The sequence below is a fragment of the Cibotium barometz genome, chromosome 53 (assembly GCF_041138505.1).
Source record: "Cibotium barometz isolate CiBa-2024 chromosome 53, ASM4113850v1, whole genome shotgun sequence".
NCBI lineage: Eukaryota > Viridiplantae > Streptophyta > Polypodiopsida > Cyatheales > Cibotiaceae > Cibotium > Cibotium barometz.
In genome coordinates, this window is record NC_141098.1 from 27,825,338 (window position 1) to 27,969,516 (window position 144,179).

At 45.2% G+C, this 144,179-nt stretch overlaps 2 protein-coding genes across 4 annotated transcripts; one reads left to right on the plus strand and one right to left on the minus strand.

Annotated features, from left to right (window-relative positions):
* Positions 1–20,973: 20,973 nt before the first annotated feature.
* On the plus strand, positions 20,974–117,260 carry LOC147608478 (uncharacterized). 3 transcript variants are annotated; one of them, XM_086789513.1, is made up of 12 exons: positions 20,974–21,216; positions 21,350–21,442; positions 63,853–65,028; positions 65,308–65,460; positions 78,175–78,256; positions 80,126–80,183; positions 114,890–114,987; positions 115,110–115,205; positions 115,318–115,387; positions 115,496–115,666; positions 115,800–115,855; positions 116,868–117,260. In XM_086789513.1, the coding sequence occupies exons 3-9, from the start codon at positions 63,869–63,871 to the stop codon at positions 115,363–115,365; spliced, it is 1,695 nt and encodes a 564-aa protein (XP_086645639.1). In that variant the 5' UTR covers positions 20,974–21,216; positions 21,350–21,442; positions 63,853–63,868; the 3' UTR covers positions 115,366–115,387; positions 115,496–115,666; positions 115,800–115,855; positions 116,868–117,260. The 3 variants fall into 3 exon arrangements, with proteins under 3 accessions (XP_086645639.1, XP_086645638.1, XP_086645637.1); XM_086789512.1 differs by lacking the exon at positions 21,350–21,442 and having other exon boundaries at positions 63,849–65,028; XM_086789511.1 differs by lacking the exon at positions 21,350–21,442.
* LOC147608479 (uncharacterized) lies at positions 46,003–47,095 on the minus strand. The gene is made up of 2 exons (XM_086788994.1): positions 46,546–47,095; positions 46,003–46,427 (listed from the first exon to the last, which is right to left on the minus strand). Exons 1-2 carry the CDS (start codon positions 47,093–47,095, stop codon positions 46,003–46,005), a joined length of 975 nt encoding a protein of 324 aa, XP_086645120.1.
* Positions 117,261–144,179: the final 26,919 nt, after the last annotated feature.

Consider the following 144,179-nt stretch of genomic DNA (forward strand, 5'->3'; position numbering starts at 1 on the left):
TCATCCTCATTGTGGCTTTGTTCAACTTATGTTCTTTCAACCAGAATTCAGGAATCATCATCTTTCAATTAGAATCCAAATCAACTCATCAATTCTCAACCAGAATTCTAAAATCATATCAACCAGCATCATTCGAATTCATCATGTGGATAGCATTTTTGCTTATAATTTCAAGGTCTTAGATTTACTCGTATATATTGTCAGTAAAGAGCTGCAGATATACCCACGGTATATACGGGTAATCAGGATCCTTGGAACTATAAGGTAAATACCATCATATCTAGGTCTCAAAGTCAAGGATTCCATACAATTGCGGTACTTCCATCTGAAGACCCACTTTCCAATTTATGAATCTTCATTCTGAATATCAATTTGTATGAATTTCATCACACAATTACAATCTTTTACTGGTACTTCATAAAAAAATTTCATTTCTTGCTTCTTGGTTGATCCACTTTAGCCAATTCGCTCTGATACCAGCTGAAAGATCCCACCCCCTCCGCGCAACGAATTCGGGGGTGCTAGCAGCGGAAGTAGCACTTCTTGCGCAGGGCAGAGCCTCTCACTCGGGGCCTCACCCACGGATATCTAGACAAGAGACTAATCCCTCGGTTCTTCCAAAACCGAACTCGGAAAAACTTCCCTCACCCAGCAGATATAGGCGATTCCTCTAGGATATTTTATTCTAACGTAGTCAAGGTCATCACTAACCAAACTGATCCGACCGAACCCGTAAGTCTCATGGTCAGATCAAGGAAGAGACTTGAACTTGGATCATAGAGTCCAATGCTTTTTTCCTCATGAAGAGGCACAGCCATTGATTCTTTTCCATAGAACAAGGGTTGTCTGGGATTTACTTCAACTATCATAACTTAACAGAATTGAGTCCCATTTTAGGAATCCATCAGTCCAGCCTAACCCCATCCAATCCCATGGGTTAGCCAACTATCCAACCACTGTAGTGTTGAGATCCATTTAGAAATTTGGTTATGTTTTGCCTCGGGTACCAAGAAAAAGAGTTCCCAGGCCCCCTAGCCAGTGCTTCAAGCAAACTTCAAGATAGTCACACCACTTTTACACCCAATATGAAATTGCCTGTTTCACAGATTCAGCTGTCTTTAAAACAATCCTTTAATGAAACCATAGTATCACTGATCATAATCCTCCAAAATATCCAGCTTGAATTCTAATTTCCAATCATTCCTTCATCGGTGTACCTATGGCATCATTGGCAACCAGAACGCTCACCACTTGTTCACTCAGGGACCTAGCTCATAGTACTTTCTGTTGAAGATCAGCAAGATCAACCAACAGATCCATATAAAAGAGCCATGGACTCATTCATTGAGGACCAGCAAGGCCAATCATCCAGATCCATGCCCGAGTTCAAAAAACAACTCTAACACCTTGTTCCATTTTCTTCCCCGATGTACGTGTGGGTATCTTTGGCGACCTAGAGCCCGAGCACCATATGGTCAGCACCCTCTAGGCTCCTTCGTAGTTCACCTAGCGCTTCCCTCATAGGCTGCTTCCTTGGTCCCTCATCCACCATACTGGAAGCTCACCATTTAAATCAAACCGAGGCTGATCAAGACCTCAACCGACCTTGCTACGCGAGACGTCCTCCATTGACTCTCCGTCAGTTGTTGCAACTTTATCACTTAGGTCTCCACGACCATGATCTCATTCACAAGATGGTCAAAATGCTTTTCCAGCATTGTTGACATAAAACAGTCATTTAAAAACACGTTTCATAAATACAGTTTCTAACGAACTCTCATCTTTCCACATTGCTCCACATCATTTCTCGTTATTCCATATTCTTCTACATCAACTCATATTGCTTATTCCACATCCAATCATATGTATTCCCATTACCTTCATCCATTCTCATCCAATCACATCATATTACATCTCATCACATCTCATCCATTCACATCTACCCATATCCACATCACATCCATTCACATCTACCCATATCCACATCACATCTCATCCATTCACATCTACCCCGATCCACATCACATCACATCACATCCATTCACAACATATCTCATCCATTCACATCTACCCATATCCACATCACATCCATTCACATCACATCTCATCCATTCACACTACCCCGATCCACATCACATCACATAACATCCATTCACATCACATCTCATCCATTCACATCTACCTAGATCCACATCTCATCCATTCACATCTACCTAGATCCACATCACCTCACATTCATCCACCTTACATCTCATCCATCCATTCACATTATATCACATCCATTTATATTCATTCAAATCCATATCTCATCACATCACATCCATCCACATCACATCTCATCCATTCATGTCTCATCACATCACATCACATCCATTTATATCACATCTCATCCATTCACATCACATCTCATCCATTCACATCTACCTAGATCCACATCACCTCACATTCATCCACCTTACATCTCATCCATCCATTCACATTACATCACATCCATTTATATTCATTCAGATCCACATCTCATCACATCACATCTCATCCATTCACGTCTCATCACATCACATTAACATTCATTTACATATCATATCATATTCACATCACATCACATCCATTCACATCTCATCACACCCATTCACATCCATCACACCCATTCACATCCATCACTTCATTCCATCCACATCACATCACATATATTCCATCCACATCTATCCTTATCACATCACATTCATTCCATCCATATCACATCACATTCATTTCATCCACATTACATCACGTCCACATCTATCCACATCACATCTCATTCATTCCATCCACATTACATCACATCCACATCTATCCATATCTCATCACATCCATTCACATCTCATCACATCCATTCACATCTCATCACATTCATCCACATCCATCCATTCATTCGCATTCACATCCATCCACATCCATCCATTCAATCACATGCACATCTATCCACATCCATCCATTCATTCACATTCACATCTATCCACATCTATCCATTCATTCACATTCACATTCACATTCACATCCATCCACATCCATCCATTCATTCACATTCACATCTATCCACATCCATCCAGTCATTCACATTCACATCCATCCACATCCATCCATCCATTCACATCATGCACATCTATCCATATCCATCCATGTTCATTCACATGCATATCTATCACATCACACTGTCATTCTCATTCATTTACATCACATCACATCCTTTCACATATCATCACATCTCATTCTCATTTATTCACATCATCACATCACATCCTTTCACATATCATCACATCTTATTCTCATCCATTTACATCACGTCACATCTTATTCTCATCCATTTACATCACGTCACATCCTTTCACATATCATCACATCTTATTCACATCTTATCACATTCACATCCACATCTATTTACATCACATCACATCTCATCACATCCACTCATATCTTATCACATCGCATTCACATTGCATTCACATTGCATTCACATCTAGTACCATTTTCTACTTTCGATACCAATGAGACTTTTCTAAGTTTCTGCCAATTGCTTGGCCTAGTTAAAGGTACTTTTTCTCGATGGATATTTTCATATTCTTTCTCAAATTTCTCAAGTGAAATATATTCAATATTCTTCTTTTTGAGTAAAAGATTCATGGGATTTACAAAAATCAATTCTACCCATATTTCCCAATTAATAATGCTCAAAATTTCACTTTTGATAAATACTCATAATTTGAATTATGCCAAAAATTCCTCTTTTAGCATTTAATTTCTTGGATCTCAATTATCATGGGAATTCCTCTTTTTGCATAAAATAAATTTACCAAAAATTTCTCTTTTTTCATTTAATTACTTGGATCTCAAATATCATGGGAATTCCTCTTTTTGCACAAAAATAAATTTACCAAAAATTACTCTTTTCTCTTAATCAATTAATTAAGTATAATTATAAAAAAATTTATTTCTCATGAATATGATGAAAATCATTCTTTTTGCATAGGATGTCCAATCCTAGAATATTGTAGGAAGTCCTCCTACTTAAAGAAAGCATTATAAATAAGCATAAAGATTAACTTTCTCTTAATTAAGCATTAAGACTTTAAGGGAAAGCTTGGTTTGAATTAAAATAATTATTTACAAAGCTTCTCAAGCTTGAGAGGGATTGAGAAGAAGAAAGTCACTGAGATAAATTGGAAAAAACCATAAAATTTGATTTTACCGCCAAGTTTGGCATAATTCTCTATTAGCCAGTGAAGCCCCCGACCAATCAATTGGTCCACCAAGAGGAGAAGAGCAACTCCAAGAATTGTTGTAGAGAGAGAGAGCTCCAAGCTCCCAAGAGAGGGAGGAAAATTTAAAGGATAATATAAAATATGATTATTTTAATATAATAATACTAGCATAGTATAGCTCCAATATTTTTTTACAAAAGACTAAGGGTCTATTTATAGGTGAGGGATGCCACTAACCAAGTCCAATTGGGTTCTTGAATTTTCCAGGTTCAGTTTGACTCAATTTAGACAAGATTTGGACTAGTTTGCCTCCCTTTTTGATTTGGTTTGATCGAGGAGAGAGGAGAGATAAAAATATCATAATTTTTTTGAATTAAAAACCCTTCCACACATCTGAAAAAGGTGCCTACCTCGAGAGTCCCCCTCTCCTTACCAAGGTGTCAAAAATGCATCATTATTTTAAAATATCTTATTTTTTTAGTAATATCTCATATTTTTTAACTAATAAACCTTGTACTCAGTCAACTCTTCATCTTATGTGAGCATTTACTCATTTTTGGGTATTTTTTTTAATTCTTTGGATTTATCTCATCCCAACACTCAGGTGAATGGCACTTTTCCAACCCTACGAGGGTCAATTCTTCAATGTGAAGTTGCTAGGGGCTCACTCCACACTCTCCGTGTGTCACCCAAGGAGAGATCCAATGCTAGGTAGAGAGCAAGAGCGAAGGAGCTATGGAGAGCTCAACCTCTACCTCATGCCAATCGTATGCAAATGGGACATGGTAGATAGCAATGCGAAGGTAGAATAGAAGAGAAGGGAGAGCACTACCATTCCTATTCACATACACCAATAATCAAAGCAAGCAAGCAACCACACAAGCAAGCAAGCTACCATAAACATAAATGAGAGAGAGAGAGAGAGACAAGGAAAAACTCCATTGAGACAAATGGGATTGTCCCCTTTCATATTTCATAAAATGTCTTATATACATGAGCTCATATTTGCAATGTTTGGCCATCCAATTACAAGTGGGGACCCAAAACTAGTCTATCTAGCTTTACTTGCTCTATGTACATCAATTCCTTATGACCGGCGTTACACATGCCATAAGCTCAATCATCCCATGTCTCATTTACAATTAGTACATTGCACGGTTACAAAAAGATGAGTTAAAAAAGGGTGTAGTAGCCGCACGAAGGTCATGTTAACCAGAGTGGCTAACAGAAATTTCTGTGTGTAAGAGGAGTGATCAATTTGCACAAGTTGAGTGTTTGAAAGGCTTGATATAGCATGTGCTTCATTGAATCTAGTAAAATGTAGGTTTGGATGCACTCATGGTGTTACTTGGGGTCATGTTGTCTCAAATAAAGAGACTACTATGGATCTAGATAAAGTTTCCAAGATCTTAGACTTGCTTTTTTCTGCTACAACGATAAAGTTAAGGTATTTTCTAGGGCATGTGGGGTATTATGTAAGGGCCTTCTCACATTTCTCAGCACTTGAGCAAGTTATTAAAGAAGGATTCACCTTTTGATCTTGATAAGGTTCATGCTGCTTGCATTAGGGTCTTATAGATTTACTCCTAGCTCTTTACTGGTTTTACTTCTTTTAGGCTGGTTTCTGGTGTTAAGGGAATGCTTCCTATGGAGTATGATATTGCTACTTGGAGGACCACAAAGCATTTAGGAGAGGAGGAATGTCTTAAACATTGTCTTTTAGATTTGCCTTATTTTGATGAATGTCATCATGTAGTTGTGAATAATGTTTTGAAGGCATAAATTAGGCAGAAAAAGGCATTTGATGTAAAACTAAAGATAAAGTTGTTTAAGAAAGGTGACATTATGAAGGAGTTTGATGCCCGTATGAAAAGTGGGTTGGTAAGAAGTTCTTACCATGGTGGTTTGGCTAATACTATGTGAAGGAGACACACTATGATAATGACACCTATGAATTGGAGTATCTTGATGGGACATATTTATATATTTGCATTAGGTGAATCAGGATAAGTTGGCTTTATTTCATGCACGTGGATCTTAAAGGGATGCAGTCAAACTCTGAGGAGGACAGAGTTCCATTTTGGTCCAAGGGAGATGTTGAGGGGATTTTCTTGAAAGGTGGTCTCTATCACCTCCTAAGAGAAACACACTCACAAAGACAAACACGAGAGAATTCTTGATCTTAAAATGAAGCGCAATAAATAGAAGAACAAAACCAAGGAATCAACTTCATAAACATAAACCTAAATAAAATCACCAATGGAAGCCAATTCTTGAAACCATGTGGAGGTAGAACCAAGCTTGCTTTATTAGTAGTTGGAGACAAAGTACATGGAGAAAGAAATTTGTGGGCTATACACTAATCACACATGGATGAGTTATACACACCTATAATGGCATTGGCTAGAACAACATGGTGAAGAAAACACCCCTAAAGCACTAGCACATGGGTTGATAAGTAGAGATTTGTAGTAGAGAGATGAGGTGAGGGAGTGAGTATGGGGAGAAGAATAAGGCCTTTATTATAGCATGGGTGTTAGGAAGAAGAAGGTTAACATAAGCTTGATGGCTAAGAAGTAAAGAACAAAGATGTGTCTCCATTAATGGTGATGGATGGCCCCTTCTTATAGGTGGAGGGGGACTCCATTAGCAAAGATATAAGCGGTGTAAAAGTGGTTTGACGAAGAGGTTGTAATTAGACTAGGTCTTAGAGCTGTTGCTAGGTCTAAGGTGGTAGAGGAAGATTTCAAAAGATATTACAATTTTCCATTTGAGCCAAGGTTTTTGAAGGTCATATTAAATAGGTGTGGGGTTAAAACATTAACAAACTGGGGAGTGTGATTGTGGGTAAGAGAAGAAGCAAGGAAGAGATTTGAGCAAGCTATCCACAATTTTTGCAAGCTAGTATTTTGGATGTAACATTTTCTGTATAGCTCGGATTGAGAAGCTTCAAAGGCAAAGTTGAAGTTTGCGACCCGTTCTACATAAAAATTTTGCACGAATTACTTTGTAGGTCATGAACTTTGATTACCAAATTTTAAGTAGAAGATGCTCATAAATTCGAATCAAATTTGTTGACCCCAAAACAAAAGTGTTCTAAGAGGGCCCCTTTATTTTTGGAAGATGCTTCCTTAGTCACTCACCAGAAAGAATAAGATATGTGAATACACATGGTCAATGGACCTAGTACTTTAATGCAAGTTCAAAGGAGTCCCCACTTGTAAGGGCATGTCAGCACTCCCTTGTATCCATCTCTAAGAAATATATGCATACACCTCCATATAACACTATGATATTGGAAAATATTGACTTATTCACTCACTACATCGTAATGTATATCAATAACTAAGGTATGTCTCCCACCCATTCTTAACTTCATTTTGTGAGTCCTATTTTTGTGTACTTGGTTTGTCAAGAGGTATTCATGAATGCAAATATTTTCCCTTAATGGGTTGAAACTTATTACTCTATATAAAACCACCCAACAATAGAAATGGAAATACTTAATGTACATATATATACATAGATGTAGGGGGAACATAGTGATATGTATGATAAATAACAAGGAGAAAAAATGAAAAAATTTGTGATTTGTACATATCTAAAAAATACCCATAGTAATGACAAGGTGTGAACTAATCAAAAAAAGATTTCCATAAAACATGTCGCATATTTAGCCCTCCCCGTAGTTTAGAGGTATTCATACCTCTAAGTGGTAGATGAATGATAAAGATTAGTGAGGGATGTGGTAAAATCCCCCACATCAAAGCTATTTTTCTTGGTGAGTTCCTCTACTTCTTGAATTGTCATGGCCTAGGTCGGCTCTTTGAAAGTATGGCTTTAAACTCCAACCATTGACCTTGGTTTTGTGTACTTTGCCATACCATTTAAAACATTTTGCTTGATAAAATGACATTTCTGCAGGGCGTTCTCATGTTGATGGAGAGTCTAGTGGCTCTCAGAGATGAGCCTTGATGAGGATCTTGGGATACCAGCTATGAGAACACCTGGTGTAAAGAAGGCTATGGAAGCCATGAATGCAAAGCTGCAAAGATCTGGGAGAGTGAAGAATCCTGTGCAGAGGTTTACCTATGATAGTTATGTGGCACATCACTATGCATACATGGCAAAAGTTGTTCAGGTTGTAGAGCCCACATGCATTGATGAGGCTGTTGGAAATGTGTGTTGGGAGAAAGCTATGGATGAGGAGATGGATGCACTATATGGAAATGAGACTTGGGATTTAGTGCAATTGCCTGAAGGCAAGAAAGCCATTGGATACAAGTGGGTGTACAAAGTAAAATATAATAGTGATGGAAGCATAAGCAAGTACAAGGCTAGATTGGTAGCCAAAGGATATGCGCAGACATATGGCATTGATTATGAGGAAACTTTCAGCGCAGTTGCCAAGATGGCAACACAGTGAGAGTTATGATAGCAGTGGCTACGTCAAAGCAATGGTCTTTACATGAGATGGATGTAAAGAATGCATTCTTGCATGGGGATTTGCAACAAGAAGAGGTTATGTTGCAGCCACCTGGTTATAAGGATGTGAGTCACCCTGAGCATGTTTGCAGGTTGAAGAAAGCCTTGTATGGCTTAAAACAAGCACCAAGAGCATGGTCTGACAAGAATTTTGAATATCTTGTCACTATTGGCTTTCATGTAGCCAATACAGATTTTGCGCTGTATGTGAGACACAGTGATAGAGGGGTTGTGCTTATTGTCATCTATGTAGATGACTTGATCATTACGGGGGACCATGATGTAGAGATCTTTGATGTAAAGATCTTGCTTAGACATAAGTTTGAGATGAAGGATCTGGGGGAGCTCAGATATTTCTTAGGCATTGAGGTGATTAGGTCACCACATGGTATAATATTACTGCTACAGAGACAGTATGGCTTGGACATATTGTCCAAGTATGGTATGACAGGCTATAAGCTTATCTCAGTGCCATTGGATCAGAATGGCAAGCTGAGTGCAGATTCATGAGAGATTTTGGAGGATCATACTATGTATAGGTGCATAGTAGGAAGCTTGATCTACATGATGATCACCAGGCCAGATTCGAGCTATGCTGTTGGGTTGGTGAGTCAGTTTATGCAAGTTCCTCTTGGAAGCCATATTTGGATGCATTGAGATGCATACTAAGGTATGTGAGGTCTACTTTGCATTGTGGACTATTTTATGAAACTGGGACAGAGATATGTGTACATGGATACATAGATGTTGATTAGGCTGGTAGTATCTCAGATAGAAGATCTACTAGTGGCTTCATGTTTTCTTTGGGGAGTGCTACTATGACTTGGAGCAGCAAGAAGCAGCCTACGGTTACTCTATCCAGTACAGAGGCCGAGTACAGAGGTGCTGCTATGGCAGCATGTGAGGTAGCTTGGTTGAGAAAGCTACTTACAGATTTGGGTCTATCTGTGGATAGACAAGTTGTTATTTTCTGTGACAACATTAGTAGTATACAGTTGGCTAAGAACCCAGTTTTTCATGCTTACACAAAGCATATAGAGGTCCACTACCATTTCGCTAGAGAGAAGGTTTTGGCAGGAGATGTTGACCTTGTTTATGTCATCACATAGGATCAGGTCGCTGACATCTTCACCATAGCATTGGGTACAGAGAAGCTCTACAGATTTAGGGCTTCTCTTGGTGTACATGAGATGGAGTTGAGCTCGAGGGGGAGTGTTGAGATATCGAGCTCATCTAGCGAGGCGGTGGACACCCCGCCTGGGGGATAGGCCCCACACTTACACCATTGGCATGGTTGGTGAGATCATGGATGATATGCGGCCAGTGGGATGACAGGCTATGTGACAGCCATTCTAGAGACTGGCATACTTATAGCGCTAGCTCATTTAGTTGGGTTCACACTATAGAGAACCCTAATATGTATTTGGTTGAGTACCTTTTCATAGTGTGTGTACTCTTATCTTTGTATATGGTGTGTTGAGTGTTGTGTGAAGAAGAAGAAGATTTTCAGCCTCTCACCTTGTGTGTTCTCTTTTAGGGTTTTGTGAGTGTGTGTGTGCTTGCAAGAGCTCAAGCTCTCTTCTCCCCTGCATCTTTTCAAGCCCTCCCCTTTTCTAGAAATAACATACATATCAACTTCTACCTCCACTACACAAATAGTGATTTCCACGTCCTTAATAACACCCAAACACTTTATGCTAGATTTTTTAGCCAAAGTTACCTTGAATGTGGATGGAGAATTGATCTTATTTTTTAAGTGTGTCCAAGGACTAACACATTGACCACTCTATTTTTTGCTATCGGTGGTGGTTGTGGTACGAGTGGTAGTGGTGGAATCACAAAACTGCTTGTTGTGGTGGAGGCACATCTCTCAGAAGCAGTTGAGGGGGTCGACACAATATGTACATACCTTCTTGAGGTTGTCTTGGATATGGGAAGTTACACATCCCATCCCTAAATTCATTATAGTTATAGCAAAAGAGCTCTTATGCTTGCCTTCTTGGTTCTCTTTTAGCCTCCTATGGTGCTTGTGGTTTAGGGTTTTGCATCAAGTTGAGGTTCAAGCTTTCCAATTGTTGGGTTAATTTATGGAGAAGCTCATGTTATGAGATTTTAACAGGTGGTGATGGTGCTCCTAATACCATTAATGCTCTTTGTGCTAAGTTAAGTGTTGTGAGATTTTAACAAGTGGTGGTGGTGCTCCTAAGGCCACTGATGCTCTTTATGCCAAGTTAAGTGTTAGAGCCTTATAAGTGTCTTCCTCTCTCCTTCCCATGTCGAAGTCCAATCTAAGTCTATGTCCTTGATATCTTATGTTTTTATCCTTTTCCCTAGCCACCCCTAAGTGCCTCTTCAAAATTAGTAGGAAACTTAGATTCTACCTTGCCCCTTAAAGGAGGAAATAAACTAGTAACAAAATTGTCCCTCTTTAAAAAATTTGGTGCTGCTTCTTTAGGTGGAAGAGAGGCACTCCATCTAGTCCAAAAATCCTGAAATTTGGTTTCATACCTTTGAAAATCTTGTAGGAGAAACTGCTGCCATAATCCTTCTGGAGTATCTCCTTTTTTATTATATTGTAAGAATGCTTAGTGGAGGATCTCCCATCCATCCTTGCTAGCTTGTGGAAGGGTGCCATACCAGGTTCTAGCTTCCTCCTTTGGAATAAGGGGAAATCCCTAACCTCAATGCTATTAATATCTCTCCTAGAAATGAGATGGGCCATCTCCAAATGATCCAAGAATTCTAGAACATCTTCATTGGGTTTTCCATGGAAAGTTGGGAAGGGGGTAGCCATAGGTGTAGGTTTTGGAAAGATGAAGAAGGATAAGAAACAAGATGTGGAAAACAACTTTTATTAGGACATCAAGATGAACATAATCACATCAAATGTGAGCTCATAATTGAGAAAGGGAAAAATGAAAGGCTTAGGTAATGCATTGATTTTTGCCAACCGCTTTGCTCCAAGAAATGCAAGGCATTGCTAGAAATTGGCTTTGTGTCTTAGAACCACATGAATTGATAGGGTTGGAATAGATTGATAAGGATGATTTGGCGTAATTGAAAAATTAGGGCGCTTCATAGAACTAACTGATAGAGCAATTATAAAATGAAGGTCTTGAGTTCGATCCATAGTGGTGGCACCAAATTATGAGGGGGATTTTCTTGAAAGGTGGCCTCTATCACCTCCCAAGAGAGCCACACTCATAAAGATAAACACTAGAGAATTCTTGATCTTAGAAAGAAGCACAATGGAAGAATAAAACAAAGGTATCCACTTTATAAGCACACACCAAAATTAACTCACCGATGGAAACCAATGCTTGAAACCATGTGGAGCTAGACCTAAGGTTGCTTATTATTAGTAGTTGGAGTCAAAGTACATGGAGAGGAAAATTTATGGGCTATACACTAATCACATATGGATGAGCTATACACACCTATAATGACATTGTCAAGAACCACATGGTGGAGAAAACACCCCCAAAGCACTAGAACATGGGTTGATAAGCAGAGATTTGTAGAGAGCTGGGGTGAGGGAGTGAGCATGGGGAGAAGACTAAGGACTTTATGATGATAACATGGGTGTTGGGAAGAAGGAGGTTAACATACGATTGAGGGATAAGGATGAAAGAATAAAGATGTGTCCCCCTTTATGGTGATAGATGGCCCCGTTTTTTAAGTGGAGGGGGACTCCCTTAGCAAAGATATAAGCGGTGTGAAAGTGGTTTGATGAAGAGGTTGTAATTGGACTAGGTCTTAGCTGTTGCTAGGTCCAATGTGGTGGAGGAAGATACTAAAAGATATTACAAGTTTCCATTTAAGCCAAGGTTTTCAAAGGTCATATTAGATAGGTGTGGGGTGAAAACATTACAAACTAGGGAGTGTGATTGTGGGTAAGAGAAGCAGCAAGGAAGAGATTTCAGCAAGCTATCCATAATTTTTACAAACCAGTATTTTGGTTGTAACATTTTCTGTGTAGCTCAGATTGAGAATCTTCAAAAAGCAAAGTTGAAGTTCGCGACCCGTTCTACATGAAAATTTTACACAAACTACTTTGTAGGTCGTGAACTTTGATTGCCAAATTCTAAGCAAAATATGCTTAAAAGTTTGAATCAATTTTGCCTACCTCAAAACAAACACCTTCCAAGAGGGCCTCTTCATTTTTGCATTCTTTATTTTGAAGATGTTTCCTTAGTCATTCACCAAAAAAGAATAAGGCATGTGAATACACATGGTGTATGGACTTATCTCTTTAATGTAAGGTCAAAGTAGTCCCCACTTGTAAGGGCATGCCATCACTCCCTTGTATCCATCTTAAGCAAGATATGCATGCACCTCCCAATAATATTATGATATTGGAAAATATTGACTTATTCACTCACTACATAATAATGCATATCAATAACTAAGGTATGTATCCCACCCATTCCTGACTTCATTTTGTGAGTCTTATTAGCATGCACTTGGTTTATCAAGAGTTATTCATGAATGCAAATATTTACCACCGCCGTTAATAGATTGAAACTTATTACTCTAGATAACCGAACAATAGGAATGAAAATACTTAATGTACATATATATCCATACACGTAGGGGTAACATAGTGATGTGTATGATAAATAACAAGGGAAAAAATGGAAAAATATGTGATTTGTACATAAGTTATAAGGTTTAAAAAATACCGATAGTAATGATAAGGTGTGAAACAATTACAAAAAAGGTTTCTATAAACCTGACTCAATGTAATACCAAAAATTTCCTTCTATTAAGGATTATAAACCTGGCTCAATGTAATACCAAAAATTTCCTTCTATTGAGGATTATTTATTGAAAGGTATGATATATATGTGTGGTGATTATCCATGTGGGACCCGACATTTGGTATGCCAATAATGTTCCGGGAAGGAGGCTATATAGGAAGCTAAGCTTATGTTAATAATTTCTCATTCGTAAGATTCCTCTTGCAAGATTGAGGTTAGAAATCTCTCTTATCAAGCATTTCCATTGACATTATGAGCATTAGATTAGGTCAAATAGGCTAATTAGGCTAAACTAGAATTTCTCCACTATGTCCAAAGGATAAAAATTGACCCATTCTTTCAGTTCATCCCCAATAATCATTTATTTTGATGTTTGTATGGTAGCAAGACCATTTTGAAACCATTGCTAAGCTAGGTACTAAGTAAGACCAAGGAAAAAATTGACCCATTCTTTCAGTTCATCCCCAATAACCATTTATTTTGATGTTTGTATGGTAGCAAGACCATTTTGAAACCATTGCTAAGCTAGGTACTAAGTAAGACCAAGGAAAAAACTTTTTATAAAGTGGAATCTTTTTCCAGTTGAATTGTTTTGATCCTAGAAGTAAGATCATCTCATGTAAAGTCACTCGATTCAACCTCTAGAGTCAAATCATTTTGACTAGGGTGACAGATATTTGACCTGGCGTCTGGAATCGTCCTATAGAGGCACCATAATGAGCCATTCTGTGAGATCCCTATCCCCACAGCGCAACAAATTCGGGGTGCTAGCAGTGGAAGTAGCACATCACTATGTTCCCCGCACATCTATGTATATATATGTACATTAAGTATTTTCATTTCTATTATTGGGTGGTTTTATCTAGAGTAATAAGTTTGAACCTATTAAGGGAAAATATTTGCATTCATCAATAACTCTTGACAAACCAAGTACACACCAATAGGACTCACAAAATGAAGTTGAGAGTGGGTTGGAGACATACCTTAGCTATTGATATACATTATTATATAGTGAGTGAATAAGTTAGTATTTTCCAATATCATAATATTATTGGGAGGTGCAGATATCTTTCTTAGAGATGGATACATGATTGCTTGCTTTTCTTTCTTCAAGGGACTCCATGTTGGAAAGGTCATGGATTCATGGCCTTGGGTGAGCTGCACTTTCCTTTTCTCCCAATGGATAGTACAAATGGTGGCTCAAATCCATGACCTACTTGATATCATCTCTTCTTCCATTGTTCCTACAGGCATAACAAATGGTGGCTCAAATCCATGACCTACTTGATATCATCTCTTCTTCCATTGTTCCTACAGGCATAACAAACAATGGATAGTACAAATGGTGGCTCAAATCCATGACCTACTTGATATCGTCTCTTCTTCCATTGTTCCTACAGGCATAACAAACACCTTTCTAACCAAGGAATTATTTCTTATGGAAATGTTAATACTTAAAAACCCCATGGTTTGTGTAGCAGACAAATGGACACTGTAAACCTTGGCGTTAGTTGCCTCTAGATGGGTTTTGTCCAAAGCTACCCAAGTTTCATAGGAAATCAAGTTGTGACTTTATCCCATATCAATCAATGCAATGGTCTTTGTCTAATATACACCGAGGCATGCAGGTTCAATATCCAAGTCATCATCCTCAAGCAATGTGAGGGAAGCCATGTTTACGAGTAGCGTTCTCCCTTGGAGCCTTTGTTTTGTTTTGGCTTCCCTTGCCTTGGCTTCTACTTGAGCTTATCTAACTTTTTCTTTGGCTAGCTCTTTCTTTATTTTTTAGAAAATGCTCTCGCGTGGTCAGAACCCTCTAGGATCCTCCTTAAGTGTCCTAGCACTTCACTCAGGGACCGCTTCGTTGGTCCTCGCCCATCGTACCGAAAGCGCACCATTTTAACCATACCGAGGTTGGTCAAAACCAAGCGATGTCCTTTGACGACTCCCCGCCAGTTGTTGCAACAAATCTCTCCTTAGTTAAATCATAAGACAAATGCTTCCTCCAGCATTCTGGCGTAAAACAATCCTTTAAAAAAAAATCCTCCTCCACATACGCATGAGTGTCCTAGCAACCGCGAGCCCATGCATCGCGTGGTCAGAACCCTCTAGGATCCTCCTTAAGTGTCCTAGCACTTCACTCAGGGACCGCTACGTTGGTCCTCGCCCATCGTACCGGAAGCGCACCATTTTAACCATACCGAGGTTGGTCAAAACCAAGCGATGTCCTTTGACAACTCCCCGCCAGTTGTTGCAACGAATCTCTCCTTAGTTAAATCATAAGACAAATGCTTCCTTTAGCATTCTGGCGTAGAAAAATAGAGTTTCTATGCAAGTAAGAATTTCCCGTTTTTTAGTTTGATTCCACAAAACTCTTTTTCTCACAAACCAGACTTTCTTAATGAAAATCACAAATCTCATAACATGGTAATTTATCCATAAATTTCAATGAATTTCCAAGTCATTTCTTAATGATTTCGGTCTAAGGAAAACTTCTCTAATTCAGCCAGTAGTCTATTCTTCGTATCAAAGATTTGGAATTGGTCACGAGGTTTTGCTTGATTCAGATTCGAGAGATGGGCAAGTATCTTATTGGCCCACCATTCTCATGGTCGTGGTCTAACCAAATATAGCTCGGTTTAATCCTAACTTTGATTCCTAAGGATTTTTCTTCTAATTAACTCATAAATTAACAGTGACTTCAAACCGTAAGGGAAAATTCTAATTTTATGAAAATTCATTCCTTCTTGGCTACAATAGAATTATAAATAGCTCTATTCAAGAATAATGGGATTTTATAAAAATAACTCTTTTCCCAATAATCCAATTGCGAGTATACATCATTTTATTGATTTATCCGCATAGAAATATCTTAAAATATTCTTTTCATCAATTTGATCCTCAACATTAATATACCATAATTTCTACATGAATTTATGGTGAGAACTTCTCTTTTAACATCAAAATTAATTTAGGCATTTTTCCACTTAAAATACAATAAAAATTTCTCTTTTAAATTAAAAAAAATACCCATACTTTAGAATATGCCAAAAATTCCCCTTTTAGCATTTAAATGTTCATATCTAGAATATCATGGGAATTCCTCTTTTTGCATCTAAATTTTTATGCATGGAAATAAATATATCAAAAATTTCTCGTTTCTCTAATTAAATAAATATGCATAAATACTATAAAAGTATTTTCCAAAAATATGATAAAAATTATTCTTTTAGCATAAAATATCTATACCTAGAATATGATAGGAATTCCTCTTTTTGCTTTATTAAAATTATGCATAAAAATAAGATTTATCTTTTTTTAAAAAAACTTTACCATAACTTCGCTCTGCAATTACTGGGAATGTTTAATTTTCTATTTTAAAATGAATACTTCTAATGGGAATATGATAGGAACTCCTCTTTTAAAATAAAAATTTAATCATGCATACATAACATAACTATAATCATAATTATAAGCATAATTATGAATAAATCTCTTGATTATTCTAAAATAACCATTCCTTATTTCTAAAAATGTTAGCATAACACTCTTTAAATTTAGAATGATTTAATATGATTTTTCTTACTCATAATCAAGCTTAAAAGAATTAACCATCATTTTTACTAGATTAAAAAATCATAAAAATAACTAATCCCTTTCTCGAGCTTGTCAAGCCTAGAGTTTAGATTAAGATAATGAAATTATCATTGAGAACCATCCTCCTAACAAGGACCTAATCATAAAGATTATTAATCTTTCCAAAAGAGAGATTTTTTTTTTAAAAAAAAATATTATAATTAGACATAAAGATTAGCATTAATCTAATTAAACATTATGAATCATTGGAGACCTTGATTTCAAGAGAAAACCATTCCATTGAAAGCTTCTCAAGCTTTAGAGGGGTTGAGAAGAAGAAAATCATTGAGAAGAATAGAAAAAACCATTAAATTTGAGCTTACCCTTGATTTTAGCTTGATTCTTTGGATAGAAGTGAAGCCCACAACAAAGTCCTTGGCCACCAAGAGGGGGAGGGTAATGTCCAAGGGAGGATGGAGAATAGAGAAGCTCCAAAGCTCCCAAAAGAAAATGCAAAATAGAGGGATAATAGAATTATGCTAAATTGAAGATAATAGTGGCATGTAGTTACTCAAAGATGAAAATACAAAGGAATGAGGGTCTATTTATAGGTGAGGGAGGCAACTAACCAAGTCCAACAAGGTTCTGGAGGCTTCCAGCTTCAGTTTGACTCAATTTCGACAAGATTTGGATCAATTTGGCTCCCTTTTTGATCCAGTTTGCACCAAGAGAGAGGAGAGGTAAAAATATCTCATTTTTTTAAATTAAAAAAGCCAAGTAACGATGATAAAAAAGGTACCTACTTGATGGGCCTCTCCCTCCTTAATGAGGTGTCAAAATTCATCATTTTATTAAAATATCCTATTTTTTACCAATAAACCTTAATTTTTAACTAATAAACCATGTACGCAGTCAACTCTTCATCTTATATGAGCATTTACTCATTTTTGGGATATTTTCTTTTTTTCTTTTACATTTTTATCATCCCAACACTTGGATTAATCCCATTGGCCCTTTGGAACCCTATTTGGACCTTAGTCAAAAAAATTTGAAAATGTAGACCCTTAGGCTAAGGTCTTTAATACACATATTCAATTAATTTATAATGCACATTGGAAAATTTTTTTTGAACTTCTATTTCAAGAAAATTCATCTTAGATATTAGAAGAAACTTTGTATCCAGAAATATCTCAGTTTTGAATTACCTCTCTAGAGCATTTTCTCTCTCTAGGCCAAAACAAGGAAAAACAATATTTTCTTGCATTCTGAAATAGGAGGGGATGATTACAGGGGATTGAGGTGAGAGCTTATACATCTTTTAGGGCTGAGGAGGAATCTTACAAATAGAAAGGTTAAATAACCTTTAACCTAATTGTTTGAGGAAAATAAAGGTAGTTGACTACCTCAATTCACCCAGAACCAAGTTAGAGTGATACCCAAGTTATCAATAGAGGTAGTTTGATGACCTGAATTCACCCAGAACCAAGCTAGAGTGGTACCCAAGGTATCAATTGGTGATATCCTCTCAGTATCCAATTTGAATTGTGTCCATAATAGATCTTGCATTTTTAACCATGGATTTGATCATGTGCTTTGATCCTCCTCACATATGATATTTTCATTTTTTGTATAAGGCAATGAAGGTAAGTCTTGCAAAAGCAATGAAACAAAGTCACCACCTCCTCCATTTCCATGTTTTCATAATTCTAGGATTAGAGGTTGTATTCTTTCTTGATGCTTTTACATATGCCTTTTTGCCAGTAATGTGAGAGAGAGAGAGAGAGAGAGAGAGAGAGAGAGAGAGAGAGAGAGAGAGAGAGAGAGAATGAGTGAATGAATGAATAAAAGAAAGTAATATTAACATCTACAAAAGTGATACAATACAATGACCATGAAGGTCTTAAGCTAAGGTTCTATGAGACCAAAAGTGATACAATACAATGACCATGAGGATCTTAACCCAAATATATGATCCAACAAAAGAAAAACTTCAAAAGAAAAAAGCCATACTAATCATCTAATAAAGCTATGCGGCATAGTGCACAATACATGTATTTTATTTCACATAGCCTTATCCCTGATAAGAATTGTTATACCTTTGTATACCCATGTCATGAATGAATTTCATTGAGAGCACCAAAGAAGTTGTTAATGAACTCACCTACCCACCATAGGTCCTCTACTTTGAATAGCCCCTAATCATGGAAGAGGTAGATGGATATAGCAACTAATTATGAGGTAACTTGATTCCTAAACCACCTCACACTAATTATGAGGTAACTTGATTCCTAAACCACCTCACACTTATACACATGCGTAGATGGAAGAGGTAGATAGATATAGCACCTGAATATAAGGTAACGTGATTCCTAGACCACTCACACTTATACATATCCCATACCATGTGTAATACTAGCCTATAAAGCTAGCTAGTCCATGACCTACTCGAGGGAATAATGTAGATCCAAACCCACACAAGGTTGGCTCAAAGCACTAGTAATTGCACAAGGTTGGCTCAATGCACTAGTAAGTGCACACCCTAATCTCTAATACAAGCCCCGCCCCCTTTTAATAACCATGCTTTTATGGGATTACATATTAACTCTCTTTATAGCCAATATCTAACTCTTTTTTTGTATTGTGAGATTGTTATACTATAGCTAGAAATTAGCACCAATCAGTGTAGCAAGGAAGGGAGGGATCAAACTTAGGTTCTTCCTAGGATTTTTAAGCACCATAACCACTCCAATTTGCTAACCCTTGTTACACTCCCATGGTAGTATTCAAATTAATACATCTACTTTGAGAGCTCATGCTTCCATGGAACCCTTGGTTATGTAGAAGTAGAGTTTCTTATATCTTGTGGTGCACCCATTCAAACTCTAATGGGATCTCCCTTTCTTGCACCTTCAGTCTTTCATCCATTTCATGCTAAAATTAGCCCTAGGCATATTACGTGTATTTTTCCCAATTTTTGAAAAAATGTCTTAAAGTTTTCTCAAACCCCTAGGCTCTCACAAGCTAATCTAATCCTTGTTTGAGCTTTGGTGAGAATTCTTAAGCATTTTTGGAGTTTCTTTGACTTGTTACACACCATCTACACCCAAGAAGAAGAGGCAGCAAAACGACGGGTGAAAATCAACAAAATCATTGTATTTATGTTTGGGCCACTCATCAGTGGGTTAAGGAGATTCATAGGGCTTGTATAAGCCATTGGTGAGTGTTGTCAAACTTTTGGAAGCATTCTTGACCATTTCTTAAAGATTTCTTCTTGACCATTTCTTAAAGATTTCTTCTTGCAAACCCTAGCCATGAGAGAGAATAGTGACCATTTAAAGTGTTGGGCCATTAGATCTAGCAAAGTGTTGGCCATTTGGAGTGTTGGGCCATTAGATCTTGCAAAGTTTGCAAAGATCATTGTAGATTGCATAATTTTATAATATCATGTTGGGTAACTCACTTGATATCATACCTTTGTATAGAGTGACTGCCTCAGGAATACACCATTGTATTGGCCCAAACTCCTATCTTCCAAGCTTGTTTTTACTAATAAATCTAGAAGCAAGGATGAGGCTAAAGAGCTTGAATTCCGACTTTATCCCATTCTCCAATTTGGCAATTGAATGGCAAGTGTGAAACACACACGTAGAGCCTCGTCCCCCACGAAGCATATTTGTTGGCATCATTGGGACAATGGGCTCCAAGTGTTTGTGGTGTGGGTCACAGATGCTCGCAACACACTCCTGCCATATGCTGGAGATGCCCGCGGTCCCATTGGTGCTCCGTGGGACATGCATGGCCTTTAGATAAGAATGGTGTGTAAGCAAGAAAGAATTATTTGGTGAATGGGGAAGGTTCCCTAGGAGCCTAGGAGGAGCACAACTTCAAGGAATATAATTTATTTTTGGGGTGGCTTTGGGGGGAGTATGTCGGAAGGTCGCTCAGGTCTCTCCATTTATTGTTGATGAAGAATTTCAAGTCCCCTTTATTGTACTACCATAACAGCAAAAACCACAAACTTCAAAGCCCCATACTGTGGGTGTGTATTAGGTGCCTAATGTGAATTTTAGAGGGCAAGAACAGCCAGGGGGGACGAGAACAGCAAGGGGCGACAGAAGGCACAAGAGTTAGAGCTAGGTTATGGCGAGACCTCCTCGGTATGTATCATCTTCTCCTTACACATGCAAAATCTCCTTTGGGGTCTCCATGCTTTCCTTGAAAAACCAAAAATTGAAGGCTCCCGCGTTCTCGCATTCAATTTTGGACCCTCATTTGCTTGCTATATCTCAGGTTTTTGCATCTTCAGGAAACTATTTAGTGAATTTTTGGCTTGCCATAGCTCGTTTTGTTGTTTAACCGAGGTGGGCGATCGCTTGAACCCAAGTGAGCGCTTCCTAAAATTGTTGAAAATTTGGATCTTTGCGGGAATCTGAAAATTTTCTTGTTATGCTGGTTTTCTCTCTAATGTTTTTTCGCATGGAAAGCTTTAGCTTGTCAGGATGTATGCCTGTCTGTAACTCATTTGTGTAAACGCATGAATTCTGGTTAAGTGATTAAAAATCCGGTTAAGTGGCCCATATATGTTGATTATTTTGGTGAAGTGATCATAAAATTTGATTAAGTGATACGTAAACTTTGATTTAAAGACCATAAACTCTATACTGAAGAAGAAAGTGGTCAGTAATACTGCTGGAAGTTTGCGGACCATCTATTGAAGTGGAAAGAGACATCAGTGCATCGAGGGCTTGCTGCAAACCCTGCAAGGACAATTGAAGATCATTCCTTGCATTTGAGCTGAGCTGTTGGAGCGAATATAGAAAGTGCGCAGGAGAATACTAACCAAGGCATTGATATCAACCTTGAGGGCATTAGCATCAATAAGAACGGTGACCTATGGAGAGGTACAGATTATGAAGGTAGATGTTTGTGTCTACTCTAGTGTAGAAGCTTTGAAGAGCACTCAAATGCATCTTCAACAAGTTGCAATTAAAAATTTTAGGGCTGATTTTATATGGGTCGAAGCTCCCACCTGATAATTTTTCTCCATTTCAACTTCTCCATGCATGCGGTGTTTCTGTAGGTTTTGGAGCCCTTCAGCCTTAGCTTGGCCTTTAGACTCGATAGACTGTTATTTCAGGTACTCTCATCTGGGGTTTTATTTTCCTTTGCAGGCCCTTCCTTCATTGCAAAGCATTCTTTTTTTGAAGGCTTCGTGCCCCCCAACGCCCTGACTTGTATGGGAAATTTTAATTTGAACTCACATAGGGTGAAGCAACTTAAAATGTTTTCATCACATTATTGTAGTGGACAAAGAGTGTAGGGAAGAGTGGGCATTCTTGTCCAATCAAATGGTGCTACATATCTGATTCACACTCCTGAATAATATGGCGCCCTATCAGAGCCACTCCCAACAATCTTCCCTTAAGTACAGCTATGATTTAGTCATCATGTACTGAGTGTAGAAGTGTGCATATAACACTCCGTCCACAAAACAAACAACATGATGGATCTAGCTGACTATAGAAATGTGCATATAACACTCCGTCCACAAAGCAAACAACATGATGGATCTAGCTGACTATTGCACTGATTTGATTTATTACCCAAACAGACTGCAAAATCATAGATCTGCTTTCCAGCATTTGTGAGGGGACACATCATGTGTAACAGCTAGGCTGACAAAGTTTCTCCACCTTGATTTTGTTGATTAGGTCATATGCTATGCCACCTAGTAGCTAAAATCTAATCCCTAGTATTTACCACCTTACTTTAGGAGTTTAGCACTCACACAAAGTATCTAACAAATGTGGCTCACACCTAGCATCTATCTAATGTAAGGTTTGATCACAATTTTGATACCAAAATGCAAGGAATGGGACTTGACCTTGTCGGTAAGGAGCCCGATGCATAATTTACACGTGCCAACACACGAGAGAGAGAGAGAGAGAGAGAGAGAGAGAGAGAGAGAGAGAGAGTCAAATTAACATCTTCAAAAGACCAATTGGGTCTATGAGACCAAAAGTATGCAAATCCATGAAATATCGAGTATGTAAAAGACTAAAAAGGATTCAAAAGAGACTAGCTATTCGTCTATGTCTGCATCATAGTGATCATGTGGACAATGTGAGAATACAATACAAGTTACAGCTCATGTGAGTATGAGTACAAGAGACAAGATGATCTCAGACCGATCATAGTGATTATGTGATCATATGATACAAGTTAGAGCTCATGTGAGTATGAGTGAATGATGGGATTATGGCCTCCACTATTTATACTCCTCCTCAGGAGCAGTCGGCCAGCTGAAAAACAGGCTATGTCCCACGATTGGTGGAAATTCAGCAATAAATGCTGAATTAAATCTCAAAAAATACTGCCTTTTTTTCCTAACAGGCTGAAAGTGATGCTCCTGCTTTTCTGATTGGCTGGACACCACTTTTGTCCACAATCCCAAGGCTGGGCAGCCTGTATGGGCTGCCCCATACATGCCCTACAGCCATCTAAAGGCTGTATGCTCCTGAAAATAGCCTTATCTTTGCCCTAGGGCTGTCCCACAGCCCTTCCATGGCTAGTGGGTCCAGCCTGGGTCTTCCTGGCCCTCATGGGGATGGTTTCACACCATTCCCATGCCCATACTAAGCTCCGGGGTAGCCCTATGGGCTGGCCCCTTGTCCTAAACATAATCTACTCAGTGATCTGGCGTCCGGTACCATACCAGATACACATAACCACTAACATCATTCTAGAGGGAGACTCACAGCGCGGACTGGCACTGTTTCATGTGCAGGACAGTGCACACCTGACCTTGGACTCCTGTGCAGGACAATGCACACCTGACTTCGGACATCTGAGATGGATCCCTGGTTGACTCGTCCCGGACTGGGCTCACATGGGACCAGTTCACCATCCCAGGTCCTGCACCTTCTGTACAGAAATGTCTACGTGGCATCCAAGTGCGGGATGCACGTGACATCCCCTTCTTCTTAACTTGACGGAAGCTGCATAGCCTCCAAATAATCCGTCAATAATGCCGGATAGTCTTCGAAAAATTCTTTGTCGAGCCATACCGCTTCATGAGTTCCTCAGTCCTGAAACTTTGTGAGGAACTGTCGTAATCTTCGGCCCGAGCCATGCTTGAAACGGTGGAGAAGGATCTGTTCTGGAACCATTACTTCTGCTTCATCAACAATGTCTGGTTCTGCTTCGTCTTTGACCTCTAAAGGGGGTGGACCTGCATATGGCTTTAGCCAACTGACATGAAATACATCGTGCATAGTCCAACTCGGAGGTAGCTTTAACTGCATAGACACCTCATTAATCTTTTTCCGGATGGGGAAAGGTCCGAAGCTCCTGAAAGACAACTTTGGGCATCGCTTGCCCACCTGCTTCAATCTTTGCTTCATAATCCGAAGATACACCCAATCTCCTTCCGAAAACTTCATATCCCTTCGGTCTTTATTGGCCTGTCGAGTGTAGGCCTCTTGCGCTTTAGCCAATCTGTCTTTAACGGACTCTAGGATCTCCTGGTAAGACTCTGTCACTCTGTTCGCCTTCGGTACTGAAGACGAAGTTCTAGTTAACAATGACTGGAAAGGCCTTCCAAACGCTGCCTCATATGGAGTCCTGCCAATAGCTGAAGAAAAAGAGTCATTCAAAACAGCTTGAACTAAAGGCAAAAATGATTCCCACTTACCTTGCTGATCGTGGACATAACACTTTAGCACATCAAAGGCCAACTGGTTGTATATCTCTATCTGGCCATTTGTCTGTGGGTGGAATGCACTGGAAAAATTCAACTTAGTACCAAAATTATCAAACAATGTCCTCCAAAAATGAATGGTAAACTTGGCATCTCGGTCTGACACTATGGTTCTAGGAATCCCGCGAATTGGGTACCAATGCCGAATGAATAGCTGGGCAACATCCTCGGCGGTCACATTGGCCCTGCAAGGAATAAGCATAACAAATTTGCTGAACCTATCAACAATAGTTAAACACTGCGTATTACGCTTACTCGGATTGGGAGGCAGATTTGTGACAAAGTCCATCGAAATGTCCTGGAAAGGACCCTCAGGAATTGGCAAAGGCTGTAACAACCCTATCTTCTTTTCACGAGGAGCTTTCACCTTTTGACAAATGTCACAGCGTTGTACATATGTAAACACATCCCGCCTCATCTTTGGCCAATAGTATTGCCGTTCTAATTTCTCCAGAGTAGAATTCATGCCCCTATGACCACCTGTAATGGCATCATGGGCATCATGGAGAAGAGCTGCCCGGAATGATTTCATGACACATAGTCGGACTTTGTAGAAAAGCCAACCATCGCGTATCAGAAAATGGCATGGTCCTGTGGCATCCAATGCTTGTTCCCACTGAGTACCGAATTCCTCGAAATCCGCGTACGTGTGCTTCATGTCTTCTAGTCCTGTACCAACAAGGTCGAGTCTAGTGGTCTGAATCGCAGATACTTGTCCCTTCCTGCTCAGAGCATCGGCCACTGGATTGGCCTTTCATGGAAGGTACTCAATCATACCACCGAACTGCTGGAATATCTGACTCCAGCGGTGTTGTCGATCACTCCACTGTGCACTTGGCATCGTCTGAATCCAGCGCAATGCTTGATGGTCAGTGCGAACTTCGAAGTCACGGCCATACAGGAAATGTTTCCAATGTTTCAAGGCTTGTATAACTGCTAGGAGTTCACGATCATAGACTGAGTAGTTCTTTTCGGCGGGCAGTAACTTACGAGACATGTAAGCTACCGGATGACCGTTCTGTTGCAATACACCTCCAATTGCGATGTTACTCGCATCGGTGATCACTTGAAACGGTTCGTCCCACGAGGCAAGGGCTAAACAAGGCGCTTCTGACAAAGCCACCTTGAGGTTCTGGAACGCCTCCAACGCTCGTGGAGTCATTCGAATCTTTTGCCTTCTTGTTTTCACTCCCTTTAGCAGATCGGTGAGGTCTGCCGAGAGGTCGGAAAACTTGTCAATGTGGGTGGAATATGCCTGGCATATACCCACAAATGATCTAATGTCATAAGCTGTCTGTGGTACTTCCCAGTTAACAATCTCGGCCACTTTAGCCGGATCCAGTCGAATGCCTTCAGCACTAATTATATATCCCAAGTAATGTACCTGGAACAGATAAAATTTTGACTTCTTTTCATTGACGTAGAGCTCGTTGCTTTCCAGCAACTTAAGGACTTTCTCCACATCAATGTCATGCTGCTCAACTGTAGCTGAAAATATGAGTATGTCGTCCAAAAATATGAACACACACTCTCCAATCAATTCCCGGAAAACACGCATCATCATGCGATTAAATGTAGCTGGGGCGTTCGTCAAACCAAATGGCGTGTTCTGTACGGAAGGCTGTCTTGGGGATGTCCCCCTCTACAATCCGTACCTGGTGGTACCCACTCTTTAAATCCAGTTTGGAGAACACCTTAGCTCCATTCAGCCTCTCGAGAATATAGTCAATTCGAGGCATCGAGAATCTGCTCTTGATAGTCAACTTGTTGAGTGCACGATAATCGACACACAGCCGAGAAGACCCATCTTTCTTCTTGACAAACAAGATCGGTGCTGCAAATGGCGACACGCTGGGGTGGATGAAGCCAGCTTGCAACAATTCTTGGAGTTGGCGGTCCAACTCCGATTCCATTGCCTTAGAAAGGCGATACGGAAACTTGCTCGGGGGTTCCGAGCCTAGGAGGAGGTCAATCCTGTGATCCTCCGGTCTGGACGGGGGGAGTTGGGGAGGGAGACTGTCCTGAAGAAAAATCTTCTGGAACTTTTCATGGAGAACCGAGTACTTCTCGGAAGCTCTGGCCACCGTTTGGGCTGTCTGGATGTAAATCATCGCACACTGTGCGCCTTTCTTGACTGCTCGCTTAGCCTGCAAGTGGCTTATGAGCGGAAAGTTTGGAATACCTGGCTCACACTTAATGGTCACCGGGGTGTTCGACACATTTCGATTGATTTGAAACGTGTGCTTGTCCCACTTGACATCAGGAAGAAACTTGTGAAACCATTGGATACCCAAAATTATGTCTGCTCCTACAACAGGGGCAACCATAAAGTCACGCACAAACTATGCCCTGAATCGCTAACTTAGCACCTAGAGCTTCATACTTGACGCTCGTTGTCATACCTGTGCTAAAACCCTCCACCTGTTTGTCCATCGGAGTTAGCTCGAAACGGGCACGCCTAGCGGCCTGTTCCGTGACCACATCCTCCGTGCTGCCGCTGTCAAACAAGACGACTCCTCTCTGGCCACCTATGTAGCCAAAGGACTTGAGCAATTCGTTGCGCTCATACTCCTGGTCATGGGCGCCCTTCTGCTTATCTTCGAGCTCTCGGCTAATAATTGCTCCAACTGAAGCACCGGGGGTTGAAGAACTAGGGGTAGCCGCTGGGGTCTGTGTGGGAGCTGTGCTCACCACGGAAGCTGTGGAGGCGGCGGCGGCCTTTGGAGGCTTCTTCGGACAATCCCGAGAAGTATGTCCTTTTGTGTGACAAAAGAAACATCTACCCTCCTGTAACACGCGGAAGCTCTGGGTAGTCTTCTTTCAGCCCTAAACACTCTTGGAAAACCTTCTGATGCAAAAACGCACCATCTGATGCAAAAACGCAGGTAGAGAGAGAGTAGAGAGAGAGAGAGAGAAGTGCTGGAAATTCAGTATATACTATGGTACAAAAGGGTACATATCTGCAGCGGGCTGCCTTCATAAAAAGGTGGTTAACCCTAAAATCTGTCCCCTATGGGACCTCTAAGGATCCAAACCCCTAGTGGGATTGAATGAATTCAATGAGGAGCACTTGGGCCTTTTTATATGGGTCTTGGACCCCCTTTATGCTGGCCGACTGCTGGCCAGTCATAATTTCATTAAAGTTTATTTAATTCAGCCGACTGGTCATTAATGCTTGTTTTCGATGATGCGCCTACAGCCCCCCTTCAACTTGGTTCAGCCGCCTCCACCTCTGGTACAGCCGACTCCCTTGTGGTACAGCCGACAGGCTTTTCCTCTTGCTCTCCAAGCCCTGCTCCAGTCTACACTGCCAACAGCTCTCTGTGCTCCATTTTCTGGTTCTAATGGTCCTTTTCCTGGCTGCCTTTTCTGGACTAGCTGAGGAACTTGTCCATGGGCATCTGTGCACATGACACCTCCTCCTTGTACTGAGAAAGCTCCTCAGCACTCAACTTGCCACCTGTCTTGCCTGCCTACGCTTTTTGGTCTGGAGTAAGCTTAGACACATTGTTCGAGTTCTTGGAGCCAGAGGCTCCCGGGCTCTGTCCTGGGGAAGACCCCGTCTGGTTCTGGCTTTTGCCCCCCGAGGTGTTAGCCCTGGGAGAAGCTGGCTGGGAAGTCTTGGGCTTGCCACCATTGTGTTTCATTTCTGCACTCTGCGCAAGCGAGAGTGCGTCCTCAAAGGTGGCTGGCCTAAACATACGCACCTCCCATTGGATTTGCGTGTCCAGGCCATACAAAAAATGCCCTTTCTTGTCCGTATCAGATAAGCCTAATTGCAGACACAAGGTCGAAATTTTATTGGCAAACTGAAGGACTGGTTGCGCGTTCTGATGCGCTCCCCTGAACTCGTCTTCGAGTCGCTCAAGGTAGTGGGGCGGTAGAAACGGCTGCTTAAGGTCTCGGACGAATTCGTCCCACCCATAAGCTGCCATACCTGCTCTGGTGTGGGCATGAGCCCACTGAGTCCACCAAGGAATGGCTCACCTTCCAAGTACCAACTAGCTAAGATCACTTTGTCAGTATCTGTTTTCCTAACTGCGGCAAAGTAAGCTTCAAATTGATGCAACCATGAATAAAGAGTTGTGGGATCGAGTTTACCATTATACTTACTGAAATTCATTTTCTCGGGAAAATGATTCGAGGGCGCCGCCGGTGTCAATCTGGCGTCCAAAGCTCTGAGGTAACGCTCGTGTTCCACGAGTCGCATGGCGTGGTCTTCTCGTTCTCGAATCTCCAATGCACGCATCTGCAACTCAAGCAAGGAGCTGCTGCGGCTGTGACCCCGCGAGAGGGTCCCTGTGACGAGGATCTGGTATCTGGGATACAGAAGGAGAGGGAGGAGGAGATGGAAAACGCGACGCTGGAGAGCGAGAACGCTCCTCCAAAGCCAAGATCCGCGCCTTCTGCTCATCCAACTTGGCTGTCTGGTCTACGATTGCTCGCATCATCTGCTGGAACATGTCTGTGACACTCAAGCCGGGTGCCCTAGCTGGGCTGCCTGGTGCACTCTGGTCCCATGGTTCTGGTTCTCTCTCGTCGCCGAAACTCGCCATAGCGGGAAAATGCAATTCCTTTCCGGAACGCAATCTGACCATCCACTATCTGTGTGGGAGGCTTCCGGAGGCTTCCGGAGGCTTCAGGAGGCTTCCGGAGGCTTCCGGAGGCTAAATCCAACCGTCCTTCGAGGGACAGGAGTCACTCCGAAAGGGGTAGTCCACCGGCGTCTAAAAACCAACCACACGAGCGAAAAATTTTTCTCGTTTTCTTTGCTGAATCTTTGTCCTTGAAGTAGGCTCTGATACCACTGTAATATGCGGAAGCTTCGGAGAAGGATCGGTACTTCAAAACTCAGAAATCAGCACTCTTTTCGCGACGGAATTAACACACAAACTGAAAGACGATGTGCAGAAAATAGAGAGAGAAGGGGGAGATGGAGAGGACACAGTGTTGGGTCCCAATTACCCTCTGTAGGGTCCCCACCACGGATGGTGTATTTGCTTTATTAGAATGATGTAAATTTGGAAACAAATACAGAAACTTGACCTTTTCTTGGCTGGAAAACCTGCCCTTGACCTTCAGTCCTTCACCCCTTTGCGTTAGCAACCTCTTGGCTGTCCTGGCCCTTGTTTGCTTGGAGCACTTGGTGAATTATGAGATGGATTCAATGATTCTAGGCTGGAGTATTTATACTCCCTTTATCCTTCAGTCGGCCTGCTTCATGAAGCCCCACGACTAGGTCCTATTCAATAAAATGCTTTCACACTATATTAAATGCTGGCCACTCTACGCCTGCCTGCTGGACAGTTTCCAGGCTGCTGGGCACTATGCGCAGAGGTGTGGGACTGCTCCCTACACCTGGCCGACCTGCTGGGTAGGGGTATAAGCCCTGTCGGCTGCCTGTCCAGCAGCATTAAAGCTGGCCGACAGCCGTTCCAGCCCATGCCATGCCTGGTGGGCACAGCTTGGGCCCTCCTGGCCCCTTGGGGGTGGTTCTACACGTCCCCCATGCCCACACTAAGAGTGCAAGTGCAAATCTTCGCACTAGGGTAGCCCTATGGGCTGGCCCCATCTCTACATGCAAACCTACATGCCTACAGAGGTCTGGCATCCAGTTGCAAACCAGATACACAAAACATCTGACATCATTCCAGAGGGAGACTCACAGCGCGGACTGGCACTGCTTCATGTGCAGGACAGTGCACACCTGACCTTGGACTCATGTGCAGGACAATGCACACCTGACCTCGGACGACTAAGATGGATCCCTGGCTGACTCGTCCCGGACTGGGCTCACATGGGACCAGTTCACCATCCCAGGTCCTGCACCTTCTGTACAGAAATGTCTACGTGGCATCCAAGTGCGGGATGCACGTGACAGAGCACTTGGTGAAAACTGAGATGAATGATGGGATTATGGCCTCCACTATTTATACTCCTCCTCAGGAGCAGTCGGCCAGCTGAAAAACAGGCTATGTCCCACGACTGGTGGAATTTCAGCAATAAATGCTGAATTAAATCTCAAAAAATACTGCCTTTTTTTCCTAACAGCCTGAAAGTGATGCGCGTGCTTCTGATTGGCTGGACACCACTTTTGTCCACAATCCCAAGGCTGGGCAGCCTGTATGGGCTGCCCCATACATGCCCTACAGCCATCTAAAGGCTGTATGCTCCTGAAAATAGCCTTATCTTTGCCCTAGGGCTGTCCCACAGCCCTTCCATGGCTGGTGGGTCCAGCCTGGGCCTTCCTGGCCCTCATGGGGATGGTTTCACACCATTCCCATGCCCATACTAAGCTCCGGGGTAGCCCTATGGGCTGGCCCCTTGTCCTAAACATAATCTACTCAGTGATCTGGCGTCCGGTACCATACCAGATACACAGAACCACTGACATCATTCTAGAGGGAGACTCACAGCGCGGACTGGCACTGTTTCATGTGCAGGACAGTGCACACCTGACCTTGGACTCCTGTGCAGGACAATGCACACCTGACTTCGGACATCTGAGATGGATCCCTGGCTGACTCGTCCCGGACTGGGCTCACATGGGACCAGTTCACCATCCCAGGTCCTGCACCTTCTGTACAGAAATGTCTACGTGGCATCCAAGTGCGGGATGCACGTGACATCCAGCCTTGTTAACTTGCGTTTCATTCATACAATAGGTGTAGATCTGCGTTACAGCCCTACAACAGCCCTAGAGACCTGCGTTTGCAGATTCCCAGCAGTTTTAGCCTTGATTCATCAGTCTACATCAGTATCCAGCATTCAGTGCATCATCCAGGCATACGCCAGTCATGTGGTAAAGGTATTCTATCATTCATAAGCATTTACAGCATTCTAACATAGCTTAGAACAGTCCACCACCTTCTTTTCTCAGCCTCAGTTGTGCAGCTTTTCCTCATGCCCTTGGGAAGAGTGCATAGGCTCGAGATCAATTCATTGAGGTGTTTCTACAGCTGTGTACAGTTCAGCTAGGCTTCCGATCCTCCGAGATCTTGCGTTTGGCTTATCTACAGTCCTCGGTCATTCTCTCTAAAGTAAAGCAAATACTATCTCGTTATCGGGATAGGGGGCCCTTCAGTGGGTAATTTGGGACCCAATCTGGTGTACAGTTCTCATATATCTCTCTCTCATCTCTTTAAAGTTTGAAGTATTATAGTGGATTCCTAAACTCACGAAACTCAGGATATAGAAGACGGTGTGAGCATTTGTGTCGGAGGATCTTCCAATACAAAGACTTTCGCTGCATATCACATTGGTATCAGATTCAGATTGTCCACATACACCGTGTCCTAGCGTGGGGGCATCCTTGGATGGTTAGATTGCGTTCCGGACGACCACCGACTTCAGCATCATGTCTACAGAAGAGAGTACTCATCAGCCTGAAGACGTCTCCCCCGAAGGAGACCATGTTCTTCCGCCTATAGCAGACACCATAGCTCTTCTGAGAGCTCAGAAGCAGCCGCTCATGGAGCGTCTCCAACTCTTGGAGGCAGCAGCAACACATCCTTCTTCGCCTCCAGCAGCACCTGACTACATCTCCCTCTTCTTTCAAAGGAACAACAAAGGAGAGAGGATGAGGCCCGAAGGAAAGAAGAAAAAGCAGAAAGACGGTACTATGAGGAAGCCCAACGTAGGATCGACGAAGACTGGCGTCAGGCTGAACTCGCGGCTCGGGAACACCAACGTGAGCTTGATCGAGAACGTATGTTACTCGAGCACCAACGGGAAAAGGAGGCCATACACTTGAGGTATCAGCAGCTCTCCTCAGTCTCCTCAGTCATAGGTGTCACCAGCCTGCAGTCCGCAGCAGCAGCATCCACCACCGTCATTCGCAATCAACCAAACTTCAGTAAGTATGACGGTAAGTGTGATCATTCATCAGTTAATCAATTTATTCATCAGTTTAATGCTCATTTTCCATTAGCTAGGATCACAGACCCACAAGATAAAGTCCACTTAGCGGCTCCCCATTTCACTGGTGAGGCAGTCACTTGGTGGCAGCATTGGTCTAGTATTCATACAGACCAGGCCACAGGTGTCAGAGCCTTTGACTGGGACATCTTTGTCCATGACCTGAAGACAAGATTTCTCCCGCCCCAGTACATGACCGGTCTGAATGAGGAGTTCTATGGACTCAGACAGAACGGATCCCCAGTGCTTCAGTTTTCTGGAAAGGTTATTACTTTAGCACATGAGTTAGGGCTATCTGCGCAGGCTAAGATGGAGCAATTCATTCGTGGATTGGACTCGTTCGGTTCACAGTTCCTAACTTTGAACCAAGTACATATGATCGGGCTCTGACTCTCGCTCAAAATGAAGAAATGAAGATGAACGGAGGCAAGCCCAAGCAGTCATCACAGTCCAGTACCAAACACCAACAGAGGAAGGGTAATTCATTTTCTAAAGACACTCAGATAGACAACAGTCCTAGCTCTAGTTCAGGGGGTAAGGAATCCAAGCCTGAGAAAACCGCTGAGGAAAAGGATCAAGCACGCATTACTGGAGGTTATCTTCCTCCAGAGGAGCAAAAGAGGTATCAGTCAGAAAACAGATGTTTTTTCTGTCATACCATTGGGCATGGTAAGAAGGATTGTCCAAAAAGACAAGCGGAGCAATCCTCCAAAGAGCCTTCTGCCACAGTTGCCGCAGTATCTCTCGCTCCTCCAAACCCGCCTGCAACCACCAATGTGGTTCAGATCTTACCTTCTATGCATTCCATGCCATCCGGGGTACTTGATGCTAAGCAGGAGGGTGAGGCAACCTGAGCTTATGGCTCTGCCAAGGGCCGACAGTTCATCATCCTTTTTGACATGGGCAGTTCTGAGGACGCCATCTCTCCCCAGTTGGCTACCAACATGAGCTGTACCTTAGTGCCCTATCATTTGGAGGTAGACGGGTTTACACCTGGTCTCCGCACCCACATCTCCCAGAAGGCACAGCAGTTTTCTTTTCAAGTTCAAAAGGCCTCATTCCAGCGAGATTTCATTGTCTCTCCTCTTTTGGGATGTGACATGATCTTAGGAATCCAGTGGTTTATTCAGTATGAACCTATTCCCAATTGGGGGCAAGACACCTTTATTATCTCTAAAGGTTTTCCTGAGCCTGAGCCTATCATGATTCGGGGCAAATAGGAGCATTCTTGGCATCCCTATGATTTCTCATCTCCAGGCCATTCAAGCTATCTGCAAGGGAGCAGAAGGAGCATTGATTTATGCTCAGACAGTTTCTATCTCATCGATAACCGCTGTCTCATCATCTTCGGTCCCTCAGTTGGCAGATCTCCTTTCTCATTCAGACATTTTTAAGAATGATCTCCCACTCAGTATCCCACAGTTAGCAGAACCTCCTAGCAAGTTTCCCTCTTGTCTTTCCAAGACTTTCAAGGGCAAGCTAGAACAGCAGTCAGTTCTCAAACATTTGAAACATGTTCCTTATGGACACATTTTCATAGTGAAAACAGACCACCAAGACTTAAGTGGCTTCAGACTATGCCAAGTGCCTAGTGGAGTGATTGATAGGCCAGGTGGAGTCAAATCTTCCACCAGTTTGGAGGTATGATTGAATACATCCCTGGTAAGCATAACCCAGTAGCAGATGCTCTTAGTCGAAAGTCCAGCATCCGGGCAGTCCAGGAGTCTACCATTCTCAACATCTCTGGAAAAGACTTAGAAGATCAGTATGTTGATTCCGCAGAGTTTGGTACTCAACCCAGTTTGGCCCTCAATTTTGAGCCTAGAGTAATAAAGCAAATACTATCTCGTTAACGGGATAGGGGGGCCTTCAGTGGGTAATTTGGGACTCAATTTGGTGTACAGTTCTCATATATCTCTCTCTCAATCTGGTGTATAGTTCTCATATATATCTCTCATCTCTTTAAAGTTTGAAGTATTAAAGTGGATTGTTAAACTCACGAAACTCAGGATACAGAAGACGGTGTGAGCATTTGTGTGGCAGGATCTTCCAATACAAAGACTTCCGCTGCATATTACCTTGGTATCAGAGTCAAATTGTCCACACACCGTATCCTAGCGTGGGGGCATCCTTGGATGGTTAGATTGCGTTCCGGCACGACCACCGACTTCAGCATCATGTCTACAGAAGAGAGTACTCATCAGCCGGAAGACGTCTCCCCCGAAGGAGACCATGTTCTTCCGCCTATAGCAGACACCATAGCTCTTCTTAGAGCTCAAAATCAGCTGCTCATGGAGCGTCTCCAACTCTTGGAGGCAACAGCAGCACGTCCTCCTCTGCCTCCAGCAGGCACCCGACTACATCTCCCTCTTCTTTCATATGGAACAACAAAGGAGAGAGGATGAGGCCCGAAGGAAAGAAGAAAAAGTAGAAAGACGGGATTATGAGAAAGCCCAACGCAGGATCAACGAAGACCGGCGTCAAGCTGAACTCGTCGCTCGAGAACACCAACGTGAGCAAAAAATGGCTCTTGTAATGAGCCATTTTCGTGCCTAAGGGCTTAAGGGGACTAGTCAATGTCCTCTCTGTGTCCACTTTGACGATATCCATCCTAATCACGCGGTTCTGCTCTGAGCGGGTGAGATCCAAAAAATGGACAATCCAAGCTGTATTGAAAGGGTGGGAGTGCCTCTATCTGCAAACCATGTAGGTCAAATCATGATCTCATCTGAGCATACCAGCAATGAGTATCTCCATCCTCTGCCAACTGTATGGATGAGGTCAATGCCAATCGGGAGTACCTCTACTGAGGGAGCTCCCGTAGCCGTTGTAAAAAGGTAACTGCCTGGAATAGGGCCTCGGTCACTATTGGTGCCCAACTCAGCCCGAACAATCTCATGTAGTGCTGATGATTTGCTCTGAATCATGCGGGCAATCATCATAATTAGTGGTCTCTCCATATGCCTCTGTCCCTAATCCGTCCCTCTTTGAGATTTGTGATGTATGCTGGCCCCCCAAATTGGAGCTCCATACAGGAGGGTCCGTGTGACAAGTGTATCAAATAGCCACAATTTAGTGCGCGGCTCCTGAAAGTGTATGTGTGCACATTGCCTCTCAAGTACCCCGAAGGTGGCATGCCCTCGAGCTAATCTAGTTGTTGCTGCCTCCTTCAGGAAGAAACGCGGTCCTGTGAAAGTAACTCCCAAATAGACATATGACCTGACGTACTCAACCGGCTCCCCTTGGAAAGTGAACTGATACTTTGATCTCATCACCCATGCCTGTGTGGTGTTAAACACCATAACCTTGGTTTTCCCAAGGTTCACTGTCAGATCTCTATCTACACGGAATGCTTGTAATGCATCCAAATAGGGCTGTAATCCCTCCGGAGAGTCTGAGATTAGAACAATATCAGCTGCATATAACAAGATGGGTATCAACACCCCTGCCAGGATAGTCAGACTCTGCAGACTCATACAAAGCATATATCCCCCATTGCATATCCTCAAGTACCTCAATGTCCTACAATCTGTGCATAAGCATGGCACGTGGTACGGTATCAAAGGCTTTGCGTAAGTCCACAAAGCAGCAATATATCCTTCTCTTCCGTGCCCTGCCTTCTTCAATAAGTGCCCAAAGTGTAAGGATGTGATCCAAGGTAGTAAATCCTCTCCTGAAGCCGGCCTCTCCCTGTGTTCGGTGACCATGCCTCTCTGCCTAGTGGCTCAGCTCTGACTCCAATATAGAGCCATATAGTTTGGCCAAGTTATGACCAATCATGATCGTCCTGTCGTTGCCTGGTACCATGGAGTCCCCACTCTTAAAGAGTGGTACAATGGTATGTTCTGTCCCGCTTGCCGGGAAACCCTCACAAATGGCAGGATTAAACACATGTACAATCAGGAGAGCCAAAGTGTCGCGTGCATATGGGAAGTGCTCTCCAACTAGCCCATCATGATCCTGTGCCTTTCCATTCTGTAACCTGTCTATCGCATCTAGCACCATCCGCTTAGTAAAAAAGGTGCTGCTAGCCGGTGTAGCTCCTAGTGGAGGGGGGGTGGGGGGCTGTCCTGGTGCATCATACAGCTCTCTAGTATAAGAGTGCCATGCCTCAGGTGTAGTAATCGGACTGTCTCTCCTGAAACATCTTCCATGCCCTCTTGCTGTCCTTCCCCAAGAAGAGTTGGTAGATCTCCTCCTCTAACTTAGCCAGGTAGGCTCGTTTCTTCCTCCGCACAAGGCGCTGAAAGATCATCCTGGCCTGTCTATGTGTGTGAGTCCCAATGGAAATCTCATGCTGTAGCTGTGCCCGTGTCTTACGACATTCATCATCATACCAACTGTTCTATGGGGTAGTGTGCTGCGGGGGTTGGGGGGGGGTGGAAGGGATCATAGTGCAGGGAAACGCATGAGGCGGATGCATGTAATACACCTGCCAATCCTCTCGTAATCTCGTCCAGAGGGCTTTGCGGCTCTACACCAAACAAGCCATCAGATACTTGTCATGTGCATGAAAAATGCCATGTACATTCTCAGGGCTAATCCAGAAGGGGCAGCCAAGAAAAACAGATCAAAGACTAGGACATGGAGCACTGTGTGAAGTGGGGACTTGGAGATGACCTGAAGATGCTGTCGGCTGTGTACAGGACACAGGAGCTGTTGGCTGAGGCGGCTGCAGGTGCATCTTCATGTTGGGATTTAGTATCCAGTCGGCTGGCCGACTGTTGGTCGGCCAATTTCCCAAGGAATACAAGGGGCTCCTCATTGTAATCATTCACTTCCATAAGGGGTGGGTCCTTAGGGTCCATATTAGGACTAGATTTTTGGGTGTCTATCACCTTTTGTACAAAGGCAGCCTAGGGCTGCAGATTTAGGTACCTTTTTGTACCATCAGAATATACTGAATTTCCAGCATCTCTCTCTCACACACGGCTGCATTACAGAGCTTCCCACATCGTGTACACTCAGGAGAGCCTGCGAGACCTGGGACTATGCCCCAGAACAGATGGTATGATGACGAGTGCAGAGCCCTATACTCACGACTCCGCATACAGAGAGCCTTGGGAACCATCACAGAGCAGGAGTCGAGGAGAGAGATGAGGAGACTTACTCGCCGCAAAAGGCGGGCCTTCGCAGAGATACAGGAGCTAGAGATCTTTCATTTCTTCATGAGTAGAGATAGCCCTGTCTCATGGCGGCACTTCAGAGAGCCCCGGACCCCGACACCTATTGCAGACCCACAGACATGGCACACATATGCAGAGGGTCTATACCATGCCCCACAGCAGCCACCTATACCTCAGCCACAGGAGCCTCGACCTACCACAGCTAGCTTCTTTACCCACTCGATGGTACAGGAAGCTATCCGCCGCCTACAGCATGGACGGGCCGCCGACCATATGGGCCTGCAGGGTGAGCATCTCATATATGCAGTAGATTCTTTAGCTCCTTTTCTTGCACACCTGTTTAACAGGGCACTAGCAGAGGGTTTGCCTGCGGAGTGGACGATGCACACCATTGTGCCGATTCACAAAACAGGGGATATGCTCGATCCGAGCAACTACAGGACGGTTATGGTTGGCCACGTGCTAGCCAAACTCTATGGTGCAGTGCTGGAGCAGGAGCTTAGCTTATATGCTGAGCGAGCAGGTTTACGCTCATCAGGGCAGGCAGGCTTCAGGAGAGCTTTCTCTACCACTGACCATGTATTCACTTTGAGATGTATGATTGATCAGGCCAGAGTGAGGAAGAGAAAGCTCTATTGCTGCTTTGTGGATTTCCGCAAGGCATTTGACACAGTACCACGAGAGAGGCTCTTTCAGCGCCTGCAGTCTCTTGGCATACCAGCAGATATGACATGGGGCATCTATGCATTATATGAGCAGGTTTTTGGGCGAGTCAGATGTCCAGGAGGTATGTCCGAGACTATTGCTAGCACCATTGGTGTGAAGCAAGGATGCCCACTTTCCCCCACGCTATTTGGGTTATACATTGATGAGGTGGCTGACTTCATTACACGGGGAGGCGGAGATGGAGTTGATTTAGCAGGTACCTCAATACATATTATGCTCTATGCTGATGATATTGTATTAGTGTCTGAGTCCCCAGGTGGTCTACAGCAGCATCTACATGCACTCCATGATTTCTGCACGCAGAGGGGTCTTACTGTGAACCTTGGGAAAACCAAGGTTATGGTCTTTCATACATCGAGACAGGGCAGGAGTCAGCTGACATTCACTCTCGCAGGATGCCAAGTGGAGGTGGTGACATCATACGTGTACCTAGGGGTTACCTTCTCTGCAGCAGCCACACGCTTTACCATGGGTTCAGCAGCCAGAGCTAGATTGACACGGGGATATGCAGCATTGGCTATGCTAGAGAGACAGTGCCACCAGGCGCATTTTCAGGAGCCCCGGACGAAGGGGTGGCTATTTGACACATTAGTCACACCGGCATTGATGTATGGAGCAGCAGTATGGGCGCCAGGCCTTGCTACTCATTGGTGGACACAGATAGAGAGACCATAGGCCCTCATGATGGCACGCATGATACGCAGCAAACCGTCAGTACCTCATGACATTATCCGAGCAGAGTTTGCTGCGCCTCCTATGATGGTAGAGGCCATATTTCAGACTATATGCCTGCTAGACAGATTCAGAGATATGCCACAGGACAGATTATCATACAGAGCTTTTCAGGCATCTAGACAGTTGGCTGAGGCAGGAGACAGAGGATCATGGTATGCACAGGTCACACATTGGTTCTCACAGCATGGCCTAGACATGGATCATCTACCACCATTCCAGTATGACAGGGATGCACCACATATCCGTCTCTCTCATAGTGAGAGGAACAGAGTATTGAGACAGGATCTATGGCAGCTCTATACACGAGAGACATGGATATCGCCTACACAGCCTCTTCCACCGAAGATGCTATACTACAGAGATCACTTCATGAGTATCACTGATGATGGATTTATAGAGAGGCCTAGATACATGGAGGGCTTTTTACCACACGGCTCCCGAGTGGCTATTGGTCAGCTCAGAGTTTCATCACACTGATTAGAGATTGAGACTGGCAGAGCAGCACGGATCCCCCGAGAGGAGAGGGTATGCAGATTGTGCAGAGAGGAGGTGGAGAGTGAGGAGCATTATGTATGCAGATGCAAAGCATGTACAGATATCAGTTTACACGTGAGAGTTGGGGTTTACCGAGATGCAGTATTGTAACATGCGGAAGCTCTAGGGGTCTTCTTTCAGCCCTAAACACCACTGGAAACAATCTGATGCAAAATGCAGACATGAAGAGAGTAGAGAGAGATGGAAATTCAGTATATTCTGATGGTACAAAAAGGTACCTAAATCTGCAGCCCTAGGCTGCCTTCATACAAAAGGTGATAGACACCCAAGAATCTAGTCCTAATATGGACCCTAAGGACCCACCCCTTATGGGAGTGAATGATTACGATGAGGAGCCTCTTTGCCTATTTATAGGCCTTTGTATTCCTTGGGGAACTGGCCAACTAGCAGTCGCAGACTGGATACTAAATCGCAACATGAAGATGCGCCTGCAGCCGCCTCAGCAACAGCTCCTGTGTACTTCTTTGGTTTAGCCGACAGCTCCTGTACACAGCCGACAGCATCTTCAGGTCATCTCCAAGTCTCCACTTCACACAGTGCTCCATGTCCTAGTCTTTAATCTGTTTTTCTTGGCTGCCCCTTCTGGATTAGCCCTGAGAATGTACATGGCATTTTTCATGCACATGACATCCCCCTCTACTAAACTTGATGACGGGATTCCAACCTGTTCTTGGATGACTGTCATCATCCCACTCTATTCCCGGAGTCCCTCTGTCACCCATCCAACTCTGGCAACCCTTTTCACTGAACACCCGGCCCGGTCTCCAAAACCACTCTGACTCTAAAAAATATCTATGCATCTGTTCCCTCCAGTCCCCAATCCATTCCTGCCTTGACTCTCAACACTGTCTTGGTCTTCATTCCTGAGAAATGAGTCTACATCACGCTTTGGAGGATAATCCTCCCTTAGGACCGTTGCATGGGAACCTATTTGGCTCACAGGACTGCCATCCCCTCTGGCTTTGTGGAACACCACCAACAAACCTCCTGGGAGCTCTTCCCGATCTTGTGTTCCTTGCCTTGGGCTTCGTATCCATGCACTTTCCTGTACCTTGGACCTGGACACCATCATATGGGACTGAATCAATGTTTAGCTTTGCTGAGCCTGATGCTCTGATACCAACGTAACATGTGGAAGCTCTGGGGGTCTTCTTTCAGCCCTAAACACCACTGATGCAAAACCCAGACATGAAAAGAGAGAGAGAGAGAGAGAGAGAGAGAGAGAGAGAAAGAAAGAAAGAAAGATTTTATTAATGTCTTCCAAAAGACCGAACTCGGCCTATGAGACAAATCGGAGTACCTGTATGGGGTATCCTCTGTCATCCCAACAAAATGAAAAAGTACTGAATAAAAAAGCTGAATCTGGGTGTGCAGGGGATGGAGCTCTATTACTAGGAGAATGCAAAGCTATATGCATGGAGTATACAATCATGATATGCAACCTAGCTAGCTCCATCCTGTACCATACTGGGGGTATAAAATGGTATACATCAGTGAAGGGGGTGTCCACAGCTCCCTGAAGAACATGCCTGGGTGTGCTCTGAAGCGAGCCAGTCGCTCCGCACCCTCTCTGTGAAACTGAGCTCTGATCTCTGTCATCTCTCTCTGGTATAGGCGTGGTGTCCGAAAGCCAGGTGTCCTCTGTCTCCTGCGGGCTCTAAGTGTCTCTGCTCTCTGGAGAGTAATTCCCTGCCGTGTAGGGGCTGGGAGGGGTATGGATCTCTGAAAAAATGTAGTAATCTGTGTCTGTCGCCCCCCCTCTGGAGCTGTCTGAGCCTGTAATAATGTCTCTCTGTGGCGCTGTATGTCTAGAATGTATCTCCCCAATACGGGTACCTAGGTAGATGATGTGTGAAAACATACCTAAATCAGGTATCTCGGGTACCTAGGTAGATGATGTGTGAAAACATACCTAAATCAGGTATTTACCCAGCCCAAAAAGGGCCGACTCCTTTGATGGCCGACTCCCATGCTGGCCGAGCAAAAACATCATATAAATATGAGGCTCGCCTCTTGCTTTCGTCATCCATCAACTTATGTGGTCCTGGCGCTGTGCGTTTTTCCCTTTCTGCGTTTCATCGCAGGTTGGATACCTCGTGGACTTCACATCTCAGAGTGCCTCGCCATCTCCATGCTGGTCAGAACACAGACGGCTCACATCAGTTCTGGCCGCCTACATCAGCCGCCTACAGCTAGTTCATGCTCAGCGTTAAGTGCTGCTTGTCGCCGCCTACAGCTAGTTCATGCGCAGCGTTAACTGCTGCTTGTTGCCGCCTACAGCTAGTTCATGTGCAGCGTTAACTGCTGCTGGTCTGGCTGCCTACATTAGCCTCTCCACAGCGTTTTCACCGCCTACAACAGGTTCTCCTGCATCGCCTACTGTTGTTGGAGTTCATCGCCTACATCAGGCTCATAGCATCGTTTACATCGACTACATCAACTTCATTGTCTACATCAGGTTGTCTTCAGCGTTTGCATCAGGCTTATATCAGCACCTTCATCAGGGTCACTCCAGCTCTGTTAACTGCGTTTTATGGGACAGCAGCTCTTTTCCTTATTCGGAGTCTCACATAGAGCTCCTGTACTGGACTTCATCCTTTATATTCACATCACCATTGCATACTGTGTTTTACTCTGATCTTTCATATATTTGGTCCTTTGGTATCAGAGCTATCGTGAGCAAAGGGATCAAAGACCTAGAAAGTACACACCGTGGATCGTCTACCCTTGATTCCGGAGATTTGCTTTTCATACCAGATATTGACTCCCCTTATTCTGATATAGATCACACAGAGGATGGAACTCCTCATTCACTGGAGAGCCCTGTTGGAGGTCTTTCATTGGGAGACGACCAGCCTACTTTTACCCACTCACCCTCTACACCCTTAGCATATGGTTTTTCTTCTCCGAGCTTATCAGCCATTACTTCAAGAGGAGGATACATGCCCATAGCCAGTGTGCCAGTATTGGACCCAGGTATTCAGCCTCAACTGGAGAGATTTGCTTCTCATTCTAGCTGACAAACTGGACTTCGGTATGGGACTCTTTCCCAGGAAGGACACGTACCTCCTCGATCGTTTGGAGATCCATCATCATCCTTGTTGGTGACCGCGTCAGGTTCGTATGTGCCTATTAGTACGTATGTTCCTAACTCTCCATGGGTATCTTCTTTTGTGGCACAGGTTCAACAAACGGTACCATCAACTACCCTCGATCCCTGGCATTTTGTGAACCCTAATAGAGGATGGTCTAGGAGTATAACTCACTCTCCGACTTTTGGTGTTCAAGGAGGTAACATTGTTTTCTCCTTTGGTTCACTTATTGTTCCAACTCCTAATGTGTTATGGAATACTACCCAAATTCAAACTCAAAACCCTCCCTCCCAACCCATACCTCTTCCTACTAGTGTTGGCATGCAGTCATCACTGCCTGCACCTCTTTTGGGTCCTGCGTATGGTTTCTACCCATCCCAGTTATCTTTTAACACGACGCCCTCTGGCACTGCGGTCCCACCCATCATTCCAATGCAACCCATCTTTGGCACTGGTGTTTTTCCCAATTGTGTGCCCTCTCCAGGTTTCGTACCTCAACCTAGTATTCCTCCTATGATGAGTACCCAAAACTTGATTCCATCTTATGGAGCACCCTCGAGAGGTCCTTCATCCATGCTTGGTCTTGGTGGACTGTCAAGTTTCTCTCCTCAACACTTACGCTCTGGTTATGGACACACCAGCCTTCCTGGACTCCCCCACCATCTTCCTTTCATGTTTCTATGCCTAGAAATGCTTTCACAGAAAAGACTCGTTTTAACGGGTCTAATTATACAACCTGGGCTAATCTTATGGAAGAAGTTTTCACTTCCCAAGGTTCCTGGAACCTAGTAAAGGGCCTTGAACCAAAACCACACCCTTCTCTATAGTACCTCCTGATGTCATCAGCCATTGGGAAGCTAGAAATGCCACTGCTATAGTGGAGCTCATGCAAGGCCTCCTGCCCAAGTTCCATTCACAACTCTAGCAGTGCCCCTATGTCTCTGACAGATGGGCACATTCGCCGAGAGATATGCCGCACATGATCGTACGCGTCGCATTGATCTTGAGTATCAAATTCAAATTTTCTCTATCAAAGAAGGGGATGACCTGACCGTCAAAGTTACCGAATATCGGCGCCTTAACGCCGAGTTTGCCACCACTGGCTGTGCCAAGTCCTAGGAAGATCAGGTTATCACTCTTCTAAACAAGTTGCCTCCTAGCTTCTTTACTTTTGTCACACAGACCATTAGTTTAGAGCCTATGCCTAACCTATATGAGTGTGAATGCCAACTCTTGCGTTTCGCTAGGTTGCATGACCAATTTCATTCCAAGAAGTCATCCTCTCCCTCCACTCAAGAGGGAGCCCTTGTGTCCAATACAACCTCTACTCAAAAAGGACAGCAAGGGAAAGGGAATAGCAACTTAGGAAATCAAGGAAAATCTGCTGGCAGCCACACTGATTCCAAAAATCCTGCCTCCACACCCATTCCCTACTGGCAAAATATTCCCAAAAAAGAATAGATTTTGCACTTATTGCCAAATACCTGGCCATGTTGATGATGAGTGTGTTTTTAAAAACAAGGAAAATAGAGGCAACAACTCCAACCCCACTACCTCCACCTGCGAAAACAACCAAGGTGGTAGCAATGCCCCCAATTGGCGATCCAGAGGGGTAGCAATCCTGCACCTACTCTACCAAGCTCCCCTCCAAGGACCCAACAACAAGGAAATGGTTCTACTTGGCCATGTTCCTCCCAGTGGCGAGCTAATAGTCAGGTTGCTCACGCCCCACCTTCCCAGTCAGTTTCTTTCACCACTCTTGAAGAGATGTCTAACTGGTCTTCCCTCACACCTCATCCTGGCCCCTTAGCCAATATTGCTCAGGTCACACTTAAGATTGATTCCAGCCACCACTCCACAAAAAGGAAGAAACGAAGGCCTAAACAAGGTCATCCGCAGGGCAAGGCCTCTGCCCTCATTCAGATTTGTCAGTTACCTGATAATCCCTTTAAACGAAGGTACGAAAAAACGGTTCCAGTACGGGACTTTTAAATTTTGAAAAATAAGTTCGATTGAGGTACGATCGATCCACTTTAAAAAACACTTGAAAAAAAGATATTTGTACACATTTAGAGATGCAAAGTCTAGAGAAGTTGTAATTTGTCATATGACATAAACTAGTAAAAAAACTCAAGAGTCATGAACAATGAACACTGAACATGCCATAAATAAGAGTCGTGGCCCACGGCCTACAATAAGAAATACAAAAAAGTGTATTTGACCACTGACTAGTCACAACACTGTGTACAAAAATGTCTAAAGTCTAGACTCTAGAGACTAGAGTCTAGACTCTAGTCCTCCTCTTCAGAGAAATCACTAGTGGAAGGAATACTCTCGCTAGAGGTGCTTCCATCATCAGAGGCCAACCCAAAACTGCCCTCGCTAAGGACATTGCCCTCGTCATCGTACTCGGGCTCTTTGATGCGTGCAATAGGAGCATCCTCTTCTTCAGCAATAGGTGCTAAAGTGCTCCTCGAAGTCGAGCCGGAGCCACGCCTCACATATGTTGCCACCGGGGTCGAAGTAGGGCGCCGAACAGTGCATTCGCGACCTCCTACCTGTGTGCTACCTCTAGCTACGCGACCTCTACAAGTACGGGAAACTCGACAGTCAATCTCCTCTAGCCCCCTATAGAGATTGGCATATATGGCCTCCTCATCTAGATCTCGCTCCTTGTGGACACTCTTAAGAGTGTCCACTGTCAACTTTAACTTGTCGACATTCACTTGAAAGTAAAGTTCAAACATTTATAAATTATTAGACTCTAGTCATGGCACATGCATTTATAAATCATTATTAATGAGTTGAACTTTGAACTCTTGAGATCTCTATCTGTTTGGAGATCTCCATGTCATGCATCTTCTCCACCATGCACATGTTAGCATGGCAATATACAAGCCGCTCTAACTGCATGGTGCTAAGACGGTTTCGTATCTTTGTGTGTACGAGTGAGTAGGAACTCCAGTTCCTCTCACATGCCCTCGAAGAGCTATCCTATGAAAAATAAGAGAATTAGAAATTAGAATGTAAGAACTAGTTAGTAGTTACGACTCTAGAGACTAGAGTATACACCATATATTCAATAGTCACCTGTGACAAGACTCTCAAAGCCACTTTTTGTACGTGAGCCATTTGATAACCAAACGACTCCCACCAAAAAAGTGGCCGGACCATTGACTCCCTACTCGAGCAAAGTGGGTTCGGGAAAGCGGCTCCCCTCTGATCATTATACCGAATGAGCTCTTGGAGGAAGTCTCTTTGCTCGTGGACAGAAAGTATCCTTGGCAAGTAGGCATCCCGATCGGAAAGTAGCTCCTCATCGGCGAAGAGCACTTTGTAAGCGGGATGCAACAAGGCTGCAAGACCATGGATAGGTCTATGCATCCATCGCCACCACCTCTCCACAAGCGCCACGATCGAATCGCGTCGCGGAGTGAGTGGAGGCTCGGTGGGATCCCAAGAATGCAAAAATTTCACTTTAAGGTTAAGTCTTTAAGGAACAAGAAAGAGATGTGAAAACGAGATTTGAAAACATGGGACATGGGTTTAACCGTTTACCTAATCCCCTCCATATAGGAGTGTCGGGGTCCTCCTCATCAAGCACGGTGGTCGCACGAATCTCCGCTAGAGCCTCTCGCATGAAGTGGGTGAGTAGCCCCAATGTGGAGCCCTCCATGTCGGCCATGCGCAAAACCCTATACAAGGGAGTTACCGCAATGACAATGGCACGCACCTCGCGCCAAAAGGACTCTCTCATGCATAGCCGTTGAACGGCTTGGACCTCGTTCGCACTAGTCACCAACTCCTCCCTTAGCCATGCGACGAAATCCGGGGAGACCACGGTCATTTGGAGCTTCGGTTGCACGTCGTATAGCTGCTCCAAGAGAAGCCACATGTAGGCAAACCGCGTGGAAGAGGGCATCTTAAGCTCCAAGTCGCTTTGCTCGCGAAACATAGCAAGCACCTTTACCTTCTTTGTGAAGAAATTCACAATGGATAGGCCTTGTGCAACCACCCTCTTCACCCACTCTAGCTTCCCCACATCCTCTATGAGTAGGTCTAGACAATGGGAGGCACAAGGAGTCCATACAATGGATGGGAACTCCGCCTCTACCAAGTGTCCCATTTTACGGCAATTGGATGCGTTGTCCGTGATGACTTGAATGACATTTTCATGTCCGCCGACCTACAAGTAACACAATGGCAATTTGACAAATGCAATGACATTCTTAGAAGTTAGAAGCTTGAAGATAGTAGTATAGTACATAGTACATACCTCTATGATGGCTTGCCGGATGTGATGATAGATAAAGTCCCCCGATGTTTTTTGCCCCGCCTTTCCGGTATCCACGACGCGTAAGAAGTATGTGCCGAGAGCGCATGAAACAAGGATGTTCATGATACCTCTCTTCTTCCGACCACTCCATTCATCGGAGAGGATAGAGCAACCATACTTCGCCCATCCTTCCCGCACGGGTGTGAGTTTGTCGTTGATCCTTTGCCTCTCATCATCAAGCGTGGTGGTGCGCATCTCATGGTAGGTGATACCATGCCATTCACCATGGGATGGCCCCACCTCCGCAATGGCCTTCACCATTTTGTGCCATTGTGGAACCTTGAGCACATTGAAGGAGAGATTGCAATCTATCACCGTGCGTGCAATCTCCTCATTCGCGGCTTTCATCTTCGCCTTCACATAGGTGAGGTTGTTAATGTTTGCACCTATGGCGGTTTGCCTCAAAACCGGAGAGCTCTCCTCCCTTGGCCTCTTTGATTGGAAGTTGGAACCGCCTGAGATAGAGCCGGAGCCGGATGGGATGGGCGAAGGAGTCACGGATGCGGAGGTACCGGACATGGAAGCTCCCCCACTTCCACCTTTGCCTTGGTTGCGGATGAGCGAGTACTTCTTCACTATACCATCCGCAATTTCTTGGGGAATCTCCTTGCATGGCGCCACTTCCCCACCAAGCTTGGACACATGTGCAAGGAGCCTTGTGACGCTACTTGTGTAACCCTTCCCGCAAAAGTTACACATCCATTTCCATGACCCCGAATTACCGGTAGGTTTCTCACCGGTGGTGGTGTATAAAGTCATGCTTTTCCTTTCCTCCAGACCTCATTGCCAAAGTGGCAAAGTCTAAAGAGAGAGAGAGAGCTTGAGAGAGGGAAAGAGAGCTTGAGAGAGGGAAAGAGATCTTGAGAGAGAGAGAGAGAGAGAGCCTAGAGGGAGAGGCTAGAGCCTCAGCTCTAGGTAGTAGGCCTTGAGAGAGAGAGAGAGAGCTTGAGCTTGAGAGAGCTTGAGAAAGAAAGAAAGAAAGAAAGCTGTAATAACGTCTACTAGAGGCCGAACTCGACCTATGAGACAAATCAATGTACACCTGTCAATGTCTTCTGGATGTCCAGGAAAAAAAAGGACAAAATGAACATGAAATAAAGTATGAAAGTACCGAGCTAGTGGGGGGGTGTGATGGATGGAGCACTACTGCTAGAGGCTCAATATGCATCCCATATGTGTAGGGTATACAAGAATGCAATGCAGATCTGTCTAGCTCCAACCAGTACCATAATGGGGGTGTAATATGTGATACATAGGCGATGGCGAGGCAAAAATACCTCGGAGCATGATCTCCGGGTGTGAGTGTAAGTGAGCTAGCCGCTCCTGGTTATGGTGCTGATGTCGAGCCCTTATCTCTGGGATCTCCCTTTGATGTAGTCTGGGAGTCTGGTAGCCTGGTGCTCTCGGTCTCCGTCTGGCTTAGAGATCCGCAGGGCGCTGAAGTGTAACTCCCTCCTGTGTCAGGGTAGGCACTGGGATAGATCTCTGGAAGAAATCAGTGAGCTGGAGTTGTTGCCCACCTCTCCCTGTGGTATGAGTCCGTATCAGTGTCTCTTTGTGGCGCTGTGTCTCTAACAAGAACTGGCCAAATCTGTGCTGGTCTGCGGACTCCATGATCTGGCGGAGTGAGGGATGTCCACTGAAGATGGTGGTGTATCTCTCTCTAATGACACTATATGCTCTGCATCTGCATACATAATGTTCCTCACTCTCAACCTCCTCCTGGCATAGTCTGCATATCTTCTCTGTTACGACCCTGCGTTTTTCCCTCTGGACAACAAGCAGGTGGGCACGGGCACGGGATGCACAGTGTGGACAGGCATCAGCTGAATGTGAAAAGGAAACTCATAAGTGTGGCCAGCCCAAGTGTGAAAGGGGACAAAAGGGATTTTGAGGTTATAAGGTTTTTAAAACCTTTGATGATAATAACATTATTTTTGAAAAAAAAAAGAGCATGCGTTTTTGATCCTTGCTTTTGGCTTTTTGAGAAAAGCAATTTGAATCGCACGCTTATAAAGATTGAAGGGTGGCGAGCATGAGGTGGTGGTATGGGAGATAGTTGTGTGTGGAAGCTGCCGTATGGGTGGTCGCCGTGGCCGGGTGGGTTACGTGGTGCTGTTGCGCAGGAGTCAAGCAAGTGCTGCTGTCGCCATCGTAGTTGCTGTCCTCCTGGGGTGCTGCCGCCGCCAACGACTACTGCTGCCGCCATTGGTGCTGCTGCACAGGAGCCAGCCGACTACTGCAGCCGCCGCCACCAGGTACTACTGCCGTCGGATACAGGTGCCGTCGGGTACAGGGCTGTCGCCGCCAGGAGTACTGCTGACCGCCAGGGGTGCTGCCGCCGTCCCTGGTGCTGCTACTGCCGCCGTTGCCGGGTACTGCCGCCGTCTCCGTCGAGTGCTGGTGTTGCTGCGCAAGAGTCAGGCGATTGCTGCTGCCGTCACCACCAGTTGCTGTCGCCACCATCAGAAACTGCTGCCGCCACCAGGTACAGCCGCCGCTGTCGGGTACTGCTACTAACGGGTGTTGCTGCACTTGCATGGATGGGTTGTTGCCGAGTATTGTTGCTGGGCGCTGACAAGGTGCTGATGCACATGGCCTACAGCAGGGCGCTACTGCACATGGGCAGCCAGGCAGGTAATTAGGTGGCTGAGCATGGACTACTGTCAGCAAAAAGCAACCAGATTGGTTTCAAGTAGAGGTTGCACGTGTGGAAGACCAAGTGGCTGCGCATATGGGCTGCAGTTAGCAACAGGAGCCAGGCGGATGTAGGGAGGTTGCATGTGTGGAAGCAGCCAGCAGAGAACGACTCTCTCTCTCTTTGGGAAGAAGGTGAGTTGAAGGAGGCACTGAGGGGCTAACAGCCAAGGGGTTTCTCTCTCTCTCTCTCTCTCTCTCTCTCTCTCTTCGCAAGCAAGCTTTGTTTACGAGATTTGGATAGAGAGGATCAAGTTAAGATGCACAGGATGATGTTCTTGGAAGAGATGTGTGTTGCTCTTCATCTTGGACCTATGTGTATTCAGGGATTGCTTGGCACATCCTCTATCTTTCTCTCTCTAGGTTTTTGGCATCGTGATTGATGGTGCATATGTGGATTTATCTGTCATGGAAACAGGCCTGTATCCATAAACCATAGGCCTGTATCCTTGATACCAAAGTCTTGCTTCTTCTCGAAGTAGCACTTCTTGCGCAGGGTAGAACCTTTCACTCGGGGCCTTACCCATGGATATCCGGATAAGAGACTAATCCCTCGGATCTTCCAAAACCGAACCCAGAAAAACTTCCCTCGCCCAGCAGACAGGCGATTCCTCGAGGATATTTTTATTCTAACGTAGTCAAGAGCCTTAACTAACCAAACTGATCCGACCAAACCCGTAAGTCACATGGTAAGATCAAGGAAGAGACTTGCACTTGGATCATAGAGATCAACGCTTTTTTCCTCATCAAGAGGCACATCTATTGATTCTTTTCCATAGAACAAAGACTATCCGGGATTTACTTCATCTATCGTAACATAATAGAATTGAGTCTCATTTTAGGGATCCATCAGTCCAGCCTAACCCCATCCAATCCCATGGGTTAGCCAACCGCCCAACCAACCACTATAGTGATAAGATCCATTTAAATTCTTGTTATGTTTTGCCCCGGGTACCAGGGAAAAGAGTTCCCAGGTCCCCTAGCCGGCGCTTCAAGAAAACTTCAAGATAGTCACACCACTTACACACCCAATATGAAATTGCCTGTTTCACAGATTCAGTTGTCTTTAAAACAATCTTTTAATGAAACCATAGTGTCACTCATCATAATCCTCCAAAATATCCAACTTGAATTCCAATTTCCAATCATTCCTTCATCGGTGTACCTATGGCATCCTTGGCAACCAGAACGCTCACCACCTGTTCACTCACGGGCCTTTTCAATAGTTCCTAGCTCATAGTACCCGGAAATATAATCACATAAGAAAATCCAGATGGACTCTTCGTTGAAGATCAGCAAGATCAACCAATAGATCTATATAAAAGAGCCATGGACTCATCCGTTAGAGGACCAGCAAGGCCAATCAACCAGATCCATGCCCGAGTTCAGAAAACAACTCTAACTCCTTGTTCCAGTTTTCTTCCTCAACGCACGTGTGGGTATCTTCGGCGACCCAGAGCCCGAGCACCGTATGGTCAGCACCCTCTAGGCTCCTTCATAGGTCACCTAGCGCTTCACTCATAGGCCACTTCCTTGGTCCCTGATCTACCGTACCGGAAGCTCACCATTTAAATCGAACGGAGGCTGGTTAAGACCTCTGTGAGGTCCCCGCCCGCCTGCTCCGGGGCTCCTGCCGGCGGCGGAAGCGGCGCCACCCCTTCGTGCGGGGCTCCCGGAAGTGTGCCTAGTGACACTGTATCTCTAGCATGGCTAGAGTTGCATACCCTCGTGTGAGTCTATCCTTGGCTCCCTGTGCCATAGTAAATCTTCCTGGCGGAGTCGTGAATGTAATCCCGAGGTACACATATGAGTCTACCACCTCTACCTGTCCTCCTGCTAGTGTGAAGATGGCATGTCGTCGAACCGGCCCTGAGGGGTGGAAAATCATGGCCTTGGTTTTCCCAAGGTTCATTGTAAGCCCCCTCTGTGTGCAGAAGTCATCGAGTGCATGGAGATGGTGTTGTAGTCCCATTCGCGACTCAGAGACTAGAATAATAGCATTTGCATATAGCATAATGTGGACTGTGGTACCTGAGATGTCTACCCCGTCCTCACCACTGTGACCAATGAAGTCAGCCACCTCATCGATGTATAGCCCAAATAGTGTAGGAGAGAGTGGACATCCTTGCTTCACACCTATGGTGCTAGAAATAACATCAGATAGCCCCCCGGGGCATCGTATGTGCCCGAGGACCTGCGCATATAAAGCATAGATGCCCCAAATCATCTCTGATGGGATCCCCAATGACTGTAGGCGCTGGAAGAGTCTCTCTTGTGGCACCGTGTCAAATGCTTTGCGGAAATCCACAAAGCAGCAGTATAATCTCTTCTCCCGCGCCCTAGCCTGGTCAATCAGACATTTCAGAGTGAATATATGGTCAATAGTGGAAAAAGCTCGTCCGAATCCAGCCTGCCCTGGTGCTCGCAGTCCCTCCTCCTTTGCATATGAGCTCAACTCTGCCTCGAGCACTGCGCCATAAAGTTTGGCCAATGTATGACCAATCATGATAGTCCTGTAGTTGCTGGGGTCTAGCATGTCTCCTGCTTTGTGGAGAGGCACGATGGTGTGCATAGTCCACTCAGCTGGTAGGCCCTCCACTAGTGCCCTATTAAAGAGGTGAGCAACAAAGGGTCCTAGTGTGTCAGCTGCATAAATAAGATGCTCACTCTGTATACCTGTGTGGTCAGTTGATTTCCGATGTTGTAACCGGCAGATAGCTCTCTCTACCATCGAGGCGGTAAAGAAAGTAGAGGTGGTAGGGCGGGACTCCTGTGGCTGTGGTATGGGCGGCTGCTTAGGGATATGGTAGAGGCTCTTTGCATATGTGTGCCATGTGTGTGGATCCTCAATCGGGGTACGAGGGCGAGGCGCTCTCATCCTGCGCCATGCAGTGACTGCATCTCTGCTCATGAGTAGGTGGTATATATCCCAGTAGTGTGCCTCATATGTACGCCTCTTACGGCGTGTGAGGGTCCTCATATGTCGGCTCGGCTGTCTCCGTGTAATGGTCCCTAGTGCTCTCTGGGCACGGAGGTGTCTATATAGCTCTCTGCACTCATCATCATACCACCGATTCTGGGGCTTGCTCCCAGATCTATCTGTGTGTGCAATGTGTGTATGATGGGGGAAGCTGCGGGTGGCGGCTGTATGTAGTAGAGATGACAGCTGGGTGTTGAGTGTGTCTAGAGGTGACAGGGGATCCATCTGGAATAGCCCGTCATATACATGATGCTCATATATGTCTGCCAAGTCATGGGTGAAGTAGAAAGTTGTATGCGATGCCTGTGTGGGTTGTGTGGGTGCTGGTGTGAAGCTCGCCAGTGAGACAAGTGACAATAAGAGGTACGTGTGATCTGCACCAATAGGACAGGGGGGGATGGTGAAAGATGTCACTGCCTGTGTGGTCTCCATGGACCCCATGATGTAGTCCATTGTGCTACCCCCCCCCCCATGGTGGAAAGCATGTCAGTGCTCCTGAATCCTGCCACTGTCTCATCCCGTTATAAATAACGAGATGGTGTCGCGCTCCCAGCTCAAGTAAGTGATGACCATATTTGGTGTTATCCGGTCCCATGTCCTCTGACACCCTGCAAGCTCTCGTGTCCTCCACCTCTAGTGTGTGCATCACCTCGAGGTGCTCGAAATCATAAATGTCGCACTGTCGGCTTTGTGTCCGTGCATTGAAGTCCCCCATAAGGAGGACTTGCCCCAGGTTGGAGTAGTGTATGATCTCATATGAAAGGGCTGCATATGGTGACTCTCCCAATGACCCCCTCCCCTCTACTCTCCTCCTCTGCTGTCATGGCATATCTCGATCCTCTAGGAGAGAAGTAGCATAGAGCAATGTATAACACCCTATCTGCTGAGAGCTGCAGTCTAATCCACATGTATCTAGCCTCCTGGTCACGTGCTACCACCTGTAGGCGCTCCTGTAGCTCTCGCTTGAAGAGTACCGCTATACCTCCAGATCCTCTCGATGTGTTCTGTCGTGTGGTCTCCCTATATGTAATCTCCCACTGATAGCCCTCTACTTTGGGTAGCCCCCTCTCTGGGTGTCTCTGTAAGTAGTATGATGTCCCGTCCCTCCATGGCCTCCTCCATCCTCCCAGGATGTGTCCAAAGTGCTCCATTGCAGTTCCAAACTTCTATGTGTATCTGTGAATCTAGATCCTCCATAGCCGATGTCCCATAGGCCGCCTGGCGCTAATCGGTGGACTTGCCATTGATGATGACACGGCCATCGCGATAGAATGCTCTCTTGCCTTGGGAGATAGATAGAGCCTTGAGAGAGAGAGAGAGCTTGAGAGCTTGGGAGATAGATAGAGCCTTGAGAGAGAGAGAGAGCTTGGGAGATAGATAGAGCCTTGAGAGAGAGAGAGAGCTTGAGAGCTCTTATACAAGGGCCAAGCCTCAAGGCTCTAGATACTAGTATAGAGATGAAAGCCTAGGCCCTAAAGGGATCCAAGGGCCAAGGCCATGTGGCCCATTATGATGAAAAAACGGCTACAACAAACGGGAGACACGCACGGAAAAACAGGCGAAAAAAATGATCAGAAACGGGCAAAGAAAACAGTAAAAAACGAGCAGTTTTTTTCAAGACTGTTTCACTGCTTTACGGCAGTACGACCGTTTCGCTGGATTGAAGCGTCCACCGGCGTCAAAACCGTTTCAGAACAGTTTTGCACTGCTCGTTTCGCATCGTCCTGCACTTTTCGTGCCTGTGCTGCGGTACGTGTCCCGCAGACAACTATGTCCCTCTGTGCCCATTATTGAGGCCCATCCAACTCTTCCCTGTGGTCATCCTGTCACTTGGGTAGTTGACAGTGGCGCTACTTACCATATGGCACGTAATGCTGACATTTTCATTTCTCATTGTCCCGTTAAGGGAGAAGTTCGATGTGGCAACAACTCAATGATGCCCATAAAATCCATTGGCACTGTCTTATTTGACACCAACACTGGCCCCAACCAGGCTACCTTGGACAATGTCTATCTTGTTCCTAATATAGGTCTCAACCTTCTTTTTGTCTCCCAGCTTACCCAACTCGATCGTGGTGTTTACTTCAACAAACGAGTTGTTGAGGTAATTGATGAAACTACTCCAAAGGACAAGCTCAGAAGGATGGTTTGTACCGAATGTCCACTTTTCTAACTGAGCCATTTTCTGTTGACTCAGAGTTTCATCGGGTTCGGGCTTATGTGACCCAAGCTCCTGACATTGAACTACTATGGCACTTTCGCTATGGTCATCTACCCTATTCCACTCTCTATGAGCTATATCGAGACAAGTTAGTTGAAGGCATACCCAGCCCGAAATTGACAAAGGATGTCTGTCAGCCCTGTCAACTGGGTAAACAGCATCGCCATGGGAATCCTCCGGTTGATTCATTTCGACTTGAGTGGCCAATCCCCAACCCCTTCCTTGAATGGATCTCTATACTACATGCTGATTGTTGATGATTATTCAAGATACATGTGGGTATATTTCCTAAAGCATAAATCTGACGCTTTCCAATACTTTTCCACATGGGTTTGGTTAGTCACCAATCAAATGGGCGTCTCAATTGGGACTGCTCGTAGTGACAATGGGGGTGAATTTATCTCCCATCAATTTTCTCAGTTCTTGCAAGATCATGGCATTCAACGCCAACTCACCTCCACCGACTCTCCCTCACAGAATGGAGTGGTCGAGCGCAAGAACCGAATAGTCATGGATCTGGCACGCTCCATGCTTTTTGCAGTTGCGCTGCGTGAACGCCTTTGGTCAAAATCGGTCAACACTGCGGTGTATCTTCTGAACCGTATCTTCTGAACCGTTGCCCCACGGTTGCTGTTCCCCACAGGACTCCCTTTGAGGCTTTCTTTGGCGAAAAGCCAACCGTTTCCCATTTCCGTCTCTTTGGATGTCGAGCATATACTCACACTCCGAATGATACAAGGGGCAAGCTTGAGCCAAGGAGTGAGTTGCTCATTTTTGTGGGTTACTCTTCTGAATCAAAGGCTTACAAAGTTTTTGATCCACAATCAAACAAAGTTTTCGTTTGTCGAGACATTGTCTTTGATGAGCGAGACTTACTTCGCCTTCTGTTGCCCATACCCATTGACCAAGAATCAAGATGCATCTTATGTATTTTTGGACCATTAGGATTGTAGAGCTTCTTTGGTTTGCTCGTAGAGCCATGTGAACATTTGATGAAAAATAAATTTTCCTCTTTGGAGCCATCTGTGTACCTGAAATGAGTTAAAATAAAAACAAGTCAATCATATAAAAAATAATCATACTAAAATCCAAACGAAAACCTGAATTCAAAAAGTCCTTTAAAATCATCCATAGTGTGCTTAAGAATTTTATGCATGTCATTTTGAAATTCACAAGCTATTGATACAAGAAGGTAGAGAATTGCCCTAAGGCTAATCTACCACCAACAATATGATTCCGAATGGCACTGGGGCCATTCTAAAGCACATCATGGATGCTAGAGTGGCCTTAGGGCCATTCTTTACAGCATATTATGCAGATGGAATGAATGACCACAATCCGTCTTTTACTCAATCTGGCTGCCCACCATAAATGGCCAATCTATCAGATGGATGTTAAGAGTGCCTTTTTAAATGGCATTCTTAAGGAGGAGGTCTACGTTGACCAACCTCCAGGTTTCCCTCTCCCTGGTCTTGAGGACAAAGTCTTTCGCCTCCATAAAGCTCTTTATGGGCTTAAGCAAGCACCCGGGGCTTGGTATCATCGCATCGACAAATTTTTTCACAGCCAAGGTTCTCACCCATCACACTGTGACCCCAATCTCTATATTCACACTGATCAGGGGATAGTTTGCTACCATGTACTGTATGTCGATGACCTAATTATTTCCGGTTCCCATCAAGCCAAAATGTTTGATATCATGGCACAGCTCAGACAAACTTTTGAGATGACTGATCTAACTCATTACTTCCTATTTTCTTGATGGTGCTATCCCCGTGGCCACTCCATTGGATCCCACCATTAAACTATCACAAAGGAAGTGGACTCACCTCCTTATGAAGAGCGAGCCTACCGCCAAGTGGTTGGGAAACTTATTTGGCTCACGAATTCTCGTCATGCTATCGCCTATTGCACATCCATTTTAAGTCAGTATTTCAATGCTCCCAAGGAGTGTGATTGGAGTTCAGCGATGAGGGTTGTTCGCTATCTAGCAGGTACCTATTTGTATGGACTTCACTATAGTCGCGGGATCACCTTGCACGGTTACACGGACTCCGACTGGGTTGGTGATCTCGATTCCCGACGTTCTCATGGTGGTTATTTGTTCTCACTCGGATCTACCCCTTTCTCTTGGTCTAGCAAAAAGGAGGACATTGTTGCAGGTTCTTCAGCAGAGGCCGAATACTGGGCCCTCTATGATGCCACCACTGAGGTTATGTATCTTAGTCAGCTTCTTTCCGACATGCGCGTTCCCATCGACACCGCCTCTACCATCTTCGTCGACAGTGCGATTGCCCTTGCTGGCAACCCTATTTTTTCTAACCATACCAAGCATGTGGGTGTCCATTTTTACTTTAACAGGGATAAGGTTGAGCTTGGTACCATCCGACTCCAGTACATTTCCACGGAAGACAACCAAGCAGACATCCTTACAAAGTCTGTCAACCGTCCCATTCTGGAGCGTCTTCGCAATCGGATTGGCATCGGTCCACCACCATCACCCTCCGCTCATTGAGAGGGGGATCTGCCTCTCCCTTCAGTTTTTATCATTTTTGTATCGGCCACATGAGTCAGTGAAAACCCCATGAGGGCACGGCTCCCGTGAAAACCCACTGCATTGCATTTTTTTTCCATCCTGCATTCCCTATGCACAGTATTCTGTTTTGTGTGTTTGGGGCGCATGTATGAATGAAAACCCAAAAATGGGCATTCATGCATGTGAAAACCTCTTGCATTGTGGCATTCTTCCAGTACTTCTCAATCCCTACTGCCTATATAGAAATCCTCATCTTTGACAACCAAATCTTTTTCCCCTCATCTTCTCTCATGATCCCTTTTTGGTTTGAGAGGGGCTGTGTGAAAATATACCTAAATCAGGTATTTACCCAGCCCAAAAAGGGCCGACTCCTTTGATGGCTGACTCCCATGCTGGCCGACCAAAAACATCATATAAATATGAGGGTCCCCTCTTGCTTTCGTCATCCATCAACTTACGTGGTCTTGGCGCTGTGTGTTTTTCCCTTTCTGCGTTTCATCGCAGGTTGGATACCTCGTGGACTCCACATCTCAGAGTGCCTTGCCATCTCCATGCTGGTCAGCACACAGATGGCTCACATCAGTTTTAGCCGCCTACAGCTAGTTCATGCGCAGCGTTAACTGCTGCTTGTCGCCGCCTACAATTAGTTCATGCACAGCGTTAACTGCTGCTGGTCTGGCCGCCTACATTAGCCTCTTCACAGCGTTTCCACAGCCTACAACAGGTTCTGCTGCATCGCCTACTCTTGCTGGACTTCATCGCCTACATGAGGCTCACAGCATCGTTTACATCGACTACATCAGGCTGACTTCATCGTCTACATCAGGTTGTCTTCAGCGTTTGCATTAGGCTTATATCAATGCTTTCATCAGGGTCACTCCAGCTCTGTTAACTGCGTTTTATGGGACAACAGCTCTTTCTGCTTATTCGGAGTCTCACATAGAGCTCCTGTACTGGACTTCATCCTTTATATTCACATCACCATTGCATACTGTGTGTTTTACTCTGATCTTTCATATATTTGGTCCTTTGGTCTCTTTTGCCCTCACAATGAGTTGCTGGCCCATCTCTCGGGGATCTACCTACTAGGGTGAAACTCAGGTATGCATTATCGGCTGCTATGCCAATGGGCCAACTGGAAATCGTGAAATCCCGCACATTAGGTATCAATGAAGGAGATCCCATCAAGTAGTCCATTGTGCTCGCTCCCCCTTTAGAAAGAAAGAAAGAAAGATATATTAAGCGTCTACTAAAGACCCAATGGGCCTATGAGACCAAAGTGGTACAATAATGTCCATGGCATATCTCATCATGGAATGGAAAATAAAAGAGAATGAAAACATAAATATAGCTATCTCATTGGGGTGATACAAAACTGTCCATGGAAACTCGTCATGGAAAACTAAGAACATAAAAACATGGGAGCAACATCAGCTCTGGGTAGATGGTATACCACTCTCCAAAATGTCAAGCATGGGGTTGACGAGTATGGCCGAGAGGTCTCCCTCAGCTATGTCACGTGGAAAGGTAGCTCGATGGCGGTGGAGCATGTCCTAGATCTAGAGCTGATGAGGTGATCGTGGCCGACGGGGGGGTCGAGGGCGTCGGGCACACTGGAGTGCAGAGGCTCGGTCCGAGGTAACTCCTCTCTGGCGAGGTAGGTCCAGAGCAGCTCGTGGAGGGTCCACAAGATCCAGTATGTCGGTTTCCTCCACCTCCTGGGTCCGGAAGAAACTGGTGATGGTTGGCTGCCGAGGGAGGGGGCGGTCCCTGTGTCTGCAGAGCTCAAGTAGGAAGAGGCCTAGGCAACGCTGGTCCTGGAAGTCAATGATCCTAGAGAGTGGACCGAATCCCTCACGAAATACACAATGAAACCTCCCGCGGATCTCATAGGATACTGGGCAGCAGCATATGTAATGCTCCTCCGTCTCAACCTTTGTGTGGCATATTGAGAGAGATGAAATGATATATTATCGTCTCTAAGAGGCCATAATGGCCTATGAGATCAAAACTGAGAGTACATCTGAAGTTGGTGTCTCATCAAAGAGAACAACTAAATGAGACTAAAAAGTACAATAAACTGATTGTCCTATAGTTATAAGAACAGAACTGTAAGACTCAGAGATGATACTGAGTAGAAAATACTGAAAAAAGTATATCAGGTAGATCCATGTATGCTGATCGGTTGAAGTGTTGCCCTCCCCTTAGATCAAGTATCTCCGCCATGGGGCTGTCTAGAATGGAGAGGTCGTAGAAGCGAGGTAGGCGCATCCGATGCTGAGCAATAATGGCTCTGATTTGGCGATGGTGAGGATGCTGTGGTCGGGACCTGGTGGGCTTGGCCGACGAGCACGACATAAGATAACTGCTCTATCAGTGGTGACTCCCTGGGAGCGTGGTCGGTGCCCTGATGGCCCAATGGAGGAGGTATCAAGAGGTGTGGGGGCTGGGTTGCTGGTGCTGGTGCCGGTGCCGGTGCCGAAGAAATCTGTTAGTGTCCTCTGTCTAGGTACATCATGGCTCGGCCTCCTGTCTGCCAAGAGGGTCTCTCTGTGTCTCCTGAGCTCAAGTAGAAACAATCCCAGGCATCTCTGATCCTCAAACTCCATGACCTTGCGTAACCGCCCAAAACCCTCTTGGAAGAGGCAGTGATATCTCGCTCGGATCTCATAATAGACTGTACATCGGCAAATGTAGAGTTCCTCCGTCTCTACCTCCTGGTAGCATAGCTGAGAAATGCGGTCATCCAAGATCTTATGCACATATCGCCCTGTCTCAATCCGCAGCTGGTGTGATGAGGTCCGGATCTCTCCAATGGCACAACGTATCCCCTGTGATAGGTGGACATCCATGTACGCCGGGCGGGTGATAAAATCATCTGGTGAGAGGTGTAGAAAATGGCTCTTGTAATGAGCCATTTTCGTGCCCAAGGGCTTAAGGGGGCTAGTCCATGTCCTCTCTGTGTCCACTCTGATGATATCCATCTTGATCACGCGGTTTTGCTCTGAGCGGGTGAGATCCAAAAATGGACAATCTAGATTGTACTGAAAGGGTGGGAGTGCCTCTATCCGCAAACCATGTAGGTCAAACCATGATCTCATCTGAGTGTACCAGCAATGAGTATCTCCATCTTATGCCAACTGTATGGATGAGGTCAATGCCAATCGGGAGTACCTTTGCTGAGGGAGCTCCCATAGCCGCTGTAAAAAGGTAATTGCCTGGAATAGGGCCTCGGTTACTACTGGTGGGGCACCCAGCTCAGCCCGAACAATTTCTGTGGTATTGATGATTTGCTCCGAATCATGCGGGCAATCATCATAATCAGTGGTCTCTCCATTTGCCTCCATCCCTCATTTGTCCCTCTCTGAGATTTGTGATGTATACTGGGCCCCCAATTTGGATTTCCGTACAGGAGGGTTGGTGTGACAAGCGTATCAAATAGCCACAATTTGGTGCGCGGCTTCTGAAACTATATGTGTGCACACTGCCTCTCAAGTGCCCCCAAGGCTGCATGCCCTCGAGCTAATCTAGCTGCTGCTGCCTTCTCAGGGAGAAACGCGGTCCTGTGAAAGTAACTCCCAAGTAGACATATGACCTGATGTACTCTACCGGCTCCCCTCGGAAAGTGAACTGAGACTCTGATCTCGTCACCTATGCTTGTGTGGTGTCAAACACCATAACCTTGGTTTTCCCAAGGTTCATTGTCAGATCTCTATCCGCACAGAAAGCTTGTAATGCATCCAGGTGTCTCTGTAATCCCTCCGGAGAGTCTGAGATTAGAACAATATCATCAGCATATAACAAGATGGGTATGAACACCCCTGCCAGGCATGCCCCTGGGCCTCCCAATCTGTCTACATAATCAGAGACCGCATCAATGTATAGTCCAAAGAGGGTAGGCGATTGCGGGCATCCCTGCTTCACCCCTATCGTGCTGGTCGGTCACCCTATCAGATAGTCCGCCTGGAGCTCGTACTCTGCCTGTCATAGACTCATACAAAGCATATATCCCCCACTGCATATCCTCGGGTACCTCAATGTCATGCAATCTGTGCATAAGCCTGGCCCGTGGTACGGTATTGAAGGCTTTGCGGAAGTCCACAAAGCAGCAGTATATCCTTCTCTTCTGTGCCCTGCCCTCTTCAATAAGTGCCCGAAGTGTTAGTATGTGATCCAAGGCAGTAAATCCTCTCCTGAAGTCAGCCTGTCCATGTGCTCGATGACCATGCCTCTTCGCCCATTGGCTCAGCTCCGAGTCCAATATAGAGCCATATAGTTTGGCCAAGTAATGACCAATCATGATCGTCCTGTAGATGCTTGGTACCATGGGGTCCCCACCACTCTTAAAGAGTGGTACAATGATATGCTCTGTCCAACTTGTCTGGAAACCCTCACAAATGGCACGATTAAACACATGTACGACGAGCGGAGCCAAAGTGTCTCGTGCATATGAGAAGTGCTCTCCAACTAGCCCATCATGATCCTGTGCCTTTCCATTCTCTAACTTGTGTATCGCATCTAGCACCATCCGCATAGTAAAAAAGGTGGTGCTAGCCGATCTATCTCCTAGTGGGGGGGGGGGGGGGGGGGGGGGGGGGGGGGGTAGGAGGCTGTCCCGGTGCATCATATAGCTCTCTAGCATAAGTATGGCATGCCTCAGGTGCAGTAATCGGAGTACTAGGCTGTGTCTCCTGAAACATCTTCCATGCCCTCTTGCTGTCCTTCCCCAGGAAGAGCTGGTAGATCTCCTCCTCTAGCTTAGCCAGATAGGCTCGTTTCTTCCTCCGCACAAGGCGCTGAAAGATCATCCTGGCCTGTCTATGCGTGTGAGACCCAATGGCAATCTCACACTGTAGCTGTGCTTGTGTCTCACGACACTCATCATCATACGAACTGTTCTGTGGGGCAGTGCTACGGGGGTGGGTGGAAGGGATCATAGTGCAGGGAAATGCATACGACGCGGATGCATGTAGTACACCTGCCAATACTCTCGTGATCTCATCCAGAGGGCTATGTGGGTCTAAAGCGAACAAGCCATCAAAAACTGCATCTCGTTAAACCCCAACTGTCTCACACGTGTAAACCGATATCTCAGGTACCTAGGTAGATGAGTGGCTGGCTCATCTCTCGGGGATCTACCTACTACTGTGAAACTTAGGTATGCATGATCGGCTGCTATGCCAATGGGCCTACTGGAAATCGTGAAACCCCGCACATCAGGTATCAATGAAGGAGATCCCATCAAGTAGTCCACTGTGCTTGCTCCCCCTTTAGAGTTCCAGTTTGTGAGAGCATCTGATCCTTGCCATCTCGATAAGCCATTGTATATGACCAACCCATGTGCACTTCCGAGTGTGAGAAAATGCCTGCCATAATCTGTAATCGCCCCCTCATCCTGTGCTGATCTCTGCAACCCTACATCCTCTGCCGTGATCTCCCGGTACATAGCCTCTTGAGTATCATACAGCTCTATCTGCTCTGTGCCTGTACGTGCATTAAAGTCTCCCAATAGTAATATGTCTCCTATGCTTGCAAACCTCATGATATCATCATATAGTGGTATATAGGGCGACTCTCCTGATGGTGCAAACCTGGAGTGGGCTGGGGGAAAGTAGCATCATATAGCTCGCGGAGCCCCTCTCTGCATATTCGGACCCACATGTACCTCGCATCTGCATCTCTATGCACCACATGTATTTTGTCACGAAGCTCCTCCCTGTAACGTATTGCCACTCCTCCAGATCCTCAGGTACCTCCCACTGTGCGTGGCTGAGGGCGGAAAACTGATTCCCATCTATAACCCCGTACGTCAGGAAGCCTCTTGTTTGTGCACTGATGGGTCTCCGTATACATAGCAATATCACTGTGTCTGAAAGTATCCTGCATCTGGTCTAAGGGCTCTGTTGCAATTCCACACCGTGAATCGCAAGGTCTCATAGGCCGCGCACCGTCAAGTGGGCCTCCTCTCCGTAATGATGATCATATAGAGAGAGAAATGAAATGAAATGACCATATATATATATATATATATATATAGAGAGAGAGAGAGAGAGAGAGAGAGAGAGAGAGAGAGAGAGAGTTTAATACCAATGTTATTTTCTTTCACAAGACAGAGTAGAGGATTCGACTATGCTAGGTGGAGTTTCATCACAGAAGATTGATGTCAGCTTTGATGCTTTGTCAACTAGATTGATGCACCAAGAGCACTTTTCCCGGGTGTATCATGTTGGATCTCCAGGAGCCCCCCCAAGAAGTGATCCAGTGAGAAACTTCAGGTCAGAGACAGCTGTAGGTATTGTTGATGGGCAGCCATATGGTGCTGCAAATAGGGAACACTTCTTGCCAAGCTCAGACAGAGATTTCAGCAGTGGCAACAGTGGGATGTTGGGGTCAGGTGACAGAAACGAGGGCTCGATTGATGAGGGTCGAAGGTTTGTCATTGGAAGCTCTCATGTTTCCGGTGTTGTAAATACGTCTCCAAGAGTGCCGGACTGGGCGGGAAGTGAGCAGCCAGGAGAAATGGGGAGTAGAGTCGACTTTAGAGATATGGAAGAAAGAGATGAAGGGAGTAGTGGTGGATCACAAAGTGATGGCTCAGAGGAAGATGAGGAAGAAGATGGGGATATGGATGGAGAAGGTGAAGACATTGAACCTCGTCAAGGAGTGACCAGAGTAGTTGATGGTGGGTTACCTGGCCAAAAGGGCTATGAAACCCTTTCAAACATACAGATTGACGGAATGGAGGGGGGCAGGCATGAGTTGATGGCAGGTCTGCAGACTTCTGAAGGTTTTCAAAAGACAAGTTTTGATAGGGAAATATCATCAAAAGCCTCCACATCATCCGCTCCATCACTCGGAATGTATCTTCCCCCATCATCAACCATCCCTTTTATGAATTCGTTTTCTTCACCACCATCTGTAGGACCCATGCTAGGCCATGCCGATGGTAATCCTGCAGCTCCAAATGACATGATAGTAGTGGCTAGTGGGCTTGGTACCTCACCTGGATACTATAGGGATGACATGACAAAAGAGACAACTGTGACGGATACGTATGTGAAGGAAAACCAAAATTTCAATCACGAGCAAGGCAGGATTGTTCACAGCTCACCGGTTCCTGAAGCAGTGCCGATTGGAGCAGCAACAGCAGAGCACTATAGCTCACTTGTGCAAGCAATTGTAGTGATTCCTCAAAAGGACCCTAGAAATCAAATTGTGGCTTTCAGCCATAGAAAAATCCCCGAGACCATGGAAATGCCGCTTCGGTCTGCCTTGACTGACCCACTTACGTAAGTTTGGCCACCTCTCTGTGCATCAATGATTGCTCATACATATCTTGAGAAATTGGATGGTAATTTGCAGACTCTCAATATATTCTTTGGTTGCACCAAGTGTAAGTTTGTTGTATGCATGAATCATGTGCAAGTGTGTATGTACACCTCACTTTGAATCCATCTAGCTACAGGCAAAGACGAACTCTTAGTTGAAAAGTATGTGAATCACAATGGTAGAGCTGAACAAGCAGCAATGCAGTTGGTTCTTAAAGCATTTCTAATGTGTTTCTGTAGTTTTGACCTTACTACAGTGATGGAATTGCACAAGGGTCTTCTATTAAGAGCATCAGCTACTTTTCCTTTCCAGCAAGATATTTTTTTTTCAGAAAGGAGACTTCTATTAAGTATGAAAAAATTTTACAAAATGGAAATTTCACACCAAGCAAGGTATTTGATATTAAAATTCTATTTGTAGAACAATTCCATCCACTTTTGTTGTCTGTTGTTAAGGAGTGGTTGGGTTCGATGGTCTGTTCTTATTTCAAATTTGGTACTACCCAACAAAAAGTGTCTCCAATTTTTGCTTAAGTGTTCAAGCTGATCAACTTTGCTCTAAGGGTAGCCTCTTCAATCTACACGTCAGTCGGGTTCTCCACATGTGACATTAGTGTCATGACTCCTGCATCCTCTGAAGGCATGCCTCAGCCTCACTCTGAAGTAGTTATCTTCATAGTTTCATGGTCCCAAATCATCTCTCCCAATCGTTCTTAAAATGATTTCTTGAGTTTGTTGTGGCTGTTCTTGTTGTTTAGACTGGCATTCTATCTTGATTTTTAATCATGCTTGCCAATAGTTGTAACTGTTTAGCAGCGTTCTCTTCTTCTTGACAAATCCCCATTGCCATGGCTTAGTGCAAGAAATAGCAAAGCCAGCTTGTCGCCACAGTTAATGGTGTAGGAGTTATGCACATGGGTAGTGATAAATGTGTTAATAAGTTGTTGGGGGTTTAGAAATAAGTGCTAGGGGCACATTTAGTGTTGGTGTTTTCATATGGTGTGGTGACCCTAGGAGTAAGTGTGACACATGGCACTATAAGGTTGGACCCCTCGTTATCTTTGAACGAAAGATGTGTACTTGCTTTCTTATCAACTAATGCAACTTGTGGAAGTTTGTGTGCTGCACTTGACATTGCTCTCTATGCTTCATTGCTTGCCCTGAATTTAACCCTAAACCTAACAGTCATATCAGAGCCCAAGGTTCAGCCTGCCTTGTCTTAGCCCATACACGTAATTTTTCTCTCTTCACAGGAATTGGATGCAATCGACTGTGATACAGAAAGACAGTCTGGCCTTGAGTGCATTGTTTGCACATTTGGGGATTTTGCATTGTGGAGAGTTTGCCTTATTTGGTTACCTGCACTGCCTTCAGTGGTTACTTGTATGCATTATGGCCCATCAAGGGGAGAGATGTATTTAGAGTTTTGGCACAGGAAGATAAGCGGCGGGAGCAATTACTCCTTGTGGAGCTTTATGATCAGGAATCTCTTGATTGCCAAGGGCTTTTGGGGCTTGGTGTGGTGACGATGCGCGTCCACCCACTATACAACCAATCACTCCTCCTAAGAATGCCGCTCAGTGGTGGGTAGCTGGCATATAGAACAATAGCCAATAGCAGCACCGGCTCGTACTCAAAAACAAAGGAGATGGAAATCAAGAGACACACATGCGATGTCTCTCATTGCCATTGAAACATGGTTCAAGCTGGCTTCATTTCTTAAGAGATTATCATCATGGTTAATCAATCCCCTCCGGTTGGTGTCACTATTTGGCTCCCTGAACAACAAGGTATCCTTAAATAAATGCAAAGATAGATTCTCACTAGATCTTTCTATGCATTTGGACACCAGTTTGATTGGTGAATCACCCTTGGGATGTCCAGTGTTTGGGCTTTGCTGATATGATCAGTAGTCTTGTGTCATGGACTGATATTTCCAGAGGGATGAGAACTTTGTTGATATGGTCAATAGCATTTCTGGCAGTGCTAGTGCTATTGGCATATATGCTATGAGTTATGCCACATATGATATGAGTAGTGCCACATGTGAACATGGGCTAACCAAGGGCACTTTTCTCCCTTTGGGTTTTTCCCCTTGGATATTAGGTCTGAAAGGACACCACATGTATGGTCCTTTGATATTGTGGAGTCAACTCTCTTTGCTCCACACATTTGTATCTCATCTTTCTTTAAGCATCAATCACCATCTCTCTCTCCCTCTCTTGAGAGAGCTTGTTGTTGTGTACTTCTCTGTGTGTGCCTCATTTGTGTGCAACCCTAGCCTAACAGTGGTATGAGAGTGAGGTTCCCCTTCTCCTGCATGCGCTGCTCTTTGTCTGCAGTTCCGTCCATCGGGAACAACTCCGTCATCGCGTGCACATTTCCATCGCTGACTAGTTTCGGCTGCACATCTCCGTCGAGCTCCTGCTGCCTGTGCTCCACCCGCCTGGCACTTTGCCGCCCCTTCCAGCCACCATTCTGGGTGGCACTAGTGGGGAGGGCTCCACCACCGACACTGCTCGCACCAGAGGAGGCGGTCCAGGGTGACGCTCGGACGAGAGGAGGCGGTCCAAGGTGGCGCTTGCACCAAAGGAGGCGGTCCAGGGTGGCGCTCAGCCGCACTTGTTGCTTATGTGGCACAGGCCAAAAATTGGCAAAATTTGGGGTTGTTTCTTCTGTCGCCGTATGCACTCCATCCGGCAGTCTTTGGTGTCTCGTCACGTCCGACGTTTCACTCTGTCGCCGAGTCTTCTGTCTGTCACCGACGGCCAGCCCATCGCGCAGTCACCGTCGTTGTGCCTTTGCCTTCCAGATCCCGTCCTATCTGCAGCAGCGCCTGGTCGCCGCCGTCAAGATCTGATGCCAAGGTCAGCAGCCCGTGACCAAGATGTCTGACGCCAAGGTCAGCTGCCCACTCGCCGTCTAAGCTGTCAAGGCAACCGTCTGTGGCTGCCCCTCAACGCCTGTTGCTTCCGCCATCATTGTCATCTGCAGTAGCCCAACTCCATCGACGGAAAAGTGTCACGACCCTGTGTTTTTCTCTGGACAGTATGCAGGTGTGCACGGGGACATGGTGGACAGTATGAATGGCATCGGTTTGGAAGTCAAAAAGGACTCAAGGTTTATTTAAAAAAAGGTCCCTTTTTCACAACCCCATGTGGGGGAAGGGGACAAAGGGTTTTAAAAACCTTTAAAAACATTATAATACTTTTTATGAAAGTAAACGTGGCCCATATGCTATTATTGGGGGCCACGTGTGTGCTTTTTCTAAGAAGGGACTGGCCGGCTGCTTTATGTGCCTCTTTTATTGGTGAAAAAGCACATGACTGTTTTGGAAGGGTTTATGGATTGTTTCGTGGCAGTATATGTGGCTACGAACATGAGCAATTCCGGGGTTGTTTTGAGACCCGTTGAGGGCTATTTTGAGACTGTTTATGGGCTGTTTTGCTTGGCTGCAAGTACACTGTGTACATGGGTTATTGGCTCCAAGTACAAGGTCACCTAGTTATGTTTCTTGGGATGGGAGCGATGCAAGCTCTCATGGGTGCATACCCATGGAGCAGATTGCTTTCCTCCTGCCTGAAAGGAACAGAGGGACCTGCAGTTTTGGGCATGCCTATGTAACATAGTTGTGGGACAGAAATACAACCATACATATTTAGACATGGGTTTCATGCTGGGCCAAAACAAATGTTTCATGGGAAAACAGGTCACCCGATGTTTGTTGAAACAGGTCTTTGTTTCATGTGGAAACATGTTTTGGGTTTCTCTAGGAGATAGGTCACATGCAAGCAGCAGTCACAGGAGTGGACACATGTTTGGTATAGCCTTGCTATTGATTGGACAGGGGTTTGGGAATCCATGACAGAGATGGATAGTACCCTTGGAAGGTAGAGAGGGAGTGTAGAGGTGTGTCTACGGTATGGTATGCTGCGCTGTGATGCAAGTTCTCTTTTTGGAAACAGTTTGGGAGTCTTTGTTGTGATGCAGGAGCACTGGATGTGTCAGGGTGTGATGCTGTTCATAGAGTGAGAGGCTATGGATGGTTGTGGCAGCCTTGATCATGGGAGAAAGCTTCTGTTTACAGGACTCATGTATATTCGGGGTTTTGTCCCAAGAGGACAAATTGGATGGCAGTAATTACTCCCTATGGAGCTTCATGGTCCGAAATCTACTTGTGGCCAAAGGCTTATGGGGTTATGTGTCAAGTGAAGATGTAAGCCCTGTTGACATAGCACCTTACATGCCTGGCCATGGTGCTCAACAAGCAGCAATACCCATTTCCTCACAGGAACAAAAAAGATGGGATACTTGAGATGCCCAAGCGATGCCTTTGATTGCTTTGTCAGGAAAGCCATCAATCATATCGCATATTCGGTCTTGCAGGACCTCACGGCGAGCTTGGGATGTACTTGAAACCATGTATCAGGCAAAGAATGAGGCCAAGGTTGCATTTCTCAAGAAAGAGCTTGAGAACTTGGACATGAATGAAGGTGACAGTATGGCTGATCATCTTACGAAGATCCAGGATCTTCGTGCAAACAATTCTTCTTATCCAGTTTAGAGTGTTGGTGACGTAATCCTCACAACAGTATATGGTGCAAACTTATGTCTTCCAGATGTATTGTATGCGCCGCGGATTAAGAAGAACTTGCTGTCCGTCTCCTCTTTTGCTAAAAGACGATATGCAGTGAACTTTGAGGACGACAGATGCACAGTGAAAGACCGTGAAGATGGCTATGCATTGGTCACTTCGGGCACATTGTACCATGGATTATATCAGCTTGACAGGTTTGACAGGAGAGAGCATGATGCTCATGTGGCTACCACTCTTACGCCTGCCATGCATGAGGCAGAATTGTGGCATGCCAGGTTTGGGCATGTGAATTATGGCAGTTTGATACTATTGTAAAGGCATAAAATGGATCAGGACATGCCTCATGTAGAGCTGCCACCATGTATAGCATATGCACATGTACCTCAGTAGTTGAGAGGTAAGCTTGAGAGGTAAGCTTGATGACAAAGCAGCTAAGTGCATATTTGTGGGTTATAGTAGTGGCAGTAAAGGCTACCGTCTCTTTAATCCTTCCACACACAGGATTTTGGACAGCAGAGATGTTGTATTTGCTGAAAATTCAGACTAGCCATCGGCTGAATTCTATGGACAGCCACCTTCGGGCCCACAAACATGTTTGAAGGACTTTCCCCGTTGGGAATTAATGGCTGAACAGATCAGCCATTAACTTTGCCTAATGGACAGCATTTGGGTACTCAAAATCAGCCCATGAATGAGCTCATTACACCTCAAAATGTGAAGGAAGCAATAGAGCAAGAGCGGACAGCAATGGAAGAGGCTAGAGTTGTGCCTCGTTGGCTGCTCCGTACTTTACAGGAGAGCAAACTTTTAGCTCCACTTGGTAGCAAGACTAGGGCTGGTTCACGTAATGCAAGAGAACAAGCAGATATTGCTTGCATGAGTACACTTTGTGATGCAGATGAGCCAGATTCATTTGAAGAGGCTCATGAGGATGAGCATTGGATGTAAGCCATGCAAAATGAGATGGATTCTATCCATAAAAACAGCACTTGGGATTTGATAGACTTGCCTACTGGCAAGAAGCCCATTGGCACAAAATGGGTTTACAAGTTGAAAAGAAAGTCTGATGGTACCATTTACAGGTACAAGGCCAGGCTAGTGGCCAAAGGATATGCCCAACAAAAGGGCATTGATTATGATGAGACTTTCGCACCTACTTCTCGTATGGCCACAATTAGATGTGTTGTTGCATTGGCTGCCCATCATGGATGGAAAGTGCATCAATTGGACATAAAATCAGCTTTTCTCAATGGGGATGTGCAGGAAGAAGTGTGTGTAAATCAGCCCATTGGTTTTGTGATGCATGGTCATGAAAACAAAGTATGCAAGCTTCGAAAAGCACTTTATGGTCTCAAACAAGCTTCTCAAACTTGGTATGAGAAGATACATACTTATTTGACCACACAGGGATTTCACAATAGTCCAACAGAGAGCACCCTCGATGTTAAAGAGGATCATGGCACTTTGATTATGCTCATTCTTTATGTGGATGACATGTTGCTAAGTGGGAATGACATGGATAAAATTTCAGCATTGAAAGCTAAATTGCAAACGTCATTTAAGATGATAGATTTGGGATTGTTGCATTATTATTTGGGCATACAATTTGTGCAGACAGATGTTGGGATTTATGTACCATCAAAGTACATCCAAAAGCTGTTGCACAAATTCGAGTTTCAAGATTGTAAGCCCATCTCTACTCCGATGGAGCCAGGGCTGAAATTGGGCATGTATGATGTTGGAGATCCTTTTGATATGAGTGTTTACAGCCAAGCATCGGGCTGCCTCATATACTTATGCAACACACGCCCGGATATTCAGTTTGGGGTTTCCGAGTGTAGCAAATTTATGCACAGCCCAGTTACAAAGCATTGGAAAGTAGTGAAGCGGATCTTCCGCTATCTTCAGGGCTCCTTGGATCTTCCGTTGGTATATCCCAGGGGGGGCATCTTGCAGTTACATGCTTACAATGATTTAGATTGGGCTGGTGACTATGATACACGGCAATCCACGAGTGGGGATTGTTTCTTTTTGGGGCATTCATGCATATCATGGTTGAGCAAAAAGCAGCCCACTGTTGCCACATCTACTTGTGAGGCTGAGTACAGGGCAACCTTTACAGCCACAATAGATTCTGTATGGCTGAGGAGATTGATGATTGATCTTTGTGAGTGTCAGCAGACACCCACCACCATACTCATTGACAGTCAGAGTGCTATAGCGGTGGCACGAACCCAGTGTTTCATGCACGTACTAAGCACCTAGAGATTCATTATCACTATGTTAAGGAGAGGATTCATGCAAGGGAGATCTCATTATCTTACTGCTCTACACAGGACAATGTTGCAAATCTATTCACGAAGGCATTGCCTTGAGAGAAGTTCGAAGCTTTCCGCAAAGCTTTAGGCTTACTCTCCTACAGAGAGTGATATGCTCTGACCTTGTACAGGTTTACACTGCCACTACAGGGGGGATTTATTGGCATATATGCTATGAGTTATGCCACATATGATATGAGTAGTGCCACATGTGAACATGGGCTAACCAAGGGCACTTTTCTCTCTTTGGGTTTTTCCCCTTGGATATTAGGTGTGAAAGGACACCACATGTATGGTCTTTTGATATTGTGGAGTCAGCTCTCTTTGCTCCACACATTTGTATTGCATCTTTCTTTGAGCATCAATCACCATCTCTCTCTCCCTCTCTTGAGAGAGCTTGCTGTTGTGTACTTCTGTGTGTGTGCCTCATTTCTGTGCAACCCTAGCCTAAGAAGTGTGACTAGTAGTCTTGGAGGTGTGACCAGTATGAATGGGAACACTGGTGCTTAGGGTCATCTAGTATGACTAAATCCCTGAGTGAGATACATGGCTTGAGAACGGGGGATTTCCAATGTATATTTGCATATGCACTTCATTTTGTGTATGTGTGAAGATAAAAAGATTTATTAGATGCAGGACCTGTTTTCGTGTCCTACATGCTTTCTTGTGTCTAGTCTCGTAGTGCTGGGGATGCCCAGAACTATTGGCTATGAGGTTGTGTAGATGCCTTTGCTTGTTGATTTGTGATTGGTGTTTTTGCAGGCACCAAAACTGGCCGTCGAAAGACTCAAAAACCATATCTAAGGCTTATTTGTATTTTATAAGGTGGAGTTTTCACACCAACATTAAAAATGGGTGTGAACATCCCAAACTTTTGAGGAGGAGAAACGCAGGAAGGATAGGGCCCTCCATGTGCAAGTACGGGGGACTACAGGCGGGGGCTTTCCCAAAGGAGGATGCCATGACACTTCGCCAGATGCTAGGAGTGGACGGGATCGCCCCCCCCCCCCCCCCTTTGCAGATACATGGAGGGCAGGAAAGGATATGACACGAGAGCGACCCCTCATTATTAGATTCCCTGATGCCACCAGTAGACAGGCCTTCTTAGACAGGCGGGCTGCCCTCAAGGGCACACAGGTGTACATGGGAGATGATCTCACTCAAGCACAGGTGGCACACTGGTGTGAGGTGATGGTGACTGTTCATGAGGCCCGCAGAGCAAGCAAGTGGGCTATCTATAGAGATGGTAGAGTCATTATCACTGAGCGCTGTCCCAAATAAGGACGCGGGGTCTATGAGACCAAAACACCTTGGGTTGGTAGTATGGAACTGCAATGACATGCTGTGGTCGAATCAAGGAGGCTTGAGTGAGATTCTCACAAGCAGGGATGTCATTTTTTATACAGAGACTCATCAGAGCCCTGAGAGGGGCTTACCATACATAGCCGGGTATGAGTGGGAGTCAGCTTTTCAGCAGGGATGTCATTTTTTATACAGAGACCCGCACATCAGGAGGAGTACGTGGCTCTGGGGGGGTAGCTGTCCTTTTTAGATCCCATCTCCGACAGATTCTCAGCATCCTTCGGAAGGACGAGGATGCACGATATCTTTGGGTGCGCCTACAGCTTAGCAGTGATGACAGAGTCTTCCACATTGCTGTGTGTTATTTTGCACCACGCCACTCCCCCTTACGCCGCACAGCATGGCCAATCACCGTACTTACCATTATATGAGGATATCATGGAGTTCTCACAGTTGGGGGAAGTCCTCCTGCTCAGGGATTTCAACGCCTGGATGGGAAGTCAGCAGGTCCCACTACTCGATCTAGACGACCCTATCAAACTACAGGAGCTGGACATCACTGACACAGGGTTGCAGTGATCATCACAGGACCGTGAGGAGGTCACAGTGTACGGGAGATTTTTCTTAGAGCTGGGAGTTGCACATGGTCTTGTTATCTATAACGGGGTGTCCCGATGGCCCTCCTCCGGCGCCCTCACCTCCTTCCCTCGCTTAGGAGGTACTAGCACTGTGGACTACCTTATGGGATCTCCGGCTTTGGCACACCTTATCCTCGACTTCTCCATTCCGCGACCCCCTTTTGAAGCTGACCATGCCAACCTCTCTTTCACTCTTACCTGCACCCCCCCCCCCCCTTACACTCAGGTCCTCTTTGATCACGAGCTTGACCATGTTTACTCCAACCACATCTACCGCCAACTCCAGGATGTGGAACCTACTATCCCCCTATCCACCCTCACAACACAAACTCACCACCATACTCCACACATCCGCCACAGCTTCTTTCATCTGCACGCGGCGGTCTACCGCCAAGCCACCTTGCGGTTCCATGCCCTTGAACTGTTGGTATGATGACGAATGTCGGGCCACACGCTCCCGTCTTAAGCATGAGGTACGGATTGGGCAACACGAAGCACCAAGCGCAACGGATTTCTCAACGGCTCACCCAACGCAAGAAACGGGAGTTCTATGCTCGGAAAGAGGATGAGTTATACTGACTTTTCTTAGGGCCGAACTGCAAAGAGGCATGGAGGAAACTCCGAGAACATCGCCCTCCCACACCTATCACCTGCCCAGACACATGGCACTCCTATGCACGCTCCCTCTATCATATCCCCCATCAGCCACCCCTACCCCCACCACCAGACCCCCGCCCCACCACCTCCACCTTCTTCACAAAGGGCATGGTCCTCAAGGCCATTCGTAGACTACGCAATGGGCGAGCCCAAGATCATGAGGGACTCACTGCCGAGTACATCTCGCATGCCCATGATACCCTAGCGCCCCCACTAGCCTACAGCCCTTTGTGAAGGATTTCCACCCTCTTGGTCCACCAACACCATCACCCCCATCCTCAAAGCCGGCGATCCACTTGATCCTAATAACTACAGGACGATCATGATTGGCCACACATTGGCCAATCATGATCGTCCATAGAGTTTGGCCACACATTGGCGAAACTTTATGGATGAGTGCTAGAGGCGGAGCTCAGTTCATTTGCAGAGAGCCAAGGATGCAGAGCCTCAGGACAAGCTAGCTTTCGGAGGAGCTACTCTACCCTTGACCACATCTTCACCCTCCGTGCCATCATCGAGGAGGTTTAGAGCACGTCACTAGAGGATTTACTGCTGCTTTGTGGATTTCTGCAAAGCTTTTGATACTGTACCCCGAGCCCGCCTCTTACATCGTCTAGAGGAGATCGGAGTCCCATCTGACATGGTTTGGAGAATCATCGCTCTCTATGAGTCCGTCACCGGACGCGTGAGAGCCCCAAGAGGTACATCACAGGAGATCTCCAGCACTATTGGGGTGAAACAGGGCTGCCCTCTATCACCCACTCTTTTCGGCCACTACATTGATGAGATCTCGAGCTTCATTGATGGATTAGGCGGGGCTGGTCCCACATTGGCAGGCATATTGATCCCATACTACTTTATGCAGATGACATCGTCGTCCTCTCTGACTTAGCCGAAGGGCTTCAGAGACATTTGGATGCCTTACATGACTTTTGCACTCAGCGGGACCTCTCTGTTAACCTTGGTAAAACCAAGGTAATGGTCTTCAATACCTCTCACCTTGTCACATCCAGATTGAGCTTCACATATAGAGGGGATCTTGTGGAGATTGTCTCATCCTATCTACCTTGGTGTCACTTTCAGTGGCCCACGCTTTACCATGCTTCCCGCAGCACATGCCAGAGTGACGCGGGGATATGCAGCCTTGAGCTTACTTGAGCGGCAGTGCTTCCAGGCACATTTCCAGGAGCCCAGGACGAAGGGCTGGCTTTTTGCCACCCTTATCACACCAGCCTTGATGTATGGAGCAGCTTTCTGGGGGCTAGATTTATCCGATGAGGATTGGCAGCGAGTTGAGAGGCTCTAGGTCATGATGTTCTCCCGTATGATCCGCAGCAAACCATCAGTCCCACACCAGATTATCCAGGCAGAGTTTGCTGCAGCCTCGATGGTAGTGGAGGCACTCTTCCAGACAGTCACCTACCTCCATCGCATCAGTCACATGGATCCCCACAGGTACCCGAGGCTTGCCCTAGAGTCCTCTCGACAGCTAGCACTTGAGGGGCACTCTGGAGTATGGTATGCACTACTTGGTTCTCAATATATGGGCTCTGCATGGACCGCCTACCCACCCTTCAGTACAGTTTGGACTCCCCTTTTTTCTGGCTGTCTCACGAGGATACCAACCGGGTTATCCGGTCAGATCTTCTTAGCCTCTACACACATTGCACATGGATCACGCCCCCGGAGCTCTGCACGAAGATGCACTTTTACAGAGACCACTTCCTCACACTCACTGAGGATGGATTCATCCAGTAGCCGGGCTACTTGAGTGTTGACATGCCCCATGCCATGCGGATTGCGATTGGCCAGATACGGGTTTCTTCCCACCGCCTCAGAGTGGAGACAGGTAGAGCTGAGCGCATCTTCAGAGCCGGGAAGCTCGTATGGACACCCAGAGAGGAGAGGATCTGCCGACTAGCCACACAGAGGTTGAGACGGAGGAGCATTACATATGCCGCTGCCCAGTATACTATGAGATCCGCGGGAGGTTTCACTGTCTATTTTGTGAGGGATTCAATCCACTCTCCAAGATCATTGACTTCCAGGACCAGCGTTGCCTGGGCCTCTTCCTGCTTGAGCTCCGCATACACAGGGACACCTTGTTGAGACACATGCCCGAGCCGCCCCGCCCCCTTCCTCCGCAACCAACGATCACCAGTTTCTTCCGGACCCAGGAGGTGGAGGACACTGACATAGTGGATCTTGTGGACCCTCCACGAGCTGCTCTGGACCTACCTCGCTCAAGACGAGTTACCTCGGACTGAGCCTCTACACTCCAGCGTGCTCGACACTCCTAACCCCCCTCGTCGGCCACGATCACCTCATCAGCTCCAGATCCAGGACATGCTCCACCGCCATCGAGCTACCTTTCCACGCGACATAGCTGAGGGAGACCTCTCGGCCATACTTGTCAGCCCCATGCTTGACATTTTTGGAGAGTGGTATACCATCTACTCGGAGCTGATGTTGCTCCCATATTTTTGTGTTCTTAGTATTCCATGACGAGTTTCCATGGACAGTTTTGTATCACCCCAGTGAGATAGCTATATTTATGTTTTCATTCTGTTTTATTTTCCATTCCATGATGAGATATGCCATGGACATTATTGTATCACTTTGGTCTCATAGGCCCATTGGGTCTTTAGTAGACGCTTAATATATCTTTCTTTCTTTGTTTCTTTCTCTCCTCTCTCACACAAGCACTTCTGCCACGCCTGCTGTGCCCAGCCCACCCCGCCATCTCTCTCTTTCCGAAGTTTTGGAGTCCACGTTTTGATATTTGTCCAAGTCTCTTCCTCACCTTGGCTGCATGGTGCCTGCTCTCTAGGAGAGGACAAGGGAAATATAGAGCAATGTGCTACTCTCTTGTTGTTTGCAAGCACAATCCAAGTCTTACCTCACACCTCGATTCCACACCTAACCACCTGCTAGTACAGGGCACTCACCAAGAGCATTCCACACATTCTTGGGCGCCCAGTTGATAGGGACTAATATACTACGTCCTGGCCAGATCAAGCATCTTTCCATAGATATTGGTGATTAAACAGCAACATGTGTCGTAGAAAAAAGTCCTTCCAAGTGTGGAGAAAAGTGTATAGCGTCCCCTGCATAGCTGGGGAGCCAAGAGTATGGATGAGGCCAGTCCAAATATTGCAGATGACCTCTGCAAGAGGTGTCACCGAAACTTCTATGGTTTCTTGCCATGCTGCTATACTGCTGATGAACTTCCAACAAGAGTAAGGGGAAGTTGTGGGAAGCTAGGGAGGTGAGCTGCCATGACAGACATTTGTTGATGTGACAGATGAAGAATGGATGGATGGGCCTGCCTCCATCGCCCACTCCATGGTGTCCCATCATTGTGGCAATCCTTGGGACTTTCCTTAAATCTTTTTTTCCCCAGGAAAAAGATCAAAGTTAAGTACAAGGGCTCATGTAGCTTGCATATCGGTCATGGTGCAAAGGATTTATTAAAGACTAGGGTCACTTGACCTCTTCAAAATTGGCACAAGAAAGAGGGCAGAGGTCTAAAGTGCTTTTTTTTCTTGTCTTTCTTCTTTCTGTTTGCTCTAATGCCATTATTTTTTTTGACCAGGGGTGCTTTAATGGATGATGCAACCATACTTCTATGTGGACATTCTTTTGGAAGTGAGAGTCTCCAACGTGTTCTAGAAAATGTAAGTGGTGGTTTATGTTTTTTGCACTGTGTTCCCACTTGCAATCAAGTACAAGCAATACTGGTGTAGTTTATGATATTGTGTTGATTAACCGATGTGGAAACAGATGGTTATATATTACCTCACCATAAGTACTAGATTGATGTTTTTGGAAAAAGTTTTTTTCGAAGATTCTGGTAAGAACTAGCTTGATTATGTGCATGCATAGATATATCTACACACATAATTTCTACATAGATTATTTATATGTATGGAATACCTACACAAGCTATGTATGTGTGTACAGGCATTGCATGTGACATACATACACACACTGTAACCTGGATAGGGTGTTTAAGGAACTTTACTCAACTATTAGACAAGAGATTTAGATGAGATGACAAATTTGCAAACCATTCCACATTCACACATCAACATAGAAACAACATTATGAGTTATAGACACTACACTGGACTGGAATGCCCCCCCCCCCCTCTGTGCTCCAAGAGTCTCCAACGCGTTCCGTGCTCCCATCGTGCTCCATAAGTCTTCAGATGACAGCCTTCAACAACGAACTGAACACAACCTTGGAGTCCACACCCATTGGTATGACGATGATATGGAACCAAAAGTGGAGAAGAGAAGCCTTTTGCATCCTCCAAACAGTAGTACATGGTATGGTGGCCTCCAATTAGCATGACGACAGGCACAACGGAGACACTACAAACTGTATGGCTGTACGACCAGTTGTATAACAGTACAGAATGTCGTATGTCAACTTCGAGGTGGATTACGTGAAGGTGTCAGAATTGCCATATGACATGTATGGACCAGGTCGTACAGTACAGACAGCGTGGATCTGGTTGTACAGGCGCCCAATAGATTTCTGATGATATTGAAAACACCACACCCTGGGGTTGTGGAGTTCCGGGCGTACCTGGCTCCTCAGGATGACACATAAAATCAAGCACGCAGCACAAAGCATACACTTGCTCAAGCATAAATCTAGTGTCACGCACACTTATGCTAAAGCAAATTGCTCATGCAAGAACTCTCTGTTCACAATGCCTGTAGGAGTAGTGCCACTTGATCCTGAGAACTTGGGAATCGGTCCTCCTACTGACATAGATCCGGGAATTGTATTGCTCGATATATCTTGCCACCAGGCTCCAGGAATAGTATCGTTTGAGCTACTAGCTCACCACTGAAGCTAACACACGTAGACTTTGGGGATCGTTCCACTTGAGTCCACTAGTGTGTGAAACATATCCATGGATAAAACTGGCGAACAAATAACTTCTATTAACAAAATAAAATTATTACCAATATAATCGGGGACTAATCCAAAACGCTGACATCCCCCGCGCCCCCCCCCCCCCCCCCCCTTCACCTCGCGCGGCTTCTAAACAGTTGTCCTCAGCTGAAAAGCCTCTAGATACACTTCAAGGATTTGTGGATAATCCTTCTAGTAATCCTCATCCAACCATTTTGCATCTATGGTCGGATATTTTTTCCAAAGTCTTGCCTTCTTCTCCAATCGTACATGTGCTTGGGTTGTATGTAAGATTAGGGTTTGCTTGGTAGGAGCCTGACAGGAATGATGTTTGTTGTTTTGTCAAAACATGTGGGCTCACTTAACATAACATGCTTGCAAGTTGTCCAAAATCAATAGGCCTTATATGTCTCAGCCCCCCATGTTTAAGTCAATTGACTCTTGGAGTTTTCCTGTTTCTTCCCCTCAAAAACCGTTTCCAGTTCTCCGTTTCCCAAAACTATGCTCTGAAATTGCAAATTAACTATGCTCTGAAATTGCAAATTGATTTAAATGGTGTCACAGCAGACGTGTGATGTTAATGTGCTTACCCTTGTGGATTTGTGACGTTTCAACAGAATGCCTGTATATCATGCGGAGCAGCAGCTAAGAGGGAAGATATGGCGCCAAATCATGGTATGTTTTGCTGATTCTTCTTTCTCCCCAAAAAAAAAACTATGAGTGTTATTGATGGTAAATGAGTCTATCTGGGGTTTGTGGGATCTCCCTGGGGGGGCTTTCCTTGCTAGTCAAAGGGTCAGGCCTTGAGGGCCTTTCCCCCTTAAGCTAACCACGTTAGTTTGGAAAAACAAAGAAGAACCCTTTCTGTAACCACGCTTTGCTATGTACACAACTTGCTTTAGAAGCATATGTGTGTGTGTGTGTGTGTGTGTGTGTGTGTGTGTAGATCACCTTATAGAAGCTTGCCAATATATGACCTATTGGCAGTGTAACATTCAGAGAGGATATGAGCCCTGGAACTCGCGCTTGCTGAAGCTCTCGCCTCCCCCCCTGCTCGCGCCTTCGTCCTGCCTGCTCGCGCTGTCGTCCCCCCCCCCCCTGCCGTGCCCGCCCCCCTTTCGCGCCCGCCTGCCCCCCCTTCCGCACCCGTCTGCCCCCCCTTTCGCCCCCGTCCGCGTCCCGCCCCCTGCCCGCCTTCCCCCCTCTCGCGTCCGCCTGCTCCCCCACGCCCACCTGCCCCTTTCGTGCCTGCCTGCCCCTTCGCAACCGTCTGCCGCCTGCCCCCCTTTCGCGCCCGCCTGCTCGTGCCCCCCCCTTCGCGCCCGCCTGCCCACCTGCCCTCGCCCTTTCCCCGCCCCCCGCGCCCTTCGCGCCCTTCGCGCCCCCCTCTCCGCCCTTCCGCTCCCGCTCCCTCCTCGCTCCCCCTCGCCTCCCCCCCCCCCCCCTCTGTCATCCGCCCCTCCCCCCCTCGCTTTTGGTCTTTCCCTCCCCTTTCATCGCTTCCCCCCGTCCCGCTTCGCCCTCGCCTCAGCTTTAGACTTGATGGAGGCCCCTCCCACCCCACCTCAGAGGGACTCTTCGCAGCCCCCTCGCCCGCCTCTGAGGATACCCCCATCAGGCTTTCTCTTTCGCAAGAAGAGGAAGCGAGCCTCGCCGCAGAGGTGGAATGCCTCTAGGCACATTCCACCATCTGCCGTATAGTTGGCACCCGCCCCAGCAGAGGGGAGATCCGGGATCTTCTCCAGGCCCGCCTTCTTGCAGGTGTGGGCATGATCCTGGACGTTCAGTTACTAGGCCGCGGCCATTACCAGAATGAGTTTGAGACAGCCCAGAGCGTGGCCCAGGTCCTAGCCACGAGTCCCCTTGACATCAGGGGCGCTCAGGCCTTCTTCAGACATTGGCAGCATGGTTTCGACTCAGCAGCGGCCGAGCAAGGAGAGCGCCTATTCCATGTCACAGTTTGCTTTCCTGGACTTCGTCGCGAGTACCTTCCGCTCCTCTCCAGGATAGGATCATTGGTGGGCTCGGTGCTTGAGACTGGCCCCACAGCAGCTTCAGTGTGGCTAGAGCAGCGGGCGTGCCTTCGGTCAGAGTTTGGTTCCTGACATCTCTCCCTTCCGAAGGTCATTCAGGATGGGCCGGGGGGGGGGGGGGGGGGGGGGGGGGGGGGGGATGGATCGATCCAGAGAGTGGAGTTTTTTGGACTCCCGAACCAGTGTTTATATGCAGGCAGGTCGGCCACCTGGCCAAAGCCTGCCCTCTCAGGAGACCCCGACCTTCACCGCAGCAGCAGACCTCCGATGGCCCGTCCACAGATGCGGCTCGGCAGGCAGCGCTCCCGGACACCTGCTCAGCCCACAGAGACCTCTGATTGGTAGCCTGGATAGGGGCGCCGTAGAGGGAGACAAGCCACAGCAGCATGCCTCGAGACCGACGCAGCAGCAGACACAGCCTCAGCATCATTGGGTTCCAGTGAGGAACAGCTTTGCTCCCCTCCAGGAGGAGACCCCAGCGCAGACTGAGGATCAGGAGATGCCAGCGCCTCCCCTTCACCCCGTCCCCCCTCCCGCCTCGCTTCCACCCTCGCCTCCTCCCGTTCCCGCTCCCGCTCCCGCATTGTCAGCGTCTCCTTCCCCACCCCCTTCTCCCCCCCCCCCTCCCCTCCGCTCGCCTCAGCTCCCCGGGAGCACTGGCAGGTGTCCTGGCACTCACCTGCAGTCCGGCGGGCACTGAGCACCGACCTTGCTCGTGTACCACATAGGAGACCTACCATGCCGATTCGTGCTTCACGGATATCCTCTATCCACAGTCGGCTGAGTAGTCTCACACTAGACAGCGCTCGGAGGCTTTCGACTACTCCTTTACACGCCTATTTGGAGCGGAGGGCCCCCATGAGCCAGCACCTATCAGAGTTCATGTGGTGATACTTTCCGGCCCGAGGGGAGGAGGCACTTGATTCAGCGGTGGCCTTCTCCTTCCCTCTTTGCGGCACTAGCGACCGGGAGTGGACTCTGGATCTTGCTATTAGTATTTGTAGACACAGGCAGTTTGAGTTTTCTCACACTGTAAGCGATTTGGAGATTACAGACATGGTAGGCCGACTCTAGGAGTTGGCACATTTCTTTTGATACCGGGAGTGCGGATGCCTCCAGGAATCGACACTTGGTGGTTCGCATAGTGGTAGACCTAGCGCGAGACCCTGGCTATGTATGCATACATGAGGATTCTTTCTCCGAGCGGGAGGCAGTCGCTATGGGACACAGCCACCACTGGCGCTGGTCCGAGACTCTTGCAGCACACCAGGTGGGCAGATTCGTAGTCGCTCGGATAGGAATTACTCTCCATCCAAGCCGCTTGCGAAGGCCCGCCGTATGGCTGAGACAGCCTCCACCTCAGCAGGTCATCCATGAGGATCATCTCATGGAATGTACAGGGCCTTGGCGGCGCACACTATGTACGTTATCGTGGTTGCTTGAGGTAGGAGCTTCAGAGATGCCTGGTTGGGGGCAGTATTGATATTTTGATGATGCAGGAGCACCATTTGAGTGAGAGCAGGATTCGGAGGATATGGTTCGGTGATGCTTGGTAGATGGGACAATTTTGGTCTCCAGGTTTTGGCCCCTTGGAGGGCAGGGAGGAGTATGTTATGGTCATTGCGGATGCATGGCAGTGTTGGGCGTTTTTTCGCAAAAGGAAACCCTCCTAGCATGGAATGGATAGAAATTCTTTGGCACATGAGTGCGAGCTTTTAGCCCACCGATGTGTACAGGGTAAATAGTTGGTGATTCTCTGCTTTTTTTAGCTGGCAAAGGTTGCTTTGAAATGATGCCTAGAAGCTCTATTTGTGGACATTGCCCTGTACGGCTCCAGGGGCTTATTTATGGTCTGGTTTCCCCCGGGATGCATGTGGTATAAGTGAAATCATGGCAGGATATTTGGAAAAGCAGGAGGATGGCGTACCCGGAACAAAGGTCTTGCAAGAGGCACTAGCATGCACAAGGATATTGTGCCAAGAGGATGTTTGGAAAGTGCTCATATGCTTTAGGATCATATACGCGGAATGCGGTACCCTTGGTGGATAACTTTGGTCATAAAAAAGGATTTCTGGGCTAATATTAGTAAGCACATGGTTGAAGGATGGCGCATGGAGGTTGGTTGTTCGAGTGAAGTTCTCGTGTTTTTTGGAAGTTGGAAGCTGGTAGAAGAGAAGCGGCTGCTGCGACGCCAGCTTTGGAAAAACGGGTAGTTATGCTTGCTGTCCGGTGACTGGTGGTGCAGAGAGTGAAGGGCTGCCGCCTCTGATAAGAGAGTTCTTGGAGGTCGCTGTTTTGTGGCGCTGGTGGCGACTGCTATCGAAGAAGAGGAGGGCCGCCTTGGGTTAGCTAGCACACTGGTGGGAGACGGTGGCTAGAGAGAGCAGGGACCCTCTGAGCACGTCGTCTGCGAGTGCAGGAGTAGAGGCTGGCGTTGTAGAGGAGCCGCCTAGATGGTTGGTGCAGCTGCTGGCGTCGATTCTAGACGGCTGGCACGTAAAGAAGCGGGGGGCGCAAAGGTTAAAGAGAGGAAGGAGCAGCTTTGCTGCGGTGGCTGATGGGCTGGCGCTGTAGAAGGGGGCTCAATTTGCACGATCCTGGACTGGAGGAGAGCTTGTGGAGCACTTGTAGAGCTATGGATGCAGAGGAGACTACTAGAGGAGCTTGCCTGTGAGCCTGGAGAGCAAGATTGCAGCCAAGGAAGCTGAATTTGCCCTGAAGGAGGCTGGATACAGCAAGAACTGGTCAGGTAACTCGATTCCATCGCGAAGAACAGCTGAATTTCGAAGTTTCCAGGGTCGGGAGTTAGTAGAGAATTGGGCGACCTCATTTTTTGCCTGATTTCTGGGTCAGAAAGACAAGAAAAGAGGGGTGACCTGAATTCTGTGGATTTTGTCAGTAGGAGAATGTCAGAATGCATTGCTAGGAACAGGGGAAACTGAAGGAACTGGAGGAAAACTGTCGGGAACAGGAGAAGAAACCTGGGCGACATGTTTTTGTGTGTTTTTTGCTGTCTGGGAGTGACCAGAGACAAGGCGACTTCATAAATGCCAGTATCTGGTGTTTGGAATGTGTCTTGAGTGAAGGCGACCTGGTTTGTGTTCAGTTTACTACTGAAATTTGCTTGCATGCAGCGGTAGAAGCAGGGCGACCTTGCTACATGAGGTTTTGACTGAAGGAATTGGTGTTTAGAGGAATCACTGCCAGAAGGTGAGATTTACTGGAAAAGAATGCCAGAGAGTCGGCTTGTCAGACAGAAGTAGGGGTTTGCGGTTTTTTTGAATGTGTCAGCTTGTAGAGGTGTTTGGAGTCAGTAAACTTGCTGAATTTTGCAAAAAAAATTGGTCTATGGTGCCCCTGTTTTGGCTGTCTTTTTGGTGTGGGTGGTGTGGTGAGAACAGTGAGAAGTGTTCCAGCCGGTGGCTGGTGGTGCCCCTTTTTGTAGTTGTTGTATCAAAGTTGGGAGGTGAAGGGCTATAGAGGCATGGTCTTTTTTTCTTGTTTCCGCCTCACATCTTTTTGGTGCAAGTATGTCAGGCAAAATTCTATAAAGGTGTTTTGAGTCCGTGTACATATGGGATGCATGGTATGCAATAAAACTTTGCCCTGAATGCCCTGGCAAATGTACAGACTGAATGGCTTGCAGTGAGTTAGTACATGCATTTTTCTTTGAAGCAGCTGCTTGAGACTTGAAGTTTTTATTGTATGAGCTTTCTATTTGTCAAGAGGGTGTCTTGGATGATGTACAGACTGAATGGCTTGCAGTGAGTTAGTACATGCATTTTTCTTTGAAGCAGCTGCTTGAGACTTGAAGTTTTTATTGTATGAGCTTTCTATTTGTCAAGAGGGTGTCTTGGATGTGTGCAAATAAGAGGTGGAAGAGCATGAGAATGTCAATGATTGGGGCTTTCATGAGCCCATGATAGAAATGGATGTACATATGCTGGTTTACGTGGAGAGAGAGCCCAATCTAGACTGTAAATATTGAAATCTACAAGGGACGCCAGTTAAATATAAATTGCTCTTTGTGCTTGAATTTGGATGTACTGTGCAGATTCGGAATGGCCATATGTCTCCACATCGCAGAGGGTTTGGGCATAATAGCCATGGTGATGAGACGTAGTATGTGTGTGGATTCCGGTGCTCAAAAGATCTTGACAAAGGCCTAAATAGGCATTGCAGTATGGCATGGGAACCACCTTTAAAAAGTATATATATATATATGTATATATAAAACACCACCAAGTGGCAAGTAACAAAGGAGCCACCTGGCGCTTCCTTTGGTTGCCAACTTGTTCGCCAGCGAAATCTTCATGAAGGTTGGCGAAAGGAGTTTGGAGGGCGGTTGCCGCTTAGACAGAGGATACTTCTAGAGCGAGAGAGCTAAGGGAGAGGAGGTTTTTTGTGTGAAAAAAGGCGGATTACAAAAAGAAGCTTACGGTGTTGCCGCCTGGAGACTGAGGATTTTGGGAGAGTGCAGAGGATGGAGAGAGAAGCTGTAGCGACGCTTGTTTGTTTTTTTCTTGTGTGAGCGACCAGAGCGAAGGAGAGGAGATTCCCTTTGTGTGCGTGAAAGGCTGACAAGGACGGGCTTTTGTTGGGTGGTGCGTATGGCTGGAGCGCAGTGAAGAGAGAGCGGCCAGTTCGTGATGGAAGGCGCCGCTAGGTGGTATCCGTTGTGAAGCCGGCAGTGGCCAACGTTGCGAAGGTGGTGAAGTTTAGTTCGCTGTGGCTGCTGGTAGCACAGAGAGCTAAGGGGAGCGAAGCTGTTGGGGTCGACTAGGCAAGGAATCGCCTGGGGGACCAACAGGAAGAGCGAAGGGGAGATGAGCTGGCGCCAACTGCAGCGGACGAAGAGAACAAGCCGGCGGGTCGACTGTCAGTGAAGAGAGCAGCGAAGGAGGCAGCTGACTGGGCGGAGGGGCCTCTGGTGTGTGATCAAGAGAAAGCTTTGGGCAGCAGTGTGTGAGTTGTTTGCTAAGCCACAAGGGCAGTAGGCATACAAGGGATGTTGTGGGTCTTGAATAAGAGGTGAGCGCGGGTGTGTGTCCGGAACAGCTAGCAGTAGCTCACGAGTGTATATGTGCATGTGGAGCAAATAGGGTGCGTGCGTATGTGTTGGGGAGTGAAGTGTTATTGCAGTGTGAGTGTGTGATAAAAGGAGAGTGCAAGGAAGAGTGGGTTGAAGCTTTGTCAATTGATAAAAAGCTATGTGTGATGGATGACCCCTTGTAAATGGACAAATAGGTTTGTGTTGATGATATTTGAGTGGCTTAGCCTTGCCGACAGATAAAAGGCCTTGATAATGAGATGTGTGAGCCGTTGAAGCTGTCTCTTCTTTGGTTTGTGTGAGATAAGAGAGAGATGTGGTGAGACGTGTATGATATCGTCTCTGGTGCCTTCATTTTGTTGTTATATTCAAAGTTTGTGAGCCGGGAGGCTATAGAGGCCTTGTGTTTGTTTCCTTGTTTCCACCTCACATCTTTTTGGCGCCCCCACTGAGGATAGCTCAGGTATTTTTGTCAGTTTACAAGGGTGTATACCCTAGGAGTTGAGGGTTTCAGGGAAGGTGTTTGTCTTGGGATTTGAGGTGAAGTTTGGGGATTAAAATGATGTCTTATCCAGAGTTTTTTGGTGGTCCTAATGAAGATGTAGCAGACTTCCTTGAAAGGATGGAGGTTGCGTGCATAAGCAACCACATCAATGAGTCGGTACAGGTGTTGCGGCTACTGAGCATTTGCTTGAAAGGGGATGCAAGGACCTGGTACAGAGCTTATGAGGAGTCATTGAGGGTTGCTGTTCCACGTATTGCAATGATTGAGAATGGATTAAAGACAGCACTTAGCAACAGGTTCAAGAAGGTAGAAGACCCCGACAAGGTTTGGCATGAGGTGCAAGCTCTGACACAAGGTGAGTTGGAATCAATTGATGATTATGTGAAGAAATTCTCTTTGCTGTGGGAGACTTTATGCAGGGCTTTAGGGGAAGACCAGGTACCTCTTGACATGATGAAGAAAAACAAGTTTGTAGCCGGGCTTAAGAGGAGTATTCGCTGGAAGGTGGAATTAAAGAAGCCCAGGTCTTATGAGGATGCGGTGGAGATTGCCAAATTAAAGGATTGAAAGTTGCAACGGATGAATCAGCTGGGGATGATTCCAACTGTAGCACAGCCGGAGATTCGTAGAGTGGAGGCTACACCCATGAATGCAGTGATTGAGAGGATGAAGCCCACTGAAGCCCAGGCTATGCAGATGGTACCACAAGCTAGTCAAGGACTACCTATGGTTCCTGCAGGTTCTGATGAGGGATTGCGATAGGATATGAAACAGATGGTTGATCTTATGAAGAATTTGAGCTTAAATTTAATGGGAAGTACAGGTGGTGGACGTGGTAGAGGCAGAGGCAATAATCATGAAGGGGGAGATGGACAAGCAGGGTATGGACGTGGTCGCGGTAGGGGCCGTCGTTTCATCCCTACATGCTGGAACTGTGGTGAGCTTGGTCATCTGAGTACAGATTGTGATAAGCCTCAGCGAATGGGTGGTGATATGTACCCACTACCTTCACAGTTACCTGACAGGTCAAATGATTATGGTATTGATATCAGGGATCAAGCAGGCCCCAGTGGAATCACAGCTGAGGAGAAGGGGAAGGCAAAGGTCGTGAATGTTGTTACTCTGGAGAATGTTTAGGTAAGAGAAGAAGGAGATGTGATGCCCGTTGGCAAGCGCACAACGGATGAAAGAGAAGGAAAGGGGGTGGCTGGACCCAGCCGTAAGAAGGGGAAGCAACAAGAAGGAGAAGATGTGAAAGTTAAAAGGAAACGGAAGTCTCGTAGAAGGTTCTAGGTGTCAGACTTTCCATTGGGGGATGGGCAAACCAGCTATAACCTGAAATTTGATATGGTGAACAGGAAGGCCAACATCACCTTTGGGCAGTTGGTGGAGATGGTGCCAAAATTGAGAAGGCAATGGAAGGGACTTGTGAATCCAGTGGAAAAGGAGTCAGAGAAGAGGTCAGTCAAAGTACTATCTTTAGAAGAGCTTCCAGATATTTGCCCTATTGTGGAGATGTGGAGTAAAGGTAGGAACCTTGGTCAGGCCTATATAGATGGAGGAGCTCAAATCTATGTGATTACCCAATCATGTGTGGAGCAGTCAGGCTTGAGGGTGTCTGGGGTTTCTGGTTTTCGAATCAGGATGGCTAATCATCAAAAGGTAAAATGTCTTGGTATGGTAAAGAAGTTGGAAATTGAAGCTTTTAATGTCAAAGCTACTGTAGATCTTCATGTGATGCCTGCGGGTCTTGGTGCTTTTCCAATTATTCTTGGACGACCCTGGTTGCGAGTGGTGGGTGCAGTACAAGACTAGAGGTATGGGACCATTTCTTTGCATAATAAGCGGGGTAATAAAAAATCTTTTGAGATGCATAGTAGAAGATCTTTGAATGATGTGTGGGAGAGGCCACAGGATTCGAGTGAAGAGGAAACTACCACCAGTACTTCTGAATCGGAGATGGATTCATTGACTACTGCTTCTAGTGAAGAAGAGGCAGATGTGGCTTTCCTAATATCAGAGCAACAAGGTAATGAAGATAAAGAAGTGCATGATGTGGGTGCTGAAGGAGAAGATACTTTGGGGTCATATGAAGTGATCGAGGAGTTACTGCAGCGAAAGATAGAAGTGAAGAAGAAGCAGGAGCTGATTGAAGGAATGCTGAGTCTGGATCTTTCGAGTGGAGAAAAGGTTAGGTATGTTAATATGCTGTCTCATTTTCCAGAATTGTTCATCACCTCTTATAAGGAGATTCGAGGACTTAAAGGGCCAGATTTGAGGATTAAATTGAAAAAAGATGTAAAAACAGTTAGGCAGAAGCTTCACAGGATGGGACGAGAACAAATGCAGGCCCTGAGAGAGGAAGTTGATAAGCTGTTGAGTGCAGGTTTCATTACACAAGTGGACACAGCGGAGTGGGTAAGTCCTACAGTGGTGAGTCCAAAGAAGGATGGCAGGTGGCGTATATGTGTGGATTTCAAGCCTTTGAATGCTGCTACAAAAAAGGATCCTTACCCCCTCCTTTTTTTGGATGAGATCTTGGATACTGTGGCTGGATATGAAAGGTACAGTGTTTGTGGTTTTCAGGTTATTTTCAGTTAAAGATTGCAGAAGAAGATCAGCGCAAGACGACTTTCATTACACCTTGGGGGTGTTTCTGCTACAAAGTTCTTCCTTTTGGATTGACGAATGGCCCAGCCTACTATCAGAAAAGGGTAAATTGGGTATTATCTCCTTTTTTGGGCAAGTTTGTCAAGGATTTTATTGATGATTTTTGTATATACAGCTCCAGGCAAGAGCATTGTGATAGGCTGGCTACAGTTTTTCAGCGTTATGATGAGTGTGGTGGTCAATTAAATCCAAAAAAGTGTTTTTTGGCTCAACCGAGGGTGAAGCTCTTGGGCCATGTTGTTTCAGAGAATGGTATTGATCCAGATCCTGATAAAGTCAAGTCTCTTCTTCTCCTGTCTACACCAAAGAATACAAAGCAATTGACTACTTTTGTGCAAAAGGTGAAGTATATGGCTCGATTCATCTCTCTATCTTCACAGTTGTTATATCCTTTGCAGCAAGCAGCAAAGCATGATCCTTTACATTGGTCGGAGGAGTGTGAGGTAGTTTTCCAAAAAGTGAAAGAGGTGTTGGGTGCTATTCCTACAATGCAGGCGCCTAACTGGGAACAGGTATTTTATGTGAACCCTTCAGTAGGTGAAGATGCAATTGGAGCTATGTTGTTACAGAAGGGGAAAGAATCACATTATATGCAACCAGTCTACTGTGCTAGCAGAGTAAAACTTGCTAGAGAAAGGTTGTTATCGGAGGTGGAACTTGTCATGGTTAGTGTGATGTATGCATGTAGGCGGTTCCGCCACTACTTGTTGCCTCGCCCCTTTGTGTTTTTGACGAGTTACACTTTTTTGCCTCAGTTGATAAATGGAACAAATTTATCTAAGGCTATGATGAAGTGGGTGATTGAGTTGCAGGAGTTTACTTTCTCGTTCTTGGTGGAAGAGAGTACCAGGGCTACCTTAGCTGATCTATTGACATATAAGGAGAGTCCTCTTCTTATAAAGGAGGAGACCATCAAGAAGCCAGTTGAGGATGCGGCTGAGTTGGTGAATGCACACTTATTATATTTTGATGGTTCCTACAGGAAAAGCCATGATGCAGCCTCAGGAGGTTTGGTGCTTTATGATCCACAGGGTTGCCTTGTTTTTAAGAAGGGTGTTAAGGTGGATGCACATAGCAACAATGAAGCGGAGTATCTGACTTTGGAAGTTGGATTGCAAATGTGTTTAAAGCATGGATTCACATTCGAGGAGATGCATTGCTTGTGGTAAAACAGGTGTTGGGAGTTTGGAAGTCAAAGAATATGTCACTCGAAGAGATGTGTTTCAAGATTAAAGGTTTGTTGAAGGAATTTGAAGGTTGGAGTCTTAAGCATGTGGATCGAGGCCATAATGAGGAGGCTCATGAAGCAGCCCAGGGAATGATTGGTGAAGTTTTTGTTCTTAAAGCTCATACATCATTTTATTGTGGCAGGGAGAATTTACAGGATGTTGCGGAGTTTTTGTTAACAGGGATGATTCCTAGTGGTATTGAAAAATAAAAAAAATATGGTTTCATCAGGAAAGCTGCAAGGTATGTGATGGTTGGTGATGCTTTGTATTTGAAGGGAATTCACTTGATAATGCGACGGGTACCTTGGAAGGAAGAAATCTACAAAATTCTTAAGGAGAACCATGAAGGAGCATTCTTCAGCCTATATCCGTTTACCCTGGAAGCATGTAAAGTCCCATCTAAATCTGCCAATTGATAGGTACCATTTGCAAATCCTTGCATTACCAAAAAAGGTCCTTCCCACTTAATTTGAAACTTCTTATGAAAGGAATTATCCAGCCTGCTATTATAACGTAATACCAAGTCATCCTTCATAATTTCTTTGCGTTTAATCTTCTTGTTGATCTTCTCCAACGTCCTTGCCTGCATATCTTCATAATGCTTCAAAGCATTATCCCTGTTTAGCTGTGCTTCTTGTAAATATAACAGCCGTTCTTTAAGGGTATCTTTAGGTTCTTCCAAAAGCTTTTCCAACATTTTAACAGCTGGTATCTCCACCTCAATAGGCAATAAGGCTTCTTTCCCATAAACAAGATGAAATGGAGTGAAACCCGTACCAGTCTTAATTGCTGTCCTGTATGCCCACAAGGCAGCAGGCAACTCCAGATCCCAATTCTTGCCTCGTCGCTCTGTCACCTTAGATAAAATCTTGATCAATTCACCATTGAAACGCTCATTCAAGCCATTACACTGTGGATAGTAAGGTGTGGTAAAACTGCGACTGATCTTCATCTTTGTACACAAATAGTCCATAAGCTCTGCTCTGAAACCTGGACCCTGATCAGAAAGCAATTCCAATGGCACACCAAACTTACAACAGATATCCTGATATACAAACTTTGCCACCTCCTTAGCAGTAATTTGTTTCACTCACTTTGCTTCCGCCCACCTAGAAAGGTAATCAACTACAGTCAAGATGTAGCACTTCCCTCGGCTGGTAATAGGCAATGGTCCCACAGCATCAATTCCCCATTTTTCAAAAACATCATAAGCAAGAATTGTCCTTCTCATTTCAGGCCTTAATATCCGTCTACTATAAGCTTGGCATTGTTTGCATGACCTGCACCAATGATTAACATCCTTATGTACACTTGGCCATACATAACCTTCCTGCAATACCTTATGCAAGGTAATCTTTGAGGCAAAATGTCCACCGCATGCTCCTTCATGGTTTTCCTTAAGAATTTTGTAGATTTCTTCCTTCCAAGGTACCCGTCGCATTATCAAATCAAATCCCTTCAAATACAAAGCATCACCAACCATACATACCTTGCAGCTTTCCTGATGAAACCAGATTTTTTTGATCTTTCAATACCATTAGGAATCATCCCTGTTAACAAAAACTCCTCACCATCCTGTAAATTCTCCCTGCCACAATAAAATGGTGCATGAGCTTTGAGAACAAAAACTTCACCAATCATTCCCTGGGCTGCTTCATGAGCCTCCTCATTATGGCCTCGATCGACATGCTTAAGACTCCAAGCTTCAAATTCCTTCAACAAACCTTTAATCTTGAAACACATTTCTTTGAGTAACATATTCTTTGACTTCCAAACTCCCAATACCTGTTTTACCACAAGCAATGCATCTCCTCGAATGCGAATACTGTGTACACCATGCTTCAAACATATTTGCAATCCAACTTCCAAAGTCAGATACTCTGCTTCATTGTTGCTATGTGCATCCACCTTAACACCCTTCTTAAAAACAAGGCAACCCTGTGGATCATAAAGCACCAAACCTCCTGAGGCTGCATCATGGCTTTTCCTGTAAGAACCATCAAAATATAAGAAGTGTGCATTCACCAATTCAGCCGCATCCTCAACTGGCTTCTTGATGGTTTCCTCCTTAATAAGAAGAGGACTCTCCTTATATGTCAGTAGATCAGCTAAGGTAGCCCTGGTACTCTCTTCCACCAAGAATGAGAAAGTAAACTCCTGCAACTCAATCACCCACTTCATCATAGCCTTAGATGAATTTGTGCCATTTATCAACTGAGGCAAAAAAGTGTAGCTCGTCAAAAACACAAAGGGGTGAGGCAATAAGTAGTGGCGGAACCGCCTACATGCATACATCACACTAACCATAACAAGTTCCACCTCTGATAACAACCTTTCTCTAGCAAGTTTTACTCTGCTAGCACAGTAGACTGGTTGCATATAATGTGATTCTTTCCCCTTCTGTAACAACATAGCTCCAATTGCATCTTCACCTACTGAAGGGTTGACATAAAATACTTGTTCCGAGTTAGGCCTTGCATTGTAGGAATAGCACCCAACATCTCTTTTACTTTCTGAAAAACTACCTCACACTCCTCCGACCAATGTAAAGGATCATGCTTTGCTGCTTGCTGTAAAGGATATAACAACTGTGAAGATAGAGAGATGAATCGAGCCATATACTTCACCTTTTGCACAAAAGTAGCCAGTTGCCTTGTATTCTTTGGTGTAGGAAGAAGAAGAAGAGACTTGACTTTATTAGGATCTGGATCAATACCATTCTCTGAAACAACATGGCCCAAGAGCTTCACCCTCGGTTGAGCCAAAAAACACTTTTTTGGATTTAATTGACCACCACACTCATCATAACGCTGAAAAACTGTAGCCAGCCTATCACAATGCTCTTGCTTGGAGCTGTATATACAAAAATCATCAATAAAATCCTTGATAAACTTGTTCAAAAAAGGAGATAATACCCAATTTGCCCTTTTCTGATAGTAGGCTGGTCCATTCATCAATCCAAAAGGAAGAACTTTGTAGCAGAAACACCCCCAAGGTGTAATGAAAGTCGTCTTGCGCTGATCTTCTTCTGCAATCTTTAACTGAAAATAACCTGAAAACCCATCACAAACACTATACCTTTCATATCAAGCTACAGTATCTAAGATCTCATCCAAAAAAGGTAGGGGGTAAGAATCCTTCTTTGTAGCAGCATTCAAAGGCTTGAAATCCACACATATACGCCACCTGCCATCCTTCTTTGGACTCACCACTGTAGGACTTACCCACTAAGCTGTGCCCACTTGTGTAATGAAACCTGCACTCAACAACTTATCAACTTCCTCTCTCAGGGCCTGCATTTGTTCTCGTCCCATCCTGCGAAGCTTCTGCCTAACTGTTTTTACACCTTCTTTCAATTCAATCCTCAAATCTGGCCCTTTAAATCCTCGAATCTCCTTATAAGAGGTGATGAACAATTCTGGAAAATGAGACAGCATATTAACATACCTAACTTTTTCTCCACTCGAGAGATCCGGACTCAGCATTCCTTCAATCAGCTCCTGCTTCTTCTTCACTTCTATTCCTCGATCACTTCATACGACCCCAAGGTATCTTCTCCCTCAGCACCCACTTCATGCACTTCTTTATCTTCATTACCTTGTTGCTCTGATATTAGGAAAGCCACATCTGCCCCTTCTTCACTAGAAGCAGTAGTCGATGAATCCATCTCCGATTCAGAAGTACTGGTGGTAATTTCCTCTTCACTCGAATCCTGTGGCCTCTCCCACACATCATTCAAAGATCTCCTACTATGCATCTCAAAAGATTTTTTATTACCCCGCTTATTATGCAAAGAAATGGTTCCATACCTCCAGTCTTGTACTGCACCCACCACTCGCAACCAGGGTCGTCCAAGAATAATTGGAAAAGCACCAAGACCCGCAGGCATCACATGAAGATCTACAGTAGCTTTGACATTAAAAGCTTCAATTTCCAACTCCTTTACCATACCAAGACATTTTACCTTTTGATGATTAGCCATCCTGATTCGAAAACCAGAAACCCCAGACACCCTCAAGCCTGACTGCTCCACACATGATTGGGTAATCACACAGATTTGAGCTCCTCCATCTATATAGGCCTGACGAAGGTTCCTACCTTTACTCCACACCTCCACAATAGGGCAAATATTTGGAAGCTCTTCTAAAGATAGTACTTTGACTGACCTCTTCTCTGACTCCTTTTCCATTGGATTCACAAGTCCCTTCCATTGCCTTCTCAATTTTGGCACCATCTCCACCAACTGCCCAAAGGTGATGTTGGCCTTCCTGTTCACCAAATCAGATTTCAAGTCATAGCTGGTTTGCCCATCCCCCAGTGGGAAGTCTGACACCTGGAACCTTCTACGAGACTTCCGTTTCCTTTTAACTTTCACATCTTCTCCTTCCTGCTGCTTCCCCTTCTTACGGCTGGGTCCAGCCACCCCTTTTCCTTCTCTTTCATCCGTTGTGCGCTTGCCAACGGGCATCACATCCCCTTCTTCTCTCACCTGAACATTCTCCAGAGTAACAACATTCACGACCTTTGCCTTCCCCTTCTCCTCAGCTGTGATTCCACTGGGGCCTGCTTGATCCCTGATATCAATACCATAATCATTTGACCTGTCAGGTAATTGTGAAGGTAGTGGGTACATATCACCACCCATTCGCTGAGGCTTATCACAATCTGTACTCAGATGACCAAGCTCACCACAGTTCCAGCATGTAGGGATGAAACGACGGCCCCTACCGCGACCACGTCCATACCCTGCTTGTCCATCTCCCCCTTCATGATTATTGCCTCTGCCTCTACCACGTCCACCACCTGTACTTCCCATTAAATTTAAGCTCAAATTCTTCATAAGATCAACCATCTGTTTCATATCCTGTCGCAATCCCTCATCAGAACCTGCAGGAACCATAGGTACTCCTTGACTAGCTTGTGGTACCATCTGCATAGTCTGGGCTTCAGTGGGCTTCATCCTCTCAATAACTGCATTCATGGGTGTAGCCTCCACTCTACGAATCTCCGGCTGTGCTACAACTGGAATCATCCCCAGCTGATTCATCCGTTGCAACTTCCAATCCTTTGATTTGGCAATTTCCACCGCATCCTCATAAGACCTGGGCTTCTTCAATTCCACCTTCCAGCGAATACTCCTCTTAAGCCCGGCTACAAACTTGTTTTTCTTCATCATGTTAGGAGGTACCTGGTCTTCCCCTAAAGCCCTGCATAAAGTCTCCCACAGCAAAGAGAATTTCTTCACATAATCATCAATTGATTCCAACTCACCTTGTGTTAGAGCTTGCACCTCATGCCAAACCTTGTCGGGGTCTTCTACCTTCTTGAACCTGTTGCTAAGTGCTGTCTTTAATCCATTCTCAGTCATATCAATACGTGGGACAGCAACCCTCAATGACTCCTCATAAGCTCTGTACCAGGTCCTTGCATCCCCTTTCAAGCAAATGCTCAGTAGCCGCAACACCTGTACCGACTCATTGATGTGGTTGCTTATGCATGCAACCTCCATCCTTTCCAGGAAATCTGCCACATCCTCATTAGGACCACCATGAAACTCTGGATAAGACATCATTTTAATCCCCAAACTTCACCTCGAAACCCAAGAAAAACACCTTCCCTGAAACTCTCAACTCCTAGGGCTTACACCCTGGTAAACTGAAGAAAATGGCAGAGCCATCCTCAGTGGGAGGCGCCAAAAAACTGTCGGGAGGCTGGGAAAAGAAGAAATCCTCTATAGCTACCTACCCAGCAGCCTTGGAAAACACAACAAACACAAGGGGCACCACCAGCACGATGCTGGAAACAGAAATCTCTCAAAACACCACACAGAGATACCAAAAAAAGACAGCTTCAACAGCTCACATATCTCATTATCAAGGCCTTTTATCTGTCGGCAAGGTTAAGCCACTCACATATCATCAACACAAACCCTCACACTCTCTTACTCACACCACTCTTAGTCATACACACATGCTGCCTTTGTAGCTTAGCAGTCAACACCCGCAGGTTCTCGCACCACTCCTATTCTCACTTCTCAACATGCACACTCTTGGTCACATAAAAGCACTGCCCACAACATCTCCTTATAGGACAGAGATCACAACGCCTCCCTTTGCATAGCAGACCCGGGTTCCCCAAACCAGTCCCCAGGCTCAACCTACACACGCCCACAGCCAGCCTCACCCGCCAGTTGCATCAAGTCGACACGGCTCTCCCTCTAGCCGGCACCCTTCCACGCGGTCACATACCAAGGCGACTTCTCCAGCCCACACGTCTGACAGCTGTCGCCTGTATAGTCACCTTTCTTCACCAAGGCGAGCTCCACGTGTTGGCACCTGTTCCCCAGTAGTTGCCCGCAACCACAGTTGACACCTCTGTCGGCTCTCTCTGCTATTCGTCAGTCTCCAGTCGTTGCCCTCCACAAGATGATATCGCCAGCTCCCTGCAACTCTCTCCCTTGTTAGCACTTAGCACTGTAGGCCCTTCCTGAAGAAGCACCCTCCATACCCGCATCTACGGCCAACTCCTCCAGGCGGCTCCCATAGTTTGCTGCCCCTCTGACTTCACCTGCAGCCAGTGCCTTCCCTCCACGTCGCCCAGCTTCTCAGTCGCCAGCCTCTACTCTTCTACGGCTCTCCCCTTGTACCTGCGGCTGCGCTCCAGCCCCTTGCACCAAGGCGGCCACTCCTCCTCTTTTTTTCCTCTTTCCACACTGTGGTCTCCAGAGTCTCACCAGCCAGGCTCTTCTTTTTTCACAAGGCGGCTCCAGTTTCCTCACACCAGCGTCGACTTCCTCTTTCTCTCCTCGCCAGCTTCTAGACGTTGAGCTGGCGGCCCAACAAAACCTCCACGTAGCCTTGCCTTTTTAGCCACATCAATATTATTATTTTTTTCCTATTTTGCCTAAAGAATGGCCACCATTTATGCTTTCACACCAATACTCAAAGCTACGTCCTCCCAAACCTTCTGCAATGTGGTGACATACGGCCATTCCAAACCTGAAAGACCCTCCAAACTAAAGCACAAGAGCAATTTATATTTTGCTGGCGTCCCTTGTAGATTTCAATATTTACAGTCTAAATTGGGCTCTCTCCACATAACCAGCATATGTACATCTATTCCCACCAGAGGTTCATCAAAACCCCATCATTGACATCCTCATGCTCTTCCACCTCTTACTTGCACACATCCAAAACACCTTGTTAACAAATAAAAAGCTCATACAATAAAAACTTCAAGTCTCCAGCAGCTGCTCCAAAGAAAAATGCATGCACTAACTCACTCCAAAGCCATTCAGTCTGTACATTTGCCCTGCAGGGCATTCAGGGCAAAGTTTTATTGCACACCATGCATCCCATATGTACACGGACTCAAAACACCTTTGAAGCATTATGAAGATATGCAGGCAAGGACGTTGGAGAAGATCAACAAGAAGATTAAAAGCAAAGGAATTATGAAAGATGACTTGGTATTACGTTATAATAGCAGGCTGGATAATTCCTTTCATAAGAAGTTTCAAATTAAGTGGGAGGGACCTTTCTTGGTGATGCAAGGATTTGCAAATGGTACCTATCAATTGGCAGATTTAGATGGGACTTTGCATGCTTCCAGGGTAAATGGATATAGGCTGAAGAAGTATTATGCATGTTTGATGGTGATTGTACATGATGCAGTATTTGAAGATGTGATTTCAAATGAAGGGCAGTTTTTGGATATGGATTTAGGTCTTGAAATGCTTTTTACTGTTGATCATGAATGATTCAGTAGGCTGGGGGTTGGGCAAAGTATGTCAGGCAAAATTCTGTAAAGGTGTTTTGAGTCCGTGTACATATGGGATGCATGGTATGCAATAAAACTTTGCCTTGAATGCCCTGGCAAATGTACAGACTGAATGGCTTGCAGTGAGTTAGTACATGCATTTTTCTTTGAAGCAGCTGCTTGAGACTTGAAGTTTTTATTGTATGAGCTTTCTATTTGTCAAGAGGGTGTCTTGGATGTGTGCAAATAAGAGGTGGAAGAGCATGAGAATGTCAATGATTGGGGCTTTCATGAGCCCATGATAGAAATGGATGTACATATGCTGGTTTACGTGGAGAGAGAGCCCAATCTAGACTGTAAATATTGAAATCTACAAGGGACGCCAGTTAAATATAAATTGCTCTTTGTGCTTGAATTTGGATGTACTGTGCAGATTCGGAATGGCCATATGTCTCCACATCGCTGAGGGTTTGGGCATAATAGCCATGGTGATGAGACGTAGTATGTGTGTGGATTCCGGTGCTCAAAAGATCTTGACAAAGGCCTAAATAGGCATTGCAGTATGGCATGGGAACCACCTTTAAAAAGTATATATATATATATATGTATATATAAAACACCACCAAGTGGCAAGTAACAAAGGAGCCACCTGGCGCTTCCTTTGGTTGCCAGCTTGTTCGCCAGCGAAATCTTCATGAAGGTTGGCGAAAGGAGTTTGGAGGGCGGTTGCCGCTTAGACAGAGGATACTTCTAGAGCGAGAGAGCTAAGGGAGAGGAGGTTTTTTGTGTGAAAAAAGGCGGATTACAAAAAGAAGCTTACGGGGTTGCCGCCTGGAGACTGAGGATTTTGGGAGAGTGCAGAGGATGGAGAGAGAAGCTGCAGCGACGCTTGTTTGTTTTTTTCTTGTGTGAGCGACCAGAGCGAAGGAGAGGAGATTCCCTTTGTGTGCGTGAAAGGCTGACAAGGACGGGCTTTTGTTGGGCGGTGCGCATGGCTGGAGCACAGTGAAGAGAGAGCGGCCAGTTCGTGATGGAAGGCGCCGCTAGGTGGTGTCCGTTGTGAAGCCGGCAGTGGCCAACGTTGCGAAGGTGGTGAAGTTTAGTTCGCTGTGGCTGCTGGTAGCACAGAGAGCTAAGGGGAGCGAAGCTGTTGGCGTCGACTAGGCAAGGAATCGCCTGGGGGACCAGCAGGAAGAGCGAAGGGGAGATGAGCTGGCGCCAACTGCAGCGGACGAAGAGAACAAGCCGGCGGGTCGACTGTCAGTGAAGAGAGCAGCGAAGGAGGCAGCTGACTGGGCGGAGGGGCCTCTGGTGTGTGATCAAGAGAAAGCTTTGGGCAGCCGTGCGTGTGAGTTGTTTGCTAAGCCACAAGGGCAGTAGGCATACAAGGGATGTTGTGGGTCTTGAATAAGAGGTGAGCGCGGGTGTGTGTCCGGAACAGCCAGCAGTAGCTCACGAGTGTATATGTGCATGTGGAGCAAATAGGGTGCGTGCGTATGTGTTGGGGAGTGAAGTGTTATTGCAGTGTGAGTGTGTGATAAAAGGAGAGTGCGAGGAAGAGTGGGTTGAAGCTTTGTCAATTGATAAAAAGCTATGTGTGATGGATGACCCCTTGTAAATGGACAAATAGGTTTGTGTTGATGATATTTGAGTGGCTTAGCCTTGCCGACAGATAAAAGGCCTTGATAATGAGATGTGTGAGCCGTCGAAGTTGTCTCTTCTTTGGTTTGTGTGAGATAAGAGAGAGATGTGGTGAGACGTGTATGATATCGTCTCTGGTGCCCCCATTTTGTTGTTATATTCAAAGTTTGTGAGCCGGGAGGCTATAGAGGCCTTGTGTTTGTTTCCTTGTTTCCGCCTCACAACGGCAGGCCATTGTGGATCGCGGGGTCATTGTGCCTGGTAGAGTGCAGTATGTTATTCTGAGGATGCACGATGAGCACATTGGTGTGCTCAATGTCTATGCGCCAAATCATGCTAGTGCCAGAGCAGAGTTGTGGACCCTTGTTACAGATGCATTGCCTGAGGCCGCACATTGGTGTGTTGGGGGAGACTTCAACATGCTTGAGGACCCGGCCGATAGGGTGGAAGGTAGTCATGTTACAGTGCACGGCACGGAGCTTGCAGCTTGGGAGCGATTTTGTATGACACTGCAGATCACTGATGCATGGCAGCATGAGGCTTTCTCCCGTTCTCAGGACAGTAGTTTTTCTCGGTCGGATCGCTGGCAGGGAGGGAGTAATTTATCACGGATTGATTGCTTCTATGTGGGCGACAGGGTCGGGGAGCGTGGTGGCTCCGCTGGCATTCTTGCTGGCACCTCTTTCTTAGACCATGCGCCAGTTATTTTGACTCTTGAGGAGACGACACGGGAGACCAGCTTGCAGTTGAGGATCCCAGAGAGGATACTTACAGACCCCAGTCTTTTTGAGGACATTGAGAGGATATGGCAGGATAGCCAGAGCTCTGACCTGGAAGCAGCAGGCCAGTGTGCCCAGGTGCTCATCGAGCTCAGCTCTTTTCTGGCAGGATAGCCAGAGCTCTGACCTGGATAGCCAGAGCTCTGACCTGGATGCAGCAGGCCAGTGTGCCCAGGGGCTCATCGAGCTCAGCTCTTTTTTGCACGCTACAGCCTTGACACGGCTAGGAGAGACACGAGAGCGGGAGCGTCGCTTGAGACGTAGCCTTGCTTCGCTCCAGCGCCTTCAGGAGCAGCAGCCCACATGTGAGTGGGTGGCATCCCAGCTGACCAGGCACGTCAGGAGGTTCGAGAGGCAGAGGAGCAGAGACACGAGTTTTACTATCATCGCCAGGCCTCTCAGTGGACTCAGCTTGGTGATAGAGTGACTGGGGAGTTTTTTGAGATCACTGGACGCCGCTATGCTCGAGCAGGATTACGCCAGCTTAGGAGGTAGGACGGATCGTTAGCCACTGAGCCCGAGGAGATTAGAGCTATTGCCTCTAAGTTCTACAGAGACCTGCTTCCAGCAGAGCCAGCCACGGAGGCACGTGATGCTTGCAGACAGACTGTGTGGACCCATGTACAGAGGAGGGTCACAGATCGTATGCGCACAGCTTTGGGTGCGCCCCTTTTAGAGGATGAGCTTGTTGAGGCTTTGAGGGCCCTCCCGCGTCATAGTTGCCCTGGGGAGAACGGTTTGACGCCTGCCTTTTTATGCGCTATTGGGACCTTTTGGGGCCAGGCCTCCGCAGGGGTTTTCAGCATGTTTTGGACACTGGGGTGATGCCACAGAGTTTTTCAGAGGGCTTGATCTTTCTTATCCCCAAGGGGGTGGGAGTGTCAGATGATATTCGGCAGTGGAGGCCTATTACGATTCTCAATACTGTTTACAAGGTCCTAGCCAAGGCCTTGAGTTTGAGGATCCAGCCCTTCCTTGGGGATTTGATTCATGCTACCCATACAGGCTTTGTCAAGGAGCGCAGTATCCTTGACAACATCTTCACCTTCTGGGAGGCGATGGCCTGAGCTAGGTTTCTCGGCGAGGACTTGGTCGTTATGCTTCTTGATTTTGAGAAGGCATACGATAGAGTCGATTGGGGTTTTCTGGAGGGCACTATGCTTCGCCTGGGTTTTGAGCCAGACTGGATTCGAGGAGTGGCGGCTCTATATTCCACAGCTCGTAGCCAGGTGTTGATGGTAGGAGGACGGGGGTCGAGTTTTGAGCTGACCAGATCGGTCCGTCAGGGATGCCCTCTCGCTCCGTTCCTTTTTCTTTTCTTTGCAGAGGCTATGAGCATGTATCTGACAACAGAGGAGGTTGGCTTGAGAGGACTCCAGCTTCCAGTCCGGGGTGAGGACTTGCTTGATTCTGAGTTTGCTGCTGATGACACGGGATTGTTTTTGCATGGCAAGGAGGCCAATCTACAGAGGGCAGAGCAGTCTTTTTGGTGGGGCTTAGGGAGCATTGATCAATTGGCGCAAGACAGTGGCTTTTTGGATCAGTAGGGCTCTTGCTCCCGCTCCGGCATGGAGCCCAGACCCGGGTTTTAGATGGATTCCTCCTGGCACAGCAGTGCGGTATCTGGGATGCCAGATTGGACTTGATTTGTCACCTGAGCAGCAGATCGCCCCGCTTCTTCTGAGCATTCGGAAGAAGGTTCTATATTGGAGTACAGCTCGGCTTTCCTTGGCTGGGAGGGTGGTGGTGACAAATCAGGTGCTTTTAGCGACTATGTGGTATATCACGTCTTGCTGGATTTTCTCGAGCTCTTGCATCAGCCAGGTACAGAGGCTGATCAGGAACTTTCGTTGGTCAGGGCGGGATGGTCAGCTGGCCTGAGCAAAGGTTGCTTGGGTAGTTATTACTCTTCCGCTGGCCCAGGGGGGCTTGGGCATTATAGATCAAGCTGATCAGAGTAGAGCCTTGTTGGGGAAGCTTATTGTTCGGGGGCTGCTTCCAGGCGCTGACCCTTGGAAGGAGCTTCTTTTTCAGCGGATGTAGGCTAGAGCTCCCCTAGCAGCAGGGGGCACTTGGGCACCAGAGATACGGTGGATCTTCATAGAGATGAGGAGGACAGGCCTCAGTAGAGGATGGGAGGACAGATTTGCCTTGAGCATCCTGCGAGCTTGGGAGCTTCTGAGACCGGGGCTTTCTTAGGGACCTCCCACTTGTAATGAGGAGCGGGCCAGACAGCCGCTCATCTAGAGCCCTGCGGTACGCATAGAGCAGGGTCATATGCTGGGTTCTTGGCCTCGTCTAGCTTGGGGACCATTGGCGGCAAGCCGAGCACGCAGTTTTGGAGATTGGCAGGTCTTTTGCAGTCTCCCGGAGGAGATCCAAGCGGAGAGGTTGAGTCACTTCAGAGGGGGGCTGATTATGAGGGATGACATTCAGGAGGCACTCACTGAGGAGTGGTTCACGCCTTTCGAGCCAGCGGCCCCACGGTGGATGGGAGCCTTTACACAGTTGGAGATCTTGATTGCTGTCAGAGCTTGCACTGAGGATGGTAGATGCCTCTACTATGAGATACAGGATGAGGGCAGACTTCAGAGAGTGGTGGCGGAGTCGCCTTTGAAAGGAGTAGAAAATTGAAATATTTTTTCGGCAGGACAATCTTAGAGGCAGACATCATATAGCCTATGGGTGTAAATTTTGACCCACATAGGCATTTGTTTTTATAAAGGAAATTTTTTGTTATGCAATATGGATAAGGGTGGCGGGAAGAAATTGTAGCCTATATAGTGCATCTTTCAGAGGATACGGGTAGTGGCCGCCGCTTCTCGGAAGTGGCATATTGATACAGACCCTGCAGATGTGGACTCTGATTGGCGCATATGGGCATATGCTGGGCGCCCCTTGGCCCGGCTCCAGTGGGACCCTGGCGAGTACGAGTGGCATGATCCTTATGCGTCCCCTGAGGCCACAGAGATCACCTTTTTCCAATACACTGTTCGGTTGGGGAGGCATATTTTGACTGCGAGGAGGATGGTCTCTCCAGCTGCATTGGAGCATTGGCGGCTACAAGGACTCTCACAGGAGTTCCTGGAGGATTTTTGGACCAGGCTCTGGGCTAGCAGACAGGCACGCAGGATCTCGTCTTTCCAGTGGGTGGTTGCCCACAGCCTACAGGGGCTCTGCAATTGGCACCTGGCTTGTCTACAGTGGCCTTCCGCTGGCCTGCGTCCGATGCGGCCACCTATTGGAGACACAGTGACATTGCCTATGGGACTGTCCACAGGCGCAGCAGATTTGGCTGAGGATTCTGCGCATTTTGGCCCCCCTCTCTCCAGAGGGAATGTATACGTGGGGAGCCGCTGCTTGGTCGACTTCGACAGGGCTAGCTATGGGATACGAGACGGAGCAGGCCAGCCAAGCCATGAGATTCATTGGGGGCCAGCCTCGCCTTTTTCCTTCACCGGATTTCTCGACAGCCGGCTGGACACAGGAGAGGGATTTACGATGGGAGCTCCTCAGCAGCCTCACCATATGGTTCACGTGGAGAGCCCGTTGTTTCAGGGCTTTTGAGGGGAGACTGGAGCCAGCAGTAGAGACTGTTCGGGCTATCTGGCAGGAGTTGATTCACACCCTGCGAGGACAGTATGACCGCATCCGGGGCGACTCGGATCGAGCGATCTTGCGACGCCAGGCTTTCCACACCACTTGGTGCAACGGCCCTTTCTATACTCTACACGCGGGTACCCCCCGCTGGCACTACAGGCCACTTGTTTGGATTTTTCCCTGTCCTATTGTATGATATAGCCTCTCAGTTTATTTGTACTTTTTTGCACCTAGGGAGAGTCTCCCTAGCTGCCTTGATTGGTCTCTGCTCTGCCTTCTTATGAGCAGGAGAGGGTCTCTAGTCCATTGGGCTTTTTTATAACTAATGAAAGGATCTTTTCATGGAAAAAAAAAAAAGTCTACAACAATGATTTTTTCTTTGGTTCTCGAGCCTCATGTCAGAAATATTCTATGTCTTGGGTTCACTGTGAAAGTGCTCAGCTCTCTGAGAACGAAATACGAATGGTTCTTACTATTGAGGCTTCTTGAATGGATAGGCCTATCCCCACATCTTCCAGATGAGATCCTGCATGCAGAAGTTTGTGATGAAGAAGATCTCAACTGATTCAAGTTGTAAATCATAAGTTTGGTTTGTCACTTACTGTAAATGATCTTAGTTTCTACTTTTCTAGTTTGTTTTCAATATTAAACTTAATGTAAATGAAAACTTTCTTGTTATTTTCCATTATCTCAAAGTTTCACTTGAATAGCTATCACTGAATGTCAAAGGAAGTTTTTTTCAGATTGAGGAGAGAGGACATGTACTGGTCTGTGTTCACTGTTGTTTAGTATGATTTCATTTGAGATATATTGTGCAACTTGGTCAGTCATAGAGGCATTTTGGTTCAAAGACCAAGTCTCATATGTTTTTGTGTCCTCGTTGAGAAAGAGAAGCTTTGTGTTAGTACTTTGATAAACAAGTCAGAATCCACTTGTGGATCAACTCAAGACCTATGGCTGGTGCATGATATGAGTTGTTCAAATGAGAAAAAGAGAAAATGTGGATAGATTTCTAAGAAGGATAGAATTGGCAGCCCTCAGCAACAATAGGGATGATGATGCATACAAAGTCAGAATGGTAGGGTTACTACCAGAAGAAGCAGCTAAAGAGAAAACGCACGTGGTGGCTACTTTATATGAGGGCTAAAGACGCAACATGTGGGCTAAAAACGTCGCTATTGTTTGGTTGACATAGTTGGGCTTGCAAATCAGGTTTGAAGGGAACAACAGAGATATGACCATGCGGGTTACCTAGGGAGTGGGTCAGTGGTGTCATCTTTAGGACATGCCAGAGTTACGCTACATACCTCCAGCATAGAGATTGGACACTACATGGGAGATCATTGCTAGCATCACAATCTGTTGGCACAAGGCTAGATGCACTGAGGCCATGGAGGACACTTTGGTTTATGTTACACAGTGCATTTGCAAGATCTGGTGTGATATTATCCACATGCACACGGCCACTTGGGCCAGGGTACAGGGATCTTCGAGGGCTGCAGAGAGAAAACGTGGCCAATTCATGAGAGTATGGGATCATGGCATTTCTTTCACTCTCTCTCATACGGGGCCTTGCTAGTAGCACAAGGCACCTGATTGGTTGAGATTTCCCCCTTGCTTGGTCTGAAATCTCCCTTGTAAAATTTTTTCATACTTAATGGAAGTCTGTTTTCCGGGGAAAAAAATTTTCTATTTTTGTTTCTGTTTTCATTTCTGTTGCCTTGTTTCCCATAATTATGGAATTTGGCTTTGATCTAGTGTCGATATGCTATTGTGCCATAGCATGTTTTGAGTTTGGCGAGACTCGTGCATGGTTACATGTAGAAGGGTCCCCTTACTCGTGCATACTCTGGAGCTTTAGTGGAGCTATGGGTGCCTATAGCCTTGTTTTTACCCTCAATCCTTGACACACTTGAGCTTGCATTTTTCTAGGCCACTTTTAAATTATGCAGTAGTTAATTTGTCTTCACTTTTGTTGCCTGCCAGAGGAAAACATGTTGTGTGGTGTAATGCAATTCACAGGCACAATATGGGAAACAATGCAGATTGACACACAATGCAGACAATAGGAGATGAGAACAGAACTCTAATTGCTTTTGAGTTGATTACAAAAAAAGATGGTGGCTTCCTTCCACGATGCGTAAGAATGTGAATGATGTCGCACAGAAGAATGTGATGGGGGCTGGATACTACATTAAGAAATGGCTTATTATTATGTGGCTTGTGGAATACATGAGGGAATATGGGGCCTTTATATAGGGTCCTGTGTGGTCCAATTGGTATGAAGTACCTTTGATGTACGTGAGCACTTGGAATCATGCCTTCCAATGGTTCTCTCGGTGCTTATTAGAGAACCTACTCAAGGCACTCACCAAAGAAGTGATGTCTTGGTGAATGTTTGAGAGAGAAATGAGATTGCCCACTAGGTGTGTGTACGTGAACTTGCCACCATTGTGTGCTGCCCTCAACTGACAGTGTACGATCAGAGATGAAGATATGGTCGAAACCTCCATCCCTAAGTAGTAATGCATCAAAATTTTATACCAAAGTCTGCCATTTCAACCTCTTGCTTTAGTATCTTTTGCATTTGTGAGATATTTTCCATGTGACTCCCCAACATTATAAGGCCATCCACACACAACAATAACCACTTACCATGCAAACATCAACACACACACACAAACCCCCTTCCGCCCCCCACCCCCACCCCCACCCTTGCCGTCGTCCTTTCCCCTTTTAAGAGTAGCTTCCTTCAGGGATGCGTTCTTGAGACGGGAATGTGAATTGCGTATGTAAGAATGTGATGGGGGCTTGATACTACATTAAGAAATGGTTTATAACTGAATGACTCTTGGGAATACAGGGTCTTTGTGTGGTCGAATCGGTATGAAGTACTTTTGCTGACAGTCGTGCCTTTGAATGGTTCTCATGGGCTTATTAGAGAACATACTCAAGACACTGACCAAAGAAGTGACGACCTGGTGAGTTGAGAGAGAAATGAGATGCCCACTAGGTGTGTGTACATGGTCTCATCCGCGCGATAAGTGTGCTGGCTGCTTCTGACAGCCTATGATCCAACTTCCATTAGAGTCTCGACTTACTTGCACTTAGTCATCCCAAATGTCTTTAGTATCTTGCTAGCGTACCTTTGGTGAGAGACGAAGATATGGTCGGTGTCCTTCCAAACCTCGATTCCCAAACAGTAATGTATCAAAGATTCAAGCCAAGGTATGTCGTTTCAAACTCTTGCTTTAGCATCTTTTGTAATTGTGAGATCTTCGACTTCCCAACATAATAAGACCATTTACACAAAAAACAATAACCTTGCTCCTCCCACACCCACACCCACACCCCCTCCCCGTTCTCCTTTCCTCCCCATAAAGACATAAGAGAGGGGGTTTCGGAGGAACTCCGAGTAAAACCTTCGCTATGAAGAAAGCATCGATCCTTTGGTACTCTGAAGGTACAGTTTTCTAATCCCTCTTCATTCATGTAGAGGGTCAAAGGGGTTCTTCATGGTGTACATATGTGCAAAATCTTGGGTCATTTTGGTTGCATGCATAGGAATTAACCATCAGTATTTTTGTGGGGGGGAGGGGGGAGTTAGTTCATTATCCTAGTGTGCCGTATGGGTTTGTGAGTACACTTCTTTCCATTTCAGGCATGGGTATACACATCATGGGATTTGTAGGAAATGAGTCTTTATGCATTGCGGAGCATAGATAATTATTGTACATGGATCCCATCAAGAAATGATGGTTCATGGGTTTTGGGGGTGTAAAAAGGATGACGTTTACATGACATATTGTCAAGGAGTTGAATTGCTTAGGAAGGTCAAGGTTGATTGCAAGAGTGTGTTTGTAAGGGCAATGATGCAAAACAACTTGCTCCGGTATGAAGACATGTAATCCTCCATCATCCACCAACTTGGGTTCATCCTCATTCGGCGGAGTGCTCAGCTCGGGCCCATGATAACTCGAGCTTCTTGAGAGAAACATCAGATGCATTCTCCAATGGCTTGGTATCTCCAGCGTGAAGACTACATCACTGAGATTCTTGATAATTTTGAATGGGTCTTTCTTCTTTGGAGCTATTGGAAGCAACTTGCCCGAACTCTTTGAGCCTTTGCATCATGATCTTCAAATAAACCCAATTTCCTTCTTGAAGGTACGATCCCGATGATGTTTGTCAGCCTCGCGGACTTGCTTTGTGTGCGCCTTCTATATTTCTTCCGAACTTGTTGCAATAGATGGTCCAAATCCAGAACCACTTGGTCTCCACCATGATTCACTGTGGAAATTTCGAGAGCTCGAGTCATTGGGTTAATAACCGGACGACCATATACCACCTCAAAGGGAGTCTTCTTGGTCGATGTCTGCACTGTATCATTGATAGCATACTCCACCAATGGCGAGAACTCTCCTAAAGAGCTTGATGCTCCTGACAATAACACTGCAACATCGTGGTCATAGTCTTGTTCATGCTCTTGGTATGGTTGTCTGTCTATTTGGGGATGAAAGGCGGTATTGAATTGTAACTCCGTCCCCGAACCATAGAACTGTTGGAAGGTTGGCGATTTCGAGCGTGTGATCTATGGCTAGAAGGTGCCTTGGATTATCCCATAAGTGGAAGCATGGGAAGTTGAAGAGCCATATATAGGCTAGAGTGGCACCTTGTCATAATCATCTCCTCCGGCCGGTGTTTTGGGAGGCAGCTCACCGGGAGATGGGAGCCCGGTGGAGGGATGCTGCAGTGCCCGTTGTGGGGGTGTTCGTGGAGCTCGATGGTGATGTGTCTCCTACGTGCGTTAGTCTTCCACTGCGCATTCTGACATGGTATTAGAGCCCGGGCATGTGTGGTCCTGGGTGGCTCAGACGTGTTTGGTCCTAGGCGACCCCCTCGCGCCTCGGTGGCTTGCGGAGCTCGAATCGAGGGAGGGTGTTGGAAGGTTGGCGATTTCGAGTGTGTGATCTATGGCTAGAAGGTGCCTTGGATTCTCCCATAAGTGGAAGCATGGGAAGTTGAAGAGCCATATATAGGCTAGAGTCTTCCTGCCGGTGTTTTGGGAGGCAGCTCACCGGGAGATGGGAGCGCGGTGGAGGGATGCTGCAGTGCCCGTTGTGGGGGTGTTCGTGGAGCTCGATGGTGATGGGTCTCCTACGTGCGTTAGTCTTCCGTTGCGCATTCTGACAAGAACAGGGCCTTCCAAAAACCTCTAGTGAATTTTGGATCCCTATGTGAGACGATCTTCTTCACAAGTCCATGTAAGCGGAACACCTCACGAAGGAAAAGCGTGGCCACCTCTTGAGCATCTGCATCTGACTTGCAAGGAATATTGTGGGTCTGTTACACAACCGATCAACAAGTGCAAGAAAACAATCATTCTAGAACCTCTCGCTCTTTGGCAATCCAACCACAAAGTCCATAGAAATGTCTTCTCATGGCAACTTCAGAACTCGCAATTTGTGAACCTGATTGTATCCAAATTTCAGATCTAGCTTGCTAAATCACTACACCTCTCTGAGCTGATCCAACAAGTCATCAATGCAGGACAATGGGAGTTTGTTTTTGATAGTGAGCTTGTTGAGCGCTCGGTAGTCCACACACCGACGCATACTCCCATCTTTCTTCTTTACCAAGAGGATTGGAACTCCAAATGGTGAGGAGCTCAGACGGACTATGTCTTTGGCCAACATGTCCTCTAGGCATTGCTTGAGCGTTGTCATCTTGGGATGACTCATCCGATATGGGACACGAGACGTGGGCTCTACACCAAAAATGAGATCAGTGAAGTGGTTCTCAGGCCGTGTTAAAGGTAACATCTCGGGCAAATCGGCACTGAACAAGTGTCCATACTTGTCCAAAATACATTGTCTATCTACTGCCAAAACCTCCAAGTCGTTTGGCTGAATAGCTTGAACCTATACCATACATGAATGACCACCCTTGCGTACCACCCATTTCATTTGAAGGGCTATATAATTGCAACAGGGCCTGTGTGAGACGGTAAGGACTCCCCAATCATCTCTAGGGAGTGACAGGAAGTATCCTAAAAAGTCAACATGTGCTCCTTGTGGTAGACCATGCCCGCATAATCATACAACCATGGGTGGCCTAGAATAATATCCACTTGATCCAAAGGTGCCACCTTGAACATGTGACGTTTAGAAAACTCCCCAAAAGCCAATGGGCATTCTCCAAGGTCTCTGCAACCCGAAACTAGCTTGATTTCTTTGGCTCGCCTCTCATGGTGGTGGTTAGGACTACGCCACTAGTGCCACCATTGTAGGCAACTTCAACCACTCAACCACATGGTCTCTAATGATGTGCTCCGAGGCTCCTCCATCAAAGAGTACGAATACCGGATGTCCATGAAGCATCCCTCGGCACATCACTGTATCATGCCAACCAAGGACTGTTGAGATCCTCCTAGACCGGGTCAAGTGAAGAGCAGATGATACTGGTGGGAGCGCGAGGTGGTGGGAGCGCGAGGGGGAGTAGATGCTGCTGGTGTCGTCGATACGGTTGTAGGCAGACGAACTAGCCTTCTCCTTGGACTTCTCCTTGCCCTTACCATTCTTCTTCCTCGTGTTCTGCGGACCGTCCTTTCCAATATGCTCTTTGGAGTCACAATAAAAGCACTGTCGAACAACCATCTTGGCGCGATGCTCTTCAGTGGTGAGGTGAGTCACTGAGACTCCCCCACTTGCCTTGTCCTTATCATCCTTGGCCTTGGACTGACTACCGTTGTCTTTGCCTTTTTGTTGGCCCTTTGTTGAGTCCCAGACTTGGAACTCTTGTGGAGAGACTCGAGGGTTGTAGCAAGATGAACGGCGTCTGAAAATTCACGGGGGCGACGTGCACAAACGTAGCGTTCAAAGATGGTTTTAAACCATCCACAAATCGTTCAACCTAATCTGACCACCAGACAGTCCTTGGAAGCATGAGCAAAAACTTTTAGAAACGCGCGAGATCGTTGGTTATTGATTCGCCATGTTTCTGCATAAAACGCTCCCGTTGTTTCTTCAATTCATGCTAGTAATCTACGGGAATAAACTATGTCAAGACCGCCTTCTCGCAGTCTCCCAGCAAGTCACGGAGTGGTGCCTAAGGTGGTCCTCCCACCACAAGAGAGTGGCATCCATTAAAGCCATGGAGCTCAAAAATATATGAACTACTTGCTGTTGCCAACATGGCAGCCATCTCACGGGTCCAGTTGGTTATGACTTGTCCATCCATCTTTCCATTGAACTTGGGAGGCTTTAGCAGCTTCATTTATTGAGCTTGTTCCTCACTATTCGTGGAGGAAGAACTCGACAAACCGGTAGTTCCCCGACGTCAAGCCGGTGAAGGTGAGCGTGAATTGTCCGGAGAATCTGGTGGAGAGGGACTCCGTAAGGGAGACCGTCAGTGACGCGAATGGTGTCTCTGCCACTGGCTATGCAGATGTGTAGAATGATGACTGCCGGACTGGGAGCAAAGCACATCTAGTACATCCTTGCCTGCATCCAAAGGAGTGCGAAATCCTCCTCTTGAATGTTTTGCCACTTTGTCCTTAGAATCGTCCAACACTTGCACCGAAGCAGGGGCCCTTGTAAAGTCCAGATCTGGAATACTAGGTGCTGGAGGTTTCGACTCCATCCTGTCGAGACGGGCAGTTATAGCTCCATTTTAGCTGCCTGCGTGTCCATAGATGCCTTCATGTTGAGAAGCAAAGCACTAAGTTGTGAATCCATGACAAATATCTAGTGATCGAGGACCGGGTAAGGGATTTCAGCCTTGCGCGATGAGGTAAGGATTGGCTGGGGCAAAGACACACAATATACCCCAAATAATGTAAGTGCAATGAAGAGAACCCAAATTTTCCCAAACCCGAACGCACACGTGCTAGAAAAGAAAAGAAATTTGCAGGTTCCCTAGGCTGCTCTGATACCAACTGTAGAACACTTGCACCTATTTGCTAGGGTTTTCTAGAGATAGAAAGAAGAGTTTAGCGGAATCTCACACACAGCACACACGTATCCTAAATTATTGTTTTGTATTATGTATAAGAAAGAAGTAATACAACTAAAATTCAAGTACAAGATATGACTGAGAACGAAGACATAAAATCACAGCCTTGTGACCTAGTGCTCACTCTTGGCTAGCACTTCGCCTACGGAGAAACGCTTTGTGAAGTACAACACTAAGCAGATGAATATGATGATTTGGCTACCTACATATATATATGCGCCAATGCTCCTAGGGGGAAAGCAGTAATGTTGTTGGCCATCTATACCGGACTGCCATGTCATCATTGCCACTTGGCAGTGCGACATATCTTGCGTTGTCCGACTTTGCCTGTTGGATGCTATTCAATGTCCAGTTGTGCCCTGCATACTCATAGATGTGTCACATTATTGGCTAGCCAGAGTCCAATTTGCTTGCAATTGGGAGCCCTTCTTACCCCTTCCAGTGTGCTGCTGTTGATGCCCCTCTTTGTCCATCCTGATCTACCTTCAAAACTGTTTTTCTCTAGATTACTCCTACCGACTTTACCTAGCCTTACTCTTGGGCCTGTTCTGTCTTCCTCACAATTGCAATTGGCAATTGTGGCTAGTAGAACTACGTCCAACAACCTGACCTAAGTACGTCTATGGCTCATTTTGATCAAGCAAGGAGTTTCTTAGCGGGGTTTCCTTCACGATTTGCTAGATTCAGGGTACGCCCCGCCGGCAAAGAGATTGGACAGTGCATGGGAGATTATTGCTAGTATCACTGTCTGGCACATCTGGAAGGCTAGATGCACTGAGGCCATAGAGGGCACTTTTGTCTTGGACACATAGTGCCTTTGTAGGATTTGGAGTGATATTATCCATACCCTTATGGCAACCTAGGCCAGAATCCAGGGATCTTCGAGGGCCGCAGAGAGAAAGCGCGGCCAATTTAAGAGAGTGGGATAATGGTCTATTCTTCATTTCCACTCATATGGGACCTTGTTGGCAACACAAGACACCCGATTGGTTGAGATCTCCACCTAGTTTGGTTTGAAATCTCCCTTTTGTATATTTTTTCATACTTAATAGAAGTCTCTTCTCCGAAAAAAAAAAACAAAAATCCAAATAAGTGTTTTATGTAAAAAGCCGATAGAGTTTTTAAAGTATGGGACGTTCACTATGGTATAGAAGGAAACTCTCTGTATAGAGGGATTGGAAAGTTGTTCTGAAACAACCCTGCCATTGAGAGAGCCTAGTCAATCCCACAGTGGACTTGAAACTGGATAAGGTCTATGCAGATTCACAGAATGGGAATTGTTCTTTTCACATTATGAATTTTGATTATTTCAAGGTTTTCTAATAAACTTGGAGCTTGGAACTGTTGGAGGCAGCTATGATGACAACCCAACACCTTGCCAGTGTGTCCTGGCTGGCCACTAGGAAGGTCTTTGTCAAAATTCTTGAATTTGATTTGTGAGCTTGGGTCTATACCATTTTAATGGAGGCATATGTGAGTGCAAGTGTGAGTCAATGTGAGTCTTGACTGTGTGTGGTGGTCTGAAAGGGCGTAACACGTGCTTTGTCATTGAGGTTAGACTTATGCCTGGGTAGGAACATTTTAGGAACTAAGCGACCTATGAATGGGAAAGAACCTAATCACGAGTGGGAAAGGACCTATGAGTGAATAATTTACCACCTATTTAAGTGAGTGATTGGTTCCCCACGGGAGGTTCCCTGACCGGAGTCCAAGTGTGATCTCAGTTGTGCTCTAGCCATAGAGTTTGGTAGTGGGCTCTAGTGTTATATGGGATGCTAGGATTGGGTGAACGACATGGCCTAGTGTTGTTCTAGCCTCAGGCTTGGGGGTGCTCCAGACATAGCTGAGGTTTGGTGGTGAGCATACCAGCCCCAACTATGGTCATTATGCTTATTGAGTATTTGCAAGTGTTGACTGGGAGCACGGGTCTGTTTCAGTGTTTGTATGTGTGTGTGTGTGAGAGAGAGAGAGAGAGAGCATGGGTGTGGTCTCCACAGACTCCAGAGGCATGGCCTTCTTCATAGATAGCCCGTTTACCTTCTTGTGCTTGTGTGTTTTGATTCTTGTGGATGAGATGCGGTTTCGTGTGGTTAATTTTGGCAGCTTTGCGGTCTGTCATACAAGCCTACAAACGGGAAGAACAACGTTGGAAAGAAAATGCATCAAAATCAGCGAAGAGGAGGAGAGAGAGGCTGGAGCAGGTTAAAAGATCAATTGTGAAATAGGTTCTAAGTATTCCCTTGAGTGGGGAACATGCTCAATGGATGGGCGTTTTTTGCTCAGCCTACTTTTTCTGCTTGTTTGTGTGTAAATTTTACTTCAGGATAGACAGAATTCTGGTGAGCTTACACCATTGGAGTTTTCTAGGCACAAAGGTGTTCAATTCCCATATAAGGTCAACGATAGAGTCTTGATAAAGGTACTTCTTGCCATAGCTGCACTCTATATGGGAGGAAGTTAACCACTATTTACATGGGTTTTGTTGCTTTAACTTGTTGAAGCTTTTGGGATTGAAAAATTGTGTATTGCAGGGAAACAAACGAACTCCAGAAGATTCGTTGGGCGAAATGCGGTTATAACTACACAGTGCTTGAATGGGTGGTAAGGCCAAGCTGGGTCTTTTTCTTGTGAATGTATATCATCAGAATGACTTTGTTACTTTTGGTTTCATATGTAGTCAAATGAGGGGCTCTTCTCTTGTTGTTGGAGGTATGTTGTGAGAACGTTGGATAACGGAGAGAGTGTTAAGCTGCAATACCGCTCCTTAATGAAAATGGATGAACAACCATCTTCTAAGGAGCTTCAACCAAAGATAACAGGACCAAACTGGTTATGATGGATGTATAAAGCAAGAGCCCTTTGAACACTCTCTTTCACTTGGTAAATTTCTAAGTGGTTTATTGAAAGTTGGCTCATAATAGGTTTCCTTCTTGATTTTGCAGTGTTGTATTGCATATGTGATCCATGAAGAGTGTTGAGAAATTTGAATGTCTTTGTGGGTCTTTACATGCAGAAGGCAGGTATTTTCAAGCTTTTGTGAGTACAAATTTGCTCCTTATGCGTGTTAAGGTATGGGTCTCAATGTAGTGCGGAGCAAAAAAACTACAGATCATGGATTAAGAGCAACTTGTAGTCAGAGATGATACCATATACAAATATGGGTCATGCTTTTGGTTTTCTACTTAGTTTGGATGCTTTTTCCAGCCATTTTGACTTCTAGAACTCCATTCATTTTCTTTTCTGAGGGGGGGGGGGGGGGGGGGGGGGGGGTGTGCTCACACACGTGTGCTTCTTTGGTGATACGGGAGGGTCATCCGGGCATGGAAAAGACGTCCATGGGTGACAAAGGCTCTTGAAGGCTACTCGGCAGGACGGGGGATTCTGATCCTGGCCCTGATGGGCAAAAAGTGATAGCCTATGTCTTGTTGGCATGCATTCGTGCATGGGTGCGGGTGCATGCCCTCGGATTTTTAGCTTGTGTGTTTTGTGCATGTGATCATTTTTTTAAATGAACAATACTTGTAATCATAATGAGAATGATCACCATACTGATATTGATGTTAGTTTCATAACACTTATGTTTTTGTTTTCTCAGATTCTTAATGTTGTCCTTTTCTTGCATTATAGTTTTGGAAACTTAAAAAGTTTTGAAGGTTTCTAGAAATACAGGTAAAAGGCATCTTTGGCTTATGCAATGGACAACTTGGATGCAATAGAAGTTTTGTAGTAACAGGAAATGGCTATTTGCTAGCAAGTTTGTATACTGTCTTTGTTTCCGCTTCCGGTTTCCTTATCTCCTTCCTTTAATTTTCCCTACAAAGTTTTGATTTTACTTAAATCTCCTCACGATGTCCTCTAAATCATCATCTGCCCCAAGGTGCTCTTCTCTTTTTCCCTTGTATTTTTTTTCTCCCAATTGTTCTTTCCATTAACAGTAAATAATGTTAAAGACTCGACGTTTGCATTTCCTAGCTTCAAGCCATTCATGTGCAAAGATGCTGCATGCAACTTGATTAGAAATAAACTGTGAGCTGAATATAAAATTTTGGGTTTGATGGGTTTTTTTTTTTTTTTTTGGCAGGATGTTGACAACACAACGATGTGTGCTTAGCTTTTAGCTTTATGTGGGTTCTTCTATTGGACCATCTTGGCCACTTGAGCTTTGCATTTTCCTTTTCCTGCAAAAGGTGTTTCTAAGCTTTGATTTTGTAAGGCATCAAATAGAGTGTCTCCCTCCTTTTTTGGGGGGAGATACCTGGAAGGCTTTGGTAAAATGAGAAAAGCTGTAAGGTACCAGGTAGTTTCAGTTTGGGTCTCCGGTCTTATAAAGTTTTTTTTTTTTTTTGGGAACCTTTAGTGTTCTTAAGAATGTTTTCTTGTTTTCTCACAAGACACCATTGTGAGCTCTCTTGATAAGTTTACTCCAGGGTGGTATTTATTCTTCAGAGATGCAAGGTTGGTGTGCTTTTAACGAGCAAGTTGATAGCCCCCACCAATGCATTGCATAGAAAGAAGGTTTACCCCCCCCCCCCCCCCCCCTCTCTCTATCTCTATCAGATACTAGGTTTCTAGTTTCAGTTTTGTTTCAGTTTTCCATGACAATGATATTCCATGGATACTTGTAATCATCTTTTGTCTCATAGGCCCATCGGGCCTACGTAAATGTAACTTTCTTTCTTTCTCCCCCCCCCTTCCCCAAAAAAAAAACCCATTCACCCACCCCTAGCCATTGGCTCTCAATTGGGTATGCACATGATTGGTTGTTGATTTGGTCGTATACCTTAGTAGAGATGGTAATACTCTCTCTCTCTCTCTCTCTCTCTCAAATAAAGTATAAGAACCTACAGAAGCTCAAATGAAGCAGGACTAGCAAAGGTATGAGCAGCTCAAAAGGAGGGTGAATGGGTAATATTTCTTTTTTCCCCCCAAAAAGAAACTTGTATTAAGTAATATAAAATCATACAACGGGACGTCTTAAACCAAAAGGTAGGAGATTGCGCAACCAGTTGGGGGCACTATGTTGCCATAAAAGCCGCGTTGGAGTGGAGGAGAAGAAAATACCATGGTTCCACTCATAAATTTGTTGTTTTGTTTGTGATAGCTCTAGAAGATTTTGTATACAGGCCCACATGGCCAAGGAGTATGAATGATGTCACTCCATATATTGCAGATACATTGGGTGTCATAAACATGAATACCTTCGAAAGCCTCTGAGCATCTGGTATTCTAGATATGCCATGTTGTGTTACTAGCAATAATCTCCCTAGTGGTGTCAATACTCAGCAGAGGTTGTGTATCGTAATTGGAGGATATCTTAAAGAAAACATCTTTGAGCTATGCCCCTAACAGACAAGAATAGTAGGATATGCACTCGTCCTCAAAAAGAAGCTATGGGCCATAGTGAGCCAACCATGCAATAGCACCCCAAGTAATATAGATTGGATCCTTCTTTAATCTGCCCAACAAATGGGCTATAGATATACCCAAATCCTATGTGCTCCTTTGCATTGCCATAACCAGTGATACATTGTCTCAGGTGGAGTTGGGCAAGTGGGATACTTGCCAAAAGTAGATCTCCATTAGTTGGTGGGCAAACCATTGTGTAGAAACAACCAACAAAAGAAGTCAGAAATTTGGCTCCGCTTGTACGAGTGCTAGTCTTTGCTAGGATCTCCTCTGAATGAGGAGTGTAATGTCATACGCCTCCAAGTGAGGCCTAAAAGTGGGAACTTTTCAGGTTTGTCGAAGCATGCGCAACCGTTGCCAATGCACAATGTAGTTGAAGAAAGGAATGCTCCTCATGGGGTTAGTCACATCTATCCATTTCCAACTCACTAAGGTCCCAATGTAGATATTTGACAAGGCATCCACCATACAGCCATAGGGACCACGAGGCATAAGTAACCATCACTAGGGAAGGGTTGGCATATTAACGCTTCCTAGAGCGACCCACTACTTTCAGTGGATGGATCATAGAGCCTAATGTGATCACATGCACATCACCTCTCTCCATCCATCCAAGCTGAATGGAATAGCAGGCAACACCTTCTTCCCCCTCTTGCCTCGGGAATTTTAACACTTGGAGGGCCACGTGTGTCCCAAAAAGAAACCCAACAACAAGTGATGATGCTCATGGAAAAGTGTACCAGTGATCCAGTGTGAACCATCGGTGACTCTTTCCAAGATGCTTGTGATGATGTTCATGGGAAAGTGTACCAGTGATCCAGTGTGAACCATCGGTGAATCTGGAATACACTTAAAATTCTTAATAAGTGTTGTTGCGCATCTGTCCCAGCATGGCCACTACATGTACCTTGTTGTTGCACCCAGGGGCATGCCATGATCATCTTTGATAAGGTCGTTCTACATAATAGGTTGCCTGTCAACCTCATCTACTGAGCTTGAGGGTCAATGACGCAAAAATATATGCATACTTTTCTAAGCTTGGATGGAAGAAACTAGCGGAGAGACGACATGGGACGATTATCTGCCTCGGAGAAAATAAAACGTGTGTTGTGCCTCCAGTCACCACCACTCTCCAGGACACATCTAAGAACATGGTACATGAAGAAATCATTCCAAGGCTTAGTACGAGGAATGAATGCTCTAACCACCAGATTGCAAAGCAGAGCTTTGCACTAGATCTTTGGATAAGTGATGTTCAATCCGTTGTTCTTGGAAAGAATAATAGTTTCTCGAGCAACTTTGATCCTTGTATTTGATGCGCCATCAAGTCTTGATCATATGAAGTTGTATCAACTCTTGCCCTGGTATCAACTCTAGTCACCCTCTACAATTGTCTAATGCATCTAGGGTCATAACACCAACAAGAAATGACATACCAAGTTGTAGCAAGCAACACGTGGTTAGATGCCAGATCAGCTTCTTGGAGCTTCAAGGATCTTTTTCTTTTTGCTCATTAGTATAGGGGCAAACTGTCGGGCATGTGTAATGTCTATCTTGACTTGGCATCCAAGATATCTCACCTTGTGTCTTGTCTCAATCCATGTGAAACCAACATCTAAGGCCCAATCAATTCTCTCAAGGTCACTCACCCAAAATTCAACAGACTTATGCCAATTTATAAAGGCCCCTATTGCTAGACAAAACTCTTCCAAGGTAGTGCGAAATGAGCAAAGACACGAGTAAGATAGCTCAAGAAACATCGTTGTATTATTAGCTAACTCAGAGTCCAAAAGCTACTCATCACTGAGGAGTGGCAATCTCAATCTAGACAAGTGAAGGAAAATGTTCAAAGTTTCTACACCAATGAGTTACAACAATGGAGCTAAGGAGAAACCCTATCATATCGAGCCAAAAATCTGGAAGCACTTTCCTCGACCTCCACGAGAGTATACTCTAAGAAGCTCTGATGCACTCAATCATAGGCTTTCGCAAAATCAAGTAGAAAGATTGCCAAAGGTTGACTATTTGCCTTGGCCCACTCTAAGGAAAATATGTTATCGAAGATTCTCCTTCTTTGGAGGAATCCATTCTATGTCATGAATGACACACTGGTTGCAATCTCATGCTTGTTGCCTTGGTAAGAAATTTCTATGCAGTCCCAAGCAATGTGATAGGCCTCCATTGGGCATTGTCAATCCATCTTTGGATGTATTCTACCTTAGTAGAGGGGTAATATGATCTCTCTCTCTCTCTCTCTCTCTCTCTCTCTCTCTCTCTCTCTCTCTCTTCGCCCCCTTCTTGCAGTCATGTTCCTGTTCACTTTCTCTCTTCGCCCCCCCCCCTTTCCCCACCTGCTATAGCTCTCTTCGCCCCCTTCCTGCAGTCCTTTCCCTGTTCACTTTCTCTCTCTTCGCCCCCCCTTTCCCCACCTGCTATTGCTCTCTTCGCCCCCTTCCTGCAGTCCTTTCCCTGTTCACTTTCTCTCTCTTCACCCCCCCTTTTCCCACCTGCTATTGCTCTCTCTCTCTCTCTCTCTCTCTCTCTCTCTCTCTCTGTTCGCTTTCCCTCTTCGCCTTTTCTCTCTTTGCCCCCCCCCCCCCCTTCTCCACCTATCGTCGCTTTCTTTGCTCTCTCTCTCTCTCTCTCTCTCTCTCTCTCTCTCTCTCTCTCTTTCCTTGTTTTTGCTTCTCCATGTTCGCCTTCTCTCTCTTCGTCCCCCCTTTCCCCACCCGATGTCGCTTTCTTTGTTCGCTTTCTCTCTCTTTTGCCTGTTCGCCTTCTCTCTCCTCGTCGCCCTTTCCCCACCCGCGCTTGCTCAGGCCCCCAATGCAGCAACATAATCCTATCCTGTTGCTACTTGCCTCCCCACTTGCAGCTGGCCACCTATGGGGCCCACCAGTTGAGGACCAAAGGGGGACCCCTACAGTCCAACATGGATAGCTCGTCGGCAACAAGGACTAAAGGTGAGAAGGAGAGGAAATAGAGCTTGATTTGGGCGAGCGCACAGAAGATCGACGACCCCGATGTCAAAACATGCCTGACCACCATGAGAGAAGTATGCGAAATGCAAGATATGGACATAGGACGAGGAATGCCACATGAGATTGTGCGGGCAGAGATGGGGGCTACATCGATAGTGAAAGAGGCTCTATTCTAGACAGTGACATGCTGACACAGGCTATGGGAGCTTCCACTTGATAGATACCCCCGGCTACGATATGCAGATGGAGGCACTCCCCCCCGTTCCAGTACAGCATAGAGGCCTTGTCATTTTCTGGCAGCTGCACATAGCAGAACAGGGTTATTAGGAAGGACATTGTCATACTCGATACTCAATGGACATGGAGTTCACCTAGTCGTCCTCTGGGGACGAAGGTGGCCTTCTATAGAGAGCCCACGCGACATGGACACACACCTATCCTTTGGGGTGAGATGTGCAATCGGCTAGATTCGCACCTCATTCCACCAGTTAAGAGGGGAGACTGCCAGATATGGACCTAGGGCGACCGCACCAGAGGATAGGATATGCCAGCTCTGTCACACAGAGCCCAAGACAGACGATCATTACATATGTCGATGCCATGTATACTATGAGATTCGGGGGAGGTTCCCCTGCCTCTTCTGAGCTGGGTTCGGACCACTCTCTAGGATCATGGACTTCCCGGATCATAGATGCTTGGGACTTTTTCTTTTAGAGCTCCATAGACACAGGGAGCCCTTAGTGAGATCCAGATTAGCTGTACTTGCTGGTGGACCAGCACAAAGAGCTCTTACTAACTTCTTCCATCATATGAGCACTCTGAGGGCCAATCCACCCATCATACCCGGACCACAGGCTAGTGTAGGAGCTCCTCCAAGAGGTGTGACACTTGACAGAGCCACTAAGTTATGCAGAGCTCGACGCCCCAGACCCCATGACCCTCGCCCACCACAGCCACGCCACTACAGGAGGTTCTGGGCCATCATCTCCCATCATCGTAGGACCTTATCACGCCAGCTTAGTTTTACCACCTTGAGCACCATGTCCAGCGGCCCATGAGGGATGTATTAGGGTGATATGAGAGATCTCTACTCATGTACCTAGATCAGATTTTATAGTTCTAGATTTTTGTTATCTTTCTTTATTGCTACTTTGTACCTAGGATGATGTACCTCATGGATATGATGTAACCTTTTGGTCTCATAGGTCATTTTAGCCTTTTGAAGATGTTAATATAACTCTCTCTCTCTCTCTCTCTCTCTCTCTCTCTCTCTCTCTCTCTCACTTTTTTAGTGAAACCGTTGATTTTAATTAACTTAATGTAGAACCGCTACCACCCAGAGTGGATGGAAGCGAAAAAAAGTAGGAAAACACTTCTAAGATATGCAGAGAAATGTCTCTTATATGATAGGCATCATATAGAGGTATGCAAAGAATGCCTGAAAAATGCATATGTATCTAAGGGGGCATGCATGAAGGTCTGATGATTCCTAAATACATACTAGGATTCTCGATAGTGTGAACCCAACTAAATGAGCTGGCGCTATAACTATGCCGGCTGTCACACAACCTGTCATCCCACTGGCCGCATATCACCCATGATCTCACCAACCATGTCAGTGGTATAAGTGTGGGGCCTTCTAGAACGCAATAAATCTGACCCAGGCAAAGAAAGGGGTATATGTGTCCAGCGATGAGGGGAATTTCCCAAAGAGCCATTGCTTCAAAAAACATTTCGATGGAAAATGAATCCACAGGCGTGTCGACAATGCCACAATGAACTGCTTGGTAATCGAACACTGCCATAATAGGTGTGAAACGGTCTCACTACAACAAGAGTAGCGCACACAGTGCGACGATGCAATACATTGTTTTGCCAATGTCATCTCCACCACCGATAACACCTCGAGCAAACATCTCCATTATGAAAACTTTTTTCTTCAAAGGAAGACCATTCTTCCATATACAGTGTCGACATTGAGTCCACCATCTAAGAGGTTTATCAAGTCTCCAAAGCTAATTGGCATGTTGCTTTATCCACGGTGGGAGAATCAATATTCTATAGGGAATTGCTGCTGTAATTTCCTCCATAGGAATGGCAATGTAACTAGTCTCTTATCGATCCAGTTTTCAATCATCGAGACAATTTTGCATCTCTAGCATGGGGGCAGGCAGGAAGGGTTGAAGCAACAGTCTGCCAAATTGGTCGGGAGTGCATACCCAAACCATAGTGCCTATTGGCTAACAAAAAATACATAAAAGAACCATTAGGCTGTATAACATCCTTCACATGTTTGACTCTTTTACAAGCAAGAAAGTAAGCCTTTCTGGGTTCAGCCACTACAAGGGGCGTTTGAAATATATGACTCCAATGCACACTTTCCAATGCCATGTTGTCCACCTGAGGAGGTCTCACTGACCAACACATATATTACACGATCTCTTGCCAGTCTGTGATCAGATGGTTGGAAAAAGGACTGCTAGGAATTGTACCTTTGAAACAGCCCGTGCTAAAGTCCCATAGAGTGGTCTCGCAATTGCCAAATGCATCAGTCTGCACCTAGTGTACATTTCAGCCAACATTTTTGTCCAAGGTTGCATTTGGGCAACAAAAGTATGGAACAAGGTAGCTTTCCTCGTAATCAAGTGATAGTGAATGTTCAGGATGTTGAGTCCTCCATGCATTTTAGGAGAGCATACTAGCTCAAATATTAGAAGGCAATTGCTTTTTTATCAGTGTGGGTTTTCCATAGACATTCCATAGCTTGTGACATAAAATCATCCAAATCCTTTTTGTTCCATGCTAGAAGTGGTAAGTAAAACTATATGATCTTCTTTTCCTCTAGTACCACAGGTCTTACATGGCATCATGATGCTCCTCAGTGGTTGAAATCACCTTACATATTGGGGTGATTCTATTCTATTTTTCCAGCTTATAGCTGTGATTGTTGTATGTTTTTCTCATACTTAATAGAAGTCTCTTTTTGGAAAAAAAAAACTATATGTATGCCATAATAATCGATTGAACAATTCTCAAGCGGACATGCAAAGGCCATGTTGAGAGCTTCTAATAATCTAGTTTCTGTTGTATGCGATACATCACCCATTGGGTTTCATCTTTGAGTGAAACAGACGAGTCTATGGGATAGCCCAAGTGTTGTATGATTTGTCTTGGTGGCACAATATTCCCTGGCCACAAAATGTCTTGCCAATCCTTATCATTCAAAGGCAAGAGCTTTGACTTGTGAAAATTAATTTGTAGCTCAGCAGCTAATCCATACACGTCCAAAGCATCCATAATGGATCGCAGGTCAGACTCAGTATTTAGGGGAAAGAAAAAAGAGTCATCCGCATACGCTTAGCAAAAAAATGCTTTCCATCTGGTAGCTGCAGTCCATGCAAACATCCCACATTAGTGAGTTTATCCATATACAATAGCAATGGATGTGTGGCAATGGCATAAAGCAATGCACCAAGGGGGAAGCGTTGTCATACTGATCTACCAATTATCCAGGAGCGAGCGAGATCACCACCAAGAATGCATCTAATAGTGCTATCCTTATACAACCAATATATAACATTACTCATCTTAGGACCAAATCCCATTTTTCTCATTACTTGAGCAATGTATTCTCAATGTACCGTATCAAAAGCCTTGGCAATATCTACCTGCATGATTAGCACATCTTGTTTGGTGTACTTGGCATATTCATTGCCAATGTGGACATTTGCAATATTATCATTAATCTACCTACGTGATACAAAACCATACTGAGTCGGATGGAGACCCGTATATAGGACACCTTTCAACCGATTGACCAGCATTTTAGTTATGAGCTTATATAACAGACATCAATGTTATCGGATGCCAATCAGCGAGAGACAGTTGCTTTTTCAGGGCCAACTTAACCCCACACACACACACTTGTAACCCTTGTGTCTCTTCTTATGTCTTATTTTTAGGCATGCCATAGTGGTTTGTTGTAGTGATAGTTTTTGTGGAAGTCATTTATAATCATTGAAAAATGGTAGCATCCTTCTTTTCTTGCTTGGCATGGTTTAGTTATGGTATGCATATAGTTAGAGGCAGACACTTTGATGAGACTAACAATTTTTAGTTGTTACTTTGTGGTTGGAACTCATAGATTTAGACTCTCAGTTGATAGTGGTTTTTTCATAGACAATCTTAAAATGATCGTTCATTTCAAGTTGCCCAATGTTTGAAAACTTTTTGTGTAATTTTGATTCTTCTCTTCATTATTAAGTTATTTTCTATAAAGATCTCTTAGTGTACCCTAATGCGATAGAGGAATAGATCAATCCATCTATCGACATCGTATGAGACGGTATATGCAATGCACATAGTTGATGTTTGCCTTGGGAGAACATTCATGACATGCCAAATTAGGCCTTGTAGTTCTTGTAATACTATTGAATGTATAGAATGCCTCTCCCAATGTTCCATAGTGTAGCCTTAAAAGTAGAATAATATTTTATCTCAACAAAAGATGTGGTTTGAAGAGAGAGCCATGAATATATTTTTGTTGAGTGGCTATCGAATACGGTGCATACAATGTATTCGATGCATTGTAAGTTCATTATTTTTAGCAACAATCTCTTGATCTGGTTAGGATCCAAACACTAGAATAGAAAAGATAATGTACAAGATGTTGAGATATCGAGCTCATCTAGTGAGACGGTGGACACTGATAACTCGCGCCTGGGGGATAGGTCCCACACTTACACCACTGGCATGGTTGGTGAGATCGTGGGTGATATGCGGCCAGTGGGATGACTGGCTGTGTGTGACAGCCATTCTAGAGACTGGCATAGTTATAGTGCCAGCTCATTTAGTTGGGTTCACACTATATAGAGAACCCTAGTATGTATTTGGTTGAGTACCTTTTCATAGGTGTGTACTCTTATCTTTGTATATGGTGTGTTGACTAGAAGAAGATTTTCAGCCTCTCACCTTGTGTGTTCTCTTTTAGGATTTTGTGAGTGTGCGTGCTTGTAAGAGCTCAAGCTCTCTTCTTCCGTGTATCTTTTCATGGTATCAGAGCTTGGTTCATGCTAAGGGCTGAGCTGCAAGCAAGAGAAGCACAGGAAGCGGTACGAGGGTAAGAGCTTCAACTACTCTTTCCTATTTGTGTTGGCGACTACACCCTTGTCGAGAGCTCTACGAGAGGCACCGGCAAACGATCTCTGATTGAGGAGCTCTCTTCGCGGGCGTAAAGCTGTAAGGTAACTATACTGTCCTATCGGACCAAAGTTTTTGGGCCGAAAATGCGTTTCGAGCGCGTTACTACCTCCGTTTTTCAGAAAGTGAGCGCATTCGAGCATTGCGAGTAAGTCATCGATTCTCTGCAGAACTCTGTTTTAAGAACTGCAGGAAGACAGATTGGTTGTGCAGACACTGTGTGTGTTGCAAGGAGGTCAACAGTAGCCATTGTGTGTATGTATGCACATTGAGGTCACTGGTTATGACATTTGAGTGTACTACAATACCGCTGTAAAAAATACAGCAGTTTGTGCAGGACAAATCAGAGTGCTATTTCTGGTAAATTTGTGTTTGGCAAGATGTCAAATGATGGCATAAACTAGATTGTTGCTGAGAAGCTTGATAAGAACAACTTCCATGCTTGTCAGCACACATGATCAGGTCACTGACATCTTCACCAAAGCGTTGGGTACAGAGAAGCTTCGCAGATTCAGGGCTTCGCTTGGTATACATGAGATGGAGTTGAGCTCAAGGAGGAGTGTTGAGATATCGAGCTCATCTAGTGAGGCGGTGGACACTGATGACCCGTCTGTGGAGAATAGGTCCCACACTTACACCACTGGCATGGTTGGCGAGATCATGGGTGATATGCGGCCAGTGGGATGACAGGCTTTTGTGACAGCCATTCTAGAGACTGGCATAGTTATAGCGCCAGCTCATTTAGTTGGGTTCACACTATAGAGAACCCTAGTATGTATTTGGTTGAGTAGTTGTATGACTACACAGTCGCATCACATAGATACTTTAGCTTAGCCTTGTACATATTTTTTTTCGTTCCATGATCGAGTATTCATCATGGATACATTGTACTAACATTTAGGTCTCATAGATCCTTTAGGTCTTTTGAAGAAGTTAATATCACTCTCTCTAAGAGATCGCAAGAGGAAGCTCTCCCTCACTTGGATCAATGCTCTCAGTCTTGGGTTGCTCCTCAACCTTAGGCTCAAGTTGATAAATTTTTTGATGGGAAAGGGTTATTGGGACTACAGAGAAGGTGAGCAGGAAGAGGTATCGGAGATCAATTCGACTGCTGTAGATGTGAAAGAGTTCAAGGATTGGAACCAAGGAGTTAGAAAAGTTATGTATTGGCTCTCTATCAGTATACAGGACACCATGATTGGGCACATACAGGATGCCAAGTCTCCCAAGGTGACATGGGACGTCTTGGTAAAACTCTATGAAATGAATACCAAGGCACGAAAGATACAGTTGAAGAATGAACTTCATATTGTGGAGAAAAAGAGTATGTCTGTGAAAGACTATGCATTGAAGATCAAGGGTATTGTGGAATCCCTTGCATCTATTGGCGTTTCAGTAGATGATGATGATAAGGTGGAAGTCTGTCTACGTGATCTCGGGCCACAATACAAGGTGTTCAAGACGTCTATTCAGACTCGAAAAAACATTTCTAATTTCATAGATTTGGTGTCTGTTGATTATAGAAGAGAAGAACTTGGGTGAAGACCAACAGCTTTCACAAAACAAAAATAGTTCAAAGCAACAGGCCTTTTACACAAGTTCAAGAAGAGGACGAGAGGTAGAGAAGGTCGTGGACGTGGCCAAAGAGTTGGCTGAACAGGTAATCAGAATTATGGCCAGCAGCAGTAGCAAAAACAGTCACAGAATTCATAACAGTGGTCAATTCAGAGGCAAGGGGAGCAAAGAGGTCGTGAAAATTATCAAAGACAGTATAATGATACACATGGATGCTTTTATTGTGGTAAGCCTAGACATGTGCAGGCAGATTGTTATAAGAAGTTGGCTGACATGTAAAATGGAAAAATTCAACAAAATAACTATATGCATCCTCGAGTAGAAACAATGAGGATAATGAAAGGTTGTTTGTTATGCAGCATGTCGTGAATGCCATGTCTGAAAATGTTGAAGCAGCACATAAAGATGATGTATGGTATGTTGATTCAGGTGCTTCGAACCACATGACAAGTCATGGAGAGTGGTTCAAGGAGATGAAAAACCTTGAAAGACCAGGTTTTGTGGAAACAGGAGATGACACTACTCATCCAATTGCCCATGTTGGAGATGTGCCATTGTCTATGCAGGATGGCAAAGTGAAGTACCTTGCAGATGTACTTCATGTTCGGAACATAACAAAGAATCTGGTTTTAGTTGGCCAGATGATTGAGCAGGGTTTGCAGGTTCGGTTTAACCTTGATGGTTGTTATGTTGAAGACTTTAAAGACAAGTGCAAGTTGGTTGCAAAAGGCAACAGACTGGGTAAAATGTTTACATTGAATGTAAACATGCCTGAAGTGAGTGCTGCGATGTTTGCAAATGGTTTAGGAATTGTTGCAGATACACACATTTGACATATAAGAATTGGACATGTGAATGTGCAGAGAATGAAGTCTATGCAGACTAAAGGAATTGTGACAGGGTTGTCAAAGTTTAAAGTTGAAGGTATGTAGAAAATATGTGAAGCATGCCAATTTAGAAAGCAAACAAATCATGTATTTTCACGTAGCAGAAATGTGAGCAGAAATGCACTAGATGTTGTGCATTCAGATGTATGGGGTCCTACGAAGACCATGTCTATGGGAGGTTGCAGGTATTATGTGACATTTATTGATGACCACACAAGGAAAGTGTGGGTATACTTCATGAAGGAGAAGGGTGAGGTGTTCACTCATTTTCAGAATTACAGAGTTATGGCTGAAAAGCAAACATGGAAATATGTAAAGTGCCTAAGGTCAGATGGAGGGGGAGAGTACTTTTCCAATGAGTTCTTTGAATTTTTGAAGAGGAATGGCATTCGGAGACAGTTTACATGCAGATACACTCCGCAGCAAAATGGAGTTGCTGAGCTGAAAAACAGGCACATTGTTGAGATTGCGTGAGCATTGATGGAAGAGAAGACTATGTCGCATAGCTATTGGGCTGAGGTTGTTTCTACAGTAGTTTACATTATGAACAGAACTCTAACTGCCGTACATGATGTAACTCCAGAGGAGAGGTTTACTGGCAGAAAACTTGATTTGTCTCATCTGAAAGTCTTTGGATGTATTGCATATGTGCATGTGCCAGATGAGCTGAGAACTAAGTTAGATCCAAAAACTGAAAAATGTGTGTTTATTGGATATTTCCGTGAGCAAAAGAGATACAGGTGTTATAATCTTGCTACACGTGAGTTGAGGGTAAGCAGGGATGTTTTTTATGAGATGGTATGCTGCTTAAAAAGAAGCTATTGGGGCTGATGTGAGTGGAAATGTGGTTGCACAAAATGCAAGTCAGCAATCACAGTCTTCTTTGAGTGGACCTCTTTGAGTGGACCAGGAGAGTCCTCATCTAGTGGTTCAGTTGATAGACCATGGAGTGGCAGGCTGCATCATAATACCAGTCCTGCAAATATGATTAGTACCTCACATAAAGGCAAAGAGAAAGTGGGTGAGCCCCTTAGTATGCCTGACATTTATGCAGGGCATTCTCATGTTGATGGAGAGTCTAGTGGCTCAGAGATGAGCCTTGATGAGGAGCTTGGGATACCAGCTACTATTAGAACACCTGGTGTAAAGAAGGCTATGGAAGCCATGAATGTAAAGCTGCGAAGATCTTGGAGAGTGAAGAATCTTGTGCAGAGGTTTACCTATGATGGTTATGTGGCACATCACTATGCATACATGGCAAAAGTTGTGCAAGTTGTAGAGCCCACATACATTGATGAGGCTATTGGAAATGTGTGTTGGGAGAAAGCTATGGATGAGGAGATGGAGGCACTATATGAAAATAAGACTTGGGATTTAGTGCAATTGCCTGAAGGCAAGAAAGCCATTGGATGATGCAAGTGGGCGTACAAAGTAAAACATAACAGTGATGGAAGCATAAGCAGGTACAAGGCTAGATTGGTAGCCAAAGGATATGTGCAGATATATGGCATTGATTATGAGGAAACTTTCAGCCCAGTTGTCAAGATGGCAACAGTGAGAGTTGTGATAGCAGTGGTGGCTGCGTCAAAGCAATGGTCTTTACATCAGATGGATATAAAGAATGCATTCTTGCATGGGGATTTGCAGAAAGAGGTGTATATGTTGTAGCCACTTGGTTATGAGGATGTGAGTCACCTCGAGCATGTTTGCAGGTTGAAGAAAGCTGTTGCATCCTTGTATTGATCTTCATTCGTCATGCAAGTGTTGCATGACGAATGAAGATCAATACAAGGATGCAACAAAAAAGACACTTAGGGCTCTTGAAAAGAGTTCCAAGTTATGGATGAGTGTGGGAGTGGGTTTGACAATAATCCTACATGGGAACTTTTGGGAGTTTTAGAGTTTTTGTATAAAAAGTAGCTCATTTGAGAGCTTATGGACACATTGGGCAAACTCATGTTTGAGCTCTCTTGAGACTAGCTCTCCCTCTTCTTCCATAGAGGTGCAAGCTCTTCTCTCTCCCCATCTACATTGTTGTAAGTTCTATTCTTTTGTTAATTCAATGCAATGAGTTGATATTTGTCTCTCTTCTCATGTCAATTCTCTTGTGTGCATGTTTCTTATTGAGAGCTTCAAGGATTGTGTGCATGCTAGGGAAATGAGTATTTGAGAATGAAGAATGCTTTGATCTTGTGTGAGCAATAGCTAAGTTTTCTTCTTGTTTGGATGTATGGATGAGTGGAATGTGGAGTTGAGTGAGCAATAGCAAGATTGAGCTTGTGTGTGTGTTGAGTCTATGTCATTAGTAGTAGTTTTCTTAGCATTCTCTCCATCAAATGGATAAGCTTTTGTACACCGGTACGGGTTGAATCCCTAGCTCCGAAAGGGATGCAAATCCCATTGGATTGAGCTAAGTGTGGATCATACTACTCTTGCTACAAGTGAGAGAGTTTTTCCGTCTCTCCATTGGCGCCGCTGCCGGGGAAAAGACTCAAATCCGGTTGAGAGTGTGTGGAAACCACCACTATTTCCTCTTTTGGTTGCAAAACCATTGAGTAATTAGGTTAAGTTCGGGTGTGCGATCCCGGTGTGAGTAGATAAGGTTAGGATAAGAAAAAAACCATTGAGCGGTTGAGGTTTCTCCCGCATTGTTTTTTATGTTTTATTGCTTTTATGCTTTTTCAAGTACCGTTCATTATGCTTACCTTCATTGTTTTTTGTCATTTCAGTCTTTCATGCTTTTCGTTAACATGTAATTAGTAAAAATAAATAAAAAGAAAAGAGGTGCGTTGCTAAGCTCTTCCATAGCTTATGCAAGCCCCATAGACTCCCAAGCATGAAGTCCGCTTAAGGATGAGAGGAGAGAGGGAAAGAGAAGGGTGAAAGGAAGAGAGGTAGGTTGGAAGTGTTGACGGCGGCTTTTCCTTTATGGTTTTGTTGTTTTGTTGGGAGACATCTCCATCATTAGAGGCAAAGACAAATAGATATACATATATATATATATCTATATATATATATGTATATATATTTGTGCAGGGAGGCGGCCAGCTGAAAAAAAGAAGGTGGTCTTTTAAAAAAAAACATTATAAATCTATATATATATATATATATATATATATATATATATATAGATTTGCAGTGATGTGAGGGCTGCAGTATCAAATGCTGCATCGTGGAAAGGCAGACGGCTTTTTAAAAACAAAAACAATTATATATATATATAATCGTTTTTTTTACGATTGGTGTAGGCGGCCGGCGGCGTTGGCATAAGCGAGCGCAGAAGAAAAAAAAGGAAGAGCTGCCGGCGAGAGGTAGCTGCAAGGAGGCGGGAGCAGAGCAGTGGCGAAGGTTAGCGTGGAGGTAAAGTGGCGCTGGCGTTATGGCGGCCAGTCAAGGGTGAGAAGGCGAAGCTGGCGTAGGCGGGTAGGAGAGCAGACGAGAGACGACCGGCGGCGTACGTCTGCATTGTGCGCAAGACAGAGAGGTGTCGGCGTAAGCGGCGAGCAGCTGAACTGGCTGTAGTAGCTTGCAGACGACAGCAAAGGCAGACGGCGGCGTTGGCATAGCCGACAGCAGAGCAAAGGCAGTAAGCGAAAGAAGGCAGAAGAGTCGGCGTAGCAGTTCGAGCTCTGCAGAGGGAGCTACCTGCAGACGGCGGTGGAAGAAGCTGGGCGCAGCCTGCAGCAGCAGACGGCGACTGGAGGAAGCGAAAGAAGGCAGAGGGGTCGGCATCGAGCTCTGCGTGGAGGGGAGCCGTCGGCATCAGACTGGTGGAGTGGCAGCTGTAGAAGAAGGCTTGAAGGTGACCCACGCGCGCGCCAGCGTGAAGTCCGGCGAGCGGCAAGCGGTGGATAAGGTAGGTGGAATTTTTATTTTTTTTATTTTTTTTATTTTTTTATTTTATTAAATTTTCATGTTTATTTTGTATTTTTAAATAAAAAACAAAAAAATAATAATATTTTTTTATTTTAAAAAAAAAGAAAATAAAAAAGAGATTTAAAAAAAAAGAAAGAAAGAGAAAAAAAAGAGATTAAAAAAAAAAGAAAGAAAGAGAAAAAAAGAGTAAAAAAAATAAAAAAAGGAAAAAAAAGAATAGTAAATTTTTTTTAAAAAAAGAGAAAAAATAATTAAATTTAAAAAAGATAATTTTTATTTTTTGAATCCATTGTTTCTTATTTAAATTTTTGCATAATTAAAGTAGCTTGTATTTTTTTTTATTTTTTTAGAATTTTTGTAAATGATGCATAATTAGTAAATTCATATTTTTTATATTTGGTACAAAATTTATTAGTTTTATTAAAAAAAAACAAACAAACAAACAAATAAACAAAAAAAAACCAACAAAAGGAGAAAAAAATAAAAGAAAATTTTAAAAAAATTGATAAATTAAGTATTTTTTAGGAGTCTACTTTTTTGCATAATTTGTAATTCTTTATTTTTTTAATTTTTTGCATAATTAGTTTAACCTATATTTTTTAATTTTTGTAACTTTGTGCATAATTAGTATTTTTTAGTGTGATTCATAATTTTTGTGTAAGTTTAAAAAAAATAAAAACATAAAAAACATAAAATTATTTTAAAAAAAATCATAATTAAATAAAAAGATAGGATAGATAGTTACGCCCACATACTAATTCTAGTTGCATTTAGTGATTAGGTAGGTTAAAATATATATATATATATATATATATATATATATATATACATATATATATATATATATATTTTATTTAAAAGAAAAAACAAAACAAAACAAAAACACATAAAAAATCAAAAAAATTTGACCTTATGTACTTGCGGTCGGGACGTCTTGTAGATTCTGCCCCATAGGGCCTAGGGCACCTTCTAGAGTACCTACGCAGGAAAGTGGGACCCAATCGGTAGGAAATTTGGCAGATATTGCTGAAACACTTTCTGAATCCCAATCCGATATCCTTTCCTCTAGAACAACTAGTTCATTGTCCATGGACAATCTAGGGCCGACAAATAGTCATCCCGTAGCCCCAAATAGGACACCCTCAAGATCCTTTAATCCATTTGAAGCCGACACCATGGGGTTAACACTCAATGTGAGACTCCAATATGTCTACACAAATGCTCAAGGAGCTGAGATCTTTAGGGATCCACAACAACGGTATCTTGTTAAGATCGCCGACATTTTCTCAGAACTTGATAGAGCACCTCTAGTCAATGACCAGGGTAACATGTACATGGGTGGAGATGGTGTTCTCTACGAAGTCACCTACCATCCAGAAAAGGTAGACAAATTAGGGGAGCTCTCTAGAACCGAGTTCTTAGACTTATCAGAACTTTCCAGAGCAAGGGAGTCTAGAGATGACTGGCTCATCGAGCCGGACATGCCTGGACCATCCAATGCCCAGTCCTCAAAGCCATCCACCATAGATGATTTACTTCTTGTAGATCTAAATTTGGAAAGGGATAGGAAAGGCAAGTGTAAAATGGATCAGGGGGTTGAATGCCAATGGGAGTTTGTACGACAAATTCCTGTGACAAAGGTCTTACAGGATGACCCACTTCAAGAGGTCTATAAGGACTCGTTAGAGGGATATTATGCCACAACTAGATTGCCACAGCTGGATCTTCCTCTAGCTCATGTGGTGATAGTTGAGAAGCTTGCAGGACACATGAACAGAATAATTGATAAATGGGCCAATGAATACCGAACCTTAGATTGGAAAGAGCTTCGGGAACTCACGTGGAAAGGACAACCATTATTCATGGAAGTGTTCTCAACAAATACAGCCAAACCGGGAGAGACAGCCTTTCTTGGAGAAACTATTGCTCCTTCCCTACGAGAGTTCACTAGAAAGGGACCTTCAACATCCAAGTGGACCACTGCTAGTAGCCCAACTCTAGCACCAAGATATCGTCCTACACCAAATGTGCGACCATAGGTCACACCACACCAACATCTTTCTCACTATAACAATCGGAGGGTAGGGGAGCCAACTCGGCCTCCCATTAATGCACCTCCTGAAATGCGGGTGATAGGATCTTTGGAGGGGTTTGGTGAGGCTGGTAATAGGGTACCCACACCAATTTTGGAAACATGTGAACCATCTTTTCAAAGAGAGGAACAATTTCCACTGAGAGTGCGAGGCCGTAGGCCCTATGACGAGTATTCAAGACAAGTAAGACCATCAACTCTTCAGAAACTGGTGAAGAAGTATGAAGGGTCGGGAGATCCATACGATCATATAGCAGCATTTAGACAAGCAGTTCGAGCTGAGCAAGTGATTGATAAGCATACTCAAATTGAAGGATTTGGACTCACTCTTGAGGGAAAAGTCCTGGCTTGGTTTCAGGCATTAGAGGCTTCAGACAAATCTTCTTTACGAGTTTTGGAAGAGAGATTCATTGCTGCTTTTTCCTTGATGGGAATACAACATGACACGGTAGCACACATCTACTCTTTCAAGCAAGGCGAGAATGAGAGTGTTAGAGACTGTGTAAATAGAATGAAGCAGTATATTAATCGTTGCCCAGAAGATGAGAAGCCCGCCCAAAGTCGATTAATTTCTCTCTTCTTAAAAGGACTCAAAAATTCAACACTGCATACACATCTCTATGCGAAGAAACATACAAATTTCAATGAGTGTTGCCATGATGCTATGGATTTCACCGATAACTTCAAGTTCCAAGATGGTTCTGGCCCAGAGGTGAAACCTAGAGATCAGTGGGGAGACGACCAAAGTTCAGGGTCTAGCGCGCTAGTAAATCCAGACCAGATAGCTAACCTAGTACTACAAAGATTGGGATAGACATATCGTCCACCCATGTAGCCACAACAACAGCAGCAGAGAATGAGGAGTGTACTTCCTACAGGTCCTCATCTTTGTGGAGCACGTGGCGGTAACCATAAAACAGAGGATTGTAATACCTTTTCTCCTCTAGTCACAAACCAACCCACAAAAAAGTGGTGCCAAGCCTGTGCTTGGAACTTTACCCACACCACACAGGAATGTACTCGCATTGCGAGAATGAGATAGGAACGTGAGCAGCCAAGGGGTGGAGTGGCTCCACAAATGTATCAACAATATACTAATTTTGAACGTAAGCCACCGATGGCACAAGAGCAAGCACGATCTGTTCTTGGTGCTCAACCTCCTGCTCCAGGGACTGCTCCTGTGAGGGTTGTCGACTACGACAATTCAAATATGTGTAGAGAATTGGTAAACCCAGGCTATGTGGAGGAGGAATATGTATCATATTCATCCAAAGAAAATATCTTTGAAAGTCCCGCATACCCAAGCCCAGCACTGGACGTTGGGGAACAAAACTCTTTAATGTTGCTAGGCGGCTACTAACCTAGGACTCCAGGCCCCTCAGGTCAATGGCAGCCAAGGAAAGTAGAGGCCAAACCAATGGGCCCCTGTTATGAGTGCGGAGAACCCCATTGGGCTCGTGATTGTCCACATCGCTCTAGGCAAGCATCTCGGTCCAATACAACAGTACAACAGTTTCCACCAATTGAAAGATATTGTCTAGGGTGTTGTGTAGAACACTTCCCAAAAGACTGTCTGCTGAAACCACATGAGGAAGGCTCCTCTCAACCAAAGGTCTCACTCAACCTTGTAGGGGCAGTTCCATCGCCACCTTCATCTGAGAATGAGGATGTCGTGCCACTTAGAGTCATGACTAGATCACAGACACGAAATGCCGAAATACAAACTGAGGAGACACCTCGAACTAGGGATGCAAAAACAAATCTAGTGGACAAGACCTTACAGTCCAATAGAAAAAAAACACTCGGAGGAAGAAGAATCGAAGCAAACAAACTAAAAGTACATCCACTAGTTCTCAAGAAGCCTCTAAACAAAACATGAGGGATAAAACTTTTACTTCCCAAGAAGTGCATGAGGAACATCAACCTCAACCTGGGCCTAGTGTTAAACAAGATGAGGCTAGTACGACTGAGGATAGTTCTGGGGGTTCTGTTTTTGTGGATAAAGTGAATGAGACTCTAGAGGCCATCATTGATGCTCATAGAAGTTGCATTGCAGCTTTATCTGAGCTACCCAAGAAGCTTCAAGAATACCCAAACCCTCGTGAGGAGAAGATCAATCTAGCTGTACATCAGCAACTCATTAGGGAAGCTCAGTCAATACTTGAGGGACCACCACCACCTATTCCTCGGGGCCCAACCTCTCTTAAGCCAACATTAGAAACCATAGCAGAAGTGTCATCAAGTCGGGAAATGAAAAGTGAGCTCATTTCACAAGCTCATAGCGAAAGGTTTGCACCAATTGACACCCAATTGACAGGGGGTAATCTGCCACCACCTAGCCTTGTCCTCCCATGCAATGATGAAGTTATTGATGCTAATGAGGACATGGCAAATGAGATATGGGCCACAGTTCACGAGAAAGTTCATGAGAACATGTCTTCTATTAGTTCGCCTCCATTCTCTGAGGTGGATTTTACCAGGGGCACAGAAAACAACTTTGGACGCCCAAGCATCCAGGAGGAAGTTCAAACAATTGTTTCTCCTAGAAGTAAGCATACAATGAAAACCTTACCATCATATCTGGGAGAATATGAGAACTGTTCTCAAACCTTGAGGATACCCTCCATGCATAAAAGGTTGACAAAGGAGAAAGATATGAGTATGGTGCAGGCTATTTTGTCAGCACCAGTGGCTTGTACCTTACCTTTGCTTGATTTGATAAAAATTCGACCTAAGTTGTGGAATGATATTGCCACATGTTTGTCAGAGCAGGTATTGCTATAAAAGGGTCACCATGAGTGTACTATACACCCTGAAACAAAGCATGTAATGCCAGTTCCTATCAACAAAGTAGGAAAATTTTGTGAGGACGATCAGGGAAATGCTACCCTCCCATTAGCAGTGCGAAAAGTATCTTCAACTGCAATACTTGATAGTGGCACAGGAGTGGGCATTGTGACAAGGTCCATTTGGGAAAAATGGGGCAAACCAGCTATTAGGAGTACCAGGATGCGCTTGCAGCTAGCAGATGGAAGCTTAGAACATCCCCTTGGGCTGCTTGAGAACATATTGGTCACCACATGTGGGATTGAATATGAGCACACCTTTGCAGTAGTGGATTTTGGAAAACATCCAAACTATGAAGTGATATTGGGTAGACCATTCATGCAACAATTTCAAATGATTCAAGATTGGGGATACAATTATTTGTACCTCCGACATGATTCTGTCATCACAAGGGTCAACCTAAGAAATCACTCATATCGTGATGTAACAAGGTCTCCAATAGATGAGTTTGATTCTGCTTCATCTGAGGGCTCAAGAGTTACATTGTCCGATGGACGAGAAGATCTGTGGATGTGTGGAGCCTCATGTAGGGATTTCAACACTGAGAGACTTAAGGGTAATCGAAGTGTATCAGACGAGGCATACATTCCACAACCCTTCCCTGAGCATTTAATTGATCCATTAGAATGGAGTCATGTCCTTGCAACATTATCGACATGTGCTTTACCGAAGCCAATTCAATTTTGTGACTCAGATGGATATGATATTATTCCTATACGAATGGTATAACCACGTGCCCTTCTAGATGATTTGTACTATAGAGATACATCCACAATAGCTCTGCATGTCGAGGAAGTCTCAGTAGAGGACTTAACACTCGAATCTGCTAATGATGCTGATAAGGAAGATGGATGGGACTCTGATTTTAATAATGATGTGACAATCCCTGAGGAAGAGTTAGGAAAGGCACGCCTACTCTTGAGAGGAAGGGAGGTTCAGGTAGAGATCCCTAGAAGCCGACCTAAACGTAAATGCTGTAAGAGCCATAAAAGAATCCGTAGACAAGATGAGCGTGAACAACGTGAGAGACTACAGAAAGAAAAGGAGGAGTCTAAGAGTGAAAACTCTCGACCACCACCTCACTTCTCAGGAAAGAACGGATATCTATACTATGTCCAAGCACAAGATAGTATCAAAGACCAAGTCAAACGATCAGATGGATTCCAAGCAGGGGAAAAGCTAACAACTGTTAGCAAAAATCGTAAAAAAACGAAGAAACAAAAACCAAAACTCACGTCTCAAAAAAGAGTGTGGGAAGTGCAAAGACAACGGTTGAACAAAAAGATCCGATGCAAGATAGCAAAGGAGAGCTCAAAACCGCATGGTCTTCAATGAGTGAAGACTCAAGTGGACAAGAACAAGGTCTCAATGTTCCTCCCAATTTCACACAGTACACTCTTCAAGATCGGAAGATTGTTCTTCAACAGCCCGTGTGACAAAAACCAAGCGTGCCAGGGGTTTCATACGATGGTCCAGAAGATGCAAAAAAGATTGATATTGCTAAGCCAGGAGAAGAGCCTCGCTATGTGTGGATTGCCACAGACTTGTCCTTAGATGAGGAGAAGTTATTAATACAAACAATAAAGGAGTATCGCGATGTTTTTGCTTGGAGTTATAAAGACCTCAAAGGAGTTGATCCAAGCATATGTCAGCATACAATACCGTTGCGAGAGGATGCAAAACCCTCCAAGCAACGTCCTTATACCTACAATGAAAATTTTGCACGGAAGATAAAGGAAGAAATAGACAAGCTCTTAGAGGCAGAATTTATCTATGAGATTGAACACACTGAATGGGTCTCCCCTATTGTAGTGGTGCCCAAGAAAAATGGAAAACTTCGAGTATGTGTAAACCTCAAGAAGGTAAATGCAGCTACTGTGCGTGATCATTACCCACTTCCAATCACGGATCATGTTCTGGAACGAGTTGCAGGGAAAAAGGCGTATAGTTTCTTGGATGGATTCTCCGGGTACAATCAAGTGTCAATTGATCCAAAGGATCAACACAAGACAGCCTTTGCTACTGAAGATGGCATCTTTGCCTATCGTGTTATGCCATTTGGTCTAACAAATGCACCAGCAACCTTTCAGCGGTTAATGAGTCATGTATTCAAGGAGTACCTTAGGCACTTTCTTGAGATTTTCATGGATGATTTATGTGTTCACTCACAAGAGCGTGATGATCATATAGAACACCTGAGACTTGTGTTTCAAAAGTGTCAACTTTATCGTATATGCTTGAATCCTGACAAGTGCAAATTCATGGTAAGACAAGGGAAAATTTTGGGCCATATTGTTTCTTGCAATGGGATTTCAACAGATATGGATAAAATTGATGTCATTGTCTCATTACCTCGGCCTATCAACCCTAAAGGGGTACAAACATTCATGGGACATTGTGGCTATTACCGTAGATTCATCTACATGTATGCTGTCCTAGCCCGACCGTTATATGCTCTTCTTGTAAAATTTAATTGGACTGATGAGTGTGAGGAATCCTTTGAAAAGTTGAAGCAAGCATTAGTGACTGCACCCATTTTACGGGCACCAGATTGGAACCAAATCTTTCATGTCCATATTGATGCTTCCAACTTTGCAATTGGATGTATTTTGGCTCAGTCGGGAGAACACAATAAGGATTTTCCAATCTCATATGCTAGTCGACAGTTGAACAATGCTGAGAAGAATTACACCACAACAGAAAGAGAAGGATTGTCCATGATATATTCAGTGAAAAAGTTTCGCCATTACCTTTTGGCAAACAAATTCATATTTTTGTGGACCATCAAGCATTGCTATATTTGGTGAATAAGCCTTGTGCAACTGGAAGGATAGTAAGGTGGTTTATCATCCTTCTTGAGTTTGATTTTGAAGTGGTAGTTCGAAAAGGAACAACTCATCTAAGGGCAGATCATTTGTCTCGAATCACCTCTGGCGAAGCTCCTGTGGGTGTGGATGATGATATGTTAGATTCAACACTTTTCCTTGTAGAGACAGCTCCTAGATGGTCTGAATCCATTTTAGAAATTTTGACAAGTGGGCAAATACAACTAGCGGGTCCTAATGTGGACCTATGGCGACCATTCACATTAATCTCAGGGAGATTATATCGTCAGGGTAATGATGGAGTGTTGAGGCTTATACCTAACCCCGACCAATATGAGGAGATCTTGGAATGGGCACATGCGGGTATCGATGGAATCCATGCATCAGCTACAACTTGTGTGCGACGTATATCTCAAGATGGGCAATGGTGGCCTACCCTGCATGCAGATGCTGAAACATTTGTTCGTAACTGTGCTTCATGTAAAATTCAGAAGCCAATTCATAATGTCACATTATTCCAAATTTCAACTACACCAAGTTGGAGTAAGTATATTGTGGACTATCTTCAGCATGGTCATTTGGATCAAACAATTCCTAAACATCGAAAGCAAGCTATTAAAATTGAAGCGAAAAACTATATGTTGATAGAGGGCCAACTCTACAAGAGGGGCAAAGATGGCAACTTATGCATGTGTGTATGTGAAGCTGACTATCTGAAAATCTTAACTCACGCACATGCAGGTGTGGGTGGTGGGCACTTTTCTGGCAATACCACAGCTAAGTTGATTAGGTGGTCTGGGCTTTGGTGGCCAACCTTACAAATGGATGCCGAAGAATATGTGAAACGTTGTGACGATTGTCAAAGGACCAAACCTCCCATCACAAAGGACAATATGCCATTGCGACCTATGTTAAGCACACGTGCTTTTGCAAAATGGGGTATTGATTTTGTCGGTCCCATTAAACCTCCAGCTCGTAACACGTATGCAGAATATATTATAGTCGCAACCGACTATTTGACCAAATGGGTTGAGGCAAAGGCAACAGTCAAAAATGATGCCAGAACCACAGCCAAGTTCTTGTATGAGTACGTGTTTACACGCTATGGCTTACCAATTGAGATCGTTAGTGATCAAGGTGTACACTTTGTAAATGAAGTCATAGAATTTTTGCTTCAAGAATTTATGGTAATTCACAAGCGTTCTGCACCCTATCATCCCCAGACTAATGGACAAGCTGAGAGTACTAACAAGATTCTCTGCACAGCACTCACAAAGATTGTTGAGGGACATAGGGCTGATTGGGAGCAAAAGTTGCACTCAGTTCTCTGGGCATATAGGACAGCCTATAAAACATCTGTGGGCACAACCCCATTTGAACTTGCTTTTGGGCTAGATGCAATTCTTCCCATTGAATTTCTTGTACCTACTCTACGAGTAGCTAAACAATTGGATTGGACTGGTCATGAGCTTTCACAACGCGTTGACGAATTGGAAAAGCTTGATGAGACCCGCTTATTAGCGGTAATGGGGATGTATGCCGAGAAGAGGAGACAAAAGCAATGGTATGATAGAAATGAACAACTGGCCGATTCAAAAAAGGAGACCTGGTGCTCTTGTACACACTTAAGAAACATAAGAGAGCTCAAAAAACGTGGCTTAGGACCGTTTGTGATTAATGAGCTTACTCCAAGTAGTGCAGTGCGTTTAGAGACACTAGAAGGTGAGCAAATGCCTAACTTCATTAATGGAAGTCGTCTCAAGAAATACAATGAACCATTAACTGAAGCCATGCTTCAACAGATGCATGCTGCACAAACACGGAAAGAAGCACTTGACCTACTTAAACGTTAGGCTCAAGAGGAGGCTAAAGCTAGAGTTGCAAAAGCCAAGGAGCGTCGCAAAGCTTCTATGTTAGCCATACAGTTGGCTACTGATGAGCCATATGTCGATCCATTCAATATTCAAGTGTGCCTTCATCTTCATGAGACTACCTACTTTGTCTCTGCCTTAATTGACTCTGGTGCAGATTATAATGTTCTCTTGTTTGACACCTGGATAGCCTTGGGTCAACCACCACTTGTGCAAATTCCTGTGGACCTACAAAGCTTCTCAGGAGAAGATAACCCTATAGAGGGAAAATGTGTCATTATGATGACCATTCAGGATCACCAGATGTCAGTGTCCTTTTATGTGGCACGTAAGTCCAAGGCAGTAGTAGAGGTTGTTCTCGGTAGATCGTGGTTAAGTGCTACCAATTGCTCATTAGATTGGAAGAATAGACAATACAAGTTGCAAATTGATTCTGATTGCATCTTGGGATCTGCTACTCCACGAGCTTTATCATGTCAAAGGGGTAATGTTTCTACCTTACCCAACCCACAATCAAAATCTGCTCTTGAAGCTCCAAAACAAATGATGTGGATAATTGATGAGTACTCAAGTGAGGGCCACGGCTGGCATGTTCCAACTACTCTAGTTGCTGCTCAAAGAAGGCCAGGCAAGAAGGAATTATCAATGTGGCTACCCAAAGATGCGTACAAACTTGTACCATCTAGTCCAGTTGCTAAGCCTTCTAAGAAGCACATCATTTCCAAGCCTAAACCTCGGACTGTTACTCGATGGGTCCCAAAACATGTGCTCAAAGCACAAGGCTATTATGAGGGTGCAACAGCAATTTGGCTTCCAAAATGCCAGGCTTTGGCAGGGGTAAAAGAGTGTTTCAGAAAGAGTCCAAAAGCCACCCTTGATTGTCCATATCAGTGGGTGCAAAAGAAATCAACACAAACTCTTCAAGAAAGGAAAGGTGGCTGTGATAGCACCTACAAAACTACTTGTGTTGATCTTCCTAAAACATGTATTGAAACACCGGTTGTCCCGATTTCTCCTTGTTACACAATTCAACCATCAACTTGTGTACCTACGACAAGTCCAAATGAGTCTCATTTGAGCATAGATTCTAGCATTTCAATGCCTAAATCCTCTTATCTTGCTCAAATTCCAAGACAATTGCTAAAGTTTCCACCTCTTAAAAAGGATATACCAAAAACTAAAGATAAGGCATTAACACTACAATTAAAGCTCTTTGGTAAATCAATGTTTGAATAATGTAGTTCCTTATGCCTTTAGAAGATGTGTACTTTTTGAGATAATCTTGTTTTTGATTGGAATTGTCATGATGGATATGAGTGTTCTAAATTTCATTGTTCTACGTCCAGATAACTCCTGATGGATATTTGGCGAGATACATGTCCACCATGCATTGACCCCGATAGTACTCGACCAGATCATCGCGGGGGTTATAGTGCTCCTCCATTTCAAACACATTCTAGGTACTTCTATGCTCCCTTAGGTGAAAATTGCTGTGGGCATCACTTTGTCACATTATTCTATCAACAGCATCACCCATTTCCACATTGTCAAGAGTGTGCACGGCTTGTATTAGAAGAAGCTTCACATATTTGTTGGATATGCCGCTCTTACTTTAGACGATATGGCACGGGCTTAATGAAGCAAATTGTGGGAGTTACACCCCAACGCCATAATCTTCTTAATGTGAGAATACCAGAGAGAGGACCAAATCAACGTAGATTACCTGAGAAGGTTCAAGCACAACAATGGAGGGATACAAGCCTAAATGACTTGCAACCACCGATCTTGCAAGCCCTCCTTCCCCAAGCCTCCACATGTCAATATTGGATCAATA

Bases quoted from the DNA above. Each gene is read 5' to 3' on its own strand.
- LOC147608478 (XM_086789511.1), top strand. The intron at 65,029-65,307 runs GTAAGTTTGGCC...GTGTTTCTGTAG, and splicing joins GCCTTGACTGACCCACTTAC to TTTTGACCTTACTACAGTGA. The intron at 114,988-115,109 runs GTTAAAAGATCA...ATTTTACTTCAG, and splicing joins GGAGAGAGAGGCTGGAGCAG to GATAGACAGAATTCTGGTGA.
- LOC147608479 (XM_086788994.1), bottom strand. From the start codon at position 47,095: ATGGGACACTTGGTAGAGGCGGAGTTCCCATCCATTGTATGGACTCCT. The intron at 46,428-46,545 runs CTATATGGAGGG...TTTTGCATTCTT, and splicing joins TGAGGAGGACCCCGACACTC to GGGATCCCACCGAGCCTCCA.